Source organism: Puntigrus tetrazona, chromosome 23 (genome assembly GCF_018831695.1).
Source record: "Puntigrus tetrazona isolate hp1 chromosome 23, ASM1883169v1, whole genome shotgun sequence".
NCBI classification, from domain to species: domain Eukaryota; kingdom Metazoa; phylum Chordata; class Actinopteri; order Cypriniformes; family Cyprinidae; genus Puntigrus; species Puntigrus tetrazona.
This window is the reverse complement of record NC_056721.1, coordinates 731,180-875,358: the sequence shown is the minus strand read 5'-3', so window position 1 is coordinate 875,358 and position 144,179 is coordinate 731,180. Positions and strand designations below refer to the sequence as shown.

The 144,179-nt window shown below is 37.1% G+C and overlaps 10 protein-coding genes across 14 annotated transcripts in view; 3 read left to right on the top strand and 7 right to left on the bottom strand.

The window, feature by feature from the left end:
• Positions 1-2,742, bottom strand: part of syn2a (synapsin IIa) — a 9,531-nt gene extending 6,789 nt beyond the window's left edge. The window contains exon 1 of the mRNA XM_043225138.1: positions 2,244-2,742. Within this exon, the coding sequence (XP_043081073.1) occupies positions 2,244-2,560 (317 nt within the window). The 5' untranslated portion in view covers positions 2,561-2,742. The remainder of the gene's footprint in view (positions 1-2,243) is intronic.
• A 1,047-nt stretch (positions 2,743-3,789) lies between these two features.
• On the top strand, positions 3,790-9,644 carry vgll4a (vestigial-like family member 4a). The gene is made up of 5 exons (XM_043225308.1): positions 3,790-4,383; positions 5,338-5,491; positions 5,603-5,801; positions 6,655-6,766; positions 7,699-9,644. Exons 1-5 carry the CDS (start codon positions 4,308-4,310, stop codon positions 7,902-7,904), a joined length of 747 nt encoding a protein of 248 aa, XP_043081243.1. The 5' UTR covers positions 3,790-4,307; the 3' UTR covers positions 7,905-9,644.
• A 20,771-nt stretch (positions 9,645-30,415) lies between these two features.
• slc6a1a (solute carrier family 6 member 1a) lies at positions 30,416-40,537 on the bottom strand. Of its 2 annotated transcripts, none has more exons than XM_043224268.1 (15): positions 40,131-40,537; positions 39,509-39,833; positions 39,283-39,414; positions 38,868-38,968; positions 38,645-38,754; positions 38,393-38,525; positions 38,039-38,173; positions 37,855-37,958; positions 37,403-37,527; positions 37,170-37,282; positions 36,701-36,832; positions 36,496-36,598; positions 35,177-35,277; positions 32,661-32,828; positions 30,416-32,566 (listed from the first exon to the last, which is right to left on the bottom strand). In XM_043224268.1, the coding sequence occupies exons 1-15, from the start codon at positions 40,233-40,235 to the stop codon at positions 32,222-32,224; spliced, it is 2,232 nt and encodes a 743-aa protein (XP_043080203.1). In that variant the 5' UTR covers positions 40,236-40,537; the 3' UTR covers positions 30,416-32,221. The 2 variants fall into 2 exon arrangements, with proteins under 2 accessions (XP_043080203.1, XP_043080205.1); XM_043224270.1 differs by having other exon boundaries at positions 39,509-39,816; positions 40,131-40,535.
• Positions 40,538-40,777: 240 nt separating this feature from the next.
• Positions 40,778-66,435, top strand: tnnc1a (troponin C type 1a (slow)). Of its 2 annotated transcripts, XM_043224278.1 has the most exons (8): positions 40,778-41,013; positions 59,456-59,569; positions 60,525-61,750; positions 64,038-64,068; positions 65,274-65,420; positions 65,768-65,882; positions 65,969-66,105; positions 66,225-66,435. In XM_043224278.1, the coding sequence occupies exons 3-8, from the start codon at positions 61,727-61,729 to the stop codon at positions 66,254-66,256; spliced, it is 486 nt and encodes a 161-aa protein (XP_043080213.1). In that variant the 5' UTR covers positions 40,778-41,013; positions 59,456-59,569; positions 60,525-61,726; the 3' UTR covers positions 66,257-66,435. The 2 variants fall into 2 exon arrangements, with proteins under 2 accessions (XP_043080213.1, XP_043080214.1); XM_043224279.1 differs by lacking the exon at positions 40,778-41,013 and having other exon boundaries at positions 59,205-59,569; positions 65,306-65,420.
• Positions 66,436-69,008: 2,573 nt separating this feature from the next.
• Positions 69,009-76,547, bottom strand: atp6ap1a (ATPase H+ transporting accessory protein 1a). Its single transcript, XM_043224273.1, has 10 exons — positions 76,373-76,547; positions 75,360-75,486; positions 74,892-74,966; positions 74,501-74,691; positions 73,999-74,039; positions 73,766-73,851; positions 72,871-73,133; positions 71,837-71,887; positions 71,472-71,709; positions 69,009-69,892 (listed from the first exon to the last, which is right to left on the bottom strand). The coding sequence occupies exons 1-10, from the start codon at positions 76,489-76,491 to the stop codon at positions 69,683-69,685; spliced, it is 1,401 nt and encodes a 466-aa protein (XP_043080208.1). The 5' UTR covers positions 76,492-76,547; the 3' UTR covers positions 69,009-69,682.
• Positions 76,548-77,354: 807 nt separating this feature from the next.
• Positions 77,355-81,348, bottom strand: tafazzin (tafazzin, phospholipid-lysophospholipid transacylase). The gene is made up of 11 exons (XM_043224275.1): positions 81,282-81,348; positions 80,740-80,868; positions 80,515-80,643; positions 80,333-80,378; positions 80,159-80,244; positions 80,004-80,084; positions 79,884-79,925; positions 79,738-79,800; positions 79,579-79,631; positions 79,386-79,463; positions 77,355-79,298 (listed from the first exon to the last, which is right to left on the bottom strand). Exons 1-11 carry the CDS (start codon positions 81,307-81,309, stop codon positions 79,197-79,199), a joined length of 837 nt encoding a protein of 278 aa, XP_043080210.1. The 5' UTR covers positions 81,310-81,348; the 3' UTR covers positions 77,355-79,196.
• A 1,298-nt stretch (positions 81,349-82,646) lies between these two features.
• si:dkey-150i13.2 (mitochondrial carnitine/acylcarnitine carrier protein) lies at positions 82,647-89,385 on the bottom strand. Its single transcript, XM_043224274.1, has 9 exons — positions 89,125-89,385; positions 88,468-88,542; positions 87,455-87,582; positions 87,103-87,193; positions 86,212-86,329; positions 86,020-86,092; positions 85,802-85,911; positions 83,484-83,605; positions 82,647-82,906 (listed from the first exon to the last, which is right to left on the bottom strand). The coding sequence occupies exons 1-9, from the start codon at positions 89,233-89,235 to the stop codon at positions 82,844-82,846; spliced, it is 891 nt and encodes a 296-aa protein (XP_043080209.1). The 5' UTR covers positions 89,236-89,385; the 3' UTR covers positions 82,647-82,843.
• Positions 89,386-89,479: 94 nt separating this feature from the next.
• ndnl2 (necdin-like 2) lies at positions 89,480-96,274 on the top strand. 2 transcript variants are annotated; one of them, XR_006247804.1, is made up of 12 exons: positions 89,480-89,630; positions 89,815-89,875; positions 90,207-90,320; positions 91,323-91,386; positions 91,945-92,024; positions 92,112-92,206; positions 92,657-92,736; positions 92,816-92,858; positions 92,955-93,017; positions 93,914-94,028; positions 95,145-95,278; positions 95,949-96,274. XR_006247804.1 is itself a non-coding variant. In XM_043224276.1 (11 exons), the coding sequence occupies exons 2-11, from the start codon at positions 89,825-89,827 to the stop codon at positions 95,223-95,225; spliced, it is 786 nt and encodes a 261-aa protein (XP_043080211.1). In that variant the 5' UTR covers positions 89,480-89,630; positions 89,815-89,824; the 3' UTR covers positions 95,226-95,331. The 2 variants fall into 2 exon arrangements, 1 of the variants encoding a protein (XP_043080211.1); XM_043224276.1 differs by lacking the exon at positions 95,949-96,274 and having other exon boundaries at positions 95,145-95,331.
• Positions 96,275-96,884: 610 nt separating this feature from the next.
• Positions 96,885-113,737, bottom strand: si:dkey-96f10.1 (6-phosphofructo-2-kinase/fructose-2,6-bisphosphatase). Of its 2 annotated transcripts, none has more exons than XM_043224272.1 (14): positions 113,584-113,737; positions 109,848-109,973; positions 107,554-107,650; positions 107,209-107,275; positions 105,556-105,630; positions 105,192-105,248; positions 104,947-105,068; positions 104,638-104,845; positions 102,808-102,954; positions 102,476-102,580; positions 99,728-99,857; positions 98,140-98,202; positions 97,988-98,052; positions 96,885-97,483 (listed from the first exon to the last, which is right to left on the bottom strand). In XM_043224272.1, the coding sequence occupies exons 1-14, from the start codon at positions 113,645-113,647 to the stop codon at positions 97,424-97,426; spliced, it is 1,386 nt and encodes a 461-aa protein (XP_043080207.1). In that variant the 5' UTR covers positions 113,648-113,737; the 3' UTR covers positions 96,885-97,423. The 2 variants fall into 2 exon arrangements, with proteins under 2 accessions (XP_043080207.1, XP_043080206.1); XM_043224271.1 differs by lacking the exon at positions 113,584-113,737 and adding an exon at positions 110,635-110,839.
• A 2,507-nt stretch (positions 113,738-116,244) lies between these two features.
• Positions 116,245-135,374, bottom strand: smc1al (structural maintenance of chromosomes 1A, like). The gene is given in 27 exon segments (XM_043224267.1): positions 116,245-116,769; positions 117,161-117,271; positions 118,160-118,229; positions 118,313-118,464; positions 119,736-119,890; positions 120,649-120,805; positions 120,920-121,033; positions 121,458-121,611; positions 121,931-122,076; positions 122,161-122,236; positions 122,238-122,282; positions 124,400-124,506; positions 124,596-124,712; positions 125,036-125,173; positions 125,264-125,410; positions 125,544-125,723; positions 125,804-125,989; positions 126,076-126,183; positions 128,067-128,166; positions 128,252-128,334; positions 128,412-128,552; positions 128,950-129,208; positions 130,726-130,964; positions 131,103-131,306; positions 132,640-132,752; positions 133,660-133,848; positions 134,965-135,374. Coding segments are annotated over 27 exon segments (3,681 nt in total). The 5' UTR covers positions 135,074-135,374; the 3' UTR covers positions 116,245-116,688.
• Between the last annotated feature and the right edge of the window lie 8,805 nt (positions 135,375-144,179).

Here is a 144,179-nt window from a genome sequence, read left to right as displayed (position 1 = left end):
CTGGTGACAGAATTCTGTACAATCAATACACTTCTTTTTTTGGGAACTTGAAGATGGTATTTTTACCCTAAATGTTGGCACGAGGATGATGGCATATGCAGTAGGCTAGTTACCATGGTGATCAACACGTTTGCTCATTTTTTCACCTGAAGTTTAGCATTCCAGGAATTCCTTGATTAAATTACCTTGTTACAGCATTAATCAATGTTTTCGACTTGAGGTTAGCACACACTGGTTTCCAAGCTTTACAAAAACTCTTTAAAGGTGTCACGGTCTTTCTACTGTTACAAACTGTATTTCCTGTCCCCTTAGCCTAAATCTACCCTGCCTTTAAAGGTCTTCGGGTGTACGGCAATACACAGAAAAGTGTTATATAAACGCCTCATTCGTTTATTTTCTATGAAAGTGCATTCTGTCTACTTTTAAATTAAATGCTGCTCTATTGTTAAAAGCACTATGCAAATAAAAGTGATACGATGAAAATGTTCAGAATAAGTTGATGTAACTGTATTATTGAGCTGCAGTGTCAAAATTGCCATCAAACTAGATGTAGGGTGCTGTGCTAGGAACACAAAGAGCTATAATTCAGACCAGTGGAGTTTAAACGTCTTGTTAGTAATTACACATTTCACCGACAATGTCACGCAGTGCAGTGCACTAATGTCAGGGACAGCTCCTCTGCTGACAGATACTATGGTTTCAGAGCTGACTGCAATCTTGGCTGATAGTTTCTCTGTCAGTATGCAACACTGATGATCCACATTTGAACAAAAACAAGTACTAAATATTGAGTTATTAAGCTATTAAGGTACTGTGCAGTGAGTGTTGCATTGCTAAAAACATCACGGTTTAAATGAAAGTATATATTACATTGTAAATAGATAGAATGTGTGGGTTATGTCTTAATATATAAGAAAGTTACAGCCATTTTAATGTTTAATTAGTGCAGCATTTTGAATTTGATATTTTAAAGCCTTGTCTACATTACAATTAGAAATATAATGTAGAAAAGGTTATAAAATGTCGAATACAAAATGCTAACTTATTGCATATATTAATTTGAAGATGTTAGCGTATTGATGAGTAAAATTGTAGTTTTTATTTTGTTTTGTTTGAGCTATATATAAAATCCCTTTTAAACTTCCAAAAAAGAAGAAAAAAACTAGCTTCTCTAGTCTTTTATGTATTCAGTGTTTTCTTTTCATTTATTCTACAATTAACAAAAGGCAAAAAAGCAAAATCATCTGCTAAATGGCTAAATGTAATGTAACGCGAGGTAGTCTAACCTTCACCACGCAAAACTTAACAGGAGACCTCCTTCAGACAATAGTTTTTACTGTAAACCAGTGGAGAAATATGTAAACCAATAGTCACTTATTGTGTGACCCATTTAATCCCCAATTATTCTCAATTAAGCATTTGTATTTTATTTAGACATTATTCTAAACGTTATATGTCAGCAATGGAATAAAATTCACATTATTATTACATAGTAGTAGACCCTTTAAGCATAAAATACATTAAACCTCATTATATGTTATAACATAATTTGGGAGTTTTGACTCAGACAGGATTATTTACTGTAATTAATTTATGCTATGTGACATCTGAAAGCAGCTAGATAGAGTTTTTCTATGAACATTTTGTCTTAAACTAGACATTATACTGCAATATCTATAATATCTTTGGTATATACTGTATGGCAAAAATCACACTCTGCAAGACTAAACAATATTTGACAATTTCTTCTGCATGCTATTACAAATATGGATTTAAAGGATAATTAGCATGCATTTACTCCTCATACTAATCCTTTGGGGAAATGACCAAGAAAATTGAGGATAGAACAGAACATCTTTCTAAAGTCTAGAAATGCTTCAGATGTTCCTGCTCCTGAAATTCACCCATGTTCGTTTGCATGCATATTAATAATTCATTATTATTTTCTACATAATCTCTGTGTTATGTCTCTTGCGTTAGTAAGTAAAATATCATTAAAAATCAAACACAATTCAGGCATGTAGATCAGTGAGATCTCAGGTTTATTTAGTGATGCATTTACTGTATTTTCTTGTAGTTTTTTTATTTCCACAAAAAAAAAAAATTATATAATTCAATGATTAAGCTTTGCACTAAATAAAAACCTCAACAGATGAGGATTAAAACAAGTGGAAAAGCCAAATACAGCCTGATTAGAAAAAATAAAAAAATGAGCCTTATCAAGTGAAAGCAGTTGCTCTTACCAGTCCTGCTGTGGTTCGTCGATGACCAGCAGGAGCTTGTGTCTTTTGGACGAGGCGGGCACAGGCGTTTGTTCCACCAGACCTGCTGAGGCGGCCGTCTGCTTCACCACACTGGTGATGGAGCTGAAGAAGCCCGTCCCCAGAGGCTGGGGCTGCATGGGCTTTCTCTCCTGGCTCGGGGACACCGGAGCCGGTCCTGAGGCTGGTCCAGGAGGGGGAGGCTGAGGAGGATCTGGTTTCTGCAGGTCTGACATATAGCCATTAGGCAGGTTGGAGATGAAGGTGCTGTCGGACAGACGCCGGCGCAGGTAGTTCATGGCTGAAGAGACTAGAGGAGGAGAGCTGCTGTGGAAAAAGACGTGAAGATGTCAAGAGCCTGCATTCAGGGGATCTGGCCCAGCAGGAGAAGCTCAAGACTGAATCCCCAGTGAAGTGAGATGCTGGGATCCCTTCTCACGTCGCAGTGTTTCCTCCCCTCTCTGCCTTCTCCAGCTCTGATGTCGTATATGTGTGCAGCCAATCAGAGTCTTGCTGCATCCCTGCATGAGATGCCTGCTTTCTCTACCCTCCCCCATGCTAGACTGCCTGATCGCATCTTTCATGACAAGACAGTGTACAAAATAAAAAGGTTTCCTGCGGTGCATGCGTGGGAAAATAGTGATCTGGGCAAATGAGCTTCCCCCTATAGAATTACTATTTAGTTTTTCTCACAGATATGGCAACTATCAGTGCATGTTAAGTGAGCTCTCACACCACATTCTACATGATTTACTGAGATCTTTACCACAGCTCAACCGTGATCTTTGCAGGCAAGAGATTTCTGTTCTAAACTATTATTTATTTCCTTATGAATATTTAGTGAAACCTCAACTTATTATTAGCACATGCAATCTTAATAGACTGAGTCATGATGCTCAAACCAGGTCACTTATTTCTCTTGAGATTCCAGACATGTTTTAGCACATTTTCCCACATGTTGAGTGAGTAGGTGGTCCTTTGTATCTGTTTAAATACATTTGAGAACTTGTGCATTTACACCACGAATGCAATGTGAATGTCTACAACCTTCAAATGATCAAAGTGGGCAATTGAAGTTGAATTGCATTTGCATTTTTTAGCTAGATTCTTGTGATGCATTGACCAAAATTCATCTTAATAAAGGAGGCAGTTTTGCGCTGCTTTTAAGAATGCTCTAAAAATAAAATAAAGAGCTTATATATATATATATATATATATATATATATATATATATATATATATATATATATATATATATATATATATATATATATATATATATATAAATGGAACATATAAATAATATATAAAACCATCTCTTCATTGTCTCACAAGCAAATTTCGCGAGATTTTCACACAGGACTGCAGTAGCAAGAGCGGAGAGACAGCGCTTTCACCGTGGTACGTGCTACTTTGTCCAGCGCTGCGCGGGAGTAGCCAATGACAATCGTTTTTGATGACTGCGTAACAATTTTCAAAATTTTCATTGAAATTGATGTTACGTTTGTTACAGAAAATGTAAGCAATAATTTCACATGTAAATACACGAACCACGCTTTGTTAAAAATGCAATGTAATAAGTAAATATTGCTTGTTTGGAAACTCAAACGCTCGACTTTTCAGTTGAATTTTTTTCATGCGGAAACACACGGACTCCTGCCGAGCAGCGTTAGCATTGTACTATTTTTATTATTATTTTTTTTTTACAATCGTAAAAGCTACTCGTCACCTGCTTACCTACTTTATTTACCATTAATATAAAAAAGAGGTCGTGCTTGACGAGTTTGATTCAGTATTTTGGATTTAAGTCACTAAACTAAACTTTAGACGGACATACTAGCATCTTGCAGCCCGAGCTAATAGCTAAAATAGCCCAGTAGGCTAAAAACAACGCACACGTTTTAGATTTTTATTTTAAAATTTTGCTCAGTTGTTGTAATGTTGCTTTTGTTTTCCCATCTGAAAGACCATATTCTTTACCGTTACTAACAGCCGAGCTGTTCGATTAGATTTATGCCTTAAATAACTTTAAATGTTTATGTTAACATGGATATCTTGGTTAATAATTTCATCAATAAAATGAACGAAAACATCAGCAGGCTGCATTGTAATACATATGAGGGTAAGTAACTCATATTCATATATCACATTCGCAGCTCTTAAACGCAATAAATATTTAATACTGAATTTCTGAAGTAATGTGGAAATGCCATCCAAATACCAAAAAGCTGAATATTGAATACTACTAATCACAGTAACGAAAATGCTTTTTTAAATATTTTTAAAATAGCATCTATATGATAATTTCTTAAACAAACAAACAAAAACTCAAGAATATGAAACATTTAAGAGTATAGCATTTTTGCTTACATAATGAATACATGTAAATGCACATAAAAAAACAACAAATTAGTGTAAAATGTATTTTGTACATTTCTGTACATTTTTCTTAACGATCTAAACTTAGTATTCCATATATTGAAATTATCTGATATTTTATGGTTTTTAAGTTGTTTTTTTTAAATCAAGAATTAAAAAAAAAAATACACATTTCCATTAAAAAGTCATTGTATGTAAAATAGCAAAGCAATCAAAAAGTATGTAAGTGCTATGATAAGTGTGGGTTAGTATAATGCAGAGCAAGGTTTTGTATCTAATAAATAAGAAAAATAAAAATAGATAGAGAGACCTAGGCCCGGTGTCACAGACAGGACTAAGCCTAACCAAGGATAGGTCATGCTTCATTTAGGACATTTAAGTAATTTTTATAAATGCACCTTAGAAAAAAGCATTACTGGTGTGCATCTTAAGACAAACCAAACGTGTTTTAAGATCAGTCAGTGCAAGTTTCTTTGAGTCGAAACAGCTCAGATTTATATTTTAGTCTAGTAACAGGTTTAAACCTTGTCTGTGAAACTGGGGGGCTAGTGTGAGAGTGTGGAGTCATTTTATATATATTAGTGCTGTCAAACGATTAATTGTGTTTAGTTTTTGAATAATATATCTGTATGTACTGTGTATATATATTTGTATAATTGTTTATGTGTGCCTTAATCTGAATCTGATTTCTTGATAGATGATTCAAGAGCATCTAGTCTTCCTGTGCATAACTCAGGATGTACACCCATGAGCCCAACCAAGAGAAAACACCACGAAAACTCTCTGAATCATCAAAAAGCCTCTGATGCAGAACAGATGAACAAAATGAGATGCTTATTAGGATCACACCTGTATGTCTGCTATAGTTCTGTTATTTCCATTGCAGCAAGGTTTCCCACGGTTTGGTCGGTTTGTTTTGCACCATGTGTATTTTGCCTGTTTTTTCTTGTGCTATTTTTAAGGAGAAATTCTATTGGAGACACTGGAAATCAGGAGCTATGGAATTATAGTCACACATCTCTGAGTGGTCTTCATAACCATCACGTATTTGCACCTTTCCCTATTTTTGCGGTGGATGAACCCCTTGAGATGGCCAAACACAGCTTGGATTCTACTAGGAGCATGCTTCTAGCTCCTGAATGCAACACAAGTCTCCAGCAGGTCAGATAACGTGATCTGAGTCAATCGTGCATTTGCTTTGTGTCTTCATCGTAGGTTTCAATCATACAGGATGTGTTCCATGCAGGGATGTTCCTTTCAGTTATTTCTCCTAACCAAAAATCAACACAAATGAAATTAGAACTTAATTAAATTTAGAAAGGATCTATGACCCATTAAAATACTAATATTTGTTTTCCGTAAATTCATTTTAAAAGCTAGCAAACAGCAGAACATATCATATTACATCACGCACCTGCAGCACTTCTGAGAGTGGAGAAAAACCATAAAGGTTTAAATAGGCCTATATGAGAAATATATATTTTGCTTAAATAATAAATCAAGAAAAAGAAAGAAAAACTGCAACATGTAGCCCAGTATGCAGAGTTTTGGTTAATATTTTATTTTGGTTCGTTTTTGAGATGACAGAAATCAAGATTTTAAAATTCCAATTATATTTAGTACTAGGAGGAGTATCTGTCAGTCACTACAAACTATGTTCACTTTCGTTTTAGTCTATATTAATTTGTTTTGGCTTGTCATTCATATATGCTATATATAGTGTTTTTCGTTTCCAAATACTTGATGATTTGTTGTGGAGTGCATTAGGTGCATTAGGTCTAGTTCTGAATGAAATAATAAAATGTGATTTGTTTCTGTAAAAAAACACATATTTATATAGGCAATGTCTATTTTAACCATGCAGCAAACCTTTTAAAATAAATTTGATAATTTACTAGAATAAGTCAATAAATTACTTTTTAAACTTTTTAATTTCATATATAAATCGGTCGAAATTTGTCAAATTCGGTTAACATTCAACCCTTTAAAAGTAATGACATCCTTTCTGTATCAGAATCGTCCATCTGTAATCACCTGTGCTCCGGCCAGCAACCGTCCTTGCAGTCTTTCCAGCTGCCACAAGTCCCCTAACAGCTGCACAACTGGATCCACTAACAAGACCGCAGGTACTGTCTACTAATCTTGCACCTTAAAAATTTTGTCATTAATTACTTGCATGTTGTTCCAAACCCATAAAAGCTTCATTCATCTTCAGAACACAATTTAAGTCATTTTCGATTTTTTTAAATGTTACAATTAAAGCTGTTGAGTGATTCGACGTGATACATTATGTGTTAATTGATTAGATAATTAATAGTTTTAGTCTTATTGAGTGAGTCATTCAATAAATTATTCAACTGATTCATTCCAAAATGAAACAAGTGACTGTCTCTGGCTGCGTTCAAATCCACTTTTAGATGTGCACTCGCTAACTTCCCTAAGCTCTGCTCTTCTCCCTGCTGCCGTTTTGAAGTGTGTTCTAGTTCATTAAATGGATGAGGGAAGTCTATATGGACAGACCCTTGACCCCTCGATTTTGACAGAGGGAGTAAGTATGCACACTTCAATAGACCACAACGCAACATAATTCTGATGTCATTGCAGATTGTATTTAATTAGCATATCTATTTATATGGAATGTTGCATCAAATAAATTATTAATGGGGAAAAAAGTAAATAATAAACCAACTCCATAGGTGATCAAGGGCAATTGTAAGTGGACTAAAACGCAGCCTCCGTGAATGTGTCACTGAATTACTGACTCACTTGATTCTTTCAAAAATATATATTCACTTAAAAGCAAAACACACTTTGTGTTCAAGTCAAGTCACCTTTATTTATATATCGCTTTACAGTATTTAAAAAGGTAAAATAGGTGAACTTGCTTTGTTTAGAACAGTTCCCATTGGCAAACATTACAGTACTGGCAATACTGTGTTTAAAATGTAACATAACGGTTGTCCATAGATTTAGCGTCAGAGTTCACTGTGGGCCTGGTATGACAAGTACGATTATTGATCTTTACACACACTCTCTCTGTTTGTTTTATCTTTATCAGCAAACACTGTGTGTGATGACCCTGTGATTGAGGAGCATTTCCGCCGCAGTCTTGGGAAGATCTACAAAGAGCCAGCGCCTGTCTCTAACTCAGTGAGCATCACGGGCTCAGTTGATGACCATTTCACTAAAGCGCTGGGGGATGCCTGGTTACAGATCAAAGCCAAAGGCAATGGTGGTGCAACGCCAAATCATGAGAGTCAATGATAAACTAAACCACAGACATTAAAACTGTGAGGTTAGTTCACTAGAGAAGTGTGCTTAAGACCAGATCCATTTAGCATTGGAAAAAGCATATCATTTATACAATTTCTATCAAATCTTTGTGAGTTAAGTTTGAGTTTGTTGACCAGGGGTGGGTGGTATTGTTGAGATTTTTGTTTTCCTTCAGTATAAAGATGTATGTCACAACATTATTGTAAGTAAATAGACAGAACAAAGTAAAAAAAAAAAAGTAAAATAAAATGAGCGCTGCTTAAAGTTTCTGTGGCAGGTAGCGTTAAAAAAAGTAAAAGTTACGCTAAAGTTCATTAACACTAAAGACTACATTTTGACATGTTAGATATGCGTACAATGCTTTTTTGCGTCTTCGGGTGCACGCTAAATTGAGTACAAAATTCTTTTCACAGCCTATATAGGTAGAAATAACACTTTTTTTTAATTTCATGAACATGCTATTTCTATTATTCACATGTATACACAGAACCTGAGCTTTTCCCAGTTGGTGTCATTTTAATAGTTGGTCTCTTTTTTCGATTTTCTTTGTTCTTCACTCAGATTATCTTTATTTTTGTCATTGATATGATCAAGATAAGCAACTGCTGGAACAGTGTGTTCTATATATATATATATATATATATATATATATATATATATATATATATATATAAAATTTCTAACCTGTTTCGTGAGATGTGTATGCAGCTGGTTAGGCCTCTGGAAAGGCACTGACACATGCAGTATCTGGCTTAATTGAGTTTTAACTTAACGTTTAACTTTGTACTCTTTTCATAATCCGCTACAACACATTTTTCTGTAATGATCAATACAACTAAATCAGTAAGTGTTAACACCGCTGTGGGAGTTACCGTAAATCTGTCTCTTTCGTGATTTCCATAATCCTTCTTTGTAATCCACTTTTATGGAAAGTAATCAGAGCGCCAATAGTGGTCTTTTTGTGTTTGCTGTTGGACACAGCAACATTAAATAATTTGGTATTGTTTGCCATGTAGGTTTACCCTAGTATAGTTTACTACTATGCTGTGGAAATGTAAAAAAAGGGTTCATACGTGAACACTTTCTGATTTGCATATTCTAATACCAATTAATATATTTACTTTAATTGCACATTGACCTGAACATGAGTATCCACTCTTTCTATGTTCCAGCTTTATTGCTTTCAGTGAATTAATTGTTTGTCTGTTTATTATTATTATTAATCGACTAGTAACCAGAATTAAATGTAATCTTTGTGTGTGGTGTCATAATGCAGGATGCACACTAAATTATTTAATTTCTTTATCTTTCTTTTTTTTTTTTTTCCTTATTTGTTCAACTTCCAGAATATAAAATATGACAATCATTATGCTGTGCGTGATGAATATAGTTACTCATATGAAACTATCTGTCATTAACTATTGTGCATGCTCTTCTTTTCTTCGTAATGTACCTGCTGAATATTAATTTAGATGTAATATGTTGAGCCGTCTAACTATGCTAAACTGAAAACTGTTTAGTTGTTAATTGAACAAAGTCTCACGAATGTCCCGTTTGACATGGGTAAAGCATTTCAAAATAATGAAATGAAAGGGCAATATAACAAATTTTGACATGACAGTGGCTGTGCCGTTAAGTGGTGTACTAAAAAGAAAAACTATTGATGTAATTTGATATGTAACTTTATTTTTTCTTGAATTACTATTTATATATATATATATATATATATATATATATATATATATATATATATTTTGTTTTACATCAAATAAAGTCACCTCAAAATATATGATTTCTGGTGCTTTATTCTGCACTCACATTAGATTTAGCCTCAATAACAGAATCCCTCTTAAAGGATGTAATTTTGTATTGTTAAATTTAGTCAAGTTTATATTTACGATATTATTACCAGTAACCTATGAATGAAACTTGTTAGTATTTTTTGCAGGTCGAACATTTATTAATGTTACATAACTCTTAAAAATAAGATGAAATTAATACAAAAAAGTGACTAGGACATGAGTGCGCACTTATTTGTGGAGTAAAGTAAGCTGTGCATGTTTTTTTATTCGCTTTTTAGGAGATGAGCATGTCATTAATTCATTTGATGATCTACTTTGGATATGAGCGAGAGTGAGCATGCAAAGGTGCAAATGAATGGGTAGCGCAATCTGCTTTTCAAATGTAACCCATACTGTAAACATAGGTGTTGCTTATTTTGATGGAAGCATTTGCCCACAAAATACAACATTTCAACTTCAGGGCTGCATAATGGTTTAAAAATCTACAAAAAAATAGAGCTTTGACGATAAGCAAGTGAATATTTAATTACCACAATATTTATTTCTTGCTAGAAATGTGTAAAAATCTAGAATTGTAGGATATCAGAGGCAGATAAAACATCTTCACTGCATTTGTGTTAATCTAAATGGAATGTAAATGCACTAGATTCCAGTGAAATCAAGTGAGTGTGAAACCAAGGCCAACCAATGCTGCAGGGTCTCAGACCATAACAAGCATGTCCAATGGAAAAGCCCATTAAATTAGATTTTTTTTTAATGGACGATTCACAAACAGGAAATAAACTGCTCTGGTCATGTGACAATTCAAGTCTGGAAACTGACAACTGTTTCTTGGGTGCAACTTAGGAGCGTGCAAAGAGTAATACATATTGTTAATTTCCTATCTAGCACCCAAACTCTGGAACAATCTCCCTAACTCTGTTCGGGAAGCAGACACACTCCGTCAGTTTAAATCTAGATTAAAGACACATCTTTTTAACCTAGCCTACACATAACACACTAATACACTTTTATTATTAAAACCGTTAAAAGATTTTTAGGCTGCCTTAATTAGATCAGCTAACATCGTATAAATATTAGTATTGTTTTTTTTCTTATTCAGTTTCTCAGTTTGTATCCAGACTAGATCAGCACCCAGAGATTATGTTCATTCAGAGACCAGAACACCTAGATGCACTCTGTGAACAGATCACCAGATCCTAATGCACACACACACAAGTCATTTACACTATCTGACACAGCTGCGTTTAAAATTTGAACTGGAAGTTAAGTGCTGGGCGTCCGGTCAGAGGAGAACTGGCCCCAACTGAGTCTGGTTTCTCCCAAGTTTTTTTTTCTCCATTCTGTATGCATGGGGTTTTGTTTCCTTGCCGCTGTCGCCTCTGGCTTGCTTTGTTGGGGACACTTAACTTCTAGTGATTATCGTCCAATTGATTACAGAGATCGTCTCTGCATTTAATAACAAATTGTTCAATCTCATCATTATACATCCATATCATTGTATTCTTCTACTTTGTACTGTTCAGTGCTTTCATACAACCTGTGTTGTTAAAAACGCTAAATAAATAAAAATGATTGGTTGATTGATTGATTGTTCGTTGCACAATCACAACTTCTAAGGCATAAGCAAAACATCAGCACACATTCATGATTCCGGATGATTGCAAATTAGGCTACAAACAGCATATAATATCATATCAAACCTTTAAGGTGTTTAAGTGTAAGCAGGCCTTAAGAGGAAGGACACACAAAGAAACTAGGAGGTACAAATAGGATTTAATAAGCACCCTGTATTAGATTGTCACACAATTCACCCTGGTGCCTGAACGAGCCAGCAGAGGTCAGTATACACACATTATTGACTGTATTCTGTCAAAATATAAAACAACATTTTAGTATACAGCATATAAAATACATGTTCAGTCATAATTACTTTTAAGTATTGTACAACGAAAACACATTTAACTATTTATACATTTTGAATATTGAAATCTTACATTTCTATCAAACGACTTCCATTTTTTTTCTTTTTCAAAACTCTACGGACAAAATGACCTCAGCAGCTCCAGAATCCAAACTGATCCAAACAAGCCTTCCTGCGAAGTGCGTTCTCTGAGGATTGCTCAGCAGATTTGCTTATTTTCTCACTTCCTTATAAGATTGTTTACAAGTTTACAAGGGACAGGCTTTGGCACATATCTGCAAAGGACATGGAGAGACAAGCTTTAAACAGAAACAACACTTTGGGTCGGGCCCATGCCTTTATGCAGTGTTAAACCTAGACACGCATACAAACCACTAAAAAAACGTCATTAATGTGTGATAAATGCACACTGTTTACTCTAAAAGAATGTGGCTTTGTAATTTGAGCATCATCTATGATTTTGAACGTAAAGCTTTACTATTGCATCATTTCCAGGATGATACAGCTACTGGATTTGCATAATTGCTTGTAGATTATTTCAGCATTATCCAGCATTTTGCACACCCCCCTTCTGAGGAGGATGTGGCCACATCCTAAGGGGAAAGCGCGTCTAAAATAGATCCTATAAGTAAGTGCAGTACATGCACAAATGTGGGACTGTGGCCTGCAGGAAAACTTGAGTCATGCTGGCAAGATCAGACTCCTGCAGATGACAGCGTACCGTGCCCTATTGCTAAACACATCATTTCCACAGCTAGCGTTGGTAACCATTGCAGTTGGAAATAAAAAAGGAAAGGTTGTGTGTCGGTGTGCACAGGGACGTGTTGTGGGCTTTTGACCTGATGAAGAACCGGAGCTTCATTCATTGTGTCAGCCTCACTGCTGGCAATGGCATAACCTCTACGAGACAACCCGGTCAGTCTTGATCACAGTCTAACCATGCACACAAACAGAACCTGTCAGCCCGTCTCAGCGTCAGGGTTGGTTTCACCAGGCATCTCTGCCTATCGGTCATTCTCCATCCACTCTCGTGCCATATCTTTCAGCACTGGCCATTTGCTCAGACTGTAATATTTTGTAGTCATTGATATGATATGCATTGATTGGACTCAAATAAATATACTTAATTGCATGCATTTCATGCTAAGTATACTACAAATACATACAATTTTCATATTTATGTACTTTATAAAATGCCCTGAAATTGTACTTTTAGTATAGTAAATGTAGTATATTTAAGGTCTGCTTAATTGGCAATTAATGCTCTCTAATTGTGTAGAAGTAGTGCAATTAAATATATGCCAAGTGTACTTAATTTTGTGCTAAAGTGTAACTATATACTTTAAATATTTTGCATTTAAATGACCACTATTATTCAAAGAATATACAATTTGAAACAAAAGTGACATTAAAAGACATTTTAAGCTTACTTTTAAGAGTTTCATTGGGCACAAGTACTGTAGTTTTTTTTTTTTTTAATTTAAATTATTTTTTATTAAAGAAAATAATAATAATAATAATTTCATTGAACATGATTTAGAAAGGCAAATGCCTGTCTATATACTTTATATCATTAAAGCATGAGGTCAGAAGAGCTGTGAAAATCATGTGTAAAAGAGACTACAAAAAGAAGGTAAGCTTAACAAAGCAAAATAAAGAGAGTAAGGGCTAGACAGAAAGTTCATTTAAAACAGGTCACTGACAGTGCAAGGGTGGTGTAGGGACAACTCTGTAAATGTCCTCGAGTGGCCTGGCCTGACTTGACCTTGATCAAACATCTCTGGAGATACAGCACTGACGGTCCCCATCCAACCTGACACATCTTGAGAGAATCTCCAGACAAAAACAACAAAAAAACCCCTCCAAATTAAACCATATACCTGCCAAGCAAAACTCAATAACGAAATGGGAAATTTACTGAGGACTTACCTTCAATAATTACAAAACAGTCTGAAATTGAGGGATCTAAAGAATGGTTATAGAAAATAAGGCTTTATATGTGCTTTATAAGTATTAATAAACAGCCAATATGACAGCAATATGCATGCTAATAAGCAACTAGATAATAGTGAAAATTGGTCCCTAAATTAAAGTGTATATGAAACTTCATCATCTTTTAGTACTTTACCCTTAATCATTTTTAAAGGACTAGTTCATGCAAAATTTAATGATCTTACTTACTTACTTACATCCATGTTTCTTTTCTTATGTGAAACACAGGGATATTTTGAAAACTCAAAATAAAAGTCAGTGGTCAGTTGTTTTTTTTTAATAGCATGATGCTTCTGTCTCATTGTATGTATGCACAAAAAATAAATAATTATGAATAATAAATACCTTTTTTAAAATAAACGTTCATTTTGAATTTGAAATGGACATGATGCATTGACAGGATACATGCAAGTGAAACCTTGTGCTACCATCAGGCAATTGTGATAACATTGTGATAATACATGACATGCTAAGTGTCAGCGTATCAGCAGATCATTGCTTTCTCTAATCTAAAAGACGTTGGCTATTCAGCAGGCTGCTTGTTAGTGCTGCTCCACTGATCACTTCTAATAAGAAAAGTGACCCATTGCCAATCTAAGCAGCAATGTTTCTCCTCTCACATCTCTTTGCGTCGTCTTCTGGCAGTCACACACTCAGGCATGTGTGCTAAAGATGTTACATAACTCTCCCATTCACTCATCAAAGGCTCGCTGTACAACAGGAACACGCTGCTCTCGTCAGCTTCGTCTGCATTCATTTACCTCAGTACTGCACTAAAACAAGATAAACACCCAGCTGTACTCAAAACGCATGTAGTATCTTACACCAAGTATATTGTATTTTAGAAGATTTTTAAGTAGCACAGTTTAATATGTGCTCAGAATAGTTTGACAAAGTGTGAGTCATCTAATATAGTGTTTTACGTAAATGTAATGCAGAGTAAGGTAATGATATGGCATTACAATTAACTAATGATGACACAGAGTTTGTAATTTAATTTTCACTATAATAACTACAATTATGGATTTATATTCATTGTTCGAGGAGCCTATGATTTAATTTTTTCGTGTGCTGGTATGAGATACTGTCTGTGCTTCTGTCCATTCAAGGGCATGGGGAGCTGAAATAATTCCTGTGCAGAGTATGACCCCTCCAGCTAAATTAACCTAAAAAGCTAAATCAGTAGATATTCTGAGCATACTGGATGAAAAACGGCTAACAAGAAAGAAAAAAAAAGACAGAGAAAAGAACTCACTGTGTAAGCGCTGGGTCTGTGAAAGGAAACAGTGATGACATCAACTCTGTTTAGGTTAATGCACAATTAGTGAATGATCAGAACAAGTGAACTTCATAGGTATAAACTCAAATGAATGGAATGAAAACTGGTTCAGCCAAATGATTTATGAGAAACTGCATTACTTTTTTACTTATTAGGTCATTAGTAAATATATATATATATATATATATATATATATATATATATATATATATATAGATATATAGAGATATAGATATAGATACCATTCATGCATTTATCTTTAACCACTTATTCGGGGCAGCAGTCTAAGTAGGATGTCCAGACTTCCCTCTCCCCAGGCCAGACACTTCCTTCAGCTCTTCCAGGGGAACAGTCCAGGTGGAAGGAATACTTTGAGAATGTTCTCAACCCTGCCAACACGACTTCGAGGAGATTCTTAAGTATTCCTTCCACCAGAGCTTCTTTGACGCCGTCCGATAATCTTTCTCCATGGCCTCACCGAATTTTTGCCTCCACAACCACCCAGGCCGCAGTGCGCTTGGCCCACCAGTACCTGTCAGCTGCCTCAGGAGTCCCACGAGCCAACCAGGCCTGATAGGACTCTTTCTTCAGCTTGACGACATCCCTTACTTTCAGTGTCCACCACCGGGTTCAGGGGTTGCCGCCACTACAGGCACCAGAGGCTTTACAGCCACAGCTCCGAACAGCCGCGTCGACAATGGAGGCCACTCGGACTCAATGTCTCGGCCTCCATCAGGATCTGGTCAAAGTTCTGTTGGAGGCGGAGTTAAAGACCTCCCTGACAGGGGTCTCTGCCAAACGTTCCCTACAGACCCTCACAGTATGTTTAGGCCTGCCGAGTCTGTCCAGCTTCCTCCCCCGCCAGAGGATCCAACTCACCACCAGGTAGTAATCAGTTGACAGCTCCTCCCCTCTCTTCACCCGAGTGTCCAAGACATACGGCCGGAGGTCAAATGAAACAACCACAAAGTCAATCATCGACCTCCGTCCTAGGGTGTTCTGGTACGACGTGTACTAATGGACACCCTTATGGTGTTCGTTATGGACAGACCATGACTATGGCACAGAAGTCCAATAACAAAACACCACTCGGGTTCAGATCAGGGGGGGCGTTCCTCCCAATCATGCCCCTCCAGGTGTCACTAGCGTCACCCACGTGAGCGTTGAAGTCCCCCACCAAGTTCCAGGTCGGAGCACTTTCCAGAACCCCTTCCAGAGACCCCAGAAAGGCTGGGTACTCTGCACTGCCATTTGAGCCCAACCCAACGGCGCAGAGAGGCGACCCTTTTACTCACCGGAGTAAACTCCAACACAAGGTGGCTAAGCTGGGGGGCTATGAGCAAGCCCACACCAGCCTGCTGCCTCTCACTACAGAGCCAACTATCTCTAGTCGGTACCACTCAACCTCTTGCACTAACTCAGGCACCTTCATCCCCACCTTCGGCTGCCACCCAAGCCACAATGCACCGACCCCTTACGGTCCCTCCCGCAGGTGGTGGGCCCATGGGAGGTTGTCCCCACGTCGCTCCTTCGTGCTGAGCCCGGCCGGGTCCCGTGGGGTGAGCCCTGGCCACCAGGCTCTTGCATACAAGCCCCCACCCCAGCTGCACCACACCGGGTGATGTCACGACCTCCAAGCTTTTATTACAGCACTGGCTTGTCTCTTAGGGTCATTCAGGCACTCAAATCAAACCCCTCCACCACGTTAAGGTGGCGGTCCCAGGAGAGGATATATATATATAAATATAATATATATAAAAGAGATCTGTGGCTCACTGGTTAGAGCGCTGCCTAACGACTCAGATGTAGACTCTGAGTAGATGATTCAGAGAGCCAAAGCTTTGACATTCACTACAGCCACTTTATATTTTTATTTGTATACTTTGTACACTATATATATATATATATATATATATATATATATATATATATATATATATATATATATATATATATACTATATATATATATATATATATATATATATATATATATATATATATATATATATATATATATTGTTTTCTATTTCGATGGTTGTAAAAAGCATTTCACCATGTATGTATGTGTATGTGACAAATAAAATTTGAATTTGATATATATATATATATATATATATATATATATATATATATATATATATATGTATATAAAACAAATATTTAAAACACTTAATATTAGTTGACCTTACTACTTACATCAAAAAATATAATGTATTTATTGTGTTCATATTCATATATATGGTTAGGGACAAATTTGTGGGTATGAGTAGGTTTAAGACTTGCTTACGGTAGTGTAATTCTAAATGTAATAACAGAAAGTAATTAAAGGTGACATTACATATAGATATTTATAAAAAAATACACAGCATAAATGACAACTATTTTTTTTAAGTATCAACTTTATCTCAAATGGCTCTACAAAACTATTTTATTAAAAAATAATGGGAGTAGCATAGCTCATGTTAATGTTTGGTTAATTTACTGTGAAATATTGAGGGTTTACTATGTGAACTCTTGACAGTAGACTTTTTTGGATTATTGGACAGTAGTTGATCTGTCTTTTGGGATGCCAGAGATATCTCCTTCTAACTCGATAGAATAATGTAAGCAAAGATTTAAACACAAGTCACCATTAGCTCTCAGTTTAATCTATGGTGTCTAGGAAAAGTATGTAAATTACTTTTTTCAATATCCAAGAGATTTTTTGAAGGGTGTGTTTTGCTTGTTAAAGAGGTCAGGAACATTGTGCTCATCAGAGTACACAAAAGGAGATAGATATTTTTCCTACCTAGCTTCCAAATTCTGGAAAGTTGCATAAACTTATAATTATGTTTGATTCAGTTACAGCAGTGAAACAACTGCTCTAGATATTTGTGTTTACTTTTATATATAATGAGATGTTGCAGACGAGAATGGAGCAGTCTCCGTCTCATCTGTTTACCACCCACATGGTGATAATTAGGTAACCGACATCCTTCGCCTCCACATAAGTTAATTTTTAATACAAATCAAATGCAATTTTTGAGACATTCAAAGCAATATATGATTAGAAGTGTTAGGTTATTTATGTATAGAATGAAGTTATGTTAACAATGGTACTAAATTAGGAAAACATTGCAATATAACTTAAACTTAAAAGAATAATAAAAACAAAAATGTATGATAGTCAAAAAAGAGCCATAATCTGCTACATTACAATATAATGTAGCTATATGCCCTAGCATTTAGGAAGGTGTGTTAGTGTGTTTCCAAAGTTTTGGAGCATAGACTGAAAAGACCTGTCTCCTTTTGTTTTCAAACAAGATTTCTGGACATTTGGACTGAAAATCTTCACTCATATATAAATAGGAGCAAGTCCATGTATAGCTTTATGCATGCAAATTAAAACCATGAAATCAGTTCTTTGTTTCACAAGGAGTCAATGGAGAGAGGCCTGTATAGGTGAAATAATTTTTGTCCCAGTCAGGAAACAAGCTGCAGTATTTTGGACTATCTGTAATTGTGAGAGTGATGACTGATTGATTCCATTGATTGCAGTAATCAAGCCTTGAGTAGATAAAAGTGTGAATAATGGTCTCCAAATTCCTGAAAAAAGGAAGGAAGGGCTTTACCTTTCAAAGTCATTTTGCTGGAAAAAGCTAAACAGACCACCAAAATTATTGCCTCAAGAAATCACTGTATTTATCAGTCTGTGGTTTGGAGCCAAACAGTCTTATTTCCATTCAACTAAAGAATTTTAATCTATCCAATTTGGTAATATCCTTTATACATGCTAGCAGAGAAAAACAGAATCACTACCAGAATCTAATTGGAAATAGTGCTGGGACAGATGTGATTGGAGATCTTATGATGCTCAAAAATCTAGCAATATAAATGGCAAATAAAACTGGACCCAGGACTGAACCCTGTGGCACCCCACAGGTGCTACACATATGCTTCTATTTGAAAGATAAAATTAAGGCAGCATCACAGATGACAACCTCATGATTTTACCTTTTTAACAGAATGCAGAGGTCCAAGTGTCAAAGGCTGTGCTCAAATCCAAAAGGACTGTGCAGTTTCCAGAGTCAAGTGATAACAAGATGTTATGTGTCACTCTTAATAACTCAGTAATTTACTTAGTCTTAAAAGCAAATAAAAGGATCTAATGTTAGAAACTAAATTTAGATTTAGCTTAAAAACACTTTTTCCAAAAAAAAAAAAAAAAAAAAAAAAAAATATATATATATATATATATATATATATATATATATATATATATATATATATATATATATATTATTGTGGTGGCCAGGAAGAGTAATGGTCCCCCACAAGGCAGCCTTACAATATATGTGTGTGTGTGTGTGTGTGTGTGACATGATGTTGTGATCTAATTAATCAAATTTTATGAACTTTCTGTGCCTTGAAAGCATGTGACTTTTTGAAAAAAATTGCATGGCAACAAGGTTTAATTTTATTGGCTGAAGAATCATGTCAAATGTTATTTAATTGGTGGAACGCTATTATTATATTCTGAAATCGCAGTTGTATCAGTGTCATTTATAAATATCTTTAGGGATGTAAAGGAAATTAAAAGAAAGAAAGAGCTTGATTTTCCTATGGTCTAGGTATAAAACCTGTGAAGGAGTTGTGCTCATAGTTTTGGAGCAAGATGTTCATCTAAAGCACTGCAGAGTTGAGCAAGGGCCACAGGCCGTGTTGCATTCTGAGAGCGATTGGACCAGGCAGAGTTTCACAGCATATGAACATACACTAACTCTTATCACACTTGACATTTTCTGTTTTGGGGTCCAGCCATGCACACAGCATACGCAGCAGACCACTGGGCTGTAATGGGGAGTGATAGACTCTGACGAGTCACACTTAAACCAAGCCTGTGTGTGTGCATGTGCAGGCAAGAGAGACCACAGTGGTGAATATGACCAGTGCTCTAGTTTCTGTGCTTACATTTCTCTCACATACTAGAGGACCTGACATCAACTGATGACCTCACTAATGCCAGATACAAGTAAACAGATTTGGAAAAGGCTTCTGTTTCCCATTTATTTGTATCCCATCATTTGTTCCATTACAAATTATATTATCAGGTAAATAGAGATATAATTTGCTCTGAAAAAAATATATATGATTTTAAGATTATCTTTTATTTTTTTTCACACTTCTCTGAGAGATAAAAAACGCTTAATGATCCATGTTATCCAGCATGATTTGAAAATCAAGCATTTAAGTATACTTCAAAGGAAGCATTGAAAATTTAACTGTCTGTCTCACATACCAAATCTGACCTCAGAAGACTACGGAGGGTAGTCCGGTCCGCTGAGCAAATCATTGATACGACTCTCCAAGAACTGTACTTATCCAAAAAAAATCACTCTGGACCCCTCACATCCAGCACACTCCCTTTTTGAACTGTTGCCGTCTGGTCGACGCTAGAGATCTCTGAGCACAAGAACGGCCAGGCACAGGAATAGTTTCTTCCTTCAGGCAATCAAACTCATGAACACTTGACAATAAAAGCAGAACACACTATTATACATTATTATTTAACACACATTGTAAAAAAAATGTGCCTTTAAATAACAGTAATTTTCTGGAAGCAGGGGTAACAGTAATGTACTGTTAATTTGCAGCCCTTTACCGTTTACCATTAGCTCTTAATTTTTAGCATGTTACTGTTATGCTACCATGGAAATCAACTCTACTCCAGTTGCTTCAAACTGTTTGAGTTTAAAATACTTGTATTCAAATGGTGTTATCATTTGAGTCCACAAAAAAACAACAACTTATAAATCAGAAAAAAACGTAACTAAAAAAATCTCTTGAACTTAAATCATTGCAGTTCATCATCAGCAAATTAGGATCTCGCTTCTCGCTTCCTAGATCTAGGGCTCCCTTATTTTGAGAACTTGGGGGAGCTCTACTTATGGCACTGGCTGGACTGGTCTTAAGGTGAGGTGAGAAATTTCCCTCCAAGGGCTTCTCCTTCCACTGGCACTCCGCAGCCAGTAGAGCAGCCAAGGGAGCAGCCTGGGCCTCACGTTGGCAACCAGCTATATCCTTTGAGACTCCCCCGACAACCAGATGTCAGTCGCCAGAGGAAATAGGGGGTTGTGGATGGGCCAATTCTGGATCCTAGATCTGTGAGTTCTAAATCTAACACCTCACAGGCTTCTGTTTAGAATGTTGACACAGAAACGCACCTTCAGGTGCATCCATCCCCCGGGATTTGCCCCATGGCCAAGTCCCGAGGTGGGTGTGGCAGCACGGCACTCACCCAGTCCAAGTGACTCTAGTCTATTGCTAAACCTTCACCCTGTGGTCAATCCTCTGATTTCTCTGGGTGGGAGGGCCCCTGGAACAGGTCTCCAGGTATGCTGTGGTTTACATGGAATTGCGAGTGCAACTGACGGGCCCTCAAATGCAATGGCACATCAACTGCCTAGAGTTGCTATCAGTACTACTTGCCCTGAGCCGCCTCAAAGAATGTCCTCACACCATTCACATTCTGGGCAAGTGCAGCCAGGCAGCCGACAAGCCATCACAAGCTTCCCTCTCTGGAGAATGGAGATTCCATCCCCAGATGGTCCAGCTGATTTGAAAGTGCTTTGGAGTCGCTCAGGTAGACCTGTTTGCCTCTCCAGAAAGCTCTCATTGCCAGCTATTTTACTCCCTGAATGAAAGAACACTTGACAACGATGCTCTGGCACACATCTGGCCAAGGGGCCTGTGCAAATATGCATTGCCCCCAGTGAGCCTTCTAGCACAGACATTGTGCAAGATCAGCGAGGATGAGGTCCTGCTAGTGACACTCTAATGGCCCACCAGATCTTCTGATTAAGAGATGGGGCACTCTTTGGCACCCAAGTCCAGATCTCTGGAAACTCCATGACTGCTCCATAATTGACCTACCACAAGGGGCAGATGGCACCATCTCTTCAGTAAAAGCGTTGTCGACGAGACATTTGAACCTGTTCATCAAGTGGGGTTTGGGCAGGTGGATTCCCTGGTAACTCTGAGGCCCTGGCCTGGCTATGTGACCAAGGTTCCAACCAAGAGATCAGGTGGTGACCCAGTCCTAGCTTTGCTCTGTCCCGTCTGGGCCTTAAGATGCTATGTTGACTGGACACAAAGCTTCAGGACCAAAGATCAGCTCTTTTTCTGTCATGAATAGTGACGGAAGAGGAATATTGTCTCCAAGCAGAGGATGACCCACAGGAAAGTGGATGCCATCACCCTGGCTTACCAAGCACAGGGTGTGCCCTGCCCCCTCAGGCTGAGAGCCCACTCTACAAGGATTGTGGCATTCTCCTGGGAGTGACCTAAATCCCATATGTGTATTTTTTTGGTATAGTCTCATACCAACCCTATATATAAATTAACAGGTACTCACTGGCAGCAGAGGTGCCAGTAATTAACTGTTTTTCCACAGATTGTTGCTGTAAACTAATTAGAGTGTATTAACAGAGATATTAAGTATTGTTGATTCATTTTATTTTATCTTTATGATAAAAAGGCTTTTTAAATATGTAGAATTATTTAGAACAATATCCAATAAGGATCTTTACAGACATTCATTTGGGGCTTGACTTTCATTTCACCCAATGGTGGTTAGTGGATGGCATCCACTAACCAGTGGGTCATCCTCTGCTTGGAGACAATATTCCTCTTCCACCACTATTCATGACAGAAAAAGAGCTGCTCTGAGTTCCTGAAAACGGGGTGAATTCCCCTTTTAGGTGACTTGTAAGAGGGATTTTTCTTCAGTGATGAAGGGGGTTTTTAAAGGTTTTTAATGTAATTAAATGTTTGATTGCACTGTGTATATTTGTTTTTATAATGGAGAAATTGTTGAGCATGCATCCTGAATTATATTGTATGTGACGCTGCATGTCATGCCAAATCATGTGTCATCAGCTTAAAATCAGTTTATGAGAACAGCTTCTAATTCTCCATTAACACATAAATATGGAGATAACACTTGGTATAAAACAACACACGTATTAATAACAGTAGCTATATGGTTTGTTCTGAAGCTTATTTTCTGGTATTGACCCATTTAATCCTTAAAAAAGAGACAGTTCTAGATTCCCATCAGAAATTGCATTCTGCTGGGCTCCCCTGGACTGTGGGGCCCCACGCAATTGCGTGGGTTGTGTGATGCCTAAACACGCTACTAGCGACAGAAATAAAGTCAGACTGATGCTGCTTAATCTTGTTTTATTTCAGTTTATGTCATCTAAGACTGTAGCTGAAGTCTACTCTTTTAACAGCAGCAGGTGTGATTTAAAACACAGTCTCTGGGTGTCGAATCTGAACACTGTTTATTCACAGGACTGCTGAAGGCTACTTTCTCAAAATTGCAAATATTACTCAGAATGCATTGATTTTTACAGGATTTTACATTTGTAATAGAAAACAAATGGATTTTACATTCAGAAAATTGTCTGGTTTTTTACAGCAGTTTTTTTTTTTTTTACAGTGGGCATATTTATTAACATTTTGACTTTACACATATCACACCTGTACATACATAATTGTCTATATTACATATTGTGCTCTTTTGTACATTGTATTTTTGTATTACATTGTAAACTGTAATTTTGTACATTGTCTAATTTGTATATTATTCTATTTTTATCTGTATCCTGTCCTGTCACTATCATTCTGTTGCACTGTGGAGCTTCTGTCACTAACAAAGACAAGATTCCTCATATGTGTAAACATACCTGGCAATAAAGCTTATTCTGATTCTGGACTGGATTGCCAGTACACTCTGCTGCAAGTATTGCAGTGTAAGCAAGTATTGCAGAGACATTCTACTGCTAAGATAAGGCATGCTTCTAATAAGCATGTTAGATATGCTACTTCTGCCCAAATAAACATGTATAATTTGCATAATCCCCATAGCAAATCTAGACAGGTGGTTCTGGGGAAGGAGGAGCAACTCTAAGAGCATGTTGCAGGTTACATACTGAAGTAAATGCTGCAGATGCGACAGAGGCCATTCAGTGCTGTGCAGTATACAGTATGATTACTAGCAGATTACATGTGAAATACCTTTTGCCAGCTAGAGTTTTCTCAATAAGCTTAACATCATTTCACTCAAAATTTTGATAAAGCAGGTTCTGGGTGACCTGATGGACATATATGATATTCCCCAGTAAGGCTGAGCGCAAACAAAAGATCTAAAACCAAGACACATGCATTATGCAACACATGTTCACTATTTGCTTTATTACTATTTTCTATTTGCTGTTTGCTTTATAACATCCATAATGTAGTGTTGTGCTTGATAACTCAATTTACCAGTTCCATCGCACTCTCTTTTCCGCTTCAGATATTGCTTTAGGCCAATTGGTAATCTTTTCAGATGAACACTGTATGAGAGATCAAACTGATATTGCCTTGCAGCCTTTTTGAAGATAAAGTCCGTTCTCTGTTCCTTTTCCAGAATATGTAAAACTGCCACAGTGCAAATAATAGACTTTATTTCACCAATATGAATTAATTACTGACCATTTTGAGGGAGAAGGTTCATGCAGTACCATAGAACATCATTCATAATGACCAGTTCTATATATATATATATAGTGTTAATGTATAAATGTTGAGAAAGTTGTTTGGCTTTTGACGGAGTAGAAGTTTTTTTGGTTATTTTCGCCCAGCATACATTAATACACCAACTAGCCAACTGTCTTTGAATTGGAAGAGAATGTAAACATTTTTTGCTTGCTGTCAGTAATGGAGAACTCAAGCTTGAAACTCAGCCTGAACTAAAAGGGAAGACTTGGACTAGAAATGGGGGTGGAGCTGAGATGGAGGAAGAACACTGAAGCAACTGCAGAATGCAGGAGAAAAATCATCTACTTAATCTAACAATACATTTCAAGAGCTCATATATCATTTTTATATAATAGAGAATGTTTAATCAAAATGAACAATAAGAGCAAAACTAACATTTTATTTCTTTCTTCCACGAGAAGAGAGGTTAGTTCCCTGACTCAGACGAGGGCTGACGTCAGTAGGAATGGAGGATGGGTGGTCCGAGCTCTGTCATCCCCCCATCAGTGTGTGCAGATGTAAAACACACTGACAGACGGGAAGAGAACGCATCTCACTACATCACAGCTCTGATTCACTGTGCCTCCGGTGATGACCTGTCCTAAGCTTCCTTCTCATATGTGCAAATCATCACACACACACGTGTATAGGGATGTGTGTGTCTTTCGAAGTCTGTGAAGTTTAGACTCAAAGCTCATCTGTTTAGTTGTGCATTTTCGTCTGAACTGATTGCACTGTATTTTATGTATAATCATTTTCTATTCTTAACCGTTTTAAATAAATTTAATACTATTTAAAAAAAAATGTTGTGATGATCATTTTTTTACTTCCTTTGAATTACCATTGTGTTTGAAATATGCGATTTCAAATGTGTGCATAATGTGAAACAGCCGTTCATTTACACACAATCCAGTGATTATCGTGACATGACTTATCTTTTTAATGATTTGTAAGATCACACAACTACTTAAAGGAGTAGCTCACCCAAATGTGGAGAATTCACTCATGTTGCCATCTATTATATCATGTCTAATCGGTAAGAGTAAAACATCCTTATAGCTTTCAAACAAGATTATTAGTCAATAAATAATGACTTCCATATACAAAGCACGCACACACTTCTCCACATATATCATATAACTTCATATTCCACTTTCAATGTAGAGAACAGAGCAGCTTGAACATTCCTCCAACTGTCTAAAAACTAAGTAAAATATTTTGGAAAACTTCTTCCATGCTCTTTTGGGTACACAAATTGGTTGTCTAAGCAATATGATTTTATACAATAGCGATTTAGCATTAATTGTGTCCAGGAATAAAGCAGCATTTCACATAATTTTTGCAAATTAATTTTAAAGCTTGCATTGCCCTAAAAACAGAGTTGCTCATGTCCTTACACATTTTATCTGCACTTCATCACTCCGCAGATTTCCGCTTCATATATTTCTCTGATGATGCATGCTCGGATCAGTCTGCATCCTATCTGCAGCTACTCCCTGAGCCTGTGGCATAACATGGAGATGTTATAAGCTTTGACACTATGAGAGTCAAGCATTAGCACTCAAAAGGTCACTGCGAACAGTCCACTAATTAATATAAATACACTATCATTAGAAAGGAGATATTGCAATTGATGGGAATGATGTGTTTTAGACTCAAAGTTTTATTGGGGTAAGAAATGCAACAAATTGCTTTTAGCAGTATTATTCAAAGAGGAAGGGTGTATTTAACTGAACTAGATTTAAATAAATGTATACGGTTATTGCGTTTTACTGCATATTAACGGTACAGTTGTGTCTCTTGATATTTTCTTGGTTGCACCATATTTTCAGATGGATGCTGGATTTCTAGCAAAAACATCTCAAAAGTGTGATGGTCTAAAGAAAAATTCCTGATGGATCTCACAAAGACATGACCTAGCCACACCCACCCACATTAGAAAACACAAAATAGTCTAGATAAATTTGAAGATTAATTAAGCAATCGTCACAATTCCACATCATCATGTCAGGTCTGAATGCAGCTCAACACCAGTACATATACAGTACAGCAAAATTGTAAAAAAAAAAAGAGCAAAGCATGATAGAAAAAATACATGATATGTCATACAGAGCATGTTTAATGATTTTGGGTTAATAGATTAGGAGGATGAATTGTTGCAGGATGATGTTCTGGAATCTCACCGCAAAGCATCATGGATCAGTAGTTTGCTCTTGCTGTGCCCTCTCCTCTGGTACCACTGCGGGCACTTCTCCACTTTAAAAATAGGGTCTCCACCACACCAAGAAAATGCTAAATAGCAAACCATGTCCTCTATTTTCTTTTCTCAGTACCTTTGCTCTTGGCAGATTATTTGATCTTATGCAATAGTCAAACCATTTATACCCCTTCCCCCCTTATTTGATGTGATTGTTTGCTGCCCAAATTATTGGCTTGTGTATTGCTTTTGAGTGGAAGTAAAAACACTAATTTACATTGATTTGAATAAATTAAAGAAAAAATAAGTTACTTTTGTGTTCCCGCTTAATTTATGAAATTCTCTCTTAAGACTTATCACTGATATCGCTTTATTATACTTTGCAACTCCCTAATTTATTCTGGCAAACTAGTCTCACTATCATCTGAGACTGACAATGTGTGAACTCGAGTCCTTAAAAGTCTCTGCAAGAATCGTTAAGCATCGTTATGTCGTTATGATATAATTAGGTGTCGGACAGTTTCTCTTAGCTCCATTGCTGGTTCATCCACCACAGATGTCTACAATAAATAAGATGTCTACACGTTTCTCCAGTGTACATATATGTTTATAAGCTTCTTTAAGCAGCGAGTTGTAAATTGTAATTGTGCTTGTGATATGATCATTGAGGTGGAGAGAGACAGTGACTGATTTTGGGTCTATTTCTCACATAAATATCTTTCCAAAATACTTGTATTTACCTTTAATAGTCATTTTAAATGTTTTACTTAATTTATGAATAAATTGTAACTGTAGTTACAATCTGCACGGTAGCTCCTTTATGCTTGAAGACACTGAGGTATAATGAGCACACTCAAGTCCTCAAAAGAGCAGCCAAGAAAATGTAGCACAGCTAGAATAAAACAAAACTAGAGGTACTTCATATTGCATGGAATGAAATTACTTCTACCAACAAAAAGCCTTAAAAACTATTCAATCTGCTTACTTTTCATCCCTTTTGGGAGATAATAAACACAGTCCTAGATATTTATTTAGTGTAGGGGCTAAATTAACTACAAAATCTAGCACCAACAGGTGCAGACATCTCCCAATTGCACAGCAGTAAATACTTATTTCTTTATTTCCAAAATCAGTACTATCAGAGAGAAAATTATTAACAATGCATCCATCAATTACAGTGACACATCATGACAAATTCCACTTATTCTCTGCTATAGGACAGGAAGAATTGTATGTTAAATTATCTAATCTAATGTATTTTAGGGCACTTTTGTATGGTAAGGGTTCAATTGCCAGAGTGAACTTTGATGCCAGAGTTCAGTATATTTGGCTAGTGTGAAAGCTGTCATGCAAATTGAATTCAGCGATGTCATTGTCCAGCTCAGTTTAAATAGTATCTGCGTGTCCCCAACTAAGTGCAACAGTCAGAACAGAGCTTCTCAACTTCCCAGCCTCCCTGTCAGTACAGCAAAAGTTTACCATCCAGCTAGTTCATCAACGATAATCCCATTGTGTTCGGCTAGGAATTCTGGGGTGATCCTTGATGATCAGCTGACCTTTAAAGATCATCCTGCAAAAACATCACAATCATGCAGGTTTGCTCTACAGAGCATCAGGAAGATCAGACCCTTCCTAACAGAGCATTCAGTACAGCTTCTTGTCCAGGCCCTCATCATTTGTAATCTGGACAATTGCGATGCTCTTCGGCCATGACTTCAATCATGTGCAGTCAAACCTTGCAAATGATTCAAAATGCAGTAGCACGTATTGTTTTTAATGAGCCCAAAAGGCCCATGTCTCACCTCCTCTCACGTCTCATACATCAGGTTCAAGTCATTGATGCTTGCCTAAAAAACAGCCATGGGCTCCGCAGCCTCCTACCTCCTCTCTCTACTACGCATCTACATCCCCTCTAGCATTCTGCTGTTGTTAAATGAGCAGCTGCTCATGGTCACATCGTAGAAAGGCATAAAGTCACTCGGAATGATTTTTTTTTTTCTCGTTGTACCATGTTGGTGGAATTACCTACCTGTCCATCTGGACAGCTGAACCCCTTTTAAGAAACAACTGAGAACTCTTTCATGAGCATTTAATTGCCTCTATAATAAATAGATAAATAAATCTTCTACTTTTTTATGCTCTTATTTTCCTTTAATACCTTCCTGTTCTAGCTTTTATTGTTTTGAACTTCTCTTTATTACTATCTCACGGCTGCCAAATGAATAAATGTAAATGTACGTGTACCGATACACAACAATTTTATTCTACAAAATTATGGAGCTCTAATGACATTTGCTTGATAATGCATTAATGCATTGAAATGTATTAGATTATATGCTCTTCCAAAGGTGGAAGTAATTGATAGTTACTGATAGGTAGTAAATGATAATGAGTAAAATATTTCTCCTGAAAGTTGTAAGATTTTTACAACTTTCAAGTTGTAAGAAGTTTTACCAAGAAATTTAAAAAAGTTGTACATGTTGCGTACACAAGCTCTGCCTTGTGCCTTGTCACACACACACACACACACACACACACACACACTTACAAAGACAGAGTAAAAACAGTGAAGCGAGAAGCAAGACAATCAGACTAAAGCAGCAGGCAGACTCATAATAAAAAGTGATCCAAACAAATGAGTCAAACTAAGTCAAAAAGCCTAGGAGATGCTACAACTGATTCTAGTAAATGGAAGCACAATCTGGCAAGTAATATATGCAGACGGTAAGTATAAATCTAACAAGAGAAAAAGAATAAGGGCAGAGCTGATAATGATCAGCTTTGTAAACCCAGGAAACCATGCAAAAGGATCTGGAACGTCTGATGAAGTGCAGGGTTGTAATAATGTTGAACTATTTTCCATAGTGAACAGTAGTTTGTAAAATGTGCCAAGAGTTTAGTGTAAAGACGTGTATAAAGTGTGTATAAATATTGTATAAAGATTTATGTATAATTTATCTCTATAACCAAAGCATTGTATATATATATATACAATCCTTTACAATGCTTTCTTCCCATCTGTAATCAATTTTTAGTATCTTTTTTTCACCCATTTAGGAAACAAAGTTAATGAACATGATAACAATGATAACAATGATTTTATCATGATCTATGATTTAAAATAAAACATAGATTTCTAGACATAGAACATACATATTAATAAATGACATTGCCTCTCTTGACGAAACAACTATATTTAAATGATTTTAAAATGTAAGAATAGATCGTATTGTCATACCACCACAACATCTGGGTACCTCTAGTCTTTTGATTAGATATACTGTATAATCAACAGAATCAACAGTAACACATACACTCTAAAAACATATTTCTATAACAAAATCAACATCACCAATGCTAAAACTGACAATTCACTGATTAAAAAAGGTACATTTATTTGATAACTCTTCACTGATCAATGCATTAAATATTAATTGTATTCTGTGTATTTTTTGACAGTTGCTCATTGGAATACAAGTACCTGCAAGACTAAATAATACGACAGACAGAGCTATAGTTTAAGGCTTTAAGGCATGCCCATTCATTAGGATCTCTGTATTTTTAACACACTTATTATTTCAGCCCAGTTAATTGCTGCTTATTGGTTATTGTATTGTATTCTTTGATGTCTTTATTTGTATCATTTTAAGAGACGCTGTTTGAAACAATTAGGCTGTCATTGTAAAATACAGGTTCCTAATAAATGGCTTTTAGTGAAGACTAAAAATCAGCACACAGATTATAGACTACGAATATTTTCTGTTTATTCATACATTTTACATAACAATCGTGCTTTTTTTGTATGACACCATTTAAATACATGTCCTATGTTATAATTTTAGGCAGAGTAACAGTTAAAAATATACAAAACAATATTATTTATTACGAGACATAAATTCTATTTGTTTTATAATCCTTATTATAATCATCTCCACTCATAGTTTCCATTAGATATGTGCTTCAGAGATCAAAATATTATTGCAGAAAACAGCAATTATTTTTCAAATATGTCAACATTTAGACAAAAACGTAATCATGGAGTACAGACATTCACGGTTACATGTTTTACACAATACAATTTTACAATAAAGTTCCAGATAAAACTGCGGTAAAATAACTTTGTACAAAATTCAAAGGACACAGCCATTTCACATTTTATGTAGGTACGTATCTTCTCTTAGTAAACATGTTTTACGTGACCAAATGCTTTTCACTTGTAGCTGCCTTTGACGCAAACTGTCACCACATCATTGCCCTAGCGTTGGAGAAGTCTCTGTACTTAAGTATTGTGCTTTTGGGGGAAAAAAGGGCCAAAATACCCTCATGTATTTCAGCTTGTGCTACTTGCTTTAAATATGGTACAACTATTATACCGTAGAAATATTTTGCATACTTTTTAAAAAAAGTATGGCACAATCAAGTAGTGTAAACCATTGAAACGGAGTGGCCAGTTTGTGTGCGTTCCTGTTTTATTTAAGCACTGCACCTATTCAACATTTTGGCACATGAAGTAACTAATGGTCATGCAAATTACGACTACATTAATCACAGGCTTTAGGAGCTGATATGCACTCGGGGTCAGAGACATATCTGAGATTTTTTTTTCTTTCTTTTTTTTTTTTCATATTCCTGAGGGGACATGTAAACAGGACACGGAATTGACAGTACTCATCAATATTCTGTATAATAATCAGCAAAAATGTTCACCCTGTGTTTTGCGGTGTTTTTTTTTTTTTCTTTTTGTACCCTGTGCTTTACAAACTACACATTGGCAGGCATAGATTTGTTTTTGCTTACGTCTATGATTTTGGTCCTTGGTCTCAACATTAAAGTACAAAGCATTCTAAAAATAATTCTAAAAATGTTTTCATCACATACAAGTATTTTCTCTTTACCTCAGAAAAGAAAAACAAATTAGTAACAGTCTTTCTCAACAAAAATATTCAACAACACATGACGGGTCACCCAAGGGCTCTAATTCTTTGTGCTTCAGACACAGGGCTTGCTTGACACACCTTGGTTTTCCCAAATGACCCAAAATGTAACATGATCTCGCCCAGTTTCACATCGATACTCCCACTTTGTCCCCAGTGCAACATAGAAACAGTACATACCTCACATAAATAGCTTATGCATTGCCAAACAATGCACTGTCCTTAAATCTAACTCACAGTATAACCTTAGTAGAGACAAATTCACATAATACATAGTACAAGTCATGTAACACTGACACGCTTTGCTTCGCATCTGAAAAACGTACAGAAATTTGTTTGTGGAGGTTTTTCAAATGCAAGTGTTTTTTTGTGTGTGTGTGTTTTATATATATATATATATATATATATATATATATATATATATATATATATATATATATATATATATATATATATATTTTTTTTTTTTTTTTTTTTTACTTTTTAACTTTTTCACGTTTAGCTTGATTATGTATGACCCCTGGAGGTAGATGATTCTATTACTGTATAAACATGGAAGTCTTCTGTGTTGTTAATCTTTGATTGCTCTCTGCTGGGGTTCACTTCTACTGGTTTTAAACGTTGGCATCACTGCCAGGGTTAGTCGAAGAGGAACTATCAGCCTGTACCTGCGACTGCGTCTGCGACTGCGTCTGTGGCGGCTGTTGCGGTGATTGCGGCTGTTGCGGTGATTGCGGTTGTTGCGGTGATTGCGGTTGTTGCGGTGCTTGTGGTGCTTGTGGTGCTTGCGGTTGTTGCGGTGATTGAGGTGATTGCGGTGATTGTGGTGCTTGCTCCGGTTGCTGGGCTGGTTGGGGTGTTTGCTCCATCTGCTGCGGTTGTGTCTGCAGCTGCTGCTGCTCCGGCCCATTCTCCTGAGCACGATTCACAGCTGTAGGCTGCAGCATTATCCTGATCCGCTGAAATGAGTCCAAAACCAGCATCAGTCAGCACAGATACACCATCTACAATACTCATTACTGTATTTCATTTCAGCTAAATGAAAACAGTTACCTCCTTATATGTTCCCTTCAGGGTGAGGAACATGTAGCCCATATAACCAGGTATGAGAACCATAGAGGACAGAGCCATGAGCCAGCCCACTCCTTGCCCCCATTTAGGAAATACATAGTTGTTCAATGTGAGAGGAACCATTTGCACCGCGCTGAAGAGGAACACGCCCTGTAGAGAAGCTCTGTTTACAAACACTGCATTTTACACCAGAATCAAAAATTTCATACTTCACTTTTTCAATACATTATTATTACTGTCAAGGAACAGCATATGCAGAAAGAAAGAGCATAGTGACCATGGAGCACAAAAGCAGTTACTAGTAGAACGAGTATATATATGTGGCAATAGTGTGTTGTGTGGGTCAAAATCATAGATTTTTCTTTTATGCCAAAAATCATTAGGATATTAAGTAAGGATATTAATATATGATAATCATGTTTCATGAATATGTTTTGTAATATGCATTGCCAAGAGCTTCATTTGGACAAATTTAAAGGTGATTTTCTCAATATTTAGATTTTTTGCAACCTTCCAGATTCCAGATTTTCCAAACATTGTCATATCCTAACAAACCATAGATCAATGTCAAGCTCATTTATTCAGCTTTCATGTTAATAAATTATAACATATAATTTCAAAACATTGGTCCTTTTGGCTGGTTATCCAGGGTCACACATGGGGCAAATAAAAGTGAAAAAATACTGGGATGAAAATAATGAAATAATGACTTTAATATTCAACAGATGATACTAACACTGTCAAATGAGGAGACAATCTGAATTAAGCTTGATAATGGCACGAACTTTACAACACTGTCAATGGTGTTAAACTGAACTGAATTAACTTTTTATCTGACTTGAACTGACAACTATGACCATTTGTAGAACTACTTATAGCTAAATTGAAGTTATTTCATAATTGATTAACTTTGATAAATTGACAGTAATTTTGCAGCTCATTAATGTTACATTACTCTGAAGAAAATATGTCTTTTATATATATATATATATATATATATATATATATATATATATATATATATATATATATATATATATATATATATATGTAGGCTGCAGCATTATCCTGATCGCTGAAATGAGTCATATATATATATATATATATATATATATATATATATATATATATATGCAATATATAAATAAATATCTCTTGACAATTTCACATCAAATATAGAAATCTAAAATAAATCTGTCCAACTCGCCGTTTCTAAACAATATAACATATACAAAAGACATTACTGTTCCTCTAAAAATCATTTTTAAATTACTTTATCTTATTATCATGGTTTTAATGTTTGTCACAAAAGTGGCAAGAGCTTTTTCAAAACATCTAAATCTGATTGGTGAGCTTCACGCAATCAGGAAGGCAGGGTGCATATTGTTACAAAAAAGTTTCAGTGGGCAATCATCAGTGAAAACATTCAGTGTGGACCAGGCTTATTATATTACTGTCAATATTTTTACCCAAGATCAGTGATTAAACATATTCATCTCTACAACTATCAGTAGCACTTTATAATAAGTGTCCCTAACATTGCTACATACAAATGTGTAACAAGACATTGGTAACAAAACTTTTTGGTAAAGAAAGTACAAATGTGTAACAGGACTAACTATGTATTTACTATGCAATTTCTCTTAAGTTAACTAAATAAGCACATGTTGTTTTTAAAATGCCGTGATTAATCCCACCTTACATTCAAGTTTTTAAATATACTTGAATGCTGCAATAACTTTAATCTTTAAATTAATGTAGAAACAACGTAAAGATTCTCTATATAGTATTTGTTTCTATATTTGTTTAATAGCATCCTGTTTCGAATGAAGGTGAGCATCACTGAACTCAACAGATGTCTCTATGAAATAATTTTTTTTCTAATAATATTTCCTATAGTCATTCGACATTACAGTTTAATTGAATCTATTTATTGGACTTTAAAAATAGCCACTTCTAATTGAATTGAACCCATTATAATAAATGTCATATTCTGTGCCCTTCAGCAAATATAAAATATACAGAAACTGAAAAGAATGATCAAACACTAAATTCTAAATTAAACATGGGTTAATATTTAAGCTATTATTATTATATATGCAATTATATAGACTACAGCACACAATGCCATATATGTGAGCACAGTATAACAGCTGACAAGACAGGAGAATTATTTTTATTGACATAAGGCCTGACAACATCTTATCTGACCACAGCTCACTGATGCTCTACTGAAGCTCCTCTTTCACCTGTACTGTTTCTGCACTCGTTTGACTAGTTGACTCTTTGACCTGGGGCTAAGGTGAAGCTGGAGCACACCTCTGAAAAGTCTCCTGTTTGCAAAGTTGTTCTGCATCTAAATATATGCAATTCTTTTCAAGAAAAAAACTGAGCAAAGCAGCAGTTCTGAGTGGGTTGGCCAACCGTAGCTCAGCTCTATATGTTATATATATATATATTGTGATGTCACATCAAAAATAACAAAGTTGGTTACTTACAGCGACAATTAGAGGGGTGAAGAAAACCCAGCACAGTTTCCACCATAGACAAGGCTTGTATCCAATCATTTCTTGGATGTTATCATAAAACTTGTTCACACCTGAAATTAAACACAATTTAAAAGGATTCAACAATAGGATTGACAGATTAGACTGGAATACATTCATGTCTCAATCAATATATGCATTCATTCACCTGAAACAGTTCTAAAGATTCAATATTGCTCTCCAAATCAATCGATATGAATCAAATAATTGACTGTGTAAGAATACATGTATAAAAGCTTGAAATTAATGGTTATTTAAAATACTAACTGAAATATCAGCAACGGAATCATATTAAAGAGCAAAAAGACAGCCAGAACTTTCACTCCCCTTCAATTCTTAACTATTGTTGTATTACAGGACGATTGATGAGGAAAAAATCTGAATGCATTTGAAAAAGACTGTACAGACATGAAAAGAGATGCATTTATTCGTCCTAAAAGAAGCACCAAAATGGACATAGTTTGTACTGAGAAGGTGATTGTTGTAATTATTAAGTGTGGTTACTATAAATCATCAAAGCTCAGGCAAATTTGACCACAGAAAATGGAGGTGCTTCAAAACAGTAGCCCTGATCTATAACGAAGATGTGGAAAAGTGTGATAGGACATTTGATGAGGACAGAGAGAGTTAAATGAAATTGAAAATTGAATTCATTGCATATCAGACACACAGGCTGAGCAGCCAGTACAATTTGATTCACATGTTAAATTAAAATTGAGTCGAGTTGAGAAAACAGAAGCACTAATGATAACAATAGACATAAAGAGAGGGACATGCTGGATACGGGGTCAACAACGTTAGTTCCTCAAGGTCCAGAGTCTAAAAGAAAGCAGGCAGCAACTTACACTATATTCACAACCAAGAAAAATGTCCAGAAGCAGGCAGAAACCGTCAACGGCAATTTATCAATCCCAAATGATAGCAAAGAAATAGTAGTTCTGCTAATCTGCTTTGCCATAACAAAGTCTGACATACTATCTACTACTCTTATACTATCTACATCATAAACTCATAATCAAAAACTATCTAAACCAGCCTTCTGTAGGAACGCAACTTTTAATTTATGTTTGAGTTTGGTTGGTTGCATTATATTAGACATTTATATTGGACCCTATTTGAAATTCATCGCATGCAATTAGCAAAAATATCTAAAATGAAAAGTAGACCATTTTAATTGATAATTGATTGTCATTCAACGTTATATAAATACATATAGCAAAGGATGAGCACAATTTAAATTACAGCTTTTAAGATACATAAAAAGGACTCACCATAGCACCAGGAGATTGATATACACTCAAAGAACACCAGGAAGAGCAGACACATTCCACTGGCTGAGTAATAGTCGAAGAGTTTAAACACATAGAGGCCACCCTGAGACAAAGCAACAAAATCAATACAGGGCCCCTGCAGCCTGCAATCGTATTAATATACAACCTCTGTTCATCTCATCATCTGCTTTCTTCATGGATTTACCTGTGTGATATTGGACAGCCCAATGGCGTAGGATACAACGCAAACACATGCAATGAAAATCTCTCTTCTTTTCCTGAGCAGCCGTGGGAATTCATCCACCAGAGCAGTGATGAAGCCCTCCACTGTGCAGAACTAAAAAACAACATCAACAATGGTTTTTTGGTGCCACAGGGCTGGGATCGATTGTACCCCAGTTTGTTTTTACAGAAAATGCTTAAAAGATGCTTAATCTCCAGTTTAAGGAATAATGAACATAATTTTAAAATCATTAATGCATGCAGCCATCAAGGCAGAAATCAACATCAAAAGATTTTATTTGGCACAAGGCCAGTGGAGTGTTTTAATGTTCCTTATGCTTCCTTGTGTGGTCACCAGGGACTCCGCCACTGATGCTTGCAGATCTGAAGCACCTACCAGATCCCGTTCACTTCTGTTTCTAGGTCAGAGATTGAATATGTGATATTCTCACCTGACTGTCGATTCCTAGCATCAGCAGCATGGAGAAGAAGAGAATAGCCCACAGCGGTGAGACGGGCAACTGCGTCACAGCTTCTGGATAAGCTAAAAATGCCAATCCAGGACCTGTGTAAGCCATGAAAAAAAACAACAGTTATAGTACCACTTTAAGAGAAATATCCATACTACAACCCGAATAAATATGTAAAATGCGATATTCTAATCATGTAAAAATAAACGGATTACCTGAAGCAGCTACATCAGCTATTGGTCTCTTTGTCACATGTGCCATGAAGCCCACAATAGAGAAAATCACAAATCCAGCAAACATACTAGTGAAGGAATTTATACAGCACACAATGATAGAATCCCTGCGGGAAAAAGAGGGGGAAAAGGATTCTGTCTTCAAATGCACTATAAACATCTTTGTCTGATCTGAAAGCTGCATATCGTTTTAGCATTTCAGAAGAAGATGGATTATGTAAGTGATACAGCCAAACTTTACATTTTATTTGATTGTAATTCTCACCATTCATATGCTAAAATGGGAAGTCTGATAACCACAGTCAGTCACAGTTAGAGAGCTATCTCATTTAAGCAATCATAACTCACAGCACTAAAACAAATGTTCAGGGCCGGAAACACTGAAAGAGGGTTGAGTTATTTAACTGATGAAATGTTGATTGCATCATTCATACCTGTACACATTGTTATTGAAGGGGTTGTAGCTGCCCAGAGCAATAAGAGAGCCTAGACCCAAACCATAGGAAAAGAAAATCTGTGTTGCAGCATCCAGCCAAACCTGAGACAGATAATGAAACTGTTTAGCAATTAGATTGGGTTAGCTTGATCCTGTCTGAATAATTAAACATGTAAAATCACCTCAGACTCCTTCAGCTTCTCAAAATCAGGAGTAATATAGAACAAGATTCCCTCTTTTGCCCCAGGTAGGGTCACTCCACGGATAAACAAAATGAACAACATGAAGTATGGGTAGGTGGCCGAGAAGTAAACAACCTGCAAAACATTGATTCCTCTATCAGACATTTTCCCATATGCATTTGTTCGGCATGTCTGTTAAAAATTGCTATAAATTGCTTTAATGGGACAAGAAACCCAAATAGCATTTTGCCTACTCCCACAATGTTTGCAGCAAGCATGTGCACTTTACATTAAATGCTGTGAAATCATTACAAAGTCATTTCAAATCCAGACAGACCAACAAAGACATCTCACCTTTCCAGTCCAGCTAACGCCTTTCCAGATACAGAAGTACACAAGGACCCAGGCAATGGCCAGTGTTATTGCAAGTGGCACACGAATTTCACCAGGTTTTTCTAAGCCATCAGTCATTTGATGCACGTTGCGTCTGTATAAGCACATCATGCAACACAATTGCAGTTCACAACAAGACACTTACTGGACACATGTATTTTCATGTACAAAGGTCAAAGAAGGTCATGCACATCAATTTGCACAAAATCTTACTCCCAAAACTCCATGACAGCGCTGGTGAGATTGGTGGTATCTACTATACTGTAATTTGTGTAACATCTCTCTGTGTTCCATGGATTGTTACAAGATTTCCATGGAAGCTCCTACAAAGAGCAAAAGAATGCTTTACTTTTCTTATTTAGAAAATACCCCAGAATGACCTAAATATTCTGCAAATTAGTTTGGCATGCAAGCGCATGTGACAAGGAATGCTTACAGTGGTAAAGGAGTTGTATAAGTAGTATATGGCCCAGGCAATGATGACAATGTAGTAAATGTTCAGCCAGAAAGATAGAACAGCAGCCGCAAGACCAACACCTGTAGTTATGACAGCGTGTTAGCTATAATTTACATTAATTCCTTAAAAGCAGCATGTGAAGCGCCTGCTCAAAACGTCCTTTATTCAGCATTACTTTATTGCATAATTGGTCTTCAGCTTTGAAGATCAGATCATTAGCACCTTCGGAACAACATTCATAAATCATAAAAAAAACTTACAACACATAAACCATGCATTTAAAACTGATCATTAAAGGTCTCACACAACACCAACATTGGAATCCAGCTGGTATTTTTTAGCAGTAAGTATGGGAGCACATAAGAAAGAAAGATGCTGAACAGAAATCATATACCTTTGAACATTGGAGCTAGTTTCCAAACCCCGAGGCCGCCAATGGATGTGTACTGTCCAAGAGCGCATTCAAGAAAAAACAGAGGGACTCCCGCAAAAATAAGCGTCAAAAAATAAGGAATCAAGAAAGCCCCTGGAATCACAGAAATAGATGAAAGCACCCAGTGGAGCTGTGCACAGCAACACAAAGCACAAATACATCCAGACACAACATCTCAGACTCTTACCTCCGCCGTTTTTCCCGCACAGATAAGGAAATCTCCACACGTTGCCCAGTCCGATGGCGTAGCCCACACATGACAGGAGAAAATCAAATTTCCCACCCCAAGTTTCTCTGTCTGGAATGTCTTTCTTCTTTTTCTCCGGTTTGGCGTCCTCTGCTTTAGGTTTGTCGTTAGTTGTGATCTCGTTGAGTTCCGTTACAACTTGTCCATCGGTGTTTTTGGTGTTGTTTGTCGCCATGTCTCTGATTTCAGACAGCAGCAGAGAGCCACCACGCAAACACCCGATAAAACCTGATACAGCTTCAGTTAACCTGAACACACGAAACCACTGCTTTACCCCCGTAATGACAAATACAAAAAAAAAAAAAAAAAAAAAAAAACACTGAAAGCGATGCAGTCTCTAATTGAGACAGAATTGCCATACTAGTCAATTTGCAGATTAATTATTATTTTTCTTCCATCGAACGATCAGCTTCTTAATTAATATTTCGACAGTGTTGTTATGCATTCACTATTGTTATACCCAATGTATTGAAACACACAGACGCACGTAAGCGCTCGCACAAACACAATTAAGACATTTAACGAAATTAAAATTATTTCCCAATTTCTCATATTTACTTACAGTGAATTTGGCTTCTTTCCCAAAAGCAATATGCCTGTATGTCATGCAGCGAGGTATCCGTAGATTCCTCTCCAAGTTGTAAACTTCCAGAATGACTTGGCGCATAAAGGAGCCTTCTGTCCATGTAAAGCGGTCCTGCGGGAGCTGTCCACGGGAGAGTGGTGCTGGATCCACCGAGCAACGACTGTCTGAGATCAGCAGCTACTCAACATTTCCAGAGCGTCAATGTCATGTGAAAGTCAACACCCCCCAACGGACACTCGCACGCACACACACACTTTCAGGTCAGGCACGCAAATCTTTACCTTCCATGTGTGTTAACATCACACTCATGTATAATTAGTGCGATATGTCGGTGGAATATTGGAATGTTTCATTTTTTACAATTCTTGGGATGCAGCAGAATATTAACAACATGGGCAATTTCTCTCTCTCTCTCTCTCTCTCTCTCTCTCTCTCTCTCTCACTAAATCCTTAAAACCAACTTAAAATTCACCTTTTATTGATTTATTCACACACAAACACACACGCACACACACACGCGCGCACACACATCTGTGGTTATCATGAGGTTAAAATGAACTCGTGCATTCACTGCCCATTCTAAATCCCTCTTCAAACCCAACCCACTTCAAACCATAATATATATTAAAAATATGGCAGATGAGGAGCAGAACAGGTGAAACCACTGACACAGCATCAGGTGTGAGCAGGAAATATCACTCTACATCTGAAACTGGTGACACTTAAAGAAAAGAACGCCTCAAGAAAAAAAAAGAAAGCAATCTTGGAGCTATCTTTTATGGGATGCATTATTGGATTGCATAAATGTCCTGGTATACTTTTCTGCCTCGACCTCCTGTTGGAAGTCCAAAAATATGTGGTAAGTAAAGCATTTTAACTTTTCAGTCCTTAGTATGTGTAAAGATATGTTATGCAATTGCTGATTAGCTAGCTTTTTACATTTCTTCGGAATGAAAGAATCGTGAAAGTCTGTAAATACTGGTTAATGAAACGTTAATGAACCCAAAGCAAGATTTGGGTCAGAGTGGTATAGATTTCACCTCCTCTCTCAAAGTTTGGCTCAGAGTGGAGAATTCAATTGGAAGCAGATGGTGAACCAATGAGGGGTGAACTAACCTACTAATGATACTACATGAAATTTAACATTTGCACTCCATCTGGCTGCATCTCCCTTTGGTTATGGGCTGTGAAAACATGACATATTTATGCACCTGCTGTGGACACTTGAGTACTTTTGGCTTGCTTAGATAGACTCGTTCAGAGAGATATTTGTGATAATCAACAGGCTGTTGTAGGCATTCAGATTATTAAAAACAAACAAAAAACATGTCAAAAAATTGTATACTGTTTCGTGTTTGACAGTCAGGTTTGCTTAGTAATATTAATTCATATTTGTGACACAAAGAATAAAAGAAAAAAGAAAGAAAGAAAGAATTTTGATTTTACTAGAAGAAGCAAAACAAATAATAATAAATATGGTATCGATATGAAAATTATAAAACCAACTATACAGTGTAATATATGATATATAAAATAAAATGTAATGCTGCTGGAAAGACTAACAAAGGAAATCAACTGTAATTTTTAAAAAGCTTTTGTAAGGATGCCATTTTATTAATTTAGTTATTTTTTCATTTAAGAGTCTGTAAGTTGAAAAAAAAATCTTCATAGGTAGTGTAATATCACAACATCTATTTTAAGGGATCTGAGAAAGAGACTGCTATACCATTTTTCATCAACCTGTGAGTCAAATTCTGCATATATTTTAAATGATTTGTCTCATCTCCCCTTAATGAAAAAAACAGACAATAAATTGTTGGTTACAAGTGCAGCGAATCCAGGTTGTGTGTGAGCATCGCGGACCATTTAGGTAGGCTGTATAAAAATATACATCCCTCAAAGCAGTATGGGGCATCTAAATCGTTTTAAAAATTTTGTTCAAGTGTTGCTAGGCAACAGCAAAATGGTCTCAGCCTCCTTGTTATATTAGAGTTTCTGCTGGGGTTTGCTCCCAATGATATCTTCCCTTTTTTGTCTCCTTTCATTAGCAAATATTAAATTTTCATGTTTCAATTTTACATTTTTTTCTCCTCCTCAAAATTGCACTAGAGTTACACAAAGGCCTAAATATTTAAGCCAGCATTTAACTGACTTTACAGTTAATTCTTTAAAAATAGAAGACACTTCCTTGTTATAAAACATTATGGACACAAATCATCATACCAAGGTACATATAGTGTGTTTAGTCAAATTAGACAGTCATTCTTTTTTAATTAACAACTGAAATGTAGACTTCTGTTTTGAAGCTACGAAACAGTCAAATATATTGTGCACAGAGCATCATGAGCAGAGTGTAACACAAAGCACGTCACATTGTCTGCAATCTCTCCTCACTACACTGTGCTGCTAATCTACTGCATTCGCCGCAATCACTATGGAAACTGACTTTTGCCACACAGCCGCTACTGAAGCAGACATGCAGCAAATGCTGTCAGCGATTGTCCACTGACGTGTGTTTACATAGAGGTCTGAATCAGTGTTTATTCCAGACCATAGCAAAAGTATCATTGCTCTTCTTTAGTAATAATTACATGATTAAATGCATAATAAACCCTTATATACCCCAGTATAGTAGTATATAATATAGTAGGATATAATATAATTGAAGTCTGATATTATTTCTGTGCAAATTCTAAATAAGATCCACAAAGCAAATTTGACACTGCAGTCCGCAGATGAAACAGCAAGAGGTTTGGACAAAAAGAGTACTTAGTGAACACATCAAAACCCTTTTAATCTAACCACCTGCCTCTAGCTAAAATGTATGAAAATGCTCTTCATGGTTTTAAAGGGTTTATCTGCTTCAAAGGCGGCTGGCTGATGCATCACTCTGACCGTGCAGTCCTCCAGCCCCAGAAAGAATGCGCTCAAGCCTTTAGACAAGTTTTTGAGCTCAGCTCTCATTCAGGGGACAGTCTTCTTTTTTTTGTTTTTACATAAGGCAAATTTACATGTACTGATGATGTCAGCTCATATTGTGGCACAGCACCTCCCCCTTCCAAAAAAACATTCACAAAAAAAGTATTTTCCTCTTGAGCACAAACGACAGTGAATCATGTCTTTCAGAGACGCAGTATGCGTGCGATACTGTAGTGTCATTGGTGTGCTTGTACATGCTATTGGTTGATGATTGCAGTGTAATACAACAAAATGCTGAATGCAAATGGAAGTGGGGGGAGGGGATGTCTGCTGATAGATAATTCTGATTGGTTATAAAATGTCTTGCGTGTATAATGATAGCGCTCCGATTTGTGGAGTAAAAACACAAGGGAAGCATCCTAAATCTGAAGAGAAAATGATCCTTCCCTCTTTGTGCATGTTGCTGTCACCCCAGATCTTTTCATAAAACTGCCATGAGCGTGCCTCGCATTTGAATTAGGCTGATGAGTGGAAACTGTGCCCACAGAGAGGCCGGTGGCACTTTCTAGCATCACATGACACTTAATTAGGGATTCTTCTATATTATAAGGCTGGAATTCTGCCAAATGTCTATCAGTTGTTTCAGTCAATGCACTTATCATTTCGCTCGTTGCCTCCTAAGGTGCATCAGGCTGCAGTCTCTCCTCTGGCTTCTCAGACAGAAAAATAAATAAATAAAAAATAAACAGTCAAGGTTGTGTCGAAAACAGCCGGAGAAGGTAAATCTAATTTTAGATCTAGGGTTATGCTTATTTGAATATTTGGATATGAATTTCTTTTTTCTGTAAACGTATGGCTATAGTAAGCAGCAACAGTATCTTTTGCTGTTTAAAATAGAGTGTAAACAAACCACATTTTTAAGAACTGGTTGCACTTCTTACTCATTACTCATTAGACAAGTAGATGGTAATTACCCTAACATACATTGTGGGGGTTATGGGATGCATTGTGAAGAATATTTTATGAGAAAGAAAAATCATTTTAAAAGATTCTTCAGTCATTATTAACTGAAGCACTATAGATTTAATCTGTCTATGTTTCAAAATATCTGTACAAACTGCTCAAAGAACCAGTGGCACTTGGAACCAATAGTGCAATGTGATGTGGCATGGCAAGTTGCAATCTGTCTTCATCCATAAAGCATAAAATCATTGTGTCATTGCTTCTGTCGTCAGATTCTCTGGTTCCTATCAACCTTTTTCCTGAGAGTTTAGAACCTAAAATTATGGGAGTAACAGTTAATTTGTAAACAATCAATTGAAGGTTCCTTTTATGAACTCATTTCATCTCAAGAAGCATTTTCAAAAAATGGATACAATGAAGTGACATTATTTAACTATCAAACAATAAAAGGAACATTTTACAGACATATTACTGTAATATATGTCTCTGTCTATATATTATGTAACATATGTTGTTTTAATAAAAAAAAAAAATAACTGACACATTGAGTGTAATGAAATGTATTATACAGTGACAAAAAGTTCTAATGGTATTCCTATACCAAGTCACATTAAAATACCAAATGTAATGATATTCTCCTGATGTCTCAAAATTAACATGAAAAAAATGTACAGCTCATTTAGTCAGTTTGAAGTGTAGTTTGATTTGTAGTGCAACCTTTTTATTTGAAATTATTTTAGTGGAATGTCCCCAACTGGATGATGAGTAACTTTTTAATGCTTTTTAATTGTACCTAAAAACCCACATGTAATAACCTAAAACACTGTCTAACACTTGATAGCTGCTCTGTTAATTCTTCTTCATCAGTTAGGAACCTAGGTGTGCTGTTTGATAGCAATCTTTTCTTTGAAAACCTTGTTTCTATACGTTTCTATAGTCTATATGTAATTTGAGAACCCTCTGACCATGTGTGATGCCATAGGCAGGTGATGCCATCAGCCAGGAAGCAACAAGCATGTATGCTGAAGCCGGCTTCAGCTTCTAGGAATAAAGCAAGTTCTGGCAGGGATGCAGAAAGTATGGCCTAAAGATGGAGCAGTTCCCTCAAGGAACTAGGGTTACATGCGTAACCTTGGGACGTTTTAAAGATGCTAGAAGCATGGTTTTCAAAGAAAAGATTGCTATCAAACTGCACACCTATGTTCCTTATTACACCTAGGTTCCTCTTCAGGACCTCGAGCTGCGGCAGTAAGCAATTTAGAAACGTGAGGCCCGCACCCACATCCCTGACTAGTGTGGAAGAGCACAGCTAAAGCGAGAGGAGAGAGCTGGGAGATCAGAGGACTAAGAAATAGCATCCTGATCCATCACTTAGTATAAGGTTCTCTGGCTGGAGGCCTCAGCCTCTAAAGGAAACACATAATAGAGGGTTGCCTGGAGTGGGTCAACCCTGCTGAGAATCTAAAGCATTGCCACGTGATCTTGAGGGAGAATCTCAGGGAGAATGCCTTGGTCTTGAGCCACCACTGTAGGGACCTTGTGTACAGCAGACCAAGGGGTATCATGTTGAACGCAGCTGCCATCAGACCCAGCAGTCTTAAACCACTTGACAGTGAGTGACTGGCCTTCTCCCACTCTCGTGACTGCAGTGATGATCGACTCAATCCATGCAGGGGACATATGTGCCTGCATCGTGGTTGAATCCCTGGAGAAAGCATACTTCTCTTGGCGTTCACCCACAGGGTAAGACTGCAAGGCTGAAGGGAGGAACCAGATATCGGTTACCTTCCCCCACAAAAGCAAACCTCAGGAAATTCCTGTGAGAGGAAGGAGACACGGAAGTATACATCTTTCAGATCTATCATGACAAACAAGTCCTTGGACTAATTTGAGACTTGACCTGCTTGAGGATCCTGAACTTCAGCCTCACGACTGAAAGGTTCAGCTGCTTAAGATCCTGGGCCTCAGCCCTCCATCAGTCAATCAATCATTAATTTATATAGCTCATTTAACAACACAGGTTGTATCAAAGCACTGAACAGTATAACGTAAAAGAATACATTGATAGGGATGTGTAATGACAAGATTGAACAATTTGTTATTAATGCAGTGACGGTCTATGTAAACAATTGGACGATAATCGCTAGAAGTTAATTTTCCCCAACAAAGCAGGCCAGAGGCGACAGTGGCAAGGAACCAAAACTCCATCCATACATAATGGAGAAAAAAACCTTGGGAGAAACCAGACTCAGTTGGGGCCAGTTCTCCTCTGGCTAGACGCCCAGCACTTAACCTCCAGTTCAGTTTTAAATGCAACGGTGTTAGATAGTGTAAACTACTTAGAATGTGTGTGTGTGTGTGCATCAGGATCTGGTGATCTGTCCACGGGGTGCATCTAGGTGTTCTGGTCTCTGATGAACGTAATCTCTGGGTGCTGATCCACCATCTAGTCTGGATACAAATTAAGAAACAGAAAACCCAAGATTAATATTAGCATAGATGCCATTCTTTTTACGATGTCACAAGTACATTGTGTTTTATGAGTAGTGTTCCTGATTCCAGCTGATCTAATTAATGCAGCCTAGCAATCTTTTGATGGATTTGTGTATTAGTGTATTAGTGTGTTATGTGTAGGCTAGGTTAAAAAAATGTGTCTTTAATGTAGATTTAAACTGACATAGTGTGTCTGCTTCCCGAACAGAGTTCGTTCCAGAGTTTGGGTGCTAAATATGAAAAAGGATCTGCCGCCCGGAGTCGATTTTGATATTTTAGGTATTATCGAATTATCAGAGTTTTGATAACGGACGTGCAGGACTATAATGTGATAAAAGCTTGCTCAAGTATCGAGAAGCTAAACCATTCTGGGCTTTATAAGTAATTAATAAGATTTTAAAATCTATCCAATGTTTGATAGGGAGCCAGTGCAGTGTTGACAGAACCGGGCTAATATGATCATACTTCCTAGTTCTAGTAAGGACTCTAGCTGCTGCGTTTTGGACTAGCTGAAGTTTGTTTATCAAGCATGCAGATCAACCACCCAAGAAGGCATTACCATAATCTAACCTAGAGGTCATAAACACATGAATTAATATTTCTGTATTAGACATTGAAAGCATGTCATAATTTAGATATATTTTTAAGATGGAAAAACACAGTTTTACAGATGCTCGAAACATGGTTTTCGAAGGAAAGATTGCTGTCCTCCATCCTCTTGGAATTATGAAGTATCGTCTGTAGAACACAGATTCTCTTAGATGAGGAGGGACCACTCCTTCAAAAGAGTGTTTACCTTCTGCTCCATAACCACAGCCTGCATGGGGCCCACCAGAGTGGGGCAATGAGCAGGACCCACTGAGACACATTTGGCAGTAGTCAATAGTCTACCAAGGAAACTTGTCTCTTGAGACCAGCCTCTGGTGTTCCCAGAATGGCTAAAGGAGACCAATCTAGCTGCTCTAGCACATCTCTCATTCTCTTCTGCTACGCTGATAGTCCTCAAACCCACATCATCTTCTAGGAGGTAAAGCCAGAGCCTGTTAGGCAGGACCCAACAAGACACACTTGGCAGGGGCTTCCACACTGAAAGGTGTGGGGCCTTGATGAACAGACACGAACCATAAAAGGGGGAATCGCTCTAGAACCAGGTCGTAAAATCGCGCATCCTCCGCACCTCGGACCATAAAGGCAATCAAGATGGTCAGCCGAGCGATGCAGAGCGCCGCAAAGTCTGCCAGGTGTTCGCAAGGGACTGTCGCTGCAGTGAGCTCGACCAATCCGAGAGTACCCACGTCAAGATTGGGATGATTTAAACTGCAACATCTGGTCGACAGCCCGATAACCCGTTCGGTGCACTGACCTGGGACCAGTTCTACCAAGTCAAAAGGTGATAAGACTCCCGCAGTGAATCAACGTGGTCAGGACAGCCTCACACTTTCAACCCCCCCCAAGGAGGCTTGCTCTGTCCCAAGACACATTCCTCAAAAGCGCACCTTTTCCTTTTCGCTACAACAGAGGAACTGCCAGGACACACATAAAACCACTAAACGAACAATCTAAATGCCTTCCTTTCAAACGAATAAAGGTTCATCTGTAAATAACTGCTTAATAAATGTTTTGGGATGTATGTAGGAACCGGTATATACTCTTTAAATAATCCTCTAACAGAGAGCGTTCCATAAGCACTAGATAATGCATGTTTGATATCAAATTGAAGCTTACGATGTTTCCAATATCGTGATGAATGAATATATGTGTTTGTGCAATGCACAACAGTGTATTCCACTTATAAGCTTTTGATAGGGAACAGAAGTGCAGAATGTCAATTCTAACTGGGATAAAGTATGCACGAAACCGGAGTCGAAAGCAGGCGTGGACACGCCCCTTCGACCTCGGGTCGCTGCAGGAATTGCCACGGAAGCGGAGAAACTTCGGAACTTGGAGAAGTTAGAAGACTCTGAACAAGAACGACCCGATACCCTCGACTCCGGTCCGCTCCGTCACATCACTCCACGGACACTCACTGCCCTTTCCATAACCAACCCGGTTCATCCAAAGCGAACCACCAAGCTAGAGAGACTTCATTCAAACGGCCCGGAAAGCCCGACCACGTCATCCCACGGACGAGCCTGCCCAATCAGCAAGCCGGGATTTCCCCAGACAAGCCGAGTGGTAAAACTACCTTTTCATCTCTTTACTGAATCGGCGCAGACACATATAAGCGAAGCTAAACCCTAACTTTGCTTTGTTGGTGCTCTTAGTGCGATCTCAGAACTAGCTAACAGACTTTGGACAGACAATTATCCATTTCCCTTCCAACCCGTGAATGTGTGTATGAATGCATGTGTGTGTGTGTGTTTATGTTTAGTCTTCTCAGTGTAGTCTTGTCAATTAGTAGGTACTGTTTAATGAATTGTGTTTCATTATTACGAATTCTTGTTTGTGTGCTATGTAACTGGAAAGTCAAACTCATGCCCAGATCCATTGCTACCTGCTCGAGGTAAAGCGAAGATCAGATAAACGAGTAAAGTCCAATTGATTTATTTTGCTGATCACAGAGTAAATTCATATTGGTAACATACATTTAAATTGCCCTAAAACGCTGGACGTATTAGGTGATTTAAAGGTATATTTGAATCTTTTCAGATTCAATTCCCCAAACTTGAATTAAGAGCGAATTCAACTGACAATTCATAATTATCATAATTAAATTTAGGTGTGAAAACCCTACAAAGGTAAACCACTAAGGGAACCAGTCTCCCCAGACTGCCCTCTGGTATTCTCTCAGAGTGGCTAAATTGGCCAGCTCCTGCCAGTGTGCCGTTCCAGGGCTGCTCTTGGTGCCACAACAGGGGCGGTGAGCCTCTCAGTTCTGAAAAATTTTGAGCGGAAGAGATTCATTGCTCGTTGACAGTAGGACCTTCTGAGGGCACTTAGAAGAGACAGGCACCGTGTTAATGCAGTGTACACAGCTCTTCCCCAGAGGGGCTGGCTCTCAAACATCCTGGTCAAAAGCATTAGAACATCTAAAGACTGTTCACCAAGAATGACAGCCCACAGACTGCCCACTGCTAAAAGCCTCCAGCCTGGGAGCAGCACTCAGACTCCAAAATTCTTCGGAGAGAGAAGTGGCTCCCTGAATGAAGAGCTGGAACACAGTTGGACTTGCTCTGGCCCAGCATTCCATGCTACTACCTCAGCCTTCTTGAGGGAAGAGAGAGCACTGTGATCCTTACTCAGGAAATAATGCCAAGCACTCATTAAATAATACCATTTAAATTCTCTCTCCGACAGCCACCAGAGGAAACCCTAGTTCGAGGACTAACTATCCAAGAACTACATTTCCCATCATGCCCCATAACTAGGACTGATTACCTGCCTGATCTCCTGCCTGTCTGGCTATTCTCAATAAAGACCTAGTAAATGGATCTGACCATCTCTGACTCTTCGTTACACCTTCTCAAGGGGGGAAAAACCACAACACAGGATCAAGGGAATGCAGGAAAAAAAACAAAAACCTGTCACCAACAGGTGCCTCAGCAACATTGTGACTAGAATTGCAAGCTCACATGCACACACTCCTCAGAGCATGACTGGCAGGGGCGGAGCATTTGCAGCAGGAGCTGACAGCCTGATCAGAAATGCTGCTCATAATGGATTCATGCATAATGTGCTTGAAACAACATGCTTGTGCAAACAATCTAGATCTGGTGGGAAGGAAGAAGATTGGGGATCACCGGTCTCCATTCCCTCCACAAAATTCAACTGCGATTCCCGTGTGCGCAGCCAGTACCCCGCCTTTACTTTGGCAAAAGCGGAGCTGACACCTAAACACTGGTCGAGGCATTCTCCTCAAAGTGAACCCTCCGTTCTAGCCTTATTTTGTTTCCACTAATTCATAAAATAAAGTGTGATAAAGGAAGCAACTGCTGGACTCTCGCCAGGGGAAAACCCTATATCCATAAAAATATCATTAAAGATACCTCATCCAATGAGGCTGAGTAAGCCATTGAGCAAGTACTTTTTCCTCAGTAGGTCATTCACCTTGACGGAGAAACGTAATCAGTGAATAAAGTCACTGGATTTAGTTGAGGCTGGTGATTCTGTAATGTGGCAGGTGACAATGGAGTTGGAATCCAAATGCAGCTTTATTCAAAGAGAGAATACAGGCAGGGTCCAGAAAGAAGAAAAACAATAATATCCAAGGCAGAGGCAAAAAGTAATCCACAAATTATCAGAGCAGGCAGCAAACAATCAAAAACAATCCAGGGTCACACAAGTAGGGCAAAACTAGGAAACTCTGAGAAGATCAGATTTTTCATTGGCTTTATTCGTAGTGACCATGGGACCAAATACTGTGACTGCTAGTTAAAAATATATATATTTAAAATATTCCTTAAAATCTCACATAAATGATGTCTTTGCCTTGATAAGGCTTAGTCTGGGTCTCAAGGGGTATACTCTTGGTCTGTATCAAGGTGGTCTGGTCTTTACTACACTTCTAGCACATAACATTTTTAGAGATATTTTTCCAATTTGGTACTGCATAAAATGTAGCAGAATAAATATCTGAGTAGTTAAATTATTTCAGATAAAACTGAAATTACAGAGAAACAGACAAAAATGGTTACACTTTATTTAAAGCTGTCTTTGGTATATATATTAGATGTGCTTACCATTATATTATAAGAACGATAAATTATGCATAATTACATGCAATTACCCCTAAATCAAACCCTAATATGAACCTTAACATTATAGTAAGTACATGCAGTTTCAGTAATTAATATTACTCAGCACTGTAACAAGGGCACTTTAAAATAGAGCACAACCCTTTATTTTACAGTATGTGTACTTACAGTGCACTTACGTGAGTTAGAGTTAGGTTTAGGTTTAGGTGCCAGTTAAGAAAGTACCAGTAAAAATTTTAAAAGGGTAAAATTTCACAGCATAGAAACAGTCAAAGAGAGCTATTCTTAAAGCATTTAAAATGAGTTTAAACACTTTAGAGTGTTTAATTAGAATGCATGTAGTTTTGAACTTGATAAAGCTTCTGGTAAAATTCTAGGAGATTTTCAGGGGCACAAACACAGTTCTGTTGCCAGGAGAGGGTCTATTTTCTGGCTATCTTAGACTCACACAAAAGGAGGGCATGGGGGTGGGTGGCTGTAGACTGTGATGCGCTGGACTGGAAGAGTCAAGCCCCCGGCTAGAGGTGCTCAGGCTGGAGGTAATAATGTGGCTGCAGTCTCATTATAGGTCCAGTGCAGCATTATAAATGTGAGCCAGAGCTGCGACTAGAGCGCATGCTCTGTGAGTGATAATTGCAGAGCACAGCGGCTGGGTGGAGAGATAAAAGTGCCTTGAGCTACTCTTCCTGTAATCCCTCATTCAAACAGGCTGATGGAGCCATAGCATGAGACCACACACATACTGATACTCAGACTATATGACCTGTTCATGGCACTAGACTCACTGTTAAAGCATTAAGTTACTATAGAACTATGTAAAATGTGTTCCCCATGAGAAGGAAAAATCTAAATGTCATGAGAGAGAATGTATCATTTCACTAAAAACAATTCTTCAGCTAAACTAAATTCAACTGTGAACAGTAGTTTAACTCACATTTTGATTTTGCCAAATTTTATGTGTCCCTAGGTCAACATATTTTGTTGACCTTGAAACAGTAAAATCAGGTTAGTGGTAGTGTAACATTTTAAATAAAGATTTTCTCTAACCCTAAAAACAAACGTATCCACTGCATTTTTTTTTTTTTTTTTGGTCTGGCTTCCGGTCTCATTCATTTTGAGCTATTATAAGATGTACCAAACAGCTTGTTTTGCTGCTTGATAATGGCAAATTCATATTATTTTAATGTATTGTCTCAAATATGAACACACTGTTTTATAATGCAAACAGTTGTACAGTTCACTGCAGGCACATGCTTGCAAAAAAAAGCTTTCCACTGTACTAGCATTTAACATTTTAATTGAGAGACATGCATTAACATTGTTGCCAGGTTTAACTATAAATAAGAAATAATTGACCTATTCTTAGCCCAAAATAACAATCCTGGTCTGGAAAAACTGGCCCATAGGTGCCCCCTGGTTTTACAGAGCATACTAATATCACACGGACTGTATTAGACATCCCTACAGTGTGTTCCAGTTCCCTGTCTGTCAGACACTACAAGTTCTGTGAGACGGGGGTCTTGCTTGGAGCCTTATTAGCCTTGCGGTGGTTTTGCCGTTTCATTCGGAGCGCCGCGTGAAGAGCGGATGTTGATCACAGCATCAGGTATGGGCTTTCGTCAGCCTGAGGAAGAGGACTTGACGGGGCTGCCCCCTGCTGGTGCATTGGCCGTTGCTGAGTCGAATCCAGAGCCGTTGTGAGCATCGAGCTGGAAGTGTGCAAGCCTCCCAGCCCTAAATGTTTGTGGCCGGATGATTGGTTCCAGGGTGCGGATCATGGCTTACAGCCGCAATCTGTCCCAGTTCCTTTCTTCACGGAGGTGCATGAAGAGCTGACAGAGCTGTTGATGGCCCCTTTTTCAGTCAGAAACCACTTGTCTTCCTCCTCCTTCCTCACCGCCCTTGACCGTGGGGCAGACAGGAGGTAAATGGACATTCCCCATGCAGAGAGGGTGGTTGCGGTGCACTTGTGCCAGCAAAACGCCACCAAATGGTGCGATCGTCCATGTCTCCCTTACTTGCCCTGTAGGACCACTGCAGCTAAGGCTTACAGTGGGACTGGTCAGGCTGCTTTTGCCTCGCATGCCATGACTATCCTCCAGGCCCACCAAGCCAAGGCACTGAAACAGCTGCACAAGGGTGAATCCAACTTGGGGTTGATGCAGTAACTGCACACAGCGACAGATTTTGCTCTTCAGGCAACGAAGGTCACAGCATGGTGACTCAGGAAGGAGAGGGCCCAGAGAGGCAAGACACTGCTCTTCAGGAGGTGGTGAGCGCAGTACTACTCCTTCCCTCAGAGGAGGACCAGGTGAAGAATCCTTGGATTCAGGGGATGTGTTCCACTACAGGCTCAAAGGCCTGTAGTACTCACATTTTCTCAGAAAGAGCAGTTTCTTTATCCTCTGAGCCAAATGCCCTGTGCTGCAACAGTAGAGGTCTTACACCCCTTTTGCTGTCACCCACAGTGCCCTCTATTGGCAGCGGCCAGGAAACCACAGCATTTGCCTCCCCACGTTGCCTCCCCACGTGGTTCGGACCAGTCCCTTTGGGGACAAGGGCAGTGCTACTGTGATGAGTCAGGATGCAATGCCTTCTGTTCCATCCAGCCTCACTGCCCACCATTGTACACCTCCAGGCAGGTCGGTGACTCCACTTGTGCCACTTGCACTGAGGCTGTGTGCATGGCTTACGCTACCCAGCCTGTTGCAGTGGCTCAGTGGCTCATCTCGGCTATGAGATTTAGTTTGTCCGGCGGCTACCCAAGTTTAGTGGAGTTCTTTAGACTTCGGTGGCAGTCCGAGAAGCTTCTGTCTAGCACAAGTTGCTGTTCTCCTGGCAAAGAATGCAATCGATTCAGTCCCTCCAGCTGGGGTTGGGGTTCTACAGACCTTTCTTCATCGTGCCCAAGATCGTGGCCTTCAGCCAATCCTGGACCTCAATATTTTGAATCAGCTTCTGGTTAAAATGAAATAAAAAAAATATTCACAAGCTTCCGGTTAAAATGTTGACACAGAAACACATTACCAGATGTGTTTAGCCCCAAAATTGATTTGCAGCAGTTGACCTGAACAATGCATACTTTCTTGTCTCGATTCTTCCTTGACACGGAACGTTTCTTCGGTTTGAGTTTGAGGGGTCGAGCGTGGCAGTACAAGGTCCTCCCCTTTGGCCTGTCCTCGTCTCCCCATGTTTTCATGGAGGCCGTGGAGGGTGCCCTTGCCCCATTACAGGAAGTGGGCATTAGGGTCCTCAATTGCCTCAACAATTGGCTCATTTTGGCCTGGTCCTTGAGAGCAGTTGTGCAATCATAGGGAACTACTACTCCTGAGTTCCCTCAGAGTCAGGATAGTGGTCCCACTGAAACACTTTCAGCATATGACGTCCACAGCCACTGTTACGCAGATCAGATTGCTTCATATGAGACCACTCCAGCACCAGCTTCACTCCGAGTCCCGAGATGGAGATGGCGCCATGGGACATTATGGGTGAACATCACTCTGAGCTGTCTCCTCCTTTGGAGTCAGCCTTGATTCAAGTCACTGCGTGTCATCCATATTCAAGCACTCTCACAACAGCTAACATTCCCTGGAGAATGGTGACTCCACCCCTGGACGGTTCAGCTGATTTCATGCAATTCATGAAATGGGTGGCTTCTGGACAGGATGCGACAGACTTGAATGATAGACACTATCACTCAGGCTGGGGCTCTATAGCCTCACTAGATGCACGGCTATGCACTGAAGTGGAGTCTGTTCTCTGATTGGTGTTCTTCTCGCAGAGAGGACTCCTGAAGATGCTCGATTGCAGTAGTGCTTTTTTTCCTGCAAGAGAAGTTAAAAACCAGCTAAACTGTAATAACAAATAGAGAGATTGTTCTACACGCTACACATTTTGTCTAAAAATTCACAAGTCTGACTAGTCTTAAACTTACGATAATCAAAATAAACAGAGATCAGACAGAGAATGAATGTGTGTGCTGGGTTTAATGCTGCCTTCACATGCTATCAGAATTATTGTACATAATAAAAGTTTCATAGCTGAAAAATTTTACATATTTACAACTGGGAAGCTCATATTTACTACTGGGAAGCTCTGAGATCATTTTGATACCCTAGCTTCAAAGTAGGATATTGTACTCCATTTTTTTATCTACAAAAAAGAAAAGCAATGCAATGTAATGCTGGGGACTAAATTCCAATTCCTGTTTTCAGTTAATGCAACAGAATTATTCAGAAGTGATATATGCAAATTAAGGTAAGTTGAATTTTACATATTTGGATTTACGCAGCAATAAAGGTGAGGAAATTTTTTGCAATTATGTTGCCTTAGAAATAGGGCATGCTAGCAAGCAAATTGTTGCTAATTTCCCATATGTAATGTTCAAATATCTGGCATTTACACAGTGTCAGGCTCTGAATACAATTGAACAAAGTCAGTTTAATAACATAAAGCATGCAGCAGCATCCAGCTGAATAAAGGAAACTGAAAATCTTCTATAAAGTCCATTTATAACTCTCCTTAGCTGAGGATCATAGTCATCAGAGGGTTTGTTGTTCAGGTCCTGTGGGCAGACAAACAGGGAGAGCAAGGATCAGAGCTTGTAGAGAGTAACCTTGAGATCAGCCACTGACTAACTGTGGTGCACAGGTATATAAAGGGACTAGACTGAGTGGCTGCAGGTGTGTATAATCAGTACCCTGGAGATCGGGATCATGAACAGGTGGCAGGATTGGATGATGAGGGTAGTGATGGTGTGACATTACCCCCCCTCTACGAGTGTCTCCTGATGCTCGAGAATGACGGCGAGGACAGCCACATCCTCTGGGAGCGGGGCGATCCGGATGGGCTTGGTGAAAGTCAGCCATCAGAGAGGGGTCCAATACTTGGTAGATGGGGGTGTAAGCTCTATGTAAGCTCCGAACTGCCTGCTGGAGATGGACATGAGCTGAGTCCCATACCTTTTCACTGTCACGAAACCAGTAGTCCACCGCTGGGATGTCCGCTTGTTCACCGGTCCAGGGAAACAGAGGGAGTTGGTAGCCTAGGATGCATTGGAAAGGAATTAGACCGGTAGTGCGTTGATGGAGGGAATTCTGGGTGTATTCGGCACAGAGTGGAAGGCACAAAGATCTTCTGAAAGGCTTCCTGAATCTGGCTATCAATGGTCCATTGAATGGGAGCTAAGAAGACTGATTCGGGTAATATGGGTCTGGGTTCCTCAGGTTCTGGGGTTGGTGAAGCCGTGAGAGAGCGTCTGCTTTCAGGTTTTTATGTCCTGGCCGGTAAGTGATCTTGAACATGAAGCCTGTGGCCCACCGGCTTGTCGAGGATTCAAATGTTTGGCTTCTCTGAGGTATTGAAGGTTCTTATGATCTCTGATCACCTCGAAAGGGTCTTTGGCTCCCTCCAACCAGTGACGTCACTCCTCAAGGGACGAGTTTGATAGCCAAGACCTCTCAGTTGCCCACATCAGTTTTGCTCCGCCGGGGACAGCTTGCGGGAAAAATCGGCACATGGATGGAGTACAGGGGGTTTACCTTTCCACTGGGAGAGTGCTGCTCCAACTCCCAGGGTTGCCGCGTCCACTTCAACTACGAACAGGAGATTGGGATCAGGAAGACTGAGCGCTGGGGCCGAGCAGAAGGCAGTCTTCAATAACTCAAAGGACTTTTCGGCTTTATTATTCCAAGTTGGGGTTTTCTTGGGTTGGTGAAGTAGAGACGTGAGTGTTGCTGCTACTTGACTATAGTGACCGATAAACCGGTGATAAAAGTTTGCAAACCCCAAGAACCTCTGCAGTTGTTTAATGGTGCTGGGAGCTGGCCAGTCATAAACTGCCTCTACGTTTTTGGGATCCATTTGCAAACTGGTAGATGTTATGATGTAACCTAAGAAGTGGATGGTGGTCTTGTGAAACTCACACTTCTCTGCCTTCAGGATGGAGTTCATGGAAGCATTGAAGGACTTGGGTGACGTGATGCCGATGGTCAGATTGGGTGAGTAGATTAAGATATCGTCTATATATATGATTACAAATCGGTTTAGCATATCTCTGAAGATCTCATTCATAAAGTTTTGAAAGATGGAAGGTGCGTTTGAAAGACCATACGGCAACACCTGATATTCGTAGTGCCCAGTTGGGGTGATGAAAGCCGTTTTCCACTCATCCCCCTTGCAGATTCGGATAAGATTATAAACTCTCCGCAAGTCGAGTTTGCTGAAGACTTGTGCATCTCGGAGCTCATTCAGGGCAGCTGGTACTAGAGGTATGGGCTAAGCTAACTTTACTGTCTGGTCATTGAGTGCCCGATAATCTATAAGGCCTTAGCCCTCCATCTTTTTTGGCCACAAAGAAAAAACTGGACGCGGCTGGTGAGGTGGACGGTCAGATAAACCCCTGTTGTAAGGCTTCACTCAGATACTCCTCCATGGCCTCTCTCTCCGGGACCAAAAGGGGATAAACTTGGCCCTTGGGGTAATTTGGTACCAGGCAGCAGGTCGATGGCGCAGTCCCATGGACGGTGCAGGGGTAGGTGAGTGGCTGCGGTTGGAATGCAAGTGGTATTCAGGTGGAAAAGGAGCAACAGGTTACATATCAGGACTAGAATTCTAGAAGGTAGAATTACAGACAAGTTGACTTGACTGGGATTTGTTCACAGCTGTCAAACAGTTCTCCTGGCAGTACACGCTCCATCTTAATACCTCACCCATTCCCCAGTTCACCGTTGGCTGGTGTCATGCGAGTCATGGACGTCCTAACACCACGGCCATAGTAGCATTCTCCAGCACAAGTAGTGACAGGGATTCAGTGTGAAGAATACCGATTTGTAGGGAGAGAGGTGGTGTACAGTGACGGACTAGACCCATGCCCAGGGGCTTGGATGGTGGTTATTTGGTAGGTAGTGGAGTGTCGGTGACGGGGAATACAGAATACAGAATACAGCCGTGTCAGACTACGAGAAGAAATGAAATTCCCAGCGGCTCAAGAATCCACCAGCACCTTAACTGGGAAAAGTTGATCATGGTAGATGAGATTAGCATTGGAATGTTGGAAATGAATGGAATTAAAGTGGCAACACTCACCACAGGGCATGCTGGACGGACTGGACTGGTATGAAGGAGATGAGTGGGAGAGCAACAATATAAACACAGTCCCTCCTTGATTTGGTGATCCCTTTCCCTAGCAGTCAGGTGGTAAGTGTCAGTTATCATGGGCTCCAGTGCGGGAAGAGGAGTGTTCGGTGTGATAAGTTCTATTTCTGCCAGGCAAGCGGAAAGGTGTTGGGCAACGCAGGTGGTTTTTTGTAGGAATGTTTCTAGGTCGACATTATCATCATATATTGCCATCTGTTGGCGAATGGAGGGATTTTCCTGGTGGAAAACTGATAGTAGGGCGGTATCATTCCATCCGCTCCGTAAGGCTAGCATATGAAAGCAGAGAATATATTCGTGGACATCTGCCTGCCTGAGCTGGAGGAGCTTGTCATGAGCTATCACACGGGGAAAAACACCTGGTGAAAAACCAGGCTTTGGGCCTGAAGGGGATTTAGTTTTTTCTCATCTCTGAGGTACTGTAGGTTCTTGTGATCTGTTAAGACCACGAATGAAGCTCTCAATATGTCAACTCTGTCAATATGTCATCAGGAGTGCTCACTCATTCCAGCTGCAAACTGCTGCGGGAGTACAAATTTAATGAATATTCCTGAATTGACATGGTACTTTGAGTCAGGTAGTAAAGCTAAAATAAGTATCTCCATACTTATGGCCAAACAACTCCTTAAAATGGGCAATAAATTTGTTAACCAAGCATACAGCAGGTCCAGTTTGAGTTCAAATAGTCTCTGCCCATTACAGAGCTACATCTGATAACTGAGATATGCTTATCATCATTTTTTTTTACTGTTTAGAAGGATATAATGTGGGCTGCATCTCAAATACTAGTGGACACTGCAAAAGGAATCGTTGCGCTCCTCCACCAAACCAGAATAGGGTGTCGGTCGAGCCATGGCAAGGCAAAGAATTACTGACAGTGACAGGTGAGGTAACTGGAAGTGTGGTTCGTGGATGAAAGAGAACTCGAAGGTTATTGACGAGTTTCTGAAATGGGTCTGTGGTGCTCATGCTGTGCAAGTTTGTAATCTGGGTGTAATCTTGCAGGTGAGTAATCAGTTCAAAGACAGTTTAGAACTTTGTAATGCAGAGCAGTAATATCAGTCTTTATCTTTCCAGGAAAAGATAAAAAGCACATGAGGAAACAAATGAGTATGAGAAGCACACACCACATCCACTGGAGGTTCTGGAAGAGACAGAGGATACAACAGGAACTAAGGGAGAACATAGGAGGTAAGTAGCGCAATAATACACAATAATAACTCAATAATAACTCAATAATAAGTCAATAATAACAAAATAATATATTATTCAATATTTTATTAAAAAGTAATTAGAGGTAAATTACAACAATTACAATTTTAGCCATATTTAAAGTGTGATTTTCAATCTTTCTTTGTAAAAGGCAGAAAGCTGGTCATAATGATTTCAAACTTAAGGATTCATTCATTTGAATATACATTGAACCAAACACTATCATAACATCTTAGTTGATAATTAAGTATACTTTATTTTTGACAAAACATCCCATGTTTCCATAGTAGTAGTTTAAATAATAGATTAAGTGTTCCCTTTAATCACTACCAAAACAATGGTGCCATGTGTTTTTTTTAAACAAAAAATATAGTTTATTAATGGAATAAAATGCTAAAATTATTTTAGAAATTTAAATTAAAGGTTTAGGGTTAGTGTTCGGGACAAACACTTCCCAAGTGAAAGTACCCACATAATGATTTTATATTAAGCTTAATAAAAAAATTATATTATCATGGGAATCAATAAATGATAAAATGATAAAGATCTATTAGATGCCTTTTAAGTGTTTTTCTTTTGGGCGGTTGTGGGACAGCAGTTTGCACCAATTCTGTAGAATGGCCCAAATACATTTATTAAGTAAGTGTTTATCAGTTTTTATTGCTTCCACGTTTTTCAGAATTTAGACATGAACATGATTAATAGGAGTGATCTTATTAACAGTCTGCTATGTCAAATGTGAATTCTTTGACTTTGTGAGCACATAAAAATGTAGAGACGATGCTGATGTTTTGATGCTGATGCGTGGGCCATGAATATAGCAAATTGTGTTATTATTTCAAAAACTGAAAATGTCTAATGCTAACATAGGCTGGAATGAAGTATTTTCCCCTGTTCTGCTGTTTTATATTGTCTTTTTTTCTTTTCATTTGAGGACACAGTGTGAGAGGAAATTGCTGTGTTCATCCGTGCTCTGCTACTATATGGTTTCTATGGCAACCTCTCCAAAATGATGTGCTCTGAATGGCGTTTCATGAGATGTGGGGTGATTACAGTCTAGGAAGGAAGGCTGATGTTTCTGTTAGCCTTTGCTGTAAAGGGAAGTATGCAGTGTTCTAATAAAAGCACACTTCCTGTCCTCATATTATGATTGTGCTGTATATCTTCTGCATTTCAGAGGAAATATTTCAATACTGCCCCCTTCAGAGGGCACAGAAAATTTGCATCATTTGTACAGCAATGTGTGTTGTTTTAAATGTCAATAAATGATTAGTTAAGACTACCGGGGTTGCTTTTATAAAATAAATAGATAAATAAATAAATAAATAAATAAAAGATAAATGAATAAAGCATGCACAAAGCATTTTGATTCTATTTTCCATTGAATTTATTATGCACATTTAATCTGAGGAACAGATGTATTTTGTGTATTTTCCTGGCTCAGTTGTAGACACGTGTCCAATTACACAGACACTATCCGTAGTTTTTAGTCACATGACCAGTTCGAAGACCTGGGGGGCAAAACATCCATGGAACTGCAGTAAAAGTCTGTTAAATTTCACATCTATTTTACAGCCACAAATATTTATATCACCTCTCAAAACAAGAAAACAAAGCTATGTGAATAAAATGTAAATAAATTTCCACTTTTATCCAAAGCAACTTACAAATAAGGACAAGGAAAGCCTTTCAGCCATGATAATGTGTGAGAGTTTGCCAGTGTTTCTCTTATGTCTTTAAAGCTATTTAGCTGAACTAAAGAAGTTACTATATTTTGTATAGTGCAATAATGCCTTTGTCTCTTTGTCACTTAATACACTAAATTCATGGTGGAGAAATGCCTACTTTTTATTTTATTTCATTTTACAGGTATATTAGAATGTATGCAAGTACATTTCTTTGCTCAGACACAAAGATTAGATTAATTTGCTGATAGTTTACCCTCACATATTTGAGTGAACCCTCATCCTGACCACATAGTTGTTTTATCAGGCTGGAGTGACTGTGATGGACGTCCCGTACTCAGAGGGGCAGGAGGGAACAGGCTGTCCTGCTTCATAAAGCTCATTTAGCACCGTGTTTTCTGCTCTCCACCAGTGCCAGCACTCTTCCTGATCTCCTCTCAGGTGACATACAATGAACGATATCTATAAAGCAGCGGTGAGTCTATTATTCACATAGCACTTTCTTATTCTTGCCTTTAAAACAAAGTTTGCCAAATTAACTTTTTAGAAATATATGATATAATACTTACCTATTCAAGGTTACACAAAAATGGGTCGTATTTTTTCATTTTGTTTTCATTTTGTTTTGTTTGTTTTTTGTTGTTATTTTGGTTTTAACCTTGACATTGTCATTGTCTTTATCAAATTAGACTCTTGGGTTAGACACCTCTCCCAGAGGTGAAGACCTAGAGTGAAATGTTGTTGGTGTTATTATATTTAATTTTATTTTCATTGTACCTTCTGGGGATATTATTCTGTAATTGTAATGTATATTTACTTAAATTCATTCATTATAACCTATAAACTAATTAAATGAATTGCTTGATTATAAGTCATATAATAAATTTACCGGTAACACTTTATAATAATGTTCAGTTGCACGGCATTCAGAAGTGATTAGTTAATGAAGAAATAAACATTTACAAAACATAATATAATAACATGTGTTCATAAATGCTAAAAAATTTAAATGTTAATATTTTATCTATGACCTTATAAATCATTTACAATCATTTACATAATTATATGTTCACAAATTATTAATTAAAATGCTCACAAATCTGTCATAAGGTATCAAAAAAATTGCATATCATGAAATAATCAAGCATATCCTTTGTAAACGGTTAATAAGTTACTAGTTAATGTAATATCATATTTTATTATATAACAGTTAAATATAAATTGCTTATAAATAGTTACAATGTCAATATTGTACTATTATCTCATAGCTCAAAAATATTCCATCCGTGTCAGACAACGCATCTGTCTAACCTGTCAGCCTTTACATTGCAGTACATTTAAAACACTTTCTGCATCCCCTAAAGTAATAAAGTATATCTGAATATGTTACAATTAAAAATTTAAGGCAGATTGTTCTTAAGGGGGGCATCTTCCTCTAATTTACCTTATAGCTCTTTAGTGCATTACCTTAACACATTTCATTTGAGATATAGTGCTGAGCATGTGTTGTATTTGACTCTACTATTTAAAAGTAATAATGGATATCCGTTAACAGTTACAGTTACATGAAAATTTAAATCAATCTAATCTACAACATTATTTTCTCTACTGTGACAACAATAACTCACACTTAGAATGTAATTATATGTAATGTAATGTCATACAGGATAGTAAATCACTCTACTGGCCAACTTTATGCCATACCAGTTAAAAAAAGACAACTGAAAATACCTTGCCTCTTGAGTATTATCACAGTCAGATAGGAGCTACACTCAAGAGCAGAGATGCTGTCATTCATGACTACACATGGAGCACCGCCTACCTCCCATGGCTAATTTTGGCATACTTTGCCCAGCCATGCATGTGTGTCTGCATGCTGGAAAAGCAGGCGCTTAAGATAAAACACTCAAAGTCAGATTCCAGCATTGATTGTGTGTGTTTGTGAGTGTGTGTGTGTGTGTGTGTGTTCGTCCACTGATCTCTCTGAGATGTACATGAGACTGTGAGCCTGGGAGAAACATTCTGACACATGTTTATGTGTCACACTAGTCTGGTGGTTTCTGTTGGATCCGACATGGGACTTACCTAAGCAGCTGTCTTATGAGTTAGCTTTGCCGGATTACCCATCCATTACTATGCCACCTCAAATCATGTCCTTTATCTTCGGTGTGTTATTTTTAACTCTGGAGAACCTTTATCTGCTGTGTGTAATATGCATTACTCTAACCTCAGTCTGTTTTTTAAAATGTTGTTTTGGACTAAAGCAAACATGTTGCTAATGCAAATGTAGTACATGTTAATACAAATGTAAAACCATTTTCATTTGTTTATGCATATATTACCATATTTTGTGTATATTACATAAGAAGAGTTCATTTGCAAAAAGAAATAAAACATTGCGATTTCATTGTGTATTCCAATTAATCTAAATAAAACTGCAGTTATTTTGATTATTAAAAATAACTTAAAATTGCAGCTAACTAGCACAATAAAAACATGTTAGCATAATGTATAATACTTATACTATATGTAATACTTCAGTTCGTGTTTGTTGCTGCAGAAATATCACAAATCATTTCATATGTATCACGTATCATATCAATGAAATAATATGGTCATAATGATAGCAAAACCCATTTTAAATAAATGAATATCCTTTCACTGACCATAATGACTGTAATATTTGTGGGTGCATGTTTGTGTTAATGTGTGTAGAGTATATTATGTGTTTATGTCTATTGACCCATGAATGTCTTTAACAGGTAGAGCAGCTCACTGAAGAGCAGAAGAATGGTATGGTTTTTTAATACGATGCAGCAAACAGCATTTGGTCTCAGAATGGCCACAGACATTATGTTATCTATTACAGCGCCTCTAGATTTTTGCTACATACAGTGCTGTGAAAAACAATGTAAAATGACAAAGGAAAATGAGGAATGGCTGCTTTAAGTCACTGGACACTATTTCAACTGGATTTAAGAGGTGGCCGTTCTTTTCCAAGTCATTCCTTCTCGAATGATTTGGGTAATCGTGTTAAAAGGTCCACTTACTCTTCAGCTTTAACTTTTTAACAGACAGCCTCATACCGTTCTCAGGCGCTCTTTGATATATTGTAGAATTCATCATTTACATTATAATTGCATGTTTGACTGTCTCAAAGGCAGCAAAACACCTAAAAATAAATAAATCTGGTGATGCTTCAGAGCTGATATGGGGTTCCCTTTCAGTCGGTCACTCCGAGTCACGTCGGATGACCGACGAATTGAGATCCCAATTCGTCGGTCATCCGACGTGACGTCTCCGTTCCCTTCCTCAGGGAACGAGGGTTACATACGTAACCGAGACGTTCTTTTTCTCAAATGCCCAAACTTGATATTTGATCTGTGCACATTTTGGTGTTGTTTTTTGTGAAACCTCCTTGTAATGGTTAATTGATTTATATTTGATGTGAAGAGCTGCCTATAGACACTATCTTTCTGTAGAGTCTTATCTCTGTTTTTAAGGTGAACTTGGTGGGATGGCCCAGCCTGGGCAGATTGTTCTGTCAGTTGTTCAAAGCCCTCTCCATTTTTAGTTTATTTTACATACAATGGAATGACAAAATAGCTTTTTCACAGTACTGTTTGTTTATGAATTTGAAGCACAGAACATTGCAGGACTACCCATTTAAAAACCAAATGAATTTAACACCTGTGCTCAACTAATAAAAACTATGACATTATTTATAGTCTGTGTGCAATAATGATGTGCAAACTGTCTCACAATATGTGACCCTGGACCAAAAACTCAGGGTCTTTTTTTATTGAGATTTAACTGAACAAAAGCTAAATGACAGCTCAAAGCTTTCCACTGATGTCTGATTTAGGACAATATTTGGCCAAGATAGAGCTATTTGAAAATCTGAAGGTGCAAAAAACATTTAAAGTTGTTGTATTATTAAGTGGTTCACGCGAGAGAAAATGCCCTGTAAACTAAAGTTCCGTGTTGGTGTTTTATAGAGTTCCGCGCAGCATTTGATATTTTTGTTCAGGATGCTGAGGATGGGTGCATCAGCACTAAGGAGCTGGGGAAGGTGATGAGAATGCTGGGTCAGAACCCCACGCCGGAGGAACTACAGGAGATGATTGATGAGGTGGATGAGGATGGTAAGTCCAGAATGGTAATCCAAAATTAGTAACATTCCAGAGTGCTAAATTCATTTACTCAACTTTCATATTGTTTATTTTTAGCATAAAAAATAATCTGTATTCTACCTACTAGGTTTCATTTTTTCTTTATCAGTATGTTCACACCTTAAAAATATAGGTACCTCACATGTTCCACACTGCGACTTGATTAAAGAACCATTTTTGATTCCAAAAAGAACCATTCTAGAGGGGAAAAACAAAAGACTTAAAATGTAGAATTAAAATCTGTTAAAATGAAATATCAGTGCAGGTACTGTCATAAAAATCAAAGATAATCCATAATGGTTGCTGGTGTACTTGTGCAGGCAGCGGTACGGTGGATTTCGAGGAGTTTTTGGTCATGATGGTGAGGTGCATGAAAGATGATAGCAAAGGAAAGTCAGAGGAAGAACTGGCAGAACTCTTCCGTATGTTTGATAAGTATGTTTTGTTCTTAAACTGAACTAAAAGAACTGACCTGCGGTGGGTTTAGGAGTTTCTGATGGGGTTTGATTGTATTTGGACAGGAATACAGATGGTTACATTGATCTTGATGAACTGAAGCTTATGCTGGAAGCTACAGGTGAAACCATCACTGAAGATGATATTGAGGAGCTAATGAGGGATGGAGACAAAAACAATGATGGGAAAATTGATTATGATGGTAAGCATGCATTGCGTTACATGCAACTGGTATTGACAGGAAAAAAGTGAACCAGTTTAATGCAAATATATCCCAGTGTGTGCATTTTTATAATCATTTATGATATCCTTCTGTTGCAGAGTTCTTAGAGTTCATGAAAGGAGTGGAATAAATAATGAAGAAATGTCTTCCTGGTGTTTCACCCTGGATTGTCTGTACACAAAAGCTTAATGAGAAAGATCAACAGAGAGTCTATGGTATATCTCATTATTGTGCTTGTCATTTTCAGCACACTGTTTTCAGAATATTAAATTATTTTTCACATTGCATAAACAATCCGTGCAGATTTAAGACTTTGTTTCGGTTGTCTATTTATACATATATATTTTAAAAATATTTAGTAAATTAGTCATGGATCCATAATGCAACAAAATCACACCGCACTAACAAGTTTTGAGATGTAAATGTCAATTTCATCATACTGCAGTTTTATAGAAATAACTATTCCAAAGACATTTCCATAATTCATATCTATTTTAGCCAATTCTAAGTTTACATCAAGCCTGTCAAATTTAACAAAATGAAACCTAACAGTAATTTATATCAATCAATCAGTCACTTTTATTTATATAGTGCTTTTTACAGATTTTATACAGATTGTGTCAAAGATACATAATTTAATGGATTTGATTAATAGAAGCGTATTAGTGTGCTATGTGTAAGCCAGGTTAAAGAAATGCATCTTTATTCTAGATTTAAACTATGTGTCTTGCCTCCCGAACAGTGCCATGTAGATTATTACAGAGTTTGGGTGCTAAATAGGAGAAGAATCTGCAACGTGCAGTCAGTTTTGATACTGTAATATCAAATTTAATTTTGAGAATGCAGCAAACGCGCAGGTCTATAATGCGATAAGAGTGCACTCAATTACTGGGAGCTAAGCTATTCAGGGTTTTGTAAGGAATTAGCAGGATTTTAAAATCTATACAACATTTAATGGGAAGCCAGTGCTGACAGAACGAACATGGTCATACTTTCTGTTTCTAGGAAGGACTCTAGCTGCTGCATTTTAGAACAGCTGAAGATTGTTTTAACAAGCGTGCAGAATAACCACTTAGTTACAATAAACACATGTTTTAACATTTCTGCATTTGATGCTGAAAGCATGGGTCGTAAGTTAGATATGTTTTTGAGATGCTGGGAACATGGCTTTCAAATGAAAGACTGCTATCAAACAGCACACCTAGTTTCCTAATTGATGAAGAACTGATAGAACATGGGTTAGAAATTTTTCTAAAATTATTACACGTTTATTTAGGTCCAATAATTAACACATCTGTTTTGTTTTGTTTTTCCAGAATTTAGCAGTAAGTCATTACTCATCATCCAGTTTTTTATATCCATATATGTATTATACATATTTAGTTAGTATAGTTATTTAGTTAATTTGATTTGTTTCACCGGGCCCCTTTCACCTTTTTTTTTTACTAATTAAGGGGCAAAAAGAAAAAGAAAACAAACAAATAAACAAACATCTGCCTTTGTGTTATCCAGGCTCCCTCGTGCTAATCTTATCATAGAGCTCTTCTTTTACTGCAGCCTAAGCTAGTTGAGAAAAGTGAGAAAGAAAAGCAGATGGCTATAGTATAAGACACAAATAGCAACATGACACACAAGGGCTTGGGCGTCTGGCAGCAGGGCAAATGGGTGACAACCCAGTGCCATTGCTGAGAGGATTCACAAAACTTCTCCTTCATCAAAATTGGTCAGCGCGACACAGAACGGCAGCAGATACTGCGTTCAGTGTTTACTTTTTAAACCCCAGTTAAAACTGAAAGGAAAAACAGGTGTGGTGAGGTTAAGGGGCATAAAAAGAGACCAGTTGAAAAGGTAGACCCTCACAAAAAAAGGCTAACTTTAAAGTATAGTTGACTAAAAATGCAAGTCCTATCATCATTTACTTTCTATATAATGAAATAATGAAAAGAGGGTTAATGTTTGTTGGCTAGAAGTCAAAAATGAACACAGAACATTCTGATTTTGAGTAGTTAAGCAGTTTTCGGAAAAGGAACAGAGAAGATCTGGTATAAAAGAGTTTATTTGTGTTAAACCTCCTGTGGAAGGGTTAATACAAGCATTTCCATGTTTGGTCATAACTGCTGACTGAATAGTGCTAACTTTCTTATGAACCACAGCTCATTAGGTGGGTTGCGTTCTTCTTCTTCATTTCACTGTCGATCAAAGGGCCCCACCTTGTGGCTGCTCTACCTCATTGTCACAAATGGTTCCTGTACACCAGTGGTTGTCAATTCTGTTCCTCTGGACACACTGCTCTTCCACATATTGCAGGTCTCCCTTATCTAACACACTCGTTTAAGTTCATAGAGCTCTCTCCTGATGAGCTAATGATCTGAATCAGTTGTGTTTTTTTTTTTTTTTTGCCTCCATTTGATACAGCTCTCATCTAGCCAAGTTTGTTTTGCTGCTTGATATTAAAAATGGGTGTGCTCTATAATGTTATTTTAATGTTAACTTAATTACAAACCCTTTTCCACTGTTGTCTAGTACAAACAGTTTTACCGTTTACTGCACATTGTTATTTTCCTGTTATTTGCCAATAGCCTCTAATGAAACAGAAGACTGTATCTTCAGACTGAATTTCCAGCTGGTGACTTTTTGAAAAAATTCTGAAAATTGAAGGCTACAGAGTATGTATGCAAATTTAGGCCATTATAAAGTAGCACATTGATATTTCTGACCCTACTGCCAGTTCTGTGTCTATTCCCTGGTTGTTAAATTCTGGTCTTCACATTAAAATATAATCAAATGTTTCAAAAACTGGACCATAACCATATAAACATTCATAACTACAAACTAATAGCTAAAACTACATAATTAGGTTAAACGACATTTTTACCACAAGGTTATGTCTCAATTAAGTTTATTAAACACTGGCACAATATACACATTCACGAGCATAATTCTCCAAAACATGACAACAGATCACCTTTTATAAACCATGTGCCAACAACATAAATAAAAAAAAATATTTATGAGAGCTATTTGAGCAAATGATTCATAGTACACATAGGAAAATATTATGTGAGAATGTTTGTGGTAAAATTTTGATATTATGTGGTCAAAAAAAACCATGTCGGTTCTCACAACAATACACAGCAACATCTATGGATACACACCAGACCAAAGAACAGACAGCAGAGAAATTGGATGCAAACATATATGCACACCACCAATAAATATTATTTAATTTTAATATTTAATATAATAACTTAAATCTTTAAAAGAGCAAAAACAAAATCTTCGCATATTTACAGTTATAGCACACAAAACATTAAGCCTTCTGGTAATAGATATTTAATTTTTATCATCAATTTATTATTGTGCCTCAGTTTGCAAATACAATAAGATTATTCTGGATCTGAAAACAAAAAAATATATATATTTCCTTTTAAGTTCTGGACATGCATTCCTTAACATTATTAAAGGAATGATTATAACCCTGATGACAAGAAAATAATAAATAAATCAATAACCAAAGTAAACACAAGAGTGCTTGTGAGGATGATAAAGAAAAGTTTTACTCCGTCTGGGGAACAGAGATAGCAGGGCCCTTGGGGTCGTCGAAACGGTCCATGGTGCGCAACTGCATGATCATGTGCAGGCCGTAAGTGAGGACCAGCACCATGAGAAGAGATGTGACAAGCCCCATCCAGATACCAGGAGTGAAGAAACTAGCACAGTCGCTGGCATAAGAGAAATCCTTCCCAGCCACATTAAAGCCCTGAATCTGTCACATAAGAAAGGCCGTTTTAGTCCATAATTTGTACATGGTTATCTGAAATTGATTTTTAGAATTAGATTTACAAAAAAATACAAAAAGTTAAAGAGAGGCAATGATAATAAAAGCACAACAGCCAAGTGTATAAAATAAGTCACTGTGTAAAAAAAAAAAAAAAATGCTTAAGTACATTTTTGGAGTATCTGTGCTTTACTTGAGTTTTATTTTTCTGGTAAAAACTTTAAGTAAGACTTTAACTTCACTATATTTCTACCAAAGTCCTTAAAAGTAGAAAGCCGTTTCTAAGTAGCAGCTTTAAAGACAGTGGGTGATTTTTTTTTTATCTTCTCTAAATGTGTTTTTACAGGTGATAGACAGACTTTAAGTAATAACTCTGGAAGGGTCACGTGCACTTCAATCATTTTCAGACTTTTTTAATCCTCCCATCAAATTGATGGCAAAATGGAAGAAGACATCTCTTTGGCACAGTTTGTGCATTCATGTAATATTTAAAGTATGTTTAGTTTTTTTAAAGATTAAAGATTTAGTTTATTTCAAATGTTCCCTGTTGTGAAAAGCAATAGTGGGTATAAACATACAACAATAGCACACAACAACAATATAAACATAATGGATTTAATGGTTATAATGGGAACTGTATTGGTTTTAATGGAAAGTATAATACTGGTATTTGTGGGACATTAAATTCTATTGCAAAAGTGCCCAAAACACACTACAAAAAGTTTGTGATGGTTTTAGTTCATGGTTCATAATGCTATTTTAATGGAAACCTTTAAATATACTGTTTTTTGGGGTTTTTTTGCAGGGTTTGCTTTGCACTACATCCCAGCCTTCAAAACCTCACCGTCCAACCTGCAGAAGCATATTGAGATTGATTTCTGGTAAACATTTAAACTTTAAACTGTGCTTTTAGAACTAATGTTTCAGTATAATGTATACAGTTAGTCATCTTTATTTTACTCAAATGTGGACTTTGATTTGTGTACACACTGCTACAGGTGTGTAGGAACACTGCCATGCTGTTTTTATGATGGCGGTTTTTTATGATGAGTGTTAAATAAAGAAAATGATTAATGACTGTCCCAAAGTAATTTTTACGTTTTTCAGTTGTTTCATTTCTATAGTTTTCATTCTTAAAAGCTCTTTTTCAGACAGATATTACAAACTAGTCAGTGTATTTAGTAGGTTGCATCAGAAGCATTAGGTAATGCAAGTATAACATACAACAATGCAACAATTATGGAACTATTACTCCAGAAATTCACTCATAACACTTAAGCACTTTTAAAAGCAAGTGCTTCTATAATTTTACTAAAATTACAATTTTAGAAAAGTTTCACTTATAAAGGGGTAACATTTGACCAGTAGTATCTATACTCAAGTAACGGATTTGTATATTTTGTCCACCTCTGTAGGTTTATAATTTATATACAGTAGACTACACTCACAAAAGCAATTGCTACTCAATATTTTTTTAAGCAAAGTTTAAAAAAATGTTTGTTATAGACGTTTAATCATGGGAACCATAAAGACTAGCTGTCTTGGGTTTCATTGTTTAAGAACCAACCTGGAAGTCATCGAAATAGATCTGCCAGTCGTTGGCGTTGTCCTTGTCTGAGTGTGGAGACAGTTGAGAGTAGCGCGAACTGCTCACAGACTCACATCGGTATGAGTATTCGGCAGGGGCGTAGATGTAACGGCTGCCATTGAATGTGGCATTTTTTCCATCATACTCCAGATGAACTAGATCCATGGTGAACCAATGGCGTGCAGAAACCTTGTAGTGACGGCGGTTCATTACAAAACTAAAGAGAACATAGAACACAGTTCAATCCCAACACAGAGATACAGAACTCGGAGACTTTGTGTGTGTGTGTGTGTGTGTGTGTGTGTGTGTGTGTGTGTGTGTAAATGAGAAAACTAAACACTCACATGAGCTTAAAAGAGCGGTAATTCAGGACATCCTCATAGTTCAATACCAACCTGTATTTTAAGAAAAAAATTGGGACATATAAATTTATATTTTAATAGCATAGCACTTTAATTGTCTACTACACTAGTCACTTGCCATGCTGCCTGTACTGAACATATCAAAAGTGCAAGTTTCAAATCCTTTTGTGCTGTGGTCATTCGTTTTGCAGGGCCATGGAGAATGTAAGAAAGAGAAAGGAGCACTGAAGTAGTCAACATTTGAAGTGGATCAAAACTTTTTATCAAAGTTGTTCTAAGACCAAAACAATCCAATTTAAAACAAAATGTATCCACATTAAATGTTGACTACTGTAGACACACTGCCTCTGAGATTACCCCCATTTATTATTACCTACAATATTCCACTGATACAGCCTACTAAATAAATAAATGGTAACAAGTGAATTTGAACAAGCCTCTTCTGACACTAAAAGGAAATGGACTATTTGCACTAAATTAGTGAGCCATACTATTTGAAAAAGTCTGTACAAGCCTGTATTTATAATGCGTTATATTGTTATTTTTAAGGCATTATAATGAATGTATAATGCATTCTAAATACCTTTTTAACTTGTTGTATCATCTCATGAAAATTCACAAGAACAGTTTATGTTATGTGTTGTAATATTTGCTTATTTGTGGTTAGAGCTTTTAAGAGTATGATCATTTATAAGCAATAATAACAATACTAGATTTTTCTTAAACAGCCATAAAATCACATACCAGATCAGAAAACACTCAAATAACACTCGCCACCTAACAACTCACAAGATGTTGTTAAGTTACTGTGCAGATCTAAAATAAACAATGTCAAGATATGATATTGTCTATTATAAATTATGTGTTCCTTGTGTGTTACAATTATCAGTAAATAATCATACTCTTAAAAGTTATAATCAATTGTTTTTATGATAATTCATGAGACAGGGGGGATAAAATCCTGAAGAAAATGTACCCTTGAACTTACACCTCACATGAGGTTGAGCACTATTTACCGGGAGTGAGTCTCATTGCAGGACGATCCAGACAGGTCGAGAGCCACACCTTCACCAAAGGTTTTGGGGGCAAGATCATGCCTCTCCCACTTTCCTGAGCGATACTGGCTAACCACCAGCTTCTCCGCCCACAGGAGAATGCAGGTGGAGCCCTTCTCCTTGAACTCCACAGGTGGCTTAGGAGCAGTAGTCTCCTCACGACGGGACTGCAGTAGAGATCGTGACCAGACAGAATGCACAGCTGGGGACGCCTCTTCTAACACCTGAGACAAACACAGGGCACCTTAAATTTACTCTGCTCACATTAAACTCCTACAGTGGTTTGAAATAACCATGTGACCTTCGACTAAAAGTGTAGCAGCTATTTTTGTGCATGACCTTATTGTACATGCATTTATAGGAGTTCCCTTTCAGAAACAAAATATATGTGAGGAGAGTATTCAAATGAATCATAAAATGCATTTTACTAACATTTGCGCTCGCCATTCACAATTTTTTTGACCTTATGTTCTTTTTTTAAAAACATACAGTGGCTTCTTTATTGTTTTTTTACAGCTACGCTAATTTGTGCTGTTCTTGGTATGTTGCATTGGTCGGTATGTAAATGAGATTTTTGCCTGTTTTCTTTAATTTGCACGTCGTTAGTAAATGATCCGCAGAAATTTCCCCTTCCATCTGAGCTGTTTTGGAAATGTGATCTTGCGCTAATTTGCCTTGTTTAGTAAAAACTGACCTATAATATATTAAAAGCTACTTTGCCAGTCTTGCAATGAGAAATTAATCTCTTTTGAATTCCATACTATAAACTTTATATTGGCACATTTTCGAAATTTCACTAGCCACTCCTACCTGAAGGTGTATATGTGGATACAGGACAGTTAAAGAGAAGTCTTACCCTTGAGGGCCAAAGTGCAGTAAAGATCGCGGTATATGGCACAGACTGAGCTCTCATGATGCTCAGCACCTGACCAATCACCTCATCTACAACAAACAACATAATGCCACTCATTTGCAGGAAGACACTTGTATTGTACATTGTATTAGTATTTTGCCATGTTTTATAATAATAATAATAATAACAATAATAAATGTTGGAGCGCAAGGCTTTTAATAATAGTTGACACCTACCATTTCCACTGAGCACTTCTTTAGTAGACATCATATCAGCACTGCAAAAGAAAGACATCTTACAGTCCTCATGAGTTCAAGAGTTAAATATATATAAGTGATTTTAATATATTCACCCTGAATTTTGTTATGTTTTTCAAAATTAAGGACATGCTCTTCTGGCAAATGGAAAACAGTGTAACATGGTGAAGAAAAAAAAAGACAGAAAATCAAATTCTGTTCCTCCGTTCTCCTTCTCAAATACTTTATTTCTTTTTCTAACCCTTTTACTTACCATATCTAAGAAAATTATCCATGGTAACATACACACTAGCTACAATTAGTGGCTTTATTACTTTTCAAGTATTATTATAGTTGTTATTTTTTGTGACAATGCAGCATAGTACAATTCGAAACAATATCCAATTGCATAATCTATTAGTTCATATAATATTTAAAGAAAAACTGTGCACAGTATTAATTTCATTCTGAACTTAAGGCAGTGTCAAATAGATGTGATTACCCGCCACTGTAAGGGAGGCGGAAGACCAGCAAGGCAGCAACAGATGCATTCAGGCGGAGTTGAGCAAGAGTGTCTGGGTTCATGTAGAGAGGAGCTGCATCAATCTGGTTCTGGAGCAGTGTAGAGACCAAAGCAGTGGCAGATGATGACACCGACGGCAACCACAAGAAGGAAGAGGACAGCACAGCTGCCTGTAAACATGCCACAGTAACTCATTAAAAAATGTAAAATATTTTAGCGAACAAGCAAACGTGATTTCAACTGAAATAAATAAAACAAAAACTGAAATTTCAGATAATACCAGCAAACAGCTTAAAAGTCAACTAAAATCAAAAGCTTAAGAAGTAAGAAATAGCTTAAACAGTGACAGATGGAAAAGACTTCAACATACCTCCAGATTTTGGAAGACACTGTCCTGCTTGTTTCCAAAGACGCCTCCATACAATGTGAAGTCATCAACACTCAACTGAATGAAACACACAAAGTTCAAACAATATGATTGGCACTACCTCTGTCGTCAGGAACTCTAGAAGTAATTCATGAAGAAATGTGTATCTATTAGTAAAATTGTGAAATTAAAATCTTTCTTTATGTCTTTATGTCTGTCTTTTGATTATATGTATGCAAAATCTGTCACAAATGTATATATATATATATATATATATATATATATATATATATATATATGTGTGTGTGTGTGTGTGTGTGTGTGTGTGTGTGTGTGTGTGTGTGTGTGTGTGTAAATTCCATACTAGGGTGGTTATGACAAAATTATAATAAAAATAATAATTCCCTATTGGCACACTAAATCAAACAATATATATCTGTTTACATAAAGTGTTATGAATGTCGTGCATACTTTATCCTGCAGGAAGAGCAGCAGATTATGCGGCGTGGTGCTCAGCGCTGTGTTCAGGTGTGACTCCAACTCCTCCACAGACATAGTGTGACCCGCTGATGGAGCATTCACAGGAGACAAGGCAAATCTACACACAAGACATTATAATAGCACAGGTATAGAAAAACAATATGTTACACTGGAGGTTAAAACCAGTCGTAAGGGTCCATTTAAAAACATGTATATATATATATATATATATATATATATATATATATATATATATATATATATATATATATATATATATATATATATGACAATATTTGGCAAATATGTGTAGGCTGTATATATGGGTGTATATATATGTATATATATGTATATATATATATATATATATATATATATATATATATATATATATATATATATATATATATATATATATATATATATATATATATATATATATATATATATACATATATATATATATATATACATATATATACATATATATACCCATATATACAGCCTACACATATTTGCCAAATATTGTCATATATATTGTCATATATATATATATATACCATAGGAAATGTACGAAATATGTATTTTTGGTTCGTACTACTTATGACTGGTTTTGTGTTCGAGAGTCAGACGATCACACGACAAAAACACATAATGACCATCAGGTACGTAACTCTGACAAAGACAAAAACCGAACCGGATTAATGCAGATTCTAGAACTGTCTAAACATCCATGACGGTCAAAATACTGCCTTGACAGCCATCACCGCTCAACACTGCTATCTGGAGTCTAATGCAAGCCCACTGAAGCCTGCAGAAACATATACTAGAGAGTTAGATTACTAAATGTAGTTTATTGGAGAATGTAACTGTTTAAATCTCATATTGAAGAGTTTACACGGGTTTTCAGTACTGGACAGCGACCGTGTCACCCAGCTAGCACACAGCCCGAGCTAACTCTCGCCCTCCAGTCTACAGAACTGCACTGTACTGTTAGTTTTTACCCATCGCTCGCCCATGCGACCAGAGGGACGTGCTCATCGCTCGTCGCTGCTGCGATCGCACACAGAAGAAAAAGCGAAATCATCCCGGTGTTCCCAGAGACCGTCCTCGAAGCAGCCATTTTCAGCGCAGATTAGTGGTGACGTCATAACCGGCCATCTTCGGCGCAGATCAGGCGTGACGTCATAACCGGCCATCTTCGGCATGATCGATCAATGACGTATAAAGGATAACCTATAAATGTACCAAAAAAGCATACATTAAGGTTACACACGCTATCACCTTTAATTAGTGCTTCTGGTGAAATCTCAAAGGCTGAAAAAAACAACACAACTAAAGATTACAAACCATCAACTTTTAACCATTAAAACCATTTAAAAACCATTCTGTAGCTTGTTTTATATTTTTATATTCCATTAGGATTTGTTGGTTTTAACAAAGCACCAATATAGAAGTTGACCAATTACCAGTAGAAAATCCTCAGTGTCCATTATAGTTCCCATTAAAACCAATGCAAGCCCCATTGTATCATATCATTTCTTTTTAAAGCAAATTGGCTAGAACTTTAACAAAACATTACTTTTCAATATGGACTGTGCCAAATAAATGTTTGTTTAATAACAAATTCAACCTTTTTTTACCGTTGTAATAAGTCCATTTAAGCACAATATTTCTCTACTCTGCTCTTTCTGCCAAGAGGAAGAAGAAACTTGTTTCACATTCAGTGTATTTCTGTTATTCTAAACAATTCTAGCTTTCAGCTCTATAAGATTCCTATCTATATACAGTATATATATATATATATATATATATATATATATATATATATATATATATATATATATAGTGCCATGGCCAAAATTGTTGGCACTCCCGACACTTTCTTTCAAATACTTTCTTTTTCTGCAAAAGATTTCAGGGGTACCAACAATTTTGGCCATGACTGTATACACACGGGTTGAACAATGAAATTGAAACACTGGCCAATTTAGTGTAGGAGGTTTAATGGCACAGTAATAGCACAGGTTTTTTTAAATATTGCAATGCACACAACATTATGGGTGATTATGAGTTCAAAAGAGGACAAATTGTTGGTGCATGTCTTGCTGGCGCATCTGTGACACAGACAGCAAGTCTTTCTGAGTCTTTCTGTATCAAGAGCCACGATATCCAGGGTAATGTCAGCATAGCACCAAGACATAAGACACAAAAGAAAGCCGTCTAAAAGGGATGTCCGGGTGCTAACCACAGCTGCCCAACTCACTGCAGAATTAATCACTGCAGAAATTTTAAAGTGTTACAAATGGTTTAACCCATGTAACATTGTCCTATACTATAAAGCTTTGACAAGATATTTTAGGAGTTTTGTTCTAATAAATCCGATTCTGTTGCTTGCCAAGTTCCACAATCACAAATCCAAATATTAAAATCTTACTACGTTTTTGTTTTATGAAAGAACTTGAGTAATACTTTATATTTAAGAGAAAATAAGTTTCATTTATTAAATAAAATACATTTTTTATTTAAAAAAGGAAAAAAATACTAATAAAAGTACCCTAATACTACAGATAGAAATGTTTGAACCTTCTTTAATAGCTGCACGAGTACCACAGTTTTCCTTAATGTAAGAAGATGAGGCCAAAGAATAAGTGGGAGCTGAAGGATTTTTCTGGAGTAGCAGGCAGTTTAACTGTTTGAGACAAACAAGGGAATCATGAGCATCTGTCACTAAAATAAATAAATACATAAAAATAGTTGTGAATCATTGATGGAAAAACATGGCATTAAGAATCAAAAAACATGTTGTAGAAAAGAACTAAACATCTTTTATGTGAAATATATTATTCAGGTCAGTACTTAATGAACAATAAAATGCATTTTGCATGATCCCTCTTATTTTGGTATGCTATTTTGGTAAATGTTTGATTTAGACCGTTAAATTAGCAATGCTTAATTAACTGTTTATTGTCATGTTTTCTGTTTGTGCCTTATAGGTCACACAAGAGAGACATCTTTTATTTCAATCTTTAATGTCCACTCAGATTTTCATCACTTGCCATTATTTAAAATATAGAAGTTGTTGCAGAAATGCCTTCTAACGGAATTATGTTTTATAAAAATAACATTTTTTTGAAAATTCTGAAATAATGTCTTGAATATTTTGTATGTACGGTGTATTTATAGCCAAATACTGCATTATATATGTATACACTGAACAGCTAGCATCCTGCATTTCAAATTTGATTTGTAATTTGATAGAAAAAAATACTTCAACAGTCCCACTTTAAATCAAGAATTTGATTTTGTTGTCAAAATAATCACTGACGCAGCTATGACAACCGAGTGTACAAATTGAACAAGTTCAGACGTTTAAAGGAAAAGTCTTCTTTTTTTTCTTTTTAAAGCGAATGAATCATTAACACTCTAGAATGTAAAAAGGCTACTTTCATAGTTCTGAATGCTGAAGCAATTTTTGTTGGGTGCCGTAATCTGTACAATTAAATTGGAGGGGGAAAAAAAGACTGTAGAACAATACATTGTGCTTCCACAGTCTACAAGGCATTTCCAGTCCTGACGTCCTGCACATTGCTCAAAATTAATTTACTTTCTCTATAGAGGTGTAACTCCTCTATTAGAAAAAAAAAGATCTTTGTTCTCCTCAGACCATGTGTGACTGTCCACACATAAATGAACAGACACCCGAGGACATCATTTTGCCTTTGGGTGTTGTCATCTATATGACCGTTTCTCCTCAAGTGTCAATGCTGTGTTGTAAGGCCGGGGTTAGTGTATAGCCCTTCATCCTGTAATTCGTCCCTTCTTGGGTCATGAGTGTTTCCGTATCCTTTGATGAAGAACCTCTGCCTGTCCTTTCAAACTGCGAAACTCCCCTTGAATAAAGTCTGTCAGTGTTTTCCGCATTTCCATCTGCAGAGAAAAATAATGTAGTTCTGAACTGTAAGACCACTGGTGCTATCAGTATTACTATTACTGTTTAAACACTCTACCACCTACCGGACTTATGTGGTCAGCTCTCAGTGCATTTACCAAATGTCTGACAGTGAACGGCTTTCCAACTACAACCGTTATTCGCTGCAAAAAAAAGAAAGAGAAGTACACTCGGAGTCAAAACTGTTCTTAAAGGTGTGACACTGAAAAAAAAAAAATATCAGGTATTATACACCATGCAATTAAAATATGTATGTACCTGTCCTACTCGAGGGACGTATGGCGTTTGATTTGGTAAAACATCATTCATACCTGAAACGATATGGTACATAAACATGTGCTCAGATCTAAATAAATAAAAAAGTCACGCGCCATGATAAGAGATTATGTCATTTGATCAAGTGCATGTATAACTTACCTACATGCCACATGGGTAAAATGATTGGGTGAAGAGAGCACTCCGCAATCAATCGCCCAATTCCTTTTAAGGAGTAAAAGGATTAACTTGATTAACAAATAAGGGTAAAGTTAACCATTTGCTATTATTGGAGCAAAAGTTCTTACCCCATTTTATCCTCATAAACTCTCCAGTCATGTTAACTCTACCTGGAAGTAAAAATGCACTATATTTCCTTTAACTTGTACCATAAACAAATGTGAAGGTTAAAGAACTATAGTCTGTACCTTCTGGAAATATGTGTACCCACTCCCCTTGATTCAGCCTTTCCAAGAGAAAATCCATTCCTTTCTGATACACTCCATCTCCTAAAAACACATTTGATGCATTCAAGAAAGTCATTTGTGCTTTACTTTTTGTAAAAACAATTAGATGAGTTTACCTCTAACAACAGGAACACATTTCCCTCTGCTGAAGAAGCTGGAGTGGACTTCTCTTGTGAAACAGATGTCAGATGCAGCAGGTGTCCTGAGCACGCACAGATTAACAAATGAAACAATATAAAGCGCCAAAACACTTTTATATGAGTCGTCAGATTCTGCTTTCATTCACTTACCATCTCATCCTGTTAAAGTTCCACAGATGCCGGAGCTTCAGGACTCCTGATATCAGAATGTGCAAAAACTTTTTTTTCTTTCAATTTTTCACCTCAGTTATAACACGTTGAAACATGTACAGTTAAACATGTATTTTATTTAGTAAAGTCATGATTTTATTATCAGGTATCAGATCACCTACCCCAGATGTGTGGATCATCCATACAGGACTGATGATTGCACACTGTGATAAGAGGCGTGTCCTGAGGACGCTCATCAACCAGGTCCAACAAAACATCCTGGTTGTGCACCACCAACGAGTTAAAATAATCTGCAAAACAGGTCAATTAGGTTAAAAAGTTAACATCTTTCATAATTCATGGTACGCATTATTCAAAATCTGGATACAGAGAAACTTTAGACTCACTGGTCCAAAGGTAACTGTATGAGCCCACCATTCCCATGACCACTCTGCTGGACATTCTCCAGCCAAGACGGGGGCATTGTGGGAAGGGCCATGTCACCTCCAAGGGCATCGCCACAGCATTCACCCGGGCTAAGATATTACAGCAGAGAAAAGAACCGAGAATAAACATATATATTTTTCATATCTACTAGCAGTGATAGTACTAGCTGCTAGCTGCCCCAGACGAATCAGATATAGCACGTAATACTTTTGGAAGTTTTTTTCCCAACAAAAACAGAGGAACAGCGTGGCAGCTGTTACCATATTTGCGGGATGTGTGAAAAGACAAAACACTGCGACGTAAAATGCTTAAGTCAAACAATAAGAAACTTCCTAATTTTAAACTTATATAAACAGGCAAATTGGACATGGTCGAATTTACTAATGATGTGGTTAGGTGTTTGCCGCTTTTCTGTAATAGCAACGTTACATTGTAATGTGGGTTTGAAACATTGTCTTTAAAAAAAAAAAAAAGTATTATTAAGAAAACGTAACCCTCCCACCTTCCGTCCAGTCAGCCGATGGGCGCATAAATGCAGCGTCACCGGAAGTACTAACAAACCGCGAGCGATCATAGGAGTTGTAGTTTTGTGGTCTAAATGAATTCTTCTTCTTTTGTTTTATGGCAGTTGGCAAACAAATGATAGGTGCATTCACGCCAACTACTGGACTGAAATAGCAAGAACTAAACCATTACAGCAGTATATGTAATGACTCAAGCCATTATTTATCAGAGATTTTAATGCGGTATTTTCAACCTCCAGGTTCTTTAATTGTTCCAGCAGAACTACCCTTTGGTTATAAATAAGCAGAACATTGTAATAGTACATGCTCTATTTTTCTGCTAATCCACACAGACTACACACCAACGCAAAGTTTGAGAATGATTGGATCTTCTCTTCTACACCAAAATGAACTCTTTCAACCCATTATGATTTTGAATATGAAAAAGATGTATTCCTCTCTTATTCCAAAGTTCTTCCCTATTTTATTTTTATTGCTCCAATTTTAGCCTTAATTTTGCAATAAAAGTAGAATATATGTTTTTATATATGATAAATTGGATGCCTGTTTTGCTAAATTATCCTCAACCTCATAAATAAATGTTTTAAAAAATAGTAGTAGTCTCCACCACTATTTATGTCGCTGTTAATATTACAGAGGTATTATTTTTGATTAGGAACTTCAGGTATTCAATGCTGAGTGTGAATTATTACATCAGAGTGAAATTACAGTTTTTCATTTTTAATAAATTTGTTATCATACAGTTTACATAAGGATGAAAGTGACCTGTTGTGTGACCAACTATTTAAACTATACTATATAAAGATTGTGATATGCACACATAATAAGTAATTGGTCTAAAATTACTAATATTATTTGTTATACAAACTGCATCATCAGAGTTATGGGAAACACTCTTAACTTTAAAGCAGTGACCTAGACATATGTGGTATAATTTGGAAGCTTATAACCTCAGCCTTCTTTTAACATAAATCACTTTTGCATTTATGTTACATAAAATAACCTAACAAGGTTTGAATTTGCTTACTTCGCTTACAATGCTTACATTTATGTGAGCTTACATGGCGAAACTACAAGAAACATTTGGAGACATACACTTCAAAATAAGAGTCCTTGAAGCCAGACAGAGAAACACAAACAGTCCGGGGTGGAGTACATGATTTTTATTTTTTTACTTTTAATGACAGTTCCAATGATACATTTGAAAAAAAAAAAAAAAAAAGTTTAAATGCAAAACCAATACATTTCAAACATCCAGTCATGTGTTATTAATTTTTATTTTTGCATTTATAATTTTATTATTATAATTACTCCGTTGAAAATAATAAACATGAAACAACAAATAAGAGAGACATAGATAAGAGAGTTTTATACAAAAGTAACATATGTTACTGTAAACTGTACAATACAAATCTTTCTGCCCCTTACTGAACTCATGCAAATCTAAAAAAAAATCTAAAATTACACCAAAAATAGCTGTAAAACAACGTTATAAAAAAATGTATATCAGTCATATAGTATCCCTCATCCGTCTGTGAAATCACCATTCTGGAGCGATGTAATTTAAGCACTTTAGCGCAACCTCAAAGCCTAGAAAACAAGCCTGCAAGCAGGACAGAGAGAGAAAGCAACATTATTTAGGGAAGAAAATTTCTAAACAAATAAATGCTCATTTTAGCCTTTATTCCATTGAGTATCAACTGTAGAATGGAAAATGAATCATTAGGTACATTAAAAAAATGCACATTTGCACAATACAATTTAAAATTGTGAGTATTTCTGTAGGTGATGTTACCTAATTAATTTACATGATGTGCCAGTTATTTAAACTGTTCTAATTTATCATTCAACATCCCCAGCCCCAGAAAAAAAATGATTAAAGGTATTGTGTTAAATAAGAAAAACATTGAATAGACATACAAAAAGTAGCTTTAAAAAGAAAAATAGCACATTTGCGTATGTGATATTATATACTACTACACTATTGACGCTTAAAAAAAAAGGCAAATGGAGCTCTGAAGAATTGATGAACAAACTAATTTGACTTGACTACTAAATACAGTGCTGAACTCTCCCACATTAAAGACACTGGGGCATAAATTACAAGAACTTTGTAATATTTTCATGACAATATGCAAAGAAGTGTGTGATGTATTGACAGCATGAGCATGTTTCCTCACCGCATTAGCAGGAAATGCTCGTAACATGACTGCACTCAAGCCTTTGTAGAGAGCATGGGCTCCTTCTTCCCGTAGCAGTGTTTTTAACACATCTCTCACACCCTGGTAACGCCCGTCTGTGGCTGCAGGACAGAGGGAAGACAAAGCATTGTCTGCGTTTTCTGTCCTAATGCCAGACTACTCCAACTTCTACATGCTTTTGGTATTAAGTGCAATACACAAAAATTGTCACCCTTGGTAATTGCAATCATTGACGCAGAGTGTAATGTGCACACATAATAATGTCACCTCCCAGAGTTCAGAAGCGGTTGCCGATTTTAAATAAAACATCTGTCGTGGGTTAAAAAAAACATCTTTCATGGGTTTCTATTACATATTTCAGTAAGAGACATAATTATATTAATCTATAAATGTTTTAACACTCTTAAGAATCCCTTTAAGTAAGGCCAAAAATATTTTTTTACGTAAATAAATATATAATATAAAACCTTTTAAAGTTTACTTGAGTTAGTAAATCACTTCAGTGTCACAGTGTTACATATGAGGTGATATAAAGGGCAAATTCCTTGATTCTGTAAGATAATGATTGAAATGCTGATTTAAAAGTGACGGATCCATTAAATGAATGATTCATTTCAACAGTTCATCCATGGCTGAAAAATGTCTACAGGTATCTGAATGCCATGGCAATCTGAAGTTTTTGTTTTTGTTTGTTTGTAGTCATAGTTAAGTTACTTAAATATGATACATGGATTCTGATTAGGTTTACTACAGAACAACTACAGTAAAATGTATTTAAAAGTGACTAATCAAAATTGACTGGCTAAGTTTGGCCACCCATACTGAAATGCAAATCCATAAAGTGACCCAAAAGTGAGAATGTTTTGAGTGAATTTCTTCATCACTTTCACCACACACCGGCTACATAACCATAAACTTGTTTGAGAGGGTTGCATAATCAGGCCTTTGTCAAGAACTAGCAGTTTGCCTAACATTATTGGGACTTTCATTAGGACCATTTATTTATGGGGTGACCAAAACTAAAAATTTCAAAAGAAGAAACATGTTTTGGTGGCCGAATCTCCCGTTCCACCACATCCCAAAGGTGATCTATTGGATTGAGATCTGGTGACTGTGGAGGACCATGGAGTACAGTGAACTCATTGTCATTATCAAGAAACCAGTCTGAGATGATTCACACTTTATGACATGGTGCGTTATGCTGCTGGAAGTAGCCATCAGAAGATGGGTACACTGTGGTCATAAAGGGATGGACGTGGTCAGCAGCAATACTCAGGAAGGCTGTGGCATTGACACTCTCTGTAAACCCTAGAGATGGTTGTGCGTGAAAATCCCAGTAGATCAGCAGTTTGCCATGCCATAGTCACTTAAATCACCTTTCTTCCCCATTCTGACGCTCGGTTTAAACTGCAGCAGATCGTCTTGACCATATCTACATGCCTAAATGCATTGAGTTGCTGCCATGTGATTGGCTGATTAGAAATTTGCGTTAACAAGCAGTTGGACAGATGTACCTAATAAAGTGGCCGGTGAGTGTATATATGTATATAGTATTTGGGGTACTTAATTTGTAGCGATTATCGTCGATTTGATTACAGAGACGTCTCTGTATTTAATAACAAATTGTTCGATCTTGTCGCTACACATCCCTATCATTGTATTCTTATTGTATTTGAAACTGTTCCGTGCTTTGATACAATCTGTATTGTTAAAAGCACTATATAATTAAAAATTAGATTGATTGAGATATATATGGAATTAAAATATATTACTTTATTATTATTATTATTATTAATATTAATATTATACACGATTGTTTTGTGATTTACCAACATTCTTGCCAATCCTGCAAAACTAAAAGAAAAAAAGGTATATCTACTATACAGTGTGTTTGGCAGATATAATACTTCTTTTATAATATTTCTTTTTTTGATATAAGATTTTTTTGGCTATATTTTTTTGGCAATATATCTAGCATTCTTTACTGAGAATATGCAGCAATGGGATCACCCGAACTGGCTCATTAAAATGCCCTTGGGTACTTTACCATCTTAATTAATAAAATTAATAAAATTGTTTGCTGGTGAATAGTTAATATGATGCTGGTTTTTGCAGTTAAATACCTTACACAAAAGCAACAGTTGACTGGATCTCCAGAATAATTCACCGGCTCCTTTTTTTATAGTTTTATTTGTGAGATTAAGGCACAATATGGAGCCATTTTATGGCAAATAAGTCATATAATTATGACACAAGTCATAAAAATAATGGTACATTGAGAAGTGTGTGTTGTGTACCTGTTTGGTAGTTTGATTTAAGCACGTCTGCAGGCAGAGCAACTAGCCAGTTTAACATGCCAGCAATCCCACCAGCAAGAAGAACTCTGGACGTGCTGAGATGATGAACACTTGGGAGAAGTGAAATGAACGTTAATTCTAAATCCTGATTTTACAAAGAAGTGACTCTGTAAAATAACTCTCTAGAACAGCTAGAATAGCAAAGTAGTGACTCTCACTTCTCTCCCTCAGGGGTCAGAAACTGTTTTAAGTATTCATAAGTTAGAAAGTATACACCATTTGAAGGCACATCTAAAAGAAGAAAAAAAAGATGCACCCAGAAAGGTCACCTATTAATTTTAGTTTATATGTCAGGAACATATCATGTCACACACAATATCACCTATGTAAAATATCACACACACACACACCTCTGATTAGAGTAAGAGCAGTGCCCTTGTAGACAGAGCGAATTCCCTGTTTCTTATAAAGCTTCAGTGCACAATCCACTGGTCCAGCATACTTCAGCTGACAAGCTGAGGACTGGATCTAAAACACATATGCATATGCCAATGAACACAAATCATAACATTATAGGATTGGATATGATTAATGGGATCATAATCTGACAAATCACAATTTCATTGTGCCATAAAAACTACTTTTAAAAGATTCAGAACTTGTAACTTTCTTGTTAGTCTGAAAACAGCTTATATTATAGGCAGTCTGCCAAAACAACTGCTTTTGGGATGTTTTAATTTGTGATGTAATAGTGCGGATAAACCCTCTGCAGAAGATGATCAACGCTTGCTTCTACGTCGCAGCTGTTTAGCCCCACCCCCAAACCCTACGTCACTGCCTCTTTAGCCCCGATTCAAACAAAAAGACGACGCTGTGCCAACAATATCTGACAGTAATATTGCAGCACACAAGCGTGATGAACTGTTTTTTATTATGTGTTGGTGACTATTGTTTTGTCTGCTATACAGATCGTTTGATAGGTATTGAGTATTTATGCATTTTTAACCTTAATCACAGCATCTGTGAAGGATGCAGGCTGCCAAACATACACAGCTATTAGCTGAACATAGCAGTTGGCTTTTACTTTTGAGTCTACAATACTCCACAACTCTACTTGTTGGTGTTCTTAGAGAGGAAAATGAACTGAACTGACAACATTATTATCAATATGGTTATAATAATTGTTTAAAAATTTGTTGTTGTTGTTGTTTTCTTTCAATTTAAGTATATTTTTTTTCATTACCATGCTAATGGTCTCTATGGACACAGGTGTATTTATGACAATAGTGTGTTTGCCTTGCCTGAAGTAAACACTTGATTCTCTCGCCCGGGGTCACGATCACAGTGGTGAATACCCCTGCCAGCATCCCCGCCAAGTAGATCTGTGTGTTTCTGACAAAGGTCCAATTACAGTCATAAAAAGAGAAGCAGAAAAGAAAAGCATCACTATATACAACATACAGCATTTATTCATACACAGCATATAAAACTAAGCATTATACGAACACATTCACTCAGCTGCTGCTGCTGCTGCATTTAGTTTCTCAAAGATGACACACCTTAGAAATTGAAATTGACAAATACTCAGATATTCAGCACAGAGTTGACATCACGAACATCCCCTTTCTCTTACTGCGCCTTTCCTATACTAACGTGATTGGTACGGTGGGGTCACTTTGCAGAAGCTCCTTTCCCAGCCCAAAGCCAAAGAAATTCAAAGCCATCATTGGGGTAACACTGGCTAGCGGGACACCCATCCCTTTATACAGGCCAAATATTCCCTGCAGACATTAAAACAGGCTAAAGGTGATTGGAAGTAGGGCAGAAAAAAAAGAGATTGTAAGGTAATCAAATCAGTGCTTCTTAACTTCTGAGTCACATGCCTGTTGTGATCGCTTTGCGTACAGATAAATATCCTTTTAAAATCACTTCTCATTTGTGACACTGGAGCGCAAATGCAATCATAAGTAGCACAGCTAAATTTGTAGCATTAGTCAAAAAATTCATATATTTAAGGTCAAAGGTTTTTCTTTTATGCCAAAAATCCCTAGGATATTAAGTAAAGATCATGTTCTATTAAGATATTTTGTAAATATCTATCATGGATATATCAAAATTAATTTTTTTGATTAGTAATATGGGTTGATAAGAACTTTAAGGGTGATTTTATTTTATTTTTTGCACCCTCAGTTTCCAGATTTTCAAATAGTTGTATTTCAGTCAAATATTGTCCTATCCTAACAAACCATACAGCAATGGAAAGCTTATTTATTTAGGTTTAGATAATGTATAAATTTAAATTAAAAAAAAAAAAAAAACCTTATGACTGATGTTGTGGTCCATGTTCATATTTCTTTTGTATTGTATTGGCAAATTTTGTATTTTTGGCAAACTCATATCACTCATCATATGCAAATATCCCTATTTTGTTGTTGTTATGATTGGAATAAATGTATTTATAATATAATATCAAGACCTTCCTTATTTGTAGGATAAAATACACTGTGTCCCCAGCTGATATGAAATATGAAACCTGACCAAAATAATGTAACAAGCCAAAGAATCACTGAACAAACCTGATATTAAATATCAAGAAAAAGGTCTTAAAGGGGATAATATGCAAAAGTGTTTTAAGGTCAGTGTCACGTAAGTGGGGAAACTTTTACCTCTTTGGACACAGTCTTCCTTAAGCAGTCATATGTTCCTCTGTAGACAACACATTCCTGTGTTTGCAGACGGACCTGTGGAAACATGAACATTTAAGTGCTATAACTCACAGCAATGACACATTTATCTTTGGGGTGTCGTAATAACAATGTGAGGATAAGGCATGGTCTAACAAATACTGATAAAGCACTATGCAAGAAGCAGCAGCTGTTATCTGTGTCATTTGTTCCCTGTGTGTCTTTAGATAACATATCACTTAAGTCCCAATAGGTCTTACTGCTGAAATTTTTGTGTGACCATATAACTTCATTTGTTGAAACATTAACCTTCCCAAACACGCTATGCCGTCAATTATTGAAAGCTTTGTGAAGTCTACGATGTAAATATTTGACAGCTGAGTGATTTCTGTCACATGAACCAGAACAGAATTAATGTAAAAAAAAATATTATAGGCTCCTAGATCTTGCTAATATTTTTGTATTTACATATTATTGCGACACAAATAGTAATGTAAAAAATATCCCTTCAATACACTCCTATTTAAAATAAATAATTACAATGTTATAAATTGCACCTTTGAAATTAAAATCTTGATAATCATTCTTATTTTCATGACTCTTATCATGCAGCCCTCTCCTCTTTGGGTGAAGTTTTACCTTGATAGTGTCCAGCGGGTGTCCGGCGACTAAGAGACAGACACCACCGACCCCTCCAGCCAAAAAGTTCTTGAGAGGAGAAACCCTTCTGTCTGACTCTGCTGCGTCCATCGTCACATCTGTGCTGACCACTCAAGAGAACGTCGGAGCTTGTTTGCGCGCTCTCTTTGACAGCGATCTGCTCTCAATGGACGTTTGCCAGTATTTCCCTGAGCTTGCAGAACCTCGTTCAACCCAGATGCCTCCTCTTACGGACGCAGATGTGAATTACAATTACTTTTTTTTTGTGTGTGTGTCGATTATGGACTGGCTTTGTGGTGCGCATGTTGCTGTGAAGACGCCCGTTGTCCAGCAGTGGGCGGTATAATGTTGCTCAGCTCTCGGAGGAGCGCTGTACATCAGCAGCAGAAGAAATTACCGGGAAATTGTGCTCTTGCGCTTAAAACCAAAGCTGTAAGCAGATAACGTTATTTAACCAGATAACGTTATTTAACCATCACTGACAGGTGAAGACAGTTTTAAGCATCTCACTTATTCATTGTAGTTGTAGTTATCTTCGTTATGCTCGTCCTGATGTTTATGTCGACTTGTGTCTTGAGTTCGTAACATCTGAAGTGACAGAGAAACAGTTCATTGATTCATGCATTGTATGTAACGTTATTCACATTTTGTCTTTTCTTTTCTTTAAAGATCGATCACCATGTCCCAGAGGAAGAAAGCGGTTTCAGCTTCACAGAGCAAAACTCAGAGAGTAAGAAAAACGCGTTACAAATAAATGTCTTACAAATGTACTTGTTTTAAAGTTAAAATGTTGCAGCTATGTGAATAAGTAACTTTAAAACTGTTTAAAGTGTACACGTTCACACTTGAACCGATATTTAATGGCAGTATATGATCTAGAAAATTGGAAAAAGTGGAAATCAATCATTTAAGATGGTGTTTTAAAGTGTTGATGTTATATTTAAACAGTGTTTATACAATAAAAAAAAAATGTTTTGGTATTTCGTATTGTGTGTTGATTGTGTGTGTGTGTGTGTGTGTGTGTGTGTGTGTGTGTGTGTGTGTGTGTGTGTGGACTACAGCGCTCTCAGGTATCTCTGGATGAAGATGACGAGGATGCTAATTTTAGCCAAATGACATCATCACAGGTGCAACGAGCCCGAGAGAACTTCACGAGTGAACAGGTCGACCGCAAGGTACCTGTGTTTCATTTATTCAATTCTGTTGTTTAAACTCTGTGTGTGTAAGTGTTGTCTGGTGGTTACAGATCTGGGGCTAGTGTGGCCGTGCCTGCTGTAGTAGATACATGGGGCAGGGCTTGATCTCTTTGTTGAAGCTGCTCATTCAAAAGTATTGCGGTACGAGTATTGTTTGGCACAGCTAATATAATTACGCAAACAAAAATGCAGCCTTGCGCTTATCTGTAAGCGAGTGTGTTGTGTTGAGTTTACTCAGCCCCAAACCATTCAAGATCTTTCTTCAGCTGATTTGTTTTTTTTCTGCCAGGACTTTTCTCCTTTTAATGCGAATAAATGAGGCTCAGCATAGAACATTGCATTTTAAATTACATTTTTTAAATGAAGTCATGTGCATCTTGGGGAAGGATTGTTGTTTTAGGAACACAAGTAAATCATAAACTGTACCAAACATACTAATAAATGGTGGCGTGGTGGCCGCTGGCCGCACTTCTGAGGATCTTTTACACTTTCCAAGTCTCAAATTTTTCTGTTTTCTATCTATGTCCTGCTACAGAGACACAATATGATAATATATGTTTACTTTTGCATTGCACTGCGAATCATCTTGCATTCTGCGCTGCTACTTAAAGTTTTCTTGTACAGGATTTCTGTAAAATTCTTGTACAGTCTGATTTTTTTAATTAAAAAAATATATATATACATACACACACAGACACCTGTTTATAGTGTATGTATCAGGTTCCTACACGATTTGGAAAAATATGGAACTTGGAAAGACAGAGTATGGAAAAATATTTGCATTTCAAAGATTTTTGTTTCTATTTAGCAAAAAAAAATTATGAAAGTCTCAATGGGCACATATGTTTCTTGTGTGCATGCAAAAGTCACAGAGAAAATAAAGCATATTATAAAATAAATGAATGAATAATAATGTTAAAATATACTCCTAACATACTAACCTAACATTGACTGCTCCTGCTTCCTACATTTTATACCAAGGTGGCAGAAGTGGTCCAGTTCATCTTAATTAAAGACCAAAGAAAAATACCCATTCGAAGAGCAGGTTTGTCTTCTTCTCTTTGTTAGATCCCTGTAATATGACTGCTTTATCCACCTTTTTTCCTCAATGCGGAAGTAAGCGTATAGGTGAGGCTTTCAGTTCGTTAGATGCTATAGGGAAATAAGGAGGAGAATAACAACGTGCAGTAAATGGTAAAACTGATTGCACTAAAAAGTAGGGAGTTCATATTAAGATGGCACATTAAAGACACCAATTTTAAAAATCAAATAGCAAAACAAACCGTTTTGTACAGGAAGCTGCACCCATAAAATGTACAAGTGGTGCCGTCCATTTTTGCGTGAGGAAAAAGGTGGATAGCTCCTGGACAGATAACTATTCATAATACAAAGTTATGGTTATATGTTATGGGGAGAACTAACTAACAAGCTGTGTTTGTGAACTAACAAAGATGAATAAAGTGTAAAAAATGCATTGGTTGTTTGTTAATACAGTAACTAATGTTAACGATTGACGCCTTATTGTAAAGTGTTGCCGTTATATTGTATAAATATATTTAATACATTGTGTTTGTGTTCACTCTCTTTTGTCTAATTTCTGCAGACATTGCCAAACATGTGGTAAAGGAATACAAAGCCATCTATACAGAAATCATGAACAAAGTTTGCCTCAAATTTGATCAGGTACGACAGATGGAGCATATGGTTACTAAACCTCGTTTAGATATAGATGTGAATTTGAATAGAGGTGAACTTCTTTGTTTGATACAGGTTTTTGGATTAGAACTGGTGGAGATTGACCAAAAAAATCACATTTACATCCTGATTAATAAGCTGGAGCCCATTCATGGAGAGCCATTGAGCATGTAAGTGTTTTTCAGTGTTAGCTAGGACTTCATCTGCTTCTGCAGTAATTCAGACCTTTTTTTGTCAAACAAACTCAGAACGGACAAAATTAAGTTTTAGAATTTTTATCATGTTAATGTAAAAAAAAATATTGTGTAATATAACTTGTAAGTTTTGTGTGCTGATTTTTTTATGCTGATTTTAAAATGTATGATAATTTACGCACCTCCAAGAAATCCTAGGTGTATATAACTTTTTCTTCTTTCAGACAAAGATTTATTTATTTATTTTTTTTTTTTACTTATCCTGGCTCTTCCAAGCTTGTTAATGCTGGTAGATCGTGACCGTTATTTTGAAGCTCCATAAATTGTATATATCAAAAATATTTCAGTTTATTAAGAAATTGCGTTCCTGCTTCTGGGCTGACCTCTGACTTGACGTATGACATTGCTTATCCAATATCCACACAGGCGTTCTGAAAACCCAAAGATAGGCCTGCTGTTGGTCATCCTGAGTGTGGTTTTCATGAAGGGTGGTGTTATTAAAGAGAGTAAGTGATGCACCATTCACACAATCACTGATCAGTTACTGTGGGTGGTTTGTTAATTTGTTTTCCATTAATGCTGTAGATCTCGTATGGAATACGCTAAAGAAGCTGCGAGTGGACCCAGGGTTTGTCCACTAGATCTTTTTGAAAAGCTAAATTTACTTTTCATGTTTTCAGGGCTTTTTTTTCCCACTTCCACTGATACCTCTGTCTTCTCACAGGGAAAAGCATGATCAGTTTGGTGACATAAAAAAGGTGGTCACAGATGAATTTGTACGGCAGAAGTAAGTGAAAGTGCCTTTCAGAAACAAAATGATTTCTATAAACAATAAGACTATTTTGATCCATGCCCATATATATATATATATATATATATATATATATATATATATATATATATATATATATATAAATATATTGCAGCCATTTGCTAAAATCAAGTTATTTTTTTTCCTTATGTACAAACAGCACCCCATATTGACAGAAAAACAAAGAATTGTTGACATTTTTACAGATTTATTAAAAAAAAGAAAAAACTGAAATAACACATGGTCCCAAGTATTCAAACCCTTTGCTCAGTATTTAGTAGAAGCGTCCTTTTGATCTAATACAGCCATTCCTCCTTGCAGATCCACTCCAGTTCTGTTAGGTTGGATGGTAAACATTGGTGGGCAGCCATTTTCAGGTCTCTCCAGAGATGCTCAATAGGGTTTAAGTCTGGGCTCTGACTGGACCATTCAAGAACAGTCACGAAGTTGTTGTGAAGCCACTCCTTCATTATTTTAGCTGTGTGCTTAGAGTCATTGTCTTGTTGGAAGGTGACCCTTTGGCCCTTTGGCCATGATGGGATATGGGGTGCTGTAAGTACTTAAATGATTTTAGCAAATGGCTGCAATATAACAAAGAGTGAAAAATTTAAGTGTGTGTTTGTGTTAGATAAGGCTGTAAGAACAGCGACTGATGTACTCAGTTTGTGGGTAGAGTCCCAGCATATTTGGTGTGTTCAGAGCTGCTGTTCTTTAGACCATGGACTGGTGGTTTATATCACACCATAGACAATGAAGGGGTCTAGAAGTATGAAGACAGAAAGATTCATGTTCTTCATTAAATGACTCCTGACATGATTCTTCGACCACTGAACCTTTTCATTTAATTTTGTTTTATCATACGTCTGATTTAGATATTTAGAGTATGTGAAGATCCCTCACACAGACCCAGTGGAGTTTGAGTTTCGCTGGGGTCTGCGGGCAGAGAAGGAGGTGTCCAAACTCAAGCTGCTAGAGTTTGTTGGAGAGGTTGGTGCATTTTTGTTTGCTACATTCATCAATACAATTAATCAGCCTTTCGGTTGCAGTTATTACAAAGGAGAGGAAGTAAGGAAATTTGCATTGACCAATCTTTGGTTACAAATCCACACATCACACCAATCCTTGATTTAATATAGAAATTGTTCAGCTATTTTCTAGCCTGTTTTTACATTTTGTAATTTCTTTTGTGCACACAATTATCTGGGTTCAAACACAAAGGACTGCAGGAAAATGTGGCCCAAATCTAATCGGGTAGTTTTCTTTTTCCATGACAGTGTAGGCCCTAACTGCCAAGAACAACCAAAACAGATGTCTGTACCAACAAACTTATGATTAACTTAAATTAATTTCCAAATCTTTGAAACCTACTCCTATAGAACTATATAAGATATTAAAAAAAAACGGCACAAAAAAAAGGTATTCACTTTTTTCTTTTTAAATTTCAGAATGTTATCAATAATTTTTATTTATATAGTGCTTTTAACAATACAGATGGTCTTCAGAATTCTATGTAATATCATTTATCGTCCTTATTTCTTTGCGGTAATAAAAGTAGTGCATGTAAATAAATCACATGTATTGTATAAGAACTGGACACATCTGGTGTGACTTTAAATACAGACCCTGAGCTGAAAACTCATCACCAAACACCAATGAGTTGTACATACACTATATGGACAAAATTATTGGGACTTCCCCTTCTTTAGAACAGAAAAGGGCACTTCCAAAGCTGTGGCAACAACACAGATGGAAACATAACTCATATGCTTACTGATTGTATTCCCATCTCTGTTGGAACTTTTTTTGAAATTAAATCCAGACATTGAGCCAAAAGCTTGACTAGTACATATAGGTGAGGTAAAGTCAAATCAGAGGTGTCCAGCTGGTATTATGACTTTGCTCTCTGTGAACCAGTTAAGTTCTTCCACCATGACTGAATCAAATCAAATTCATGAACATGTCAAGACCTACATTTTCAATGACTGTTAAACAGTTATTTATTTTATTTATTGGTTTGGAATTTATGTGCACAAGTGAAAGGCATTAAACTCATGAATAAGTAAGTGGTTTCTAGTAAGTAATAAGTGTTGTCTTTTCTCTCAGCTTTTTGATCAGGATCCTCAGAGCTGGACACAGCAGTTCAGAGAGGCCAGTGCTGCTGAAATCGGCAGCCAGAGATCATGAACACCTTGTGTTGTGCATTTATTAGTTTAAATAAGAAGGTCTTCTTTAATATGGTAAAATATTTTAATTACAATATTTCTTGTTTACAAATAAAGTTTAAGACTATTCTCTTGTTGGCAGTGTTCATACTGTTATTTTACTGAAGTCAGTGTAGAGGTAATGTGAGGGTGTATAAGAGGGTGTCCACATTTTTGCCTACAAGGCTATTTTAGCCATTTCTTTGGGGCAATATCCTAATTTCCATTTAATATCTGTTTTTGATGTAATCATTACTGTCAAAATCTTACCTTATTATATATATATATATATATATATATATATATATATATATATATATATATATATATATATATATATATATATATATATATATATATATATATATAAAAATAGATATTCAGGTTTTAGAAAGATTAGGTTTAGGGAAATTATTTATATACAGCTTTTAGTTCTAATGGGTAGGGTTATGAGTGTTATGAGTTCCCATTCATTGTCAATGAACAATGGGAACAGTTAATTTCAAGTGTTTGTATTGTTGTTTTGATTACAACGATCCTATTGAAACTGATGCAAATCAGCTCATTAAGCAAAATTTATATGAGTTCTTACAATAATTGCAAATATATAAATAATTGCATGTAATCACAATCGCGTTCTTCTAGGTACGAAGAGTAATGAATTGCAAAGATGTCCTGACTCTGATAATTGGGAGTTTCTTTCCAGGTAGAAGGTGAAGAAAAGCTGAGAGAGATCTATTGAGATCTGAGGATCTTTGTTCTGCCTTTCTGAGATGTTAGCCGAATTTCATTTGATTGCGTGAAAAGGCCATTGAAGATTATTTGTTAAAAATAGGTGTGTGTCTGGTTCAAATGCTACACTGAGCTGATCTAGACAACAGCTTCTGCATTCAATAATGAAATGCCTTTAGCTAAAAACATTACACTACTGACACTATTCTCCAATTTAATTCTGTTCAGTGCTTTGAAACATTGTTAAATTGTATTTTTTAAAGCGGTACAAAAATGAAGGTGATTAAATGATTGACTGATTGATTGATTGATTGAATGTGTCTTTGCACACACACACACATTGAATGGAAAATCTATTTGCATTAAGTAATTAATTAGAAATAATAAAAGTAGAAAATCGGTAAATATATTGTGCTATTCATTGAAAACAAAATGGGCAAATGCCAGTTGCTGCACAGTGCTGGACTCTGAGTATTTTAATTTCAGAAACTGCAAAACTAACGTAATAGTTTGCTGAATAACAGTTTGCTGAATAAAGGATGGATACAGTTGAAAGCATGCACTCTTACATGCCCAAAAAGGTTTCATACTTGTGACACAGAATGCATGTCGATGAGTTGGCGTGGTCCTTCTATCATCTTATAAGTATGCACACTTTAACATCCAATCTGAGCATATGCTTGCTTTTTAAATAAAAATAGTAACTTTTTAGCTGCATCTGCAGCTCTTAATGTGATTTGTTAGCGTCTTTACAGAAGGAGAGAAAGGAGTAGAAAGGGCTTGAATGAAGCTTGTTTGTTTTTAGATACAAAATAGAGGATATAGCATTGAAAGCTTATTACCGTACATGAAGTGCTTTGGTGAGTGTACTGCTCTATTGCTCTGATGCAGTCTAGTTGAAACCAAGAACTTGAATCATGAGTTTAATGAGTTGCAGTTTAAGAGATAAAATGGTCTGGTCAGCTGTGATGTCTCTGGACTGACAGTCATTTGACAGGAATATCCCAACAAATGCACAATTAACTTCTAATCTTTCACTTTATATGCACATTCCATTATTAATTTTCTTGACATCAATGTATAAATCTTAATATCTAAGTCTAGTGTTTGGTATAGAAGAGAGGATGCTGTGAGCAAGATATCAAGGTAAGAAGCTTGTACGAATTCATAGGAGGCTTCTCTTGCTCTGGATGGATAAAGGCATAATCAGGAGACAAGAAGCCAGCTATGTTAATTATCTGAGCGTGCTCCTCCCAAAATTTGTTTATAGCTAAACATCATTTATACAATATCTGACACAGGATCTGAGTGGCACCGTTCACAACTCCAATTACCCTGAAATTATTGCAAATGTTACAAAATCATATCCAAGGTGAGAGGGTCCTGCAAATAATGAAAATATATTAAATCATTTAGAGAACTGAACTGGTGTATTTGTTGTGGTCTTGTCTAGTTGTGTTCTGGTACAGTCAGTAAAGCATCCTCTGGATCTCTGTCCACATCCACATTCTGAAACATCACAACAAGATGATCAGTATCACATAAATCCACATCTCATGTGGCTGCTAAAAAGTAATTATACACAATTGTGTCATAAACCAAGACCACAAACTAACATTGTTGTTAGCATTAAAAATAAATATTTTTAATGCTAAGGCCACCTTATATAAAGTGAGACCAAATTATTCTCTGATTAACCATTAAGATAAATTGGATTAATTCGCAGTCAAATGTATTAAAATCAACCATAACATGTGCAACTTAAAAGTTTAATGCTTTTAATATGCTTTGTTAATATTAACAAAGGCAAATGCTTTAAATTAGATGTGAATTAAGAAGTACTTCTTAAATGGAAAAGTTGCTAGATTCTGTGCTAATAAGTGAACTGAATGTTCATTTGAAAATACCAATCACTTGTAAAAAGTAAAAAAAAAGGTAAAATACCGAAGCAAAATAAATAAATACATAATTAACTGCTCTTTAACTACAGCATGAAAGTATGACTGAGCTCACCACAGGTCTGTCTCTGTGAGTGTTTACTGCTTCAACATTCAGGAAAATGGACTCAACTTCACAGCCTGCAAATACATAAAACAGATCAATTTATGATCTAGCTGATCTTTATGTAAAAAGTTATATTTCAGAAGAGATTTAGAGTGTATAACCATAGGCAACTGGAGTGAGTTTCATCACCGTATGCAGAGGACACTTCAGATAAGGCAGCTCATCTAAAGAAACATCAGGAAAGATTGCTCAGTAAAACACTTAGCCATTGTCCTTGTACAGTTTTCTATCCAAGAAATTGAAGAGTAAATATCAGTGACAGCATGTTTCACAGTTACAAATGAGTGTGAACTTCTTACCGGGATTTCTGTATTGAATAAATCATACAACGCAATTACAGACAAACACTAGTAATACATTCAATGCAGATGTACTGTTACATTTTTTACTGAAGACACTGACTTTTTACAGTTCACATGCTTACTGAGAGTTCTTACTGGACCCCCTGCAGTTTGCATACAGGGTAAACAGGGCTGTGGATGATGCAGTCAATATGGGACAGATCAGGGGCCTCATTTATATAGCTTGCATTAGGAATGGGTTTATACTTAAATCCACACCAACGTTCATATTTATAAAAAACGCCTTGATGTGGAAAAGTCCTAAGACCTTTGCACAATCTGACATTGCTGCGTTTAAAATTGAACTGGAAAATAAGTGCGGGGCATTCAGCCAGAGGAGAACTGGCCCCAAATGAGTCTGGTTTTTCCCAAGTTTTTTTTTCTCCATTCTGTCACGAATGGGGTTTTAGTTCCTTGCCTGTGTCAATCCCTATCATTGTATTCTCCTATTTGATACTGTTCATTGCTTTGATGCAATCTGTATCGCATCAAGTGATTGATGGCTTTATATGTAATATTTTCATTTAATAGTTTTGCTAAATCAGACAATATTGTCTAAATATTAACGAACAATATTAACTTCTTAATGCTCTTCTCTAACTTCTTATTGAATTGTAAATAAATCACTTCATGAGCCCTACATAAGTAATTACTGATAGACTAAGTCAAAATAGTGAAGTAAAAGTGTACTTAAGTAATCAAGTAAATGTTCTTTGTTACTGTCCACCTCTGCATATCAGAATGTATAACGCCAAACATCAGATGGAGTGGCGTAAAGCACACCAATAGACTAGGAAACAATGGAAATGTGTTCAGTGGAGTGACAAATTGATCTTCTTTTGGGCTAGTTTGGGCTTGGAAAACATTTCCTGGAAAACAGGAATCTGTGAATTTCCGGACAGACATGTTTTAGTAATGGAATGACTGAGCTGGAGTACTGCTCTGGAGGTAATATTAAACATTTTCAGTCCTCCCATAAAAAGATTTATGAACTTACCTGGTAGCAATTTTAAAAAGATAATGAGGCTGTAGTATTGGTAACAGGCTGTAATTGGGTTGGCTTTCTAGACTGGGGGTTGACTTTCTAGACAATACTTCTTTCAAGCCTGAATGAATGAGTGAAGTCTTTATTTGTATAGTTTTTTTTAGCTTGTTTGCTTGTGTGGAAACAATGATAGGCTAAGTAACAAATAGCAGAGTGCATGGACAGTGGCACTTAAAAATAACATTTAACACTTTTAAATCAATACAGAAATCCAGGTTGTTCAAAAAGGTTCACAATTTGCAACTTTACAGCTTCAGTATTGTAATAAAGTTCCAGTAGTTTGTTCTGAAAGATTTTTTCTACCTGAGCTTTTGTCCAGGAAGTACGCCAGAAGACAGCGCATGACAGCCTGATGACATATGACGAGAACATTTTCTTGGCGCTCAAGCTCCATGATTACAGGCTCTAAGCGCTGAACTAGATCTTCATAAGACTGAACACAGACAAATACACAAGCATTGCAATAAACAAGGATAAAAACACCTCCAACAATAGCTCACTCCATGTTCACAAATGTTCACAGATTTGATTAAAATATCTGGATTAAGTTGTCTAGTATTACTGTGCATTCTTGTGTTCCCCCGAAATGGGCAGATGTATCAATACTCAAAGCTATGATCAGCAATGCAGCAAAGTAATTACATCACATCTGTCAGGACACAGGTGAGTGATACTCAATAGATGAGAACTGAGTGGCTTTTCTGAAAGTAGATGTTCTGCAGGTAACCGAACATGCATTAAATGGTGTTAAGAAGGTGGTGGATTGTGTGAGGGAGTTCTGGGCATACTAGGCCCAGGGAAGTAAGTGGTTGTAGGCTCTTGGATCTTGCACTCAATCTCACGATTAGGTACCCTACAAGAGCTGGAGGGAATATTGCCTTTGGAGGCATGAAACCGAGAAAGTGCATCAGCCTGGAGATTCTGGCTTCCAGGACTGTAGGTGAATTGGAAGAATGTGAAGAACAAGGCCCAGTAAGTTGATGAGGGTTTGAGTGCTTTGCATATCTAAGATATTGCAAGATATTGCAAATTTTTGTGGTCTAATATAAAGGTGAAGGAAGAAGAAGCCTTCTCCCGCCAGTAATACCACTCTTCCGGAGCTAACTTGATGGCAAGGAGTTCTGGTCTGGAGAGATCAGTTTCAGACAGAAGTAATTGCAAGAATGGAGGCAGGGAGGCTCACTGTTGCCCCAACACCGATGGTCGAGGCATCCACCTTTAAAAAGGGACTTGTGGATCCAGGAGATGAAGGATTATGGCCATGCTGAATGCTTCCTTAAGATGACGAAAGGTTTCTTGGGCTTTCGGGTTCCAGGCCAATGATTTGGGCTTGCTGTGCAGCAAGAGGCAAACTGTTAAACTGTTGAATAAATCATCTGTAGGAGTTGTCAAATCCAAAAAACTGCTTTAGTTCATTCACTGACTGCAGGAGAGGCCATTGTTGAATGGCAGTTACCTTCCCCTGGTCCATTTGAATCCCTTTGGGGCTGATGTTAGCATGTTTGTGGAACTGGATAATTAAGCGATGGAACTAACATTTTCCCATCTTCAGATGAAGGTGGTGTTCTCTGAGTCACTGAAGGACCTGCTTCATGTAGTGGTGGTGTTCTGCCAGGTTCCGGGAGTATATCCTTATGAATGTCATCAATTTAGACAATCTCAAACTGATGGAGGAACTCCTGGAACACCTTGTTTATGAATCACTGTAATACTGACAATGAGGCCATTTAGCATAAGCCAGTATTCTTAGTGGCCTAAGTGTGTTGTGATGAAGGCTGTCTTTCTTGAATAGTTTAAACTCAGTGCTCACTGAGGTGCAGCTTACAGGATAGGTAGAACCTGGTTAGGAGGACATGGGAAATTAAGCTCTGAGGAGCCTGAGTTGATAAGGGTGGAGAGTAGAATAGAGGAATCCAAAATAAGTAATTGTACTTGTGCAGTGATAGTGTGGCAATATCAGGCTCGAGTTGAATAGCTAACTTAATATAATTTGAATGTTTCAATATGGGTTGACATAAATTACTTTATTTTAATGTTTGAGACAACATGGCACAGAGTTCTTAAAAAAGAAATGCAAAGTGAAATTATTGCTTGATGACATTAGGAACCAACAAATCAGATTTTTGAACCAGTTCAATGAGCTAAACTGTCCGAAAAGAACCAGTTCATGGAAAAGATTCAGACTTTGCATCACTAGTGAGTGATACTCAATGGATGACATCCGAGTGGCTTTACTGGAGGTAACAGTCCTTTCTATTCTGTAGCAACTATGGAGAATGGCCGATACAATAGAGCAACAGAAACGTCTGAGGTAAAGAAGAAATACAGGTAAGGATTAAAGAATGCAGAAGTATGGCTTGGTTCAGGTAAGTGAATAGTAGGCCTGACACCAGAGATTGCAGTGAGTGTGCTGATGTAAGAGCCCGTGATTGTGTTTATAATGTGTTTATATATTCATGATTTTTAGTATTTGTTCAAGTTTTACATTATTATTTTAATGTTGTAATTAGCTATTAATATTTTATCTTTGAAGCAGCTTTGTTACATGAAAGCATTTAAGTCTGTTTAAGGTCAAAATCAAGTTTTCTGCATCTCCTGTGTACAATCAACCCTCTCCCATAACAGCTGTCACCAGTCAAATTTTAAAATAATGAAAATAATAATTATTATAAAATTATAATAAATATGATTAATAATAATAATAATAATAATAATAATAATAATTATTATTATTATTATTATTATTATTATTGTGCCTGGATCAGTAGGATGTTCTTGTAATAAAGTAGCAGTGCCTGGGACAGATTTTAAGTGTCCATTCTGTATACAAAGTTGCAATCTAATTCTGTTTACATGAAATAAGTCAACTTCCAAGTGGGTTTAAATTTTACGGACCTGTTGCTATGACAGCAACTCCGAGATCAACCGAATGAACAAAACCTAAACCGAGATTCATTTGCATTATTTGTCATTAAAATGTATGCATCAGTTCAACAAATTACCCACATAACTTATAAATTCCTAATTTGTCTTGCCACAATATATACTCACTTCACCCTTTGGATAGCGGTACCGATATTTGTCTTGGTCTCTGAGAGCAAACTCCTCAGGAAAGTGATCTTGAATTGCTTCATAAGTCATCTCCTCACACACACCCTGCAGAAGAAAACATGATATATATATATATATATATATATATATATATATATATATATATATATATATATATATATATATATGAAGAAGAAAATGTGATATATAAACATGCAAGAAGACACAAAAAACACACAAAAAGAAACAAAACAAAGAGCTTATGCCAGGGGTTGCAGACCAGCAACTGCTGACAATGTCATATGGGTGACTAGAAACAGGATAGGACTTACAGCATCAATCTCATTAAGTGCTTTCCACTGTTCATAAGGCACTCCAATTGCCTCTGCAGTCTGGATTGTTCTTCTCATGTGACTGGTCCAGATCTTCAAATCCAGGATGCACTGACCCCTGATGTATGTGCCTAAAGCTGCAGCAAACTGATATACATGATATAAATAAATCTGATATATTCAGATATAAATGCACAAACAAATGCAAAAAGAACCGTGGCTTCCTTGGAGTCAGCAGCCACAGATTTTCAGCCTGCCAAAGACCTCGAGACAAAGCGGGCCAACTGAGGCTAGAAGAAATGTCATGTTCAAAGGCGGAGTCTATTCTAGTTTGAAGACAGTTGTTACAGTACCTCTTGTCATTTGCCTTGTATATCTGCTGAAATCAGCATTTAAAACAATTCTAAACTTTAAAACTCACCTTTAGACACCAATGAGTGTCTAAAATAACTAACGATTGTGATAAATTGGGAATTCTGTTTACTGTGTGTGGCAGAAATGTATTATATGCAATGCTACGTATTCTAACCATCAGCATAATGATAAATGCACATTATGCTTTTGAAAATAACAGTAGCCTATATTGAGATACGTTATGATCACTGATCTATATATATATATATATATATATATATATATATATATATATATATATATATATATATATATAGCAGGTTATCTTCAGAGAGAAAGTTGCTATGGCTAATTGAGGAGGTATTATATCACTCACGAGTGAAATATACACACTATACATTTTACCTCTGGGAGATATTATCAGGAGTCATGGTGTTAGCTTTCACTGCTATGCTGATAATACTCAGCTGTATATTTCATCGCAGCCAGGTGATACACACCAAATTGAGAACCTAACGATAGTCGATATACTGGATGATGACTAACATCTTAATGCTAAATTCAGAAAAAATGGAAGTGCTAATTATTGCACCTAAAAACCCCACATGTAATAATCTAGAACACAGCCTATCACTTGATGGCTGCTCTGTTAAATCTTTGTCATGTTTCCCGGCCAGTGTTTTAAAACAAATTGCCATAATTATCATAATTTTTGAAGATTTTGACCTAAATTTGATGGCCTTCAGAATATTTTCTGCTATATCAAACTAAAGAGCCAAGCCTCTGCTTTTAAACCAAAAAAATCCATTATATTCTATCTTTATATTCCATCTTTACGTTCATGTTTATCATCACTTAAATGCCGGTAGGTTTAATCAAAAATACAACTTTTTGGACAAAAACCAGAGAAAAATGCAGTTTCATCAAAGTAGTGATATTTATCAAAGTATTAGTTAGCCTAAAATTTTTGACAAAATTATAATAAAACAAACTATAACAAAAATTATATAAGTAATGAAAACTGTACAAGACCAAAAATGTATATTTGTACACAAAGCATAAATCTTTCTGCAGAGTGAGCACTTTCCCTGCAGAGTTTAACTCCAGCACTTAATTAAACACACCTGAAGCAGCCAATCAAGCTCTTACTAGGCATACTAAGCTTCCTTGCAGGTGAACACAATTCTGTTACAAACAATTAAGTGAAAGTAGTAAATTAGGTCACGTGATTAATGTGGGGGGCACATTAAAGTTGTGTTTGCCTGGGAATGGAGCATGAGCAAGTGGCTGTCACTATGAACACTTCGCTATTTGAGGAGGGCATCCAGAGTCATGGTCCACCAGACAAAAAAAAGCTTAATCTAGTGTGCATAGTAATAATAATAATATTAATAACCTGTACACAGGGGTGCCACTACGGTTCCTGGGACCCCTGGACAGCACATTTTGCACTGTTTTAATCACATTAATGCTAACCTTCATTCCTCGTGGTGAGAGTCCGGTATCACCTCCAATACGCCCCAAAAGGTTGAGTTCGCTCTCTCCATGACGACAGAGGTAGATAGTGCGAGGTGTGACATGGATGTTCATCAGATAGTAGACGATCCTGCTCTGAATATGATCTTGAACCTGATTAACCAGGTACCTGCTGCCCACGTTAAAGATCTTAATGTAAGACAGGTTTCTGTGAGCACAAGGAGAGAGGACAGTAATGTGGGGACTTCTACCACAATCACGTCAAACAGCAGATGTTCGGCAAATTCACTCGGAGTTACAATATTTCACCTGTCTTTGTCATCATCTAATGGAACGTATGTGAGTTTGTAGCAGTCTATCCTCTTAAGGAAGTCAGTCACAGCCTCATCTTTATCACAGTTAACATAATCAGGACTGCTCAGCTTCACTTGCTGCAGATAAACAAAGGTCTTTTACAGGAAGCATAGCATGTATGTTTTTTAAAGAAATACTTTAGACTCCAACACAGACAATTGACAGTAATATTTCAAAGTGATATATTCATATTTCCTCACCTTGATGTTTTCTGCAATGATTTCTGGGTCATCACAAAGAGATTCAACGAAAAACACCTACAAGAAAGACAACCCTACTTAATATGTTATTTATTGTAGAACTATCTTCTAAATATACTAGTAATGTTAATATTACTAGCATATTGGTTATTCATAAAGAACATTTGAATGTATGCCCATATTCTATACTCCTTAATCCTACACAATACCTTAGCAAAACTACTATAACTACCTTACTTATAACAACCAGCAAGTTATACGTTTATTTAGAGAAAACTCTTAGCTAACAAGTGCACGTGTTCCTTAATCTAAAGTGTTAACATGAATTTTGATGAATATTCATCAGTTCACCTCTTTCACTCACTTTATAGCCGTTCTCTTTAGCAAAAGTGAGGATCACCTCTCTACGTTCTCTTGTTGTGTTGGTCGCATCGAACACCTGAACATAAATGTGCTGCATTAGATAATAATAAGTAAAACTGCTGCAAACAGCAATTAGGGGCCAAGCACAAAATAAAAAAACAACAACAACAAAGTGCTGGGCAATGGCAGGAAGTGAATAAAAAAAAAAAAAAAAAAATGGTAGAAAACTCAATAAAATAATGACACCATTGCTCATGTCTGCTAGTGACCAACAGACAAAATGGGTGATTTTACAAAACATATACCTTTGGATTCTGAAAGACCCAGAGAATTTTTCGATATGTGACACTGTTCCTAACCTTTTTTGATGTTTTTTTAATTCTGTTTTGACTCTGAAAATTCACCTTTGCCAACACAGCAATAAATGTTACATGTTAAAGTATTTTAAAATATAATGTTTTGTTTTTACTTAAAAAACACTTTATAATAGGGTAACACTTTATAATAATGCCCAGTTGTATAGCATTTATAAGTGATTAAATAATGATGAACTAATCATTTACAAAACATAACTATGTGTTCATATATGCTTAATAAATTATATGTTTATATATTTTGTAGATGGAGTTATGAATCGTTTACAAGTGATTAGATTATGACTATCTAATTGTTTATAAAACATGACTGATTAAGTACACAGATAAATTATTAAGTAATATGCTAACAATGAACAAATCTGTCATAAGTTATCTTAGCATATCATGAAATAATCAAAGTCAGAGAATACATCTGTTTAACCCTCACCCAGTCAGCTTTACGTTGCAGTACACACAAAAAAGCATAATGTATAATGTGAATATTTTACTCATCATTGGTAGATCTTTTTTTACTCCAGTGTATACGTACATTTGTAAAACATTTACAACTGATAAAGTAGTTTACACTTTAGATTAGGGGATGCAGAAAGTGTAAATTATTAATTAATGCATTTACACAACAGGTTTTGAATACTTTGTTGAGTGTACTGCAATGTAAAGACTAAAGCACAAAGTATTGTAAATGATTTATTCAAGTGTTGGTTTATAAGTGAATAATAATATAGTAACTAGTAAGATCACCTGCTGGAGTGCCCATGAATTCTATTAGAGGGCACTCCACCCCAGAATCTTGCTACATGTTTTGGACTCCATTTCCCATGTGTCCCTTGCCCTCCATGTCATGTCAAACCCTTGTCTGTGTGTTGTGTTCTCATTGATTCTGTGTCACGTTCTGATTGATTGCCTGGTTTCATGACTATTGTTCTCTTTGATTGGTTTTGTCATGTGTTCCCTGGTGTCTAGAATAAAAGACACCCTCGCCCACTCTTTGACACTGATTATTGCTTAGCCTTTTCCCTTGTTTTTAGTTCTGTTTTTTTTCCCTAGTCAATCAGTCAATCACTTTTATTTATATAGCTGTGTAAACATATAAGAATATTAAGCACAGTATTCTGGAGCATTAAACTATGATAACATTTGATATTATGATATTATTGGCTTACCAACTTTAGTGAAAAATTGAGTCTATGCATGCCTTCTCAATTCATTGATTTCTTTAGTAACATTAGTAAATTGTCCATGTTGAAGTGAGTATGTGTGTGTATGCTGTCACTTACTGCCACTTGTCCATGATCCTGAGTAAAGTAACAAAAGACATCCTTCAACGCTGCCAGAGCACAAGCTCTAAAGCAAACAATTAACAAAAAAAAGTCTCTCAGTGGTGGATATTGTTCAGAGACCATTTTGTCAACTTACAGTATTAAACCAGAAAGTGACTGTCTTTATTACTTTATTATTATTGACTTCGCTTATGGATTCTGGTACAAACACTGCACGGTATACTGAGATGAACTGTGTCCAAATCATAGCCTTGCTGATATTCAGACAAATAGCTTAATGGCACTCTTGTTTAGGTAATACTTCTTGGATAAACAGTGATGTATAAAGTGTGAGTTTCTCACTTGCGAATTTTCATGGCGTCTTCGTTGTCTGGGCGGAAGAATTCAAAACTCTTATAGGTGCGCACAGCATCTCTGCGGTACTGCCCAACATTAAACACTGTTAAAATAGTTTCACATCAGTAATGTCTAGTGCAAGAAAGGCAAGGCAAACAATCTTTTAAGACTTCTTGAAAAACAATCAAACATGTTAACTATATTGGTGCCAACTAAACCATATGTATTTCTAATATCTACCTCTATATTAACCAGAAATTTACCAATGAGTGTGATAACAATAGTTATCACAATCAGTAGTTAGAAGAAACATTTCCAAAGATTTCATTGATCGGCTTTCCAATATTTTGGAAATATAAATACATTTTGATGGCTGCAACACACTCTAAAAAAGTTGTAACAGAGGCTAAATAAAAGTGAAAAGGTCACCTACCATGACCTTTCATGTGACATTACACCCTTAAAGGAACACCCCCCTGGCGGGCAAAACTAAGCTTTGCTCCACTGACTGCCAGTAATTTCTACGCAGTTTGCATTAAGTAATAATCTAGTAAAACACAGGAATTAACAGTTTGAAATTTTAATAAACACCTTATTGTTGATACATATTTTGTACAGGCCAGAAGATGAAGCCAGAATGTAAATGCAATGTTCAAAGTTTCACATGAAGTGCTTTCCCATAGAAAACTGTTATATAGAAACACTGAACCATGTGTTCATACTCCAGCCTCATCTACTTTCCTATGTAAACTACCCATCGTTCGCTCTCTCGCTCTCATCGTTTTGCCCTCCAGGTCTTTGAACTTTGAACTATGGATAAGAATGTGAAATGGTAAGATTTTTGCTGTAAGATTTCGCTGTAAGATTTCTGATGATGTTGTTAATATTTCAGGATCTTTCTTGCTGGCTGAGCCTGATGTTGAAGTCCATATTGATGTCTCTAAAATGTTACCCTCTGTTTGCCTGGCATGTGCTGTAAATCGTGCTCAGGCCCAAAGATTCGATTTTGTTGATATTTCCGGAAATTTCTTGCCTTCTTCAGCTGATGTTATGCCCAAAACCATTATGGAAAACCAGCCACCCTTAATGGTAAGTAAAGGGTGAGTGAGACATGTTTGCCCACCTATACTGTTTGTGGCCTGTACTGAGTCCTAGGACCTCCAACTTATCTGTAAGAATGGAAGGAATTATGGTGTTAAACACTAAACTGTAATCTACGAACAGCATTTTGGTGAACCTTGGTGGAGCGATTGGAATGGAGTGTGTCAACTTTGAAGCACATAGGGGTTGTATAATGTTCCAGGGAGAGGTTGAAAATCCCTGTGAACACCAAGGCTAGTTGGTCAGAACAAGCCCTCAGAACTCCTATGATGCCTATGATGCCTTCTGGTACTGCTGACTTCCTGGTATTCAATCTCCTGAATGCCTTTGTCACTTTGTGATCTGAGATGATGAACGTGTTTTGTCCTCCAGCATTCTCCGCTTGCATGCTGCTTGCACTGTAGGATGCACTGTAGGATGCAGCCTTGGACCTGGTGGTGAACCCCCACATTATATATACAGTGGAGTGGGATCTCAGAGGTTTTATCCACCCATAGCTTCTGGTTTGGAAATGTTCTGATCATTAGCAAGGAAATTCCAAGGAATCAAACTACCACTATAATATAAACAAATTTAAAAAGCACTGACAATGTCAGCTCATTTCCCTAGGAAAGCAGAAAGGGCAACATTTGATGGAGAGGAGCTCCTGGTTGATTAAGCTGGAGTGTGATAAAGGTACAATGCATCAGCTGTTGTCCACCAGCTCTTACCTTCTCAGACTCCACTGTTCGGTCAATGTGGTAAACCGATAAGAAAACTTGGCCAGTTGGATTGTTTGGTCAACTTGAATCCAGGTTTAAATACAATGGTAAGTGGCTTGATTGTCAATAAGAGAGTTCTGTCATATGTAATGACGACCTCAGTGCAAAAAAACAAGATTAAAGTGCATATTTGTGCAGAAAATAAACTAAACAACCAAAGAGTGGCAGTCATGACAGCAGCTGACCTCACTGGGACTATACTTGCTGACGTTCAAAATTAGTTTATATTTACAAAATTCTATTAAGTTGGTCAAAAAAAAACCTTTGGAAATCTTTTCTTTGTATGTTTGTCAGTTTAATAAAAGTTAAAAAGAATTAACAAATCCAACTTTTTTCAGAATTGAGGTTGTAATATGTCACCTTGCAAGATTTCACCTGCTAATCTGATTAATGGATTAGTTCATACAATGTTTCTACAGTCTGTACAATAATTCTTACCCCTGGTGGGAACTCCAATCCAGTTAAGGTAGCGTGTGAGTTTCTTTGAGATGTAGGTCTTTCCACGGGCAGGCAGACCAACCATCACAATCATGGTGGGAGAGTTGGTGAACTGTGGTACTGATGCTGAAATAAACATGCACAACATGTGTAAAAAACAACAACAAACAAACAAACAAATAAATAAATAAAAGTTTGAGCCTATACAGACTACATCTATTACTATGTGAAATGTTAGACTAATGTCTAACATTTCATACATTCATACAGTAATAGTTTAACCATTTAAAGGGTTTCTTAAATTGATCTTGATAGAGCCATAAGCATTGCCTACATTTCCACTCATTGTAATTTTCATCAGTGAAAATATTATATCAGCCTTTGGTATCAATGGTCTCTGTGTTTGTGTGTGTGTGTGTGTGTGTACCAAGGGCAGTGAACTAAACTATCAGTGAGTTGAACAGCCCTGAGGACACAAACCATCACACACACGGTCATTCCTTTATATAATCAAGTATGTTACAGGAAAAATATTGCCAAGCATCAAGAGTAATATCGTTGTCTCTCCATTTAGGGAGTCCCTTCAATATGAAAAATATGAAAAATAGTTTACAAAGGTGAAAAAGAAAAGATGTTACAAATGTTTTACAAAGAAGCATTTAAAAAGTCCACTTGGCAAGATTCTAACAGTGTAATTAGAGTCAAGAGCCTACTTTTAAAATTTGATAAGACCACAGAAACAGAGTGAGGGATGAGACAGATATGTTTCTTTAGACATATGACTTACAGCCTCTTCTCCGTCTCAGTCTGCTGCTCATCCATGGCACCCAGATTTTCTCCAGAGGATTTTGTGTCAGTTCAATTTGTGAGTGAAACATATTCACTAATGTGTGTGAGACAGCTGTGTCTTAGTATATGGTGAGTGACCAGCAGCGCTGAAGATTTTCCGAAGAGCTGAAGTAATGTTTGTGTAAGCCTTGTCCACTTTGAAGCAGATGTTTATTTAAACTAGTGAACCCTGATAGAGGAGGTGCATCAAGCATCTGGCACAATGTTACACAAAAACAGCCTATCAAAATTCACCACAACACGTATCTGGACCTACTCATTGTTGAAATCATACTCTAGATCTAATACTGTCACATGGAATGGATGTTAAATGGTTGAAGTTCTGTAGCAAAGTTGTTAAATCATCTAAACCAGTAACATGTATGTTAGACCCTATTCCATCTAAACTATTAAAAGATTTGCTTCCAGAAGTCATAGATCCTATTTTGACCATTATTAATTCATCATTGTCATTAGGTTTTGTTCCCAAAACCTTCAAGCTGGCTGTAGTTAAGCCTCTTATTAAGAAACCACATCTTGATCCCAAAGACTTAGTAAATTACAGACCAATCTCTAATCTCCCTTTTCTGTCAAAGATACTAGAAAAGGTAGTATCCTCACAACTGTATTCCTTATTAGAAAAAATGGTGTCTGCAAGGATTTCCAATCAGGTTTTAGACCATACCATAGTACTGAGACTGCTCTTATTAGAGTTTCTAATGATCTGCTTCTATCGTCGGATCGTGGTTTTATCTTGTTATTAGTGCTATTAGATCTTAGCGCAGTATTCAATACTACTGATCACAACATTCTCTTGGATAGACTATAAAACTATGTTGGCATTAGAGGAAGCGCCTTAGCATGTTTAAATCATATCTCTCTGACCGCTATCAGTTTGTAGCACTAAATGAGGAGGTATCATATCGATCTTGATGGCTGCTCTGTTAATTCTTCATCATCAGTTAGGAACCTAGGTGTGCTGTTTGACAGCAATCTTTCCCTCGAAAACCATGTTTCCAGCATCTGTAAAGCTGCCAACTTTCCATCTTAAAAATATATCTAAATTACGACCTATGCTTTCAACCTCTAATGCAGAAATATTAATTCATGCGTTTATGACTTCGAGGTTAGATTATTGTAATGCTTTATTGGGTGGTTGTTCTGCACGCTTGATAAACAAACTTCAGCTAGTCCAAAACGCAGCAGCCAGAGTCCTTACTAGAACTAGGAAGTATGATCATATTAGCCCGGTTCTGTCAACACTGCACTGGCTCCCTATCAAACATCGAATAGATTTTAAAATCTTATTAATTACCTATAAAGCCCTGAATGGTTTAGCTCCTCAATACTTGAGCGAGCTCTTATCACATTATAGTCCTGCACGTCCGCTGCGTTCTCAAAACTCTGGCCATATTAACCTAGAATATCAAAATCAACTGCGGGCGGCAGATCCTTTTCCTATCTAGCACCTAAACTCTGGAACAATCTCCCTAACTCTGTTCAGGAAGCAGACACACTCTGCCAGTTTAAATCTAGATTAAAGACACATCTTTTTAACTTAGCCTACACATAACACACCAACTCACTTTTTTTATTATTCAAATCCGTTAAAGGATTTTTAGGCTGCATTAATTAGATCAGCTGGAACCGGGAACAGTACTCCTAAAATACAATGTACTTGTGACATCGTAAAAAGAATGGCATCTACGCTAATATTAGTCTTGTTTTTTTCTTATTCTGTTTCAGTTTGTATCCAGACTAGATGTTGGATCAGCACCCAGAGATTATGTTCATCAGAGACCAGAACACCTAGATACAGCTGCGTTTAAAATTTGAACTGGAAGTTAAGTGCTGGGCGTCTGCTCAGAGGAGAACTGGCCCCAACTGAGTCTGGTTTCTCCCAAGGTTTTTTTTTCTCCATTCTGTATGGATGGGGTTTTGGTTCCTTGCCGCCTCTGGCTTGCTTTGTTGGGGACACTTAACTTCTAGTGATTACAGTCGAATTGATTACAGAGACCATCTCTGCATTTAATAACAAATTGTTCACTCTCGTCATTATACATCCCTGTCATTGTACTCTTCTACTTTAAACTGTACAGTACTTTGATGCAACCTGTGTTGTTAAAAGCGCTATATAAATAAAAATGATTGATTGATTGATTGATTGATTGATTGACCACAAAAGGCCAGATCTGAACACAAGGCATGACACTTACAATAATTATTGAAAATAGGACACTCTTTCCAGAAGGGAAATGCCAATTCATCTAGAATTGCCAGAAATATGAATGAAGTTACGGTCTAATTTTAAATAAAATCATTTAAAACATATACTAGTGTATGGGAAGGTTTTTAATGTATTCTGACTTCTTCCCCCATATAGTTGTAACTCAAACAGCAGGCAGATGCTTTCTGTCCTGTGTTTATCCAGAACACATTTGACACATTGGTAAGAAGACACCAAAGCCTTGCCAGCACATATACCTATTTATGTGCTTACAGGTTTGACTATGCTTGTGAGGTCCAAAACGTCCTCACTAACATAGTGAATCTTTTAAACACCAACTAGAAAGCTGAACCTCACTATTTAAAAAAAAAAAAAACCTTTGCAGATAGGCCAGATTTGTATTTAAATATAGTGTTATTCAAAGGGTTCTATGTGGGTTATTTTTAGACGAAAGTGTTGGTTTAGGCAATAGAAAATATCACTAACTTTATAAAAAAAACCTTTTTTTATGTATTTATATAGTGAAACAATCGTGTAGTGTAGTGCGTGTGTGTGTGTGTGTGTGTGTGTGTGTGTGTGTGTGTGTGTGTGTGTGTGTGTGTGTGTGTGTGCGCGCGCGCGCGCGCGTGTTGCAAACGCAGTTTTCATGCATTCATGCTCGGATATTTATTTCAGTCTAACCTGTGCTCTCGCAGCGCCTTCTCTTCCTCATGAAGGTTTTCTCACGACGCTCCATTAATAACATACATTAACGCAAACAGCCGAAATACCAACCATAGTGCCCGAAGACTACTGACTTGAATATTCACTAGTCATGATTACGTCGTTTGGCTCCTTCCAATGACGAAGAGCTGGCTCGCCATTTAGCACTTCGCGGCCATGTGTTTTTAGAAGGTAAATTCATTTTGAGTGAATTATAACTCACGAGAATTATGTGTCTCTATACGCTTGGCAAGATTCCGTGATCGTTTTGTATCTGATTCCGTGATTGTTTTATACATCAACCCATTTTTTTTAACGCAATAGGCTACATAAATGAATGCTGTCTGGTGGATATTATGAAATATATATTTTTTAAAATAAAATTACAAAGTTAAAACATAATCTAGGGTGACCATTGCTGAACATTATCCATCATAATCAGCCTACTTTCTGGTTTTCATCGCGGTGTGCCATCACCTCTAACTGAAAAATAATGTATAGTAATTTTATTATTATTGTAATTTTATTTATCTTATTATTTATTAAATACTATCGACATTAAAGGAGTAGTTCATGCCAAAGCACTGAACAGTATCAATCAATCAATCACTTTTATTAATATAGCACTTTTAACAATACAGATCGTATCAAAGCACTGAACAGTATCAATGATAGGGATGTTATAATGATGAGATTGAACAAATTTGTTATTAAATGCAGAGATGGTCTCTGTAATCAACAATAATCGCTAGAAAGTAAGTGCCCCAACTAAGCAAGCCAGAAGCAGCAAGGAGCCAAAGCCCTATCCATACAGAATGGAGAAAAAAGAGAGTCATAGTATAATAACATTTACATTTAGTCATTTAGCAGACGCTTTTATCCAAAGCGAAGTACAAATGAGGTAGGCAATAGAAGCAATTTATATCAACAAAAGGACAGCAGGTTTTTTTGCGATGGCACTGCAAGACGCCTTTTGTTTGCAGAGCGTAGGCACCTGGAGGGAACATGTGAGTGTACATTAGTGAGTGTAAGTACAAGGGAGCGGAGTCTGTGATTGTCTAGTTTAATAACCTAGTCTAGTTTAAACGCTTAATTTTCTATTAAATGCAGAGTGAACCTCAGCATGAACCTCTCGGCAGGTCACTTTCGCATAAGAAAGATTGGTGGGATCATTAACTTTAGAAGCTTTCTCTGTATCATCAACACAAGGAAGACAGAAGTGTAATAAATTGATTTTATTAACAAAAGGTTTAAAAGATTTAATGTTTAACAGCCTTGAACACAAAGCACTGGAGGATGCTGTAAGGAGGCTGGAGGATCCTTGCCTGTAACACGTAAGCTAAAGTACCTTGAAGTGAATGTTATTCGTAGTTGTTTCTTCCCTCTCAAGACTCAGACTCAGTATGGTTGTTTCTGTGCTGCCTTCCTGTAAGGACTCAGAACAGTTAAACTGCTATTGTGTTACTGGACGAACCGGTTTCTGTCTCTCTGGATGATCTGCATTTGTCACTTACCAAACCACAACCAAAATACATTTGGCAGTGTTACGAACATATTAAGTCCAAACATGATGGAAGAAGATTGAACTATCATGCATTTATTCATTTGTCCATTAACAGCTGAGTTTGTGTAAGATGTTTCACTACATGTCGCTGTCACTGAGAATACTTATTTCTCTAAATAATTATAATAGGTGTGTTGTAGTTTCACCAGTAGAGGGCTTGAGAACATAGTTATGAATGGATTTGGAGGGATCTCTGTGAATTCTCTTTGGACCTTTGGATGCAACAGCAGTGGGAATTTTTATGGCAGTCACAGGCCTTTTTTCCAAAGTTCTTCTTCTTCTTGCCCTTTAAGAGGTATCTGGCCATTGTCCTGGCATCTTTATCTGATGGTTTTGGACAGTTTGCTTATGTTAGTCCACTAGTATTCAAACCTTTGATCCCTATAGCGGTAATATATTTTACTAATCCCAAACCAAATCAAACTTAACTATTGACTGTAATTTCATCATTTATAATTGATTAAAGCCTGATTAAATTGAGGGTCAAAGTCAAAACCCTCTTATATTCAAGTGTGCTGAGTTATTGGGCAGGTTTTCTTTTATAGATAAGGTGAGCCAAAATAGAGATTGAACTCAGACTAAAAGTTAACAATTATTAAATGTGCCTTGATTACTGACGAAAACGTAATGGTCGAACAGTTTGCAGACAAAATGTTTGTTCTTTTGTAACAATTATTAAACGCTCATGAGAAGGATTCAATATTAATGCAATAATAGAATTAGCAAAGTACTGCAACCTTCAGTCTGAAGTCTCTAGAAGTGCAGTGCGTTAGGTTCTCAGAGACTTTGCTTGGGTAAAAAAACAACAACAAAAAAAACACCCCCACATAAGAATTTAGATGCAAGTATGCTTGTGCGTTTTTAGTGTGATGATTAAGTGCATATAGTATAAAATGTATATGAGCTGTGTCATGAGCTGATCTTTCAAGAAGCAGCCGAAGACACATTTATTCTACATATGCTCATTAAGTTGCTCCATGGATTTATTATAACAAAAGTGAAATTTACAATTACAATAAGCCATTAAACCACAAAAGTTATGTTGTATTGAAATAAGACACTCATGTGTAATCAAATATTATTGGGAAGCAAAGTTTATTTTTCCAGAGAAAATTACTTAAAACGTATACTAAAAATGACAAATACAGTCAATACAAAAGCAGTGATAAAAGTTTTACCAGTCAACAAAATTAGTTCAACTGCAGGTCTTAGTCATTACATAACATCTATTGTGAAGTTTTACATTACAAAGGTTTAAAGCCAATTATGCAGAGTTAAAAATCGTAGAAAAGTCAGAATAATCTAGGTTTAATGAATTAATCAAAGTTACACGATTGCCAAAAAAGCCGTTAAACAAAACACATTTTGACCTAAGCAAGTGCAAAGACAAAAACAAAATACAATGAACTACACTCAAATCTAGCACAAGACTGTGATACTGAAAACATAAAAAGCCAAAGCTGTTCTTTGAAAGCTACAAAACTAAGCAAACCAATGTTTCTAGGTATGCGAGTAATTGCTTATTCATTGGGATTGGGGTTGGCATCAGGATACTGGGAGAGGTCGAAGGTCAGGACTTTACTGATGACACAGTCTCCTTGCTGTTGAGGAAAGGCAGACAGTGAGAGAAATGCATAAGTCAAATCATTTTTATTCATACAGTGCTTTAACAATACATAAACATAATTTCATAAACAGCTTGAGCAATATGGAATTCTGTAAAGTTTATAACTTAAGACCTTCTATATATTATGTTTTTATTGCGTTGTGTGTTACTCAAATTAAGTGATACAGAATTTGAAAATATAGCTAAGTATGTTTTTACTGAATTGAGCTGGGCAAATCACTAAATCAATGAACTGACTTCAAGGATTACTGTTAGGTGATGCACATCACTCCGATGAAGTCATATTGCCCACCCCTGAAGGCCCCAATATACTTCAAACAAAACTGAAGAATAAACTGAAATTACAAAATCAGGAGAAATCTTACCTCTGGATAGACTCCGATCAGGGAGTCTGCTTTAGTATAAAACTCCTCTTTGAGGGAGATCACTATAGCCTGGAAGTTCTGCACTGATTGATCCTTGATGTAGTTTGCAACCTACATACACACATAATGATTAGTGAATGATGGCAATTCTTATTGCCTAATTGTTTTAATAATTAAAAATAAGGGTCCATCCATGAATTCCTATCAGCCATCTGAACTCCACAATAAAGGTTTAACAAAATAATTTTTCATTTCCATTTCCCCAAACTATTTATTTTTTTTATGACAGTATACAAAAGTTATGTATGGAAAAAAAATAAAAATAAAATAAACTAGCACTCATACTGCTCTTGAACTGCTCTGCTTTTTGGTCTGAGATCATAACTAGACAAAACTAATTATTACACATTATTACATGACTGCTGCATTATCCCTACTGTAAATGTTAAAGTTATTTTCAGACTTATTTTGAGTTGCAATTGTCAAAAGAAAACTTGATTTTACAAACCCGAATAGCATCTCATAATTAAATAGGCTATTTAAAAATCTATGAAAAAGAAAGTTCAAATGTTTATAACAATAGTATTTACAACATAAACATATTAACTGATACTTAGAATTTTTTCTACTGTTTTACTGTAATACTGTAGCCATTTTAATTATTAAAATTTCTACAAAAAATATCCACATTGATTAAAACTGGACTAATAGTTTATTTTGAGTGCACCAGGTCAATGACAACTTTTGTTTGTCTTTTCTCATTTGGTCACTGAAAGGTCAGAATTATTTTTTAAGGACCCCAGCACATTTTTTAACATCCAATGTAATTCTTAAGACCTTAATTTTAAGGATTTCTATATGCCATTTTTGCCACCTTGATATCTAAGCAACAGCAAAACAATAACTTCATCACACCACAGTTGAAATATGACAAATACACATTAATGATTGTGTGACTCTTTAAGCAGTTACTGGTATAAACTTTGGTGTGAAACAAACCTTGCCAATGTTGGTATTGTCCAGAGCTGCATCAATCTCATCCAGCACAAAGAAGGGAGCTGGCTTATAGCTGTAGATGTAAACACATTGTGTCAGGTACTGTCTTGTGAAGGATGTGATTTGAAATGTGGGTAAAATATGTGGTGTATATACCTATGAATGGCAAACAGTAAGGCTAGAGCCGCCACAGTCTTTTCTCCTCCAGACAGGTTGTCCATGGGCCTGAAACGTTTGCCTGGGGCTACACAGTTATAGTTGATACCATCCAAATATGGCTCCTCTGGGTTCTCAGGCCCCAGAAATGCCTGGCAAAAAAAACACACATGCATAAACGCCACCACTGGAAAAAAATTACTTGTCTCTGAGATGTTTAGGTTTGCAATTACCAACTTGATAAAGTAACTGAAAATTACTTCAATTAGCAATTTGTTTGCTCTTTGCATTGTGTGTGTTTACACTGTGTAAATATAACATTAGTAAGCAACATTTAGATATTAAAAAAAATAATTACACAGGCACGTACCATAGCAAAAAGAAAGAAAAGTTTACTAAAGCACAAAAGCACTTTATAAACATAGGTTGTTAGTATCTAATTTCATGTAGATGTTATTTAGACCTACATTTGGGTCTTGCTTTTCTAAAACCCTTTTGCCCTAAACAGTAAGTTTCAACATGATTCTTATGTTCAAAATAGGGATTTCATTAAACCATTTGACTGCGTATGAAACTCCCTACATAACAGAGAACAATGATTTACTCATTTAAGTTTTGGGCAGCATGCATGAGTAGAAAAAGCCTGTGATTACTAAAAAGCTGGAGCAGACATGAATGAATAATTGAGTTTTATTTCATTTAAAATATCAGTGGTCTAATTCTGAGTGAATAGTCAAAGCTCCACTTGAAATTAGAATTTTAATTTTAATCTGCAAAATGAAAGAAAAACAGAACACTGTGTATGCTAAACTGTATAAATGCATACTAGGAAAATAAACAGTATATCCATCATTTAGAAAAACAAAGGTGAAATTTTAAGACAATTTTGTGTGTGTGTGTGCAAAGGAGTTGATTCAAAGTTACTGGATTTCCATATCAATATCCGATATACAGAAAAAAAAATCCTTTTATTTGGAAACACCACCATGTCTCCTGTGCAAAAATTATAAGGCCTTTTTTTTGGTTATTCGTAACAATAACTTATCTCTTAGAATTAAATAAAGTTTTTTGACAGTACTTTGATATATAATTTATTGATAATTATTTTTTTAAAGCTTCAACGCTACATTTTCGACCAGTAAGATGCATTTGTAGATGTAAGCAAAAGAGTTCTAAAAATCTGTATATATAAAATTAAGAAGTGTCATGTTTTTTTTGTGTTTGTTTTAAATGTAAGCTATAGCGTCCGATCTTTAAATCAAAACATACATTTTCAAATTTTAATTTAAAGACAGTTAGAATCCATATCAGCCAATTATCATATTGTAATGCTAATATTGTGCATTACAGTTTAAAGTTATATAGTTGTGAAGTGCCTAAGCAACCTTTTTAAAGTTTTGATTGATGATGTGTCATTAAGTACCTGGGCACTGCTGTTGCGGGACAGAGCTTTATATATCTCATCAATGTTGGTGGCCACAGACTCAAAGCACGCGTTGAAACGGTCAAATCTCTCCTTTTTTATCTGTTCAAATGCCTGCTTGGCTTTCTTTGCCCTTTTCCTGGCAGCTTCAAACTCTACGATGTTTGAACATACAAAACAGACAGAAAATGCATGTTAGGAATGCTGTAAAACACAGACAAGCTGAGCAGGTCGGAAGGATAAGTCTGACTCTACAAGGCTAAAGTTTTTGAAGACATACCGAATTTTTTTTACTTTGCCATAATTTCCCCATTCTAAATCAGGTTTAATTGAAAATACCTTAAAAATGTGCACTGAATTTTAACAAAAGGCTTTGGATTGACATTAGGGTAAGTAAAGGACATTGGTTTAATTATTTTGTGAACTAAACCTTTAGTGCACCAAGTGTACACTTACTGAAGGGAAGATTTTAAATCTAAAAAACATTTCTAAAAGGATTTCTATAAAATCTATGTTCACAATATCATATTGTAGGCTGATGATTGTGAGCTAAAGAATGTGACAGGCTAACAGTAGATATGCTACCACTGTCTTGTTATTGCCCTGTAAATATGCAGCTCATGCACAGCCAGTGTTACTCATTTAATAAATTTAAAACCATGATGGGATAGAAAAATTTGCATCAAGAGATCTCCCAAAAACTAATCTCCCAATCTCAACAGATGCATTCTACATTCTCCAGTGTTTCAGTCCTATATGTTTGTTCTTCTAGCGTCAGCAAGACTAGCATTTAGAAAAACACAAATGACTTTTTTTGGCATTCTTAGAAATGGCTGTTTTGCACTTTATCACCGTAATTGCAACTTTACTTTTATTTAGATTCATTTGACAGCATAAGCTCGGTTTGACTGACCATCACTGGTCTCCTGGAATTTGTCTCTAACACTCTCTAGCTTCTCCATGGCTTTCATGTTGGGAGCACTGATCCTCTGCAGGATGCTCTGCTGCTCATTGAGTCTCTGTTGCAATGTGTTCATCTCCCCCTTGATCTCCTCCTCTGACAGAGAGTCCTGCAAAGCATCAGTCGCCGCATCACAATCTCAACACATTGTAACACTCTTTTTACAATCACCCTGTAAAAACAGCAGTGGAATGATAGTGTAAAGATGCAAAAAATGATGTACTTTTAGGTCCTCTGACAAACTGCTGTAGTCAATCTCAATAAGCGCTTCCTTGGCTAGGACAGTGCTAGATGTCTTCTGACTGCTGCTGAGGCTCTCCTCAGCCTGAGAACTTCCCTACAGCACAAACACAAGCAAAATGTTAGTTGGGCTTATGTAATTAATTAGTAACAAGCTTTAACACACCTACTTGTTCATTAAAAGGATTACTGCATGCTTTGTAGAATGAAACTTCATTGTTTTATGTCAATAAAACAGTCAAATGTGGAAAATTGTAAACATTTTTGCAAGGGGAAATATCTTTTTCGAATCTCTTATATTTTAGATTTTTTGCCATTTCTTAAACTGTAATGAAGTTCCAGTTCATTCTGGAAATTCTGCTGTAATTCTGAAATTCTGGTCTTCTTTATCTACTCCACATAAGGCTAAATGTATTAAAAGTTCACATTTTAGACAGTATATACACAACTAATTTCAAGCATAGTCTTCTAGATCGAAATTCGGTTGAGTTTATTTTGTCATGAATTAGCCTGGGACACACCTCTTCCTGGCTAATGTCATCCATAGTTCCTGATCGGAGGGGAAGTCTGATGTCCTGCATCTTACAAGCCTGCAGAAGATTGTGTCTGTCACTACGTTTTTGCTCCAGTTTGGTCTCAATGGCAGTCACCTCCTTCTGCAGCTGCGTCAACTCCCTAAAACACAAAAAAACGTTTTTTCCATATCATCTTGAAAACATTTATGCATGTTTGTAAGGTTGTATATTTTTACGTCTGGCACAATTCTAGTTTTTATGGCTATTTTCATGGCAAGAAATATATATGAATTATATAATGTTTTTATAAAAACATTTTTTGCTAGAAACGACAAAACTGTATTTGGCTTAACTGTGTTAAATATCTCTTCAAAAGAGTTATCTGAATAAAAAAAATCTTGAGTTAAAACCACCACAATCTAATAAAAATGCTTTAATGAATCATCTATGCATGTCTATAATAAAACTTGTTGGCTCACTTGTTGGCACCCCCCAATTTCTTGTGGATCTCCTCCATTTCATGATTTTTATCATTAACCTCAGATTTCTTGGCCAGGTGCTGGTTTTTCAGATCCTGTAGCTGTGCCATAGTTTCATCAATGATCTTCATGTTCCTTTGCTCTTCCTGTCGGGAAATATCAATGAGATCAAACATTTTTTTCCAGGCTTAAAGGAGTATCATTATGCGAGTACCTGGAATGTTCTCTACCTTCTTGAGTCTCTCTATCTCATTCTCATCTTTCTTGACTGTTTGTTCCCACATGATCACTTTTTCCTGATCTTCCACTGATTTTCCTGTCCATCTTCCGTTTTTGAGTCTCAAACTCCAGGCTACCAGAGAGTTTGAATTCTTCTATTTGCATCTGAGAGAACAGCTGAATAGCCACAGGCGAAGAATACAGAAAGTGATTTAGGGATGTCTCAAACCACTCCAGGCTACCGATAAGAGTTTGATACAAACCAATATTATCATTGAAGTTACATTATATATTTGCATCTGAAAAGAGTGAGAAATGTTAATTAGTTAACTTAATTTATCCGTTTGTTCATCTATCCATCTATGAAATTCTAACAGATGTAGAAGAATACAGAAAGTGATAAAAAAAATTGCTTAGGGATGCACCAAAACCACTTTTTACAGTACTTGCCTGCATATGCTTAGTTATGTAAAAGCATGCGTTTTGCTGTAATAATGCAGGGAACAACTCGTTATAAATAATTTTAGAAGTCTTTTTTTATTTCATACCATTTATTTTTAATTGCCTAATATAATACAAAACAATATGGTTTCAATTACATTACAGTTTTTGTTTGACAGAAAACAAGCTAAAACCAGATGAATACATTACTTTACATGTGTCTACCTTCCAAGATTGTGTATAATGTTACATCCAAAAGGTAATGAGGATCTACAAAAGCAATATTCTCAAAGTACTTCAAATGCAGATGAAGTGTTAATTTTAATATCCATGTTGACAATGAAAAATATAGAATTTAGTCAGCTTTTAAGACGTTCTGATTGACCTGTGTGTCAGGACCTACTCATAAACAAATCATTCAGCTGGATTTAAAACTGTCACATTGAAGATGTTAATCCTTGAAATTCTAGAACTGATGATATTGTAGATCTAGTATTGTGTGAATTCTATATAGCTAAAACCGTAAACTCTGCATGGTGTATGGTGTGACCATCATGCAGAAAAACTAGATGCAACAGAAACAATGTACTCTCTTTTCTAGCACTTTAGATACTTAAAAAAAAAGATGAAAGAAAATAGACACTATTGTTGGAATGCATATTCAATATAAGTAATATGAGTAAACTACTTAATGCTGAATTTTGAAAAACATCTAATTTTTGGAAAAAAAAAAACAGGTGCTAATTTTTGGACCTAAAAACCCCTACATGTGATAACTTATAACACTGCCTATCACTTGATAGCTGCTCTGTCAATTGTTCTTCATCAGTTAGTAACATCACAATAGAATCAATAACAATAGAATAGCATCTGTAAAACTATGTTTTTTCATCTCAAAAAGATATCCAAATTACATCAAATGCAAAAATGTTAATTCTTGCGTTTATGACTTCAAGGTTAGAATTTAGTAAGGTTTAATAGGTGATTGTTCTTGATAACAAAAGCTGGTCCAAACGCAGCAGCTAGAATATGTTAGAACTAGGAAATGACCATAAGCCCGGTTCTGTCAACACTGCACTTTAATATCAAAATGCTATAGACGGTTTCATTCATTATGCCAGCATGCTTTTGTGGCCCTAAGATTACTTCCGATAGACATCACAATAGAATCAATAACAATAGACTTCTAGAGAATATTATTTTTTTGATAACAAGCAAAATATGTTGCTGTGTAAATCAAATGGATTTAATAAAAATGCTAATTCATTCTATGCCAGCAGGAGGTGCTTTAAGCATGAGAAATGGAGGTTTCCCAGTAAGGGCTATAGACAAAGCAGCTCTGAGCTTATAAATGCTTACATGCGGGATAAAATGTTTTTTCTAAAGACTTTTTCTTTCACAATTACAGTGATATAAAAACACCCATGCATCTGTTTGCTTTTTAAATATGCATTATGTACTCATGTTTATTCTACGAAGCATTTTGGAAAATTTTGATATTGTGGCAGGTTGATAATAAATAAATGTATGGGAAATGCATCCCACAGCACAATAACCTGGGGCCAATTTTTATGAGTATGAGTAAATGAGCTCAGTATGGGTACAGATATCAGTATCAGTACAGATGTCAGTATCAGTATTGGTGCATCCCTAAAATAAATAATTTGAATAAAACATTCGGCTGCATCACAGTGATGGGAATTTTGGGTGGAAAATGTGCAATAAATTATTTTTTTGCAATGCACAATTATTATTATTATTTATTTATTTTATTTTATTACAAAGATTGATTTTCTGCAATGATCTTACCGTTTCTTTGCGATCTCATTCTGTCTCTTGACCTTTTCTTCTTCAAATTCACGAATGTTACGGACTCCAATCTCTTTACAGAACTCTACAAACACTTCATCCTCCACCTGGAATGAAAAACAAACACCGATAAGAATGAAAACGTGTTAAATTAATCATAGGAAAGTTGTTTTTAAATAACTGTACTGTTTCCTACCAGGTTCATGCGGTCTTTCAGGTCTTTCATATCTCTCTCTCGTGACTGGATGATTCTCTTAATGTCATTAATGCGTGGAGCGAAGTTAGCAAGTTCACTCTCCAGCTTTGACTTTTCCTGAAATCACCCCAATAACAAAATGTGAGACAAATAACTACTGTAGTAAGTCACTTACGATGAGAAAGGAAAACAATCAGAAAAACAGAATAGTTCCAACTCAGGTTTTTGACTGGATGGGGCACAAAGATGCTATAAAATGCTGTTAAATACACACCTGTGGCCAAACACAAGCCATACTTAATTAAGTGGCAATGCAGCTTCACAACTGTAAATGTTTTGTAATGAGGTGGAAAAAAAGTATTACATCACTTTTTATTAAAAGCAACAAGTAGCATTTTTCAGGTAGTAGGAACAAAACAAATTGAATAAGTTGTGGGTACCTGCATATTAAGAGACAGATGTCTGGTCTTGGTTTGCTCCAGATCACTCTGAGAGTATTTGAGTCTCATTTGCAAACCATGAGCCTGAGACTGCACCTGACGCAGTTCTGCCTCCTTTCTCTTTGCCTTCATTTGCTCCTGATATTTACACACAAACACTCAATCCAATCAGTCAATTGCAAATCTCCTTGCCCACATTAAACATCCTTAACACTCTGAATGACTTACCTTCAGCTCATCGGTCAACTTTTCCTTTCTGTCTTTCAGTTTATCAACTGCTTTCTCATCCCAACGCCGAGCTTTGGCCTTCAGGTCACTGGCACCTCCGGAGATCACTCCAGACTTCTGGAATAATGTCCCATCCAGAGCCACAGTCTTTAAAAAAAAAAAAAAAAAAAAAGCACCACATGATCCAGAACCAAAAGAAATAAATAAACATCATTCCTATCAAAAGTGTTCTTACTAAGAAATAATCATAATAATAAAGTGACATTTTTGCCCTTTGTACCTTGTGTCTGTATGGTCCTCCAAAAGCGATCCTGCGGGCATCCTCCACATTTTCACAGACCAAGGCATTTCCACAGGCGTACTGCAGGGCTTTCTTAATCTGTGGAGGCTCATATCGAATTACATCAATCACCAATTTAGCACCACGCAGCTCACGCAGTTTCTCATCTGTGGGCTTGACCTGTTAAAAGACGTTACAATTCATGAGGCAAATTGATTAAGCAAAATACACTGAGTGAAATAAAAATCCAATGACACCACCTCCAGGTAGTCCAGCGGCAGGAAGGTCTCTGGTTCCCCACGCTGCTCTTTTATGTACTGGATGCAGTCACGACCTGTCTTCTCAGAGTCCACAATAATGGCATCCATGTTTTTGCCCAGAACTTTAGTAACAGCAATCTGAAACTTTTTCTGTGTGGGCTGGCACAGGTCAATTAGTCTCCCGTACTGGAAAATGAGATGATAACATGTGAGCATACAGCCATATATGACACCACTGCAACAACACTGAAGAATAAAAAGTATCTTCTCACCACTGATCCAGGATACAGCCTCTTAATACTCTCCAGAATCTCAGCCTTACGCTGCTGTCTGCTGTTCTCCTGTCTGTCGATACGAGCATCACCCAGCTGCTCCATCACCTGCATAAAATATATCAAGAGTTGAGCAAATGGTGGCATTATGTTTTTTGTTTTTTTTTAATTGAATAAGCTTTCAATCTTTCCTCTAAAAAGGACCTCAAGGCTCAGTACTAGGGCCATTACTTTTCACACGTCACGTGTTACCTCTGGGAGATATTATCAGGAGATATGGTGTTAGCTTTCAGTTATGCTAATGATACTCAGCTCTATATTTTTTCATGGCTTGGTGAAACACACCAAACTGAGAAACAGAATGCAAAGTTGATATAAAAACTGGATGACGAGTAACTTCTTAATTCTAAAAAAAAATTAATGATCAGACCCAAAAACCACACATACAATAACCCAGAACACTGTCTAACACTTGATGGTTGCTCTGTTAATTCATCTTTATTAGGAACCTAGGTGTGCTACTTGATAGCAATCTTCCCTTAAAAAACATGATCTAAAAATCATATCTAAATTGTGACCTATGCTCTTAACATCAAATGCAGATATGTTAATTCACATCACTTTAGCATAACTTAGAGGAGAACTCGCCCCCAATTGATCCTGGTTATTTATTAAGGTTATTTTTTTCTTCATGCTTTCACGGATGGGGTTTTGGTATAAAAAAAAGTCAGTAGCAAAACTCGAGAGCTTGCTTATTTGAATGTGAAAAAGTGTCATATTAATATCTGTCATTTTAATTTACACATAGATCGGATGTGTAAAGCTGAATTTCTCGATTTGCACACACAGACAATAATCACAACACCTGTGTTTAGAATTTGAAGTTGCAGATTTATAACAAAATTTGTAAAATGTCATTCACAAACAAAATGACAAACACAAATGTGTATGCAACATTTACATTGGCATTTTACTGCAGTTTCACTTTACCATAAGTCGGCACTCACAACACCTCAGTACAGTACAATTTCAAATCCTTGCACTTTGACTTTTGCTACTCCTTTTGCGAAATTTCTGTTGCAAAACTCACTTGTGCACTTGGGCTAAGAATGAAGACATTTTATTGGTTGATGGCTGACCAATGAACTAGAGTAGCGATAAATACATGCATTTATTAAACGCCCATAAAGGACATCTAGTGGTTAAGCCATGGTATTACATCACAATCTCTATTTTTAAAAGCCCTATATTAATAAAAACGATTGATTTACAAAGTAATTAATGCACAACAACCTCAACAAAGTGTCTATGAACACTCCAGAGACCAATAATTCTTAGATTATACTAAAAAGCTAAATACTTTATTCTGAATTAAAGAAAAGGTAGTAAAAGGTGGTGATGTTTCATTTTACTGCGTGATTTCAATGAATTTTAAATCCTTGTGATTTTAATATTTAGCTACATACAAACTCAGAGAGGGTACTTTTATTTTAAAAAATCGTTGATGTTAATGTATTCTCATGTGCTGGCAGGGGTTTTTAAATAATTTATATGACAAATCTAGTGAGATAATGCACACTTTTTTCCAAATAAATGTTATGCAAAGGAAGAGTTTGTAAGTCAAGTGGCTGAGATGGAGACGTGCTCGATGATTGTAAATGATTACAGTGCAACAACAAAGCATGTCAGATTATATACTCATTTTCAAAGAAAACCCCCAAACAAACAGTAAATGCAGTAAAATACTGAACAATATATTGCAAGCAGTGTGTTTTATCTAATGTAAGCACTGACGCTTTTTACTGTTATCAAAAGACCACTTTTCACCTCAAGGAGTAACATCTCAAGATCTCTCCCAAAAGCCGGGTGAAATGGTTCTGTATTTATAACACACGCTGCATTTTTAACTTTGTGACAAAAGATTAATTTTGTGGAAAACAAAAATACAAATCTAATATACGTTCTTCAAAACATTCAAGTAAAACATTCACCTGGTTCAGCTCCATGTTAATCTCATCTATTCTTCGTTTGGCCTGTTCCACCTCTTCTGTGAGCTCCTCCTCCATCCTCTTCTGCTCATCCAGGGACTGTCTGGAAACAGAAGGAGAAAGAATCAATGACATGCATAGTAACAGCACTTAGCCAAACCAGATGTGGCTTTGTGAAGTGTTTGTACCTGCTGGTGGTGATGTAGTCTTCCAGCTTCTCAATACGCTTCTGGTTCTCCTCGATCTCTCTAATCTTCTGCTTGATCTTTGCCTATTAATAACAATAACAACAAATTACGCTCTGTTTATTTACACTCTACCAATTAAGCCCACACAAATTCTTTGTACCTCTGTTTCTATTTTCTTCCTCTCCTCCAGGTCCAGACGGTCCTGGTCAGCTTTTTGGTCTCTGTTGAATTTCTCTAACTCCTGAGCCAGAGTAGCAGCTCGCTTGCTTGCCTCCTCTTTCAGACGGTGATATGCCTTAACCTAATTATAAAGACAACACACATTTTATGAACTTAGTATTCTTAATGCCGTTTAACGATTAAGCATCCGAAAAAAGTTTATTATTTCATTATACATTTGTGTACTGTGTATATTTATTATGCTTATATAACTATACACACATACAGTATATTCAAAATATTTGACATTGAGGTATGGATTAGATGAAAGACATGTTCTAACATAGTCTTGTCATTTACTGTTGCTGTCAGGAACAATTTTTTAAGGACTGCATTTAACAAACTGGAAAAAAGTAACATTTCAATACATATATTTTTACATAATTCTCACTCCATGGTAGTCTAACAAAATTCACAGCACAGGCAATAAATAAATTCCGTTTTTGTTTTTACAGTATGGAACCTTTAGTCAGCTGTACCTGGTTCTCCTCCAGCTGTAGATCTTGTCCCTGACTTTGAGCCTCCTCCTCCATTCGTTCCTCGAACTCCTGTCTGGCCATCTCCACTGCCCCCTGCTCACGGTCGAGCTCCTCCATGTCTGCCTTGCGTTTTTTGTAGCATTTCTGGGCATTCTGCAGTGATTTACGGGCAGCCTCCAGTTTCTTGATCTTGTGAGCAGTGTTCTCCTTGGCTTTAATGTACAGAGGCCTCTTTTGATTAAGCTCTGCATCCTTCTCCCTGTCAAAATGTCACAAAATTATTTTACAATCTATTAATCAGATGTGATCAATTAGAAGAATAATATTCTTAGCCTTCCCTGATCAATTCTGCAAGAGGTCAGAAATTATGTGGACTTATACTGTAGACAAAATCCTATGAACTTCACTTTGAATGGGAGCTGTTTATGCAAGTGTGCTCTAGGGGTGTTAACGATTTGATTGAACTCAATATCACAATGTATAACGATTATATCAAATTTATTTTGAGCCTTTTTTTTTAATTACATAAGCTACTTTTTAAAATGATGTTGTGTTATTTTATTAATATATAATTAATTATTGTTAAGAAATCAAAGTAGGCCTAAATATAGCTTCAAAACATACAAGCAAATATAATGTAATAAAGGAGGAAAAGTCAATTACAAGTGACAAAGAAAAATCACTTTCATTATCTGGGAGTACTGAAAGTTTACAGACAATCATAGTTATAGATTTTTCTTTTTAATCAGCATTACTGTCAGCTGATTATTACAGATGAGATCACAGACACTGATAGCTTTATTGGGCTGCTTTTACACTAATGCACAGATCTTTTTCCATATATCAATCTTTTGTCCTATTCTAAAAACACTGTTTACAGTGCTTCCCCTATGTAAAACCTGTTTTAAATTTTTTTGTTATTTTACTGGACTACTACTTTTTAATGGTTAAATTAAATGTTACTGTACTGTATTCCTGTCCTCATTTAGTAAGACAGCAGATGTAACTGCAGGTCCTTTGCAAAACTTAATTAGTTTACTATAACCAATAGGGCTGTGCGATATATGTCTTTCAACGTATTCATGCGCACCATGTCAGTAAAGTCGATATTCTTCATCAGCTGTTTTCAAATGCAAATGCCAGTTAATGCACACACAGCCAATCACTGACAAACTACTCCAATGACTCACCTGCGAAAATGAGCACAATATTGCGTAGCTTGTCAGAGATTTACAGCTCTGTGTGTTGCTGCTTCATTTGAAAACAGGTGATATCGTATATTTGATACGATATGCAAATATATATATATATACATACACAGACACACACACACATATATACACATACACACACATATATATAGCTATTTTTTAAGCTTTTGACTTCTCTCCTGAGACCACAAGAGGGTGCCTTGAGCGTGTAAAAAAAGTGGCCATTTAAATTTTTTATAAACCATATATAATTAATAAAGTTTCTTAAACAATTAGAAAACATCGCTGTGCAATGAATAGTTTAATAAAGATGCAAAAACCAATCACAAAAGAGGCTACTTTTTAATTTAAAAACTTTATATGCAGTTGTTTTTAAAAGCTGAACATTAATTTTACATGGTTTTCTGAACATGAGTCTCTCTTGTGCAAGAGGCAAGTGCAACGGTGGTAGATGTCTCTCCAGAAAGTACAAAATAAATTTGTTCTAAATAAACGGCTGAAACATCAACATTTAGTTTTTCATTTAAAAAAAATCCTTGTCAAACTTTTTCTGTTTCAGACTTACTTGATCTCTTTCTCAATCATCTGCTGGTCTCTCATCATTCTGCCCAGTTCTTTCTTCTTCTCTTTCAGCTCGTCCTCCACACGGTCCATGCGCTTTCTGTCCTTGTCTATCTCTTTGTTGCGGTGGGCCAGCTCTCGGTTTAGTTTCTCAATCTCTGATTCATTGTGGTATAGTTTGAAGAGCTGTAACTGTACATGAGCACGCACCACCTCATCTTTAAGACGCTGGTAGCGCTCCGCCTAGAAATAACACATGGAGAAACTGAGATTATGAAATTGTGATAGCTTTTATGCCTTCAGGGTTTTCAACACTCAAACACATATATTACTACATTACTGACAGAATAATTTACTAGTATGATTACATTAGAAGCCCACCTCCTCTTTCTCTTGCTTGGCTTCCTTTCGCTCAGCGGCAATGTTTTTCTTCCGATGGTAGTTAAACTGCGTGTCCTCCTCAGCCTTTACCATTTCTTTCTTGCATCTGTCATACTCTTGCGCAAGCTCCCCAGAACGAGAAATCTCTTCAAACAGAGCAGTTCTTTCTTTGGGGTTCTTCATGGCAATTGACTCGACCGCACCCTGGCGAACAGAACAGAATCTATGATCTTTAATATCAAAGATTATGAAAGTGCTTATCAATACCATAAGTTTTTAAATCAGAAATTGATCTTGTTGTGCATATGATACACAGCAGTTAGGATTAGGGGTGTGGGGTTTTTATATTTTTTATTTTAATAAAAACAAGACATTTTAAAAATGTATAGAGGCAGATTCTTACTATCAGATCAACCAATAAACTCCTAGAATGTATAAGGATGTCTAATGATTTTTTTTAACATTAAAAGTGCTGTAATGTAATGTAGAAATGTTCATTTTCTGTGAAGCTGCTTTGCAACAGTGCATTATGAAAAGAACACTAATAAATATGAATTGAATTACAAACAATTATTAATTTATTTATTGATTCTGGCACTATATACATTCATTGAAAATTATGGAAATGTTAAAAGCACTTTTTAGTATTTAATTTGTATTTTGGGTGGGGTAGTGGTTTTGAGTACCGCCACTTCTTTTTTCTATAAATCAATCATTTTTATTTATATAGCGCTTTTAACAACACAGGTTGCATCAAGCATCATTTCGGTATCAAACATTGATTATTAAGTCAATTTATGCATATAATGGCACACATATAGGGCCTATTTTAAATCTATGTAAATGCATGTGCAATATTTGTGCATTTGCGTAGAAGCAAATAATATAACTTAAGTTATAATGGAATAAAGAGTTATTTAGCAATGAAATTAGTAACATTTGTACAGTCTTACAATTACAATGGGCCCTTTGATTTGGGCAGCCAAAATGTTGAAGAGGCCCTCTTCTAAAATAACTTCCTCAATATATGCTATTGATACAAATGAATCTGACCCGTATCTGTGGTAACAAGACTTCTTTTCTACCATCTAAGTAGTCTGTTGAAGAAGGAGGTCTCACCCAACACTATTTAATGATAGTTGGGTTTGTTTTGAGTATGTAGTTCACGTGACATGGTTCATGTTTCCTGCAATATTTTTTTTAATCACCCTGAACTAAATCCAGCATGACCACCCAAAGTGCAGACCATTAATAAACCGATTTAAATCAGCAGAACTAAAGTGTTTATCAGAGGTCACAGCAGTCAAGGCAGTACATATCATAATAACATGTGAATAATCCCGCTCACTTAAAGCAGTACTAAACTGCAGTGGAAACGCAAACAAAGCCATGCTGTATTTAGGAAGGTCAAGTCGAGTCGCAGTGGACAAGTGCCAAAAAAAGAACTGCTTTCAGAACAGCTAATCAATTCCATTTGAAGGACAGAAATTACAATTTGAATTTAAAATTGAAAATACAAAGAAGCAGCTCTAATAACCTGAAAGACAAGGAAGTTTCTGGCCTTAATGAGGATTCCCAGTTTTTCCAGTTCATCACTGTATTCAGACAGACCCACCACTTTATTATTGATGCGGTACTCTGATGAGGAACCTACACAAGACACACAGAAAGCAGGAAAATGAATGATTATTAAGAGACAAGAGTATACTGAAAACTATGGCTGCACAATTAATCAGAAGTCATTTCAAAACACCTACTTGTTGCATGTTAAAGATTAAACAATTAGTTTAATTCAGAGACTATGATTGATGACTAGATTTGACACTATTGAGCATCCCTAATTTTAATTTGGGCACACTTTATTTTGGATACCAATTCTCAGTTATTAACTATTATGAACTCAAACTTCAAGTTTGCTGCTTATTAATATTTTGTAATGTGGTTGTTAAAAAAACAGTTCAGCCAAAAATGAAAATTCTTTCATCATTTACTCACCCTCGAATAGTTGCAAACCTGTATGAACTTCTTTGTTTTGCTGAACACAAAGAAAGACAAACAGGAAAAGGCTGTTTTGGTCAACCATAGTGTATTTTTTCCTACTATGGAAATCAACGTTGACCACAAACAGCCAGGTTACAAACTTTCTTCAAGATTTTTTCCTTTGTGTTTTCGGCAGAACAAAGACATTCATACAGGTTTGGAACTACTTGAAGCTGAGTAAATGATGACAATTTTTTTTGGGTGAACTATTCCTTTAAGTATTGGTATGGGGTGGTTTAAGGAATCTAAAATATGATCACACAGAATAAGGTATTAATATGTGCTTTTATAGGTTCTAATAAACAGCTAATATGCTAGCAATATGCATGCTACCACACAAGTACATGCTACCACTAAACTAAAGTGTTACCTTTAATTTAAACTAAATTAATCTAGATTAATAAATAAAAAGAACAACAAGAAAAAAATCATTGTCAAAATCGTGCAATCCTAGTGCTGACTACTAATTTTGTTATTGCAAAACCACAACATAATGCTTCCAAAGTGTGAGATGTACCTATGATGATTCTGGAAAATGAAAGGTCCTGTCCATTGTCCTGCTGGTACATCATGGTTACAAAAGCTCGGTTAGCTGCAGGTTTACCCACTGGAGCTCCATGAATTAAATCCTTCAGTGTCTTTACACGTAAGTTACTGGTCTTCTCTGCCAGAACAAAACTGATTGCATCCATGAGGTTTGATTTGCCTAGGAATAAAAGGTTTGAATTAGATAAACATAAAATAGTCTTGTCCTCAGTAATGCTCACAAACACTACTTTATCAGGCATTACAAGAATGGAATGAAAATGAGACCAATAGGACCACTTACTACAGATTAGCATCACATATTGGAGGAGTTAATCATAGAGCAAATTGTTTGGGAGTTGTTAAGCAAGTAAAGTAAAAATAAATGCATATTATAAGATAATAAAAGTGTTTTGTGACATTACATGCATGCCAACCTGTTACTGGGAACTCATTAGTATTATGGGTAATGAACCCTTCTTTCCCATAAATAGCACTTTGACAATACTGTGATAATACTAATAACCATGATCATTTTGGTCACAATAATTGTGATAAGAAATTATCACACCATTTCAAGTTTTATTATAAAACATTGATTAATTTAATTGATTTAGTTGCTGTTCTGCTTAAAGACTGCATACTGTGTATATCAATGTTTCTTCATAAAACTTTGTAAATGCAACTTTACAAAGATAATCTGATTTGGTGAAATCGACTGCCAGGTGCCCATAGTGTGTTGAACCACAGTTAATTGAAGCAGAATAAAAACAAAGCTTGCTACATAGGTTCTTGGTTGGAAATTAGATACAACTTCACACAAACAAGACAGACAAAAAAGCCTGTGTATCAGCAGAAGCTGGCACTCCAATTGTCTATATAATCATCATATGATTACCACTGAAATTAATCACGGTACAAATGTATAGCACACAGAGAGTGAAGAACAGACCTGCGTTAAAAATATAAATTCCTCAATTTTAAGTGATTCCCGTTTTGATTAACATTTCGACGTGTCTTAGTTGCCATGTACAGTTACTGTAAGGACATGCCTGTTTGCATCCACTCTTGCGTAATTGCTACATATTAACTATGTAATCACGGCAAGTACAGTAAAGTATCTAATTAGTTACCATGTACAGGAACTACCTGTAAATATATATATATATATATATATATATATATATATATATATATATATATATATATATATATATGTGTGTGTGTGTGTGTGTGTGTGTGTGTGTGTGTGTTATTATCTACGACGTTTGTTAAGTTTTTGTAGGCGAACACTTACCTGATCCATTCGGCCCAATAATCGCAGTAAACTTGTGGAAAGGCCCGATTATCTGCCTGCCTTTGTAAGACTTAAAGTTTTCTATCTCTATTAACTTCAAGTAGCCCATGATAAAATTAATTATTCCGAATAGTTTAATAAAAATGAAATCTTCAAAACGTTCAAACCGCCGACTGCTAACGTTAGCATGAAAAAAGAGAGCGGGCTAACAATAATCTTAACTCAGAGCACGACGAATACGGACAACGACAGGCTGAAATTTCTCTAGAATAGCCTGCACTTCAAAACTGAAAAAACTATAATTAAACTAATAATATACAGTTGCGATTTCGTTGTAAGTTAAACATGCAGACATTGGAAACAGCTACAACGCGCGCGCGCGATAGCTGATTCATAAACACAACACATAACGCGAGATTTCGTCTTCTTCGTCTTCGGTGTTTTTTTTTTGGCGGATCGCATAACGACTTTTTAGGCACATTCCGCCTCCTACTGTACTGGAGTGTGTAGTGACTTCAGTCAAAGCGCGTTTAAACATAATTACCGAACAACACATCTATAATGGCATTGATACATGCAAATTAACTAATATTAAGCACGTACACAAATAAATAATAACATGCCATATATTAAAAAAAAACAAGTCTCTTCATTCTGTTTCTAAAATACACTGTCTCTTTTTATTATTATTATTATTATTATTATTATTATTATTATTATTATTATTATTAAGTTATTATATTATTAAGTATTATTAAGTTACTGAGCCTTCTTTTATCCCAATAGTGGAAAGTACAGGTCTCTATATTCAACTTTTGATAAAATATATGCATTTATGAATAAAAATATGTTTGAAAGTGTGAGGCAACTGAATCTTTGTCTCCTACTTTTTAAAAAAGAATCTAGATCACATTTTGTATACCTAGATTGTGTTTACTTATTTTTCTTTTGGAAACTGTATTGTAAATATATAAATGTAAACTTTTTTTCAAGAGAATACCTGAATACACACAGTTTAGCCGTACATGGTGAAATCTGGATTCTATACTTAAATTGACTCTTTTTAATAAACTTTAAAACATTACATTCTAACCAGGTTTTAGCCCTTTGGCTCTGTTGGAGGCCATCTAAGGTTTTCTGAAAACATACCCTTTGTTAAAATGAGATCTTTTTTTTTTTTTTTTTTTAAATAAAACAATTATTCCTGAGATCACTGGGAAATGATAACTGATTAACAAGGGTGTAACACCTAAACTTGATCAAACAGATATTTCCTGAAAAAAAATATTCCTCAAATCTGTTTGGTTGACTGTAATGTTGTTCCAGGATCAACAAGAATGTTCCAGGATCTTGTACTTGGTAAAATCACACTCACCAACAGGGTCGAAAAAGTAAATAAATGTAGAGGAATAACATTAGTAAAGTGACTAATATTACATTATAAAATTACTAAATTCTGGGGAGTGTAAACCCTAAACAGCTAAAAACACATAAATGGTAACAAGTTGCATTGTAAATTTAGCATCTTATATTCTTTAGTTCTGTAGTTCACCCCTTTCCTATTTGTAGGACAGAATAACAGTACATTTACATTTACATTTAGTCATTTAGCAGACGCCTTTATCCAAAGCGACGTACAAATGAGGTAGGCATATAGAAGCAAATTAATATCAGCAAAAGGGCAGTAGTGCATAAGTGCTCTGAGTGGGGTCTTGTCTTACCTAACGCAGACAAGGTGACCTAACTTTTTTTTTTTTTTTTTTTTTAAACAAGAAAAGGATAGGAAGGAGCAGGAGAAGAAGAAAGTGCTATCGATGTTGGGTCAAGTGTAGACGAAAAAGATGAGTTTTGAGTTGGTTTTTGAAGATTGCTAGTGACTCTGCTGCCCTAGTGGCAACGGGCAGATCGTTCCACCAGCGAGGAACAGACCAGGTGAAAGTGCGCAAGAGTGATTTTGCACATTTTTGTGAAGGCACTGCAAGATGCCTTTCGTTTGCAGAGTGTAGGCACCTGGAGGGAACATACGATTTAATTAATGAGTGTAAGTATGAGGGAGCAGAGCCTGTGATTGACCTGTAGGCCAGCATCAGGGATTTGAATTTGATGCGGGCATCTATAGGAAGCCAGTGTAAATTAATGAAGAGGGGTGTGACGTGGGCCCTCCTTGGTTCGTTGAAGACCACCCTTGCCGCTGCATTCTGGACCATCTGAAGAGGTCTGGTTGTAGAGGCTGGGAGGCCGGCAAGGAGGGCGGTACAGTAGTCAAGTCTACTCAGGACTAGTGCCTGGACAAGGATCTGTGTAGCGTGTTCTGATAAGTACGGTCTGATTTTCCTGATGTTGTACAGCACAAACCTACAAGATCGAGCAGTTTTTGAAATGTGCTCAGTGAAAGTTAGCTGGTCGTCAATGATCACTCCAAGGTTCCCAGCTGACCTAGACGAGGATACAATAGCCGAGCCTAGCTGAAAAGATAGTTTGTGCTGTATGTTGGGATCGGCCGAAAAAATGAGGAGCTCTGTTTTTGTGAGGTTTAACTGCAGGTGATGATCCTTCATCCAGACTGAGATGTCGTTTAGGCACGCAGAAATACGTGCAGAAACAGTGGGATCGTCTGGTTGAAAGAAGAGATGGAGTTGAGTGTCATCAGCGTAGCAGTGATATGAGCAGCCATGCTTCAGAATGACAGAACCCAGTGATGTCATGCAGATGGAAAAAAGCAGTGGCCCAAGTACTGAGCCCTGAGGCACTCCAGTAGTGAGGTGATGAGACTCTGAGACATCGCCCCTCCATGATACCCTGAAAGACCTACCAGAGAGGTAGGACTCAAACCACCGAAGGGCTGTTCCAGAGACACCCATCTGCCTGAGGGTTGATAGGAGTATGTTATGGTTTACAGTGTCAAAAGAGGCAGACAGGTCCAACAGGATAAGCACTGAAGATTTTGATTGTGCTCTTGACCGTCTCAGTGCCTCAATGACCGATAGAAGTGCAGTTTCTGTGGAGTGGCCACTTTTGAAACCTGATTGGTTGCTGTCCAGGAGATTGTTTTGTGAGAGATGGGAGGAGAGTTGGTTAAAGACAACACGCTCTAGTGTCTTAGCCATGAATGGGAGGAGAGATACAGGTCTTTAATTTTCAATGAGCTCAGGGTCAAGTGTGGGTTTTTTAAGGAGAGGGGCAACACGAGCCTCCTTAAAAGCTGAGGGAAATGTACCAGTGTAAATAGAGTTGTTGATGATGTGGGTGAGTGCAGGGAGGACGGAGGGAGCGATAGCCTGAAAGATGTTAGTAGGGATGGGATCTAAAGGGCAGGTTGTGGCATTCGTGGCAAGGACAATTTTTGATACCTCTGTGGTTTGGTGTGTGTAAGGTGAGTATTCTCAGTACATGATGAAACCTTTTTTTGCAGTTTTGTATGAGCCTGTGATGTAGCTAGCGTAGTGGCTATGATGTGGCTAGCGTAGAAGAACCCAAGTGCAGTTTATCAAAAGTGCAATCCAAAAATACAAACAAACAAATTGACTTGACTATGGCTTCACATAAACAGACTTGGCATGAAACAGACCTGACAAAAACAATCACCAACAGTGAGTTAACCACATTGGTAACAAGAATACCAATCCTTCATTAATCAATAATTACACAGGAACAAATCAGTAACGCATTAACAATGCAGGAACTACTGTTAGCTAACAAGAAGCTCTGATTAATGTATTAGTAAGTAATAGAAACAAAGATGACACTAGTAGTTTACTATTAACTAACCATTAACTATCTTTTTATTCTTCCCAGAGAACTAATGAGAAAGTTTCATAATTCACACAAAACTAAACAATAAGTAATGCTGATTATATACAGTATATATATATGTTGTTGAGGAAAACGGGACGTTTACCCAATTTTGTAAGTTTGCCTTGTTTATTTGAGTGTTACCTTGTATTTTGAACACATTGTGATGTGTTACTGATTTATCAAGAAGAAGAGACCACACAGAATATTGTATTCTTTTATTTGATAAGTATTTATAAGATACACAGTACACAGGGTATTGTATTCACTTTATTGAATAGTAGAAAGAAAGACCATCACAGCATCATGTGTAAAAGTAGTTTATTGAGAAAAGACATTAGGTATGATATATCTAGCAATTAGTTAAAGTATAGCCAGAGATAAAATATGTATTAGTAAGAACTTTGAAGAATAGGAATGTTACCGTTGAGTGCTAAGTTCCCGACGCGGAGAGGAGGACATCTTAGAAAGATCTTCACAGAAGAGCAGACTGATAAGATGGCTGTGTTTTTATAGTGAGCTTCTTGAAAGGGAGGTCTCCAGCTGTACGGGACTTTCCCAAAAAGTGTCGACTTGCACCTGTAGTCTATATAGGAGGGTTGCACTTAGAAGTGAACCAGAAGATAAAGCTGCACCTCGGCGACACGCTTCTCCGATGCCAGACAGCCTTGCCACGATGCCTCCGAACGACCGAGCTCGCAAATTATAGAACTTTGTTTTTATTTCTATTTTATATTAGTGTTTCATTTGTAATGTATTTAACCTATATATAATAAAACTATATCTTATTATAACCAATACGCTCGCCTGCCAAAGACTCTGATTTCAAGACCTGAGCAGAACAGACCACGGAGAAGTCTTCTGTGACCTGTCTTGTGAGTATGATTGAATGCTTATTAGAGATAGGACAGACTCGACTTACTTTACCTTACCTGAGGATACATATACATATATATATATATATATATATATATATATATATATATATATATATATATATATATATATATGTGTGTGTGTGTGTGTGTGTGTGTGTGTGTGTAGGATTAGTTTTTCCATTAATAACTACTATAAGACTCATGGTAACCCACTATTAAATACACAAGTGTTACTACATCCTTCTGAAGGAGTTACTAATTACCTGGATCTGTATTCTAAAGTGAAGATCATGGTAACCCACTATTAATTGCTAGTGTCATGAACAGCACCTCTGTGGCTCTCTCCGACCACCACCGGAGGGAGCTCTCACCGGAATACTAAGACTACATTTCCCACAATCCCGTACCTTGGGCTGATTACAGCCACCAGGTGTTCCGCATTATCCAGCCCTTATAATGGACTCTCTCACGTTCTCTCATCGCGAAGTCTTGTTTGTGTTTACTGCAATTCTGAGCGTTTATTCCCGTGTTTGTTTTCCTGTTGCCGACCTGTGTCCTGTTTACTCTTGTGATTGATATCTGCCTGCCTTCTGACCTTCTGCCTGTTATCGTTTACGTCTCTTGGATTTCCCTCGTGTATTATCGTTTGTTCCTGTCTGACCCTGCCTGCCCGACCACGATTAAAGCTCTGTCGCAAATGGATCCCCACGTCTCCGATGTATCATTACAGAAGACTTCGCCACAAACGGATCCAGCGGAAATGTATCTTCTGATGTCTGAAGTCTCGTCTCAAGCTACCACTCTCGCCACGCATCAGCAGCAGCTGCACAGGCTCACCACGCTGACGGAGGAGCTAGTGAGATCGATTCAGGCGCTAACCCTCACGGCCATCAATCCAACCCAGCACATCGCCCCATCTGCCCAGCCCACGCAACCAATCCTGACGCCGCCTCAACCTAACCTTAATCCGCCTCTCAGTCTACCTGACAAATTCGACGGGTCAGCCTCCAAATGTAAGGGTTTTTTATTACAATGTTCCTTGTTCATTCACCAGCAACCGGGTTTATACCCCACAGATGACAGCAAGGTTGCTCTGATTTGTTCCCTGCTCACCGGGAGAGCGCTTGATTGGGCCACGGCTACTTGGGAGGCGCGCCGTATGTCTTTTCCCTCCTATAATGATTTCCTGCGTGAATTCAGGGAGGTTTTCGAGCATGTAGCCGGAGGGAAAGAACCGGGAGAGCAGCTGCTCGCCTTATCGCAAGGTACCGACACAGCTGCTGATTACACGCTCAATTTCCGCACACTCGCCGCTCAATCAGGCTGGGGAGAATCGCCACTCAAGCTAATGTATCGAAGGGGTTTGAACACCGAGCTCCAAGCGGAACTGGCGTGTCGTGATGAGGCAAATCTCTGGAGGAATTCATGGAAATCACCATAAAGTTGGATAATGTTCTCAGAGCACGTCGTGGCAAGTACCCGATTCCCTCCTTCTCACACCCTGTCCATTCACCAGCATCGGAGCCTATGCAGATCAGCTCAACTCACCTTGATCCGGAGGAGAGAGAGAAGAGTTCGGGAGCGGTTATGTCTCTACTGTGGTCAAGCCGGTCATTTTCGAGCTTACTGCCCAACACGTCCTCAGCGCCAGCGCCAGCAACCTGCTTCGGTGAGATCGCACACTCATCCTGACTCCTTTGAAATCGAGGTTCTGTTAAAAGTTAAGTCGACATGGATTTCTGCAACGGCTCTTATTGATTCAGGAGCGGCTGGTAATTTTATTGATAAAGCCTTCGCGGACTCCAACAGAATCCCTCTTGTTCCTTGTGTACCCCATGTCGCAGTGGCGGCGGTAGACGGACGGCCAGTCGGATCTGGAACTATTTCTTCTGTTACCCAACCTTTAACACTGCAAGCAAGCCCCCTTCATTCGGAATCCATACGCCTGTTCGTAATCCACTCTCCCAAGCATCACCTCATCCTCGGACTACCCTGGCTCGAGATTCACAACCCCACTATATCATGGACAGATCGTCAAATAACACACTGGTCAACTAACTGCCACAACCACTGTCTTAAAGCCCCAGTGCACCGGTCTCCTTCTAAACCGCTTCCTGCTGAAGAGGAGGTCATCAATGTACCTGAACTCCCCGCAGAATATCAAGATTTAGCCCTTGCTTTTAGTGAAAAAGGAGCAACACAATTACCACCTCACCGTCCATACGATTGTGCTATCGATCTCATGCCGGGTCGCTTCCCTCAACGCGGTCGCGTCTTTCCCCTCTCACAACCCGAATCAGAGGCGATGAGATCCTACATCGAGGAGGAGTTGGCAAAGGGATTCATCCGACCCTCTACGTCACCAGCATCGGCAGGGTTTTTCTTCGTCAAGAAGAAGGATGGAAGTCTTCGGCCTTGCATTGATTACCGCAGTCTGAACGAGGTAACTGTCAAATACCGTTATCCGCTGCCTCTCGTACCAGCCTCTCTAGAACAACTCCGTAAGGCTAAGTTTTTTACTAAATTAGACCTCAGGAATGCGTATAACCTGATCCGGATCAGGGAAGGAGACGAATGGAAGACTGCTTTCTCCACTACATCTGGGCATTATGAGTATCTCGTTATGCCGTTCGGGCTCGCAAACAGTCCTTCTGTCTTTCAGGCTTTCGTAAACGAGGTATTTAGAGACATGTTGCACCAATTCCTCATTGTTTACATGGATGACATCCTAGTGTACTCTGACAGCTTCGAGTCTCATGTTACCCACGTCAGAACAGTTCTTCAACGCTTGATTGACAATCAACTGTACGCCAAGCTCCAGAAATGTGAATTTCATAGGACCCAGGTGGCTTATCTGGGGTACATTATCAGTTCTGACGGGGTGACGATGGACGAACACAAGGTCAAAGCAGTCGTGGAGTGGCCGCGCCCCTCTACAGTCAAGGAATTGCAGCGTTTTCTGGGGTTCTCTAATTTTTATCGCAGATTTATCCGCAACTATAGTATCATTGCCGCGCCACTCACCTCTTTGGTTAAAAGAACCTCTCATCGCCTATCGTGGTCACCCGACAGCATCCAGGCTTTTGATCAGCTCAAGGAAAGGTTCACGACCGCTCCCATACTTCATCACCCAGACCCCAATCGGGAATTCATAGTTGAGGTAGATGCATCTAATGTGGGCATCGGCGCCATTCTGTCTCAACGTCACGGGCAGCCAGCAAAACTTTTCCCTTGTGCTTACTTCTCCCGCAAGCTTAATCCTGCGAGAAATCGCAATTACGATGTGGTGGGACAGAGAGCTCCTCGCCATGAAATCAGCCCTCGAGGAGTGGCGACACTGGCTAGAGGAGCCAAACTGTCATTCACCGTACTCACCGATCACAGAAATCTTGAATATATCCAATCCGCCTAGCGTCTAAACTCAAGACAAGCCAGGTGGTCTTTATTCTTCTCCCGTTTTGATTTTAAAGTCACTTACCGCCCAGGGTCAAAAAACACCAAAGCGGATGCTTTATCCAGGCAGTTCGAGAATATCCTCAAGAATCCCCTCATGAACCCATCCTACCGTCAGCGCATTATCGCTCCAGTCCAGTGGGACATTATGACCGAGATCACAGAGGCTCAACTCTCGAACCAGTGCCTTCAGCCTGCCCCCTAATCGAACCTACGTACCACAAGCGTTACGACAAAGAGTTCTGCACTGGGTTCATGATACCCCCAGCGCCGGTCATCCAGGCATCACAGCCACTCTCCAGCTAGTTAACAACCGTTTCTGGTGGTCAACCATTCGTTCAGACACCATCCACTTCGTTCAACAGTGTGAAACATGCAATATCACCAAGACCTCCCATCAACGCCCAGCAGGACTCCTTCAACCACTACCCATACCGGAAAGACCTTGGTCGCACATAGCCATAGACTTCGTAACCGACCTACCAGTCTCCAACTCCTTCACCACGGTGCTCACAGTCATAGACCGGTTCTCTAAGTCATGCAGATTCATACCATTGCCCAAACTACCCACAGCCTGGGAAACCGCCGAGGTCCTCTTACAACAGGTATTCCGCTTTTACGGGTTACCCGAAGATATTGTGTCTGATCGCGGCCCACAGTTCACCTCTCGAGTCTGGCAAGCATTCTGTTCACAACTAAACATCAACATAAGTCTCACTTCAGGTTATCACCCTCAATCCAATGGCCAAGCCGAACGGCAGAATCAAGAGCTGTCACAATTCCTCCGGAGCTACTGCCACAATAACCAACAGGACTGGAGTCGTTATTTAGTTTGGGCTGAGTATGCACAAAATTCTTTAAGGAAACAATCCACTGGACTCACTCCCTTCCAATGCGTTCTGGGCTATCAACCGCCTTTGTTTCCTTGGTCCGGAGAACCCTCAGCACTGCCCGCAGTCAACGCATGGCTACAAAGAAGTGAGGAAGTCTGGAATACCGCCCACGTCCATCTCAGAGGAGCTGTCAGAAGGTTCCAAGCTCAGGCTGATCGTCATCGCCGAGATGCACCGAGTACTCACCTGGTGACTGGGT

What these genes read in the sequence shown, in the direction of transcription:
- slc6a1a (XM_043224268.1), bottom strand. Translation starts at nt 40,235, where the DNA reads ATGCGCCAAGTCATTCTGGAAGTTTACAACTTGGAGAGGAATCTACGG. An exon ending in AGCTGATGTAGCTGCTTCAG is followed by an intron (nt 37,283 to 37,402) that starts GTAATCCGTTTA and finishes TGGCTTACACAG; the next exon opens with GTCCTGGATTGGCATTTTTA. An exon ending in TGCTAGGAATCGACAGTCAG is followed by an intron (nt 36,833 to 37,169) that starts GTGAGAATATCA and finishes GTTGTTTTTTAG; the next exon opens with TTCTGCACAGTGGAGGGCTT.
- ndnl2 (XM_043224276.1), top strand. Translation starts at nt 89,825, where the DNA reads ATGTCCCAGAGGAAGAAAGCGGTTTCAGCTTCACAGAGCAAAACTCAG. An exon ending in CATGGAGAGCCATTGAGCAT is followed by an intron (nt 92,207 to 92,656) that starts GTAAGTGTTTTT and finishes ATATCCACACAG; the next exon opens with GCGTTCTGAAAACCCAAAGA. An exon ending in GATGAATTTGTACGGCAGAA is followed by an intron (nt 93,018 to 93,913) that starts GTAAGTGAAAGT and finishes CGTCTGATTTAG; the next exon opens with ATATTTAGAGTATGTGAAGA.
- si:dkey-96f10.1 (XM_043224271.1), bottom strand. Translation starts at nt 110,725, where the DNA reads ATGTTTCACTCACAAATTGAACTGACACAAAATCCTCTGGAGAAAATC. An exon ending in GACGCCATGAAAATTCGCAA is followed by an intron (nt 107,276 to 107,553) that starts GTGAGAAACTCA and finishes TGTTTGCTTTAG; the next exon opens with AGCTTGTGCTCTGGCAGCGT. An exon ending in TCTCACCACGAGGAATGAAG is followed by an intron (nt 102,955 to 104,637) that starts GTTAGCATTAAT and finishes CATGTATATCAG; the next exon opens with TTTGCTGCAGCTTTAGGCAC.
- tafazzin (XM_043224275.1), bottom strand. Translation starts at nt 81,309, where the DNA reads ATGCGCCCATCGGCTGACTGGACGGAAG. An exon ending in GGTACACATATTTCCAGAAG is followed by an intron (nt 79,926 to 80,003) that starts GTACAGACTATA and finishes TTTTACTTCCAG; the next exon opens with GTAGAGTTAACATGACTGGA. An exon ending in GTTTATGAGGATAAAATGGG is followed by an intron (nt 79,801 to 79,883) that starts GTAAGAACTTTT and finishes ACTCCTTAAAAG; the next exon opens with GAATTGGGCGATTGATTGCG.
- atp6ap1a (XM_043224273.1), bottom strand. Translation starts at nt 76,491, where the DNA reads ATGGCTGCTTCGAGGACGGTCTCTGGGAACACCGGGATGATTTCGCTT. An exon ending in CGCCTCCCTTACAGTGGCGG is followed by an intron (nt 74,040 to 74,500) that starts GTAATCACATCT and finishes TTTCTTTTGCAG; the next exon opens with TGCTGATATGATGTCTACTA. An exon ending in TCTATTTCGATGACTTCCAG is followed by an intron (nt 69,893 to 71,471) that starts GTTGGTTCTTAA and finishes CTTATGTGACAG; the next exon opens with ATTCAGGGCTTTAATGTGGC.
- vgll4a (XM_043225308.1), top strand. Translation starts at nt 4,308, where the DNA reads ATGGATATCTTGGTTAATAATTTCATCAATAAAATGAACGAAAACATC. An exon ending in TGCTTATTAGGATCACACCT is followed by an intron (nt 5,492 to 5,602) that starts GTATGTCTGCTA and finishes GCTATTTTTAAG; the next exon opens with GAGAAATTCTATTGGAGACA. An exon ending in GCAACACAAGTCTCCAGCAG is followed by an intron (nt 5,802 to 6,654) that starts GTCAGATAACGT and finishes TTTCTGTATCAG; the next exon opens with AATCGTCCATCTGTAATCAC.
- si:dkey-150i13.2 (XM_043224274.1), bottom strand. Translation starts at nt 89,235, where the DNA reads ATGGACGCAGCAGAGTCAGACAGAAGGGTTTCTCCTCTCAAGAACTTT. An exon ending in ACCCGCTGGACACTATCAAG is followed by an intron (nt 88,543 to 89,124) that starts GTAAAACTTCAC and finishes ATGTTTCCACAG; the next exon opens with GTCCGTCTGCAAACACAGGA. An exon ending in GAGCATTTCCTGCTAATGCG is followed by an intron (nt 82,907 to 83,483) that starts GTGAGGAAACAT and finishes TCCTGCTTGCAG; the next exon opens with GCTTGTTTTCTAGGCTTTGA.
- tnnc1a (XM_043224278.1), top strand. Translation starts at nt 61,727, where the DNA reads ATGAACGATATCTATAAAGCAGCG. An exon ending in CACTGAAGAGCAGAAGAATG is followed by an intron (nt 64,069 to 65,273) that starts GTATGGTTTTTT and finishes GGTGTTTTATAG; the next exon opens with AGTTCCGCGCAGCATTTGAT. An exon ending in TGATGAGGTGGATGAGGATG is followed by an intron (nt 65,421 to 65,767) that starts GTAAGTCCAGAA and finishes GTACTTGTGCAG; the next exon opens with GCAGCGGTACGGTGGATTTC.